The sequence below is a fragment of the Pogona vitticeps genome, chromosome 5, assembly GCF_051106095.1.
Source record: "Pogona vitticeps strain Pit_001003342236 chromosome 5, PviZW2.1, whole genome shotgun sequence".
Classification (NCBI taxonomy): Eukaryota; Metazoa; Chordata; class Lepidosauria; order Squamata; family Agamidae; genus Pogona; species Pogona vitticeps.
The window spans coordinates 75,635,286-75,779,464 of record NC_135787.1 but is presented as its reverse complement, the minus strand read 5'-3'; the positions used below and the strand labels follow the sequence as shown (position 1 = coordinate 75,779,464).

General features: G+C 40.1%; 1 protein-coding gene across 3 annotated transcripts; it reads left to right on the top strand.

Moving 5' to 3' along the window:
- The first annotated feature begins 82,136 nt into the window (after positions 1–82,136).
- Positions 82,137–140,647, top strand: KLF3 (KLF transcription factor 3). 3 transcript variants are annotated; one of them, XM_073001143.2, is made up of 8 exons: positions 82,137–83,197; positions 88,534–88,583; positions 110,776–110,872; positions 111,579–111,681; positions 125,861–126,347; positions 127,488–127,638; positions 130,744–130,904; positions 134,096–140,647. In XM_073001143.2, the coding sequence occupies exons 5-8, from the start codon at positions 125,879–125,881 to the stop codon at positions 134,275–134,277; spliced, it is 963 nt and encodes a 320-aa protein (XP_072857244.1). In that variant the 5' UTR covers positions 82,137–83,197; positions 88,534–88,583; positions 110,776–110,872; positions 111,579–111,681; positions 125,861–125,878; the 3' UTR covers positions 134,278–140,647. The 3 variants fall into 3 exon arrangements, with proteins under 3 accessions (XP_072857244.1, XP_072857241.1, XP_020641853.2); XM_073001140.2 differs by lacking the exon at positions 111,579–111,681 and adding an exon at positions 100,884–101,044 and having other exon boundaries at positions 82,139–83,197; XM_020786194.3 differs by lacking the exon at positions 111,579–111,681 and having other exon boundaries at positions 82,154–83,197.
- Positions 140,648–144,179: the final 3,532 nt, after the last annotated feature.

Below are 144,179 nucleotides of genomic sequence, written 5' to 3'. Positions count from 1 at the left end.
CTACTGCTACTCTCTTTTATGTGATAGAGAATGCTTTCTTTGATGAGAATTTAAAAGATTTTTAGCACTGCTTCTTGACTTGCATTGTTCTTGAGCCTCATGCAATCTCAAATGTTATGTCTACAGGGAGCTGTTGGTGAATTTCTGCACCAGGTCCTTCCAGCCCTGCCTCTTATGGCATCAGTCTCCATACTTGGTCTTTTTGGACAAGATTGGGTTAGTATGCATCTGCTGTGCTCCTCCATCTAGATACTCTGTCTCTTGGACAGATACAACCACAGGACATGATCCTTCTAAGTGTAACCTCAGACATTTCCAGGTACAGATCCTCAATTATGCATGTACTTGCAGAATGCTCTGAGAAAATATTCGAGGAGGTTTCAGCAGCAAGTGCAGTGCCATCATCTTTTGATGTACAATTATCACCATCAACATCCCTCTGGAAAAAAACACATTAGAGGTTTTTTTTCAAAGTATGTTTTCATTTTGTTGGACTTCCAGATTGTAGAAATAGCACCAAAACAGCTATGGCCCCATCCCTGATTTTGTCAGCTGGGACTGACTTCTTTCATCTACCCAACCTAATTCACTATGAAAAAATAATAAATGCAGAATAAAATCATGGCTGTGAATTCTGACTCTTTAAGGGACTGGCCGCCTGGCTGCAAAGCAATTAATTGCATATTTCCATTTTCACAGAGAGGACATTTTACAAACATAGCAACAACAAAAACAAAAGTGTAGCAATGCTTTGAAGGCTAGCAAATTTATTTCTGTGTCAAGGATGCATAAAAGGAAGTATATTGACACAGGAAGTGGATTATATCCCATGCAAACCCACTCAGAAACAAAGTACTGTATTTAGTTAATGCTGCTGCTGCCCCTGCTGCTACAGACAAAGATAGCTACCTCTCTGAAACTTCTACAGTCTTAGGAAACAATATGCTGTTTATGCAAGGAATTGGATTTCAGATTGCAATTGTCTTCTGCTTTCTGCCTATTTTGATGGTAGAAAGAGTTGTTTCTTATCCAAGCACTGACATGAGCTTCACTAAATCATATGTCAAATACAGAATAACACAGGACTTTTGTTACTGTTGTTGTCCCGTTCATTGGGACACTATTTTGCTGGATCTTTGTGGAGGTAAGCAGAGCATAACATTTCAGAAAACATCCACGTGATCTTGGCCTTCCTGTAACATTAACAGAGATCGCCTCATTTAAAACAATGAGGTTTTCTCTTTGTGTAGCGAATACCCCTTCCACAAGCTACCCCAACCACTTGCACAATGGATCATTGAACACATAGTGGGGTGGGGGGGATGGATTCTGTTCCATTTCTGAAAATTTTTATTTATTTATTTATTTATTTATTTATTTATTTATTTATTTATTTATTTATTTAGGCAATGACTGGAGAAGGTGTTGAAGTCTGAAGACTGATAACAAATGTTAACCAACATTTTGCAGAAGATTTTTTTAAAAAGAAAATTGGCCCAAATCCTCTTACCAAAATATGCTAGCATAGCACAAACAGCAGAAGTTCTGGAAGCGATTTACCCTCAGATAAAAAATCAGCACAGATATTATCAGTTGCATGACTCAGAACACAACTGATAATTTCATAACTAAGGACAATTCACCTCCAGAGGTTACGCCATCTGCACAAGAAAATTTTGGGCTTTGTGTGATTTTTCTTTGTCTTAGTCCTGAGAAATAACAGGCTACTTTGCAGAATTATTTCCAAATTTTCTGCACCATTTTTAGTGGCTACCTCCCCACTGCCACCACAATTGTAGTGCCTTCTAATGATAGTAGGTAAAGGAAGCAAAATGATGGCCAAGCTGCTAACATGGTTACGCTTGTTGCCACCTGCAGTGGCAGTGCAAGAAGATAACAATGTACAGTATTTGGGATCGGATGAGAACAAAGTGGTGCGCCACCTCTGATAACTTTTTAGAGCATTTTCTCCTTCTCCTTGAGACATTCAGTAAATTCATTCTCTGCAGTTTCTCTGTCCACAAATATGTGGAGAATTTTGAAGTCCACTTGTTCACAGTCATAATGGTAAAGTACAACTGTCCTCTTTTAAATGCAAAGGGAGTGTTTCTGGAAGATTATCAGTGGTCTCCAGCAACAGTCTGAAGAGACATAGGCCTAGTGCAGGTTGACAATCACAGTGAGAACAAGCCTAACTAATCCTGGAGACAGTGTATCCCAGTTCCCACAAGGTGACAGGTCTCTGTTTTTCTTAGTTTCAAGGTCTACGCCCATTGACATCAAGTCTGCATTGTTCTTGGTGTCATTTGCTTAATGACACCTTTATTTTCATATTACTCACTTTGTCAGTTCATCTAGGATGCTTTTCTGTCACTCTGCATGCAAGGATTTTCTAGCTTTAGACACTATGGTACTAAAACACAGAGGTTGTTTATGACTAAGTGGGGGGAACTTATTCCACATTTGGGAAGTAGTGTCTGGGGTGCCTGGTTATATTTAAATGCATTATTTATAATATGATTTGGTAAGTATGTGATGGAAATGGTGAGTGAGCAGGGATGTTGGTAAGACTGGTTCTAATTCACTAAGAGTGAAACTGGATGAGCAGGAGAGGATGGTTCTGGAGTCTGGTGTAGAGACATTCAATTATTTTTTAAAAACACATCTAATTAATGTATATGGGCTATTGTGGTTCTGTACCCATAACTCTCTGTGCCAGAGAGTTCCAGAAAAACATCTACTTCTGCTTCATTGACTATGCAAAAGCCTTTGACTGTGTGGACCACAGCAAACTATGGCAAGTTCTTAAAGAAATGGGAGTGCCTCACCACCTTATCTATCTCCTGAGAAACCTATATGTGGGACAGGAAGCAACATTTATTTATTTATTTATTTATTTATTTATTTATTTATTTATTTATTTATTTATTTATTTATTTATTTGTTTGTTTGTTTGTTTGTTTGTTTGTTTGTTTGTTCGATTTATATCCTGCCCATCGACATGGAACAACTGATTGGTTCAAAATTGGGAAAGGAGTACAACAAGGCTGTATATTGTCCCCCTGCTTATTTAACTTATATCCAGAATATATCATATGAAAGGCTGGACTGGAGGAATCTCAATTCAGAATTAAGATTGCCAGAAGACATATCAACAACCTCAGATATGCAGATGATACCACTCTGGTGGCAGAAAGTGAGGAGAAATTAAAGAATGACTTAATGAGAGTGAAAGAGGAGAGCGCCAAAAATTGTCTAAAGCTCAACATAAAAAAAACTAAGATCATGGCCACTGGTCCCATCATCTCCTGGCAAATCGAAGGGGAAGATATGGAGGCAGTGACAGATTTTACTTTCTTGGGCTCCATGGTCACTGCAGATGGTGACAGCAGCCACAAAATCAAAGGCCTGATTTCTTGGGAGGAAAGCAATGACAAATCTAGACAGCATCTTAAAAAGCAGAGACATCACTTTTCTGACAAAGGTCCGCATAGTCAAAACTATGGTTTTTCCAGTAGCGATGTATGGAAGTGAGAGCTGGACCATAAAGAAGGCTGACTGCTGATGAATTGATGCTTTGAATTGTGGTGCTGGAGGAGACTCTTGAAAGTCCCCTGGACTGCAAGGAGAACAAACCTGTCCATTCTGAAGGAAATCAACTCTGAGTGCTCACAAAGTGACACCATGCAAGGGAAAAACCCAAAACCGTTTTTTCATTAGCTAACTGTTTCTCAAACACAATTGTCAGGGCTGTTTTTCAACAACTGTGAATGGTATTGAATGGAGCAATAATCAAAATTTGTTCTGTTCAAACTGAGTAGTGCCGAGTTCAGTACCTAAGGGCTGGCAATGTGGAGGATGCTAATAGTGTTAAATATGAATGAAGGATTGAATATATACATATGTACATTGGAGCAGCTAAACATTGGGGGCAGAGAAAAAGAAAGAGAGGAAACAAGTGAAGATTATTAAAGAAAATACATTTATTCCTGTGGTAATTTAATGAGACGGTTACCTCAATAATCAAGTGACAAGACAAAGGGAGATTTGATCAGTATCAGAGAGGAGGAATGGGACAGTGGCCATATTGCTCTTGTCCAAAGCGAGATGCTAAGACACTTTTATCAATATCCAAGGGCAAGTTCATACACAGAGCCAGTAGTGTGCCAACTGTGTGCAATTCAGCGAGATAAATTGTACTATCATTTTCATTAACATTCAGATTGTTTCAGGGCTACAAATAAGGGTAGGTGGGGTGATATAAATATTGATACCTGATTCAGAAAAAAATGTTGAAATATCTTTAGAAATGTGATTTTAATTTTCAGATAAAAGACAGCCAAGTATTATATGTCTATGTTAGGCAAAATTTGGGGTAGAGGTGTTACATTTTTCGTACTATAATTTATTTCAGATAGTTGCAATTTCCCTGCAAAATAAAACCGGGAGCCGCTATCTATAGCTTTTATTACTTAATTGCTACCAAGCCAAATTAAATTGGTAGATCCATATTGGTCGATCCAAAACTGCTAAGCAAGCATTTAAAAGAATGTCTAGTGTTAGTTTATTTAGTTTACTTTAGTTTAATTCAGTTCAGTTCAGTTTAGTTTATAGAGCAGTGGTTCCCAACCTTGGGCCTCCAGATGTTCTTGGACTACACCTCCCAGAAACCTTCGCCACCACCTCTGTTGGCCAGGACTTCTGGGAGTCGAAGTCCAAGAACATCTGGAGGCCCAAGGTTTGGGACCAATGTTATAGAGAATGTCTAGTGTGACATACACATTAAAAAACCCATTAAGCACAGAGTAGGGGCAGAAACACCTTTGAGCAGATTGAGGTAACTGTCTCTGCAACGGAATTGCTTTTGGCTTTCCATATCTTTTGAACTCCATTTCCCCAAACTCTTAACTTTTAGCCATGCTGGGGACTGCCATCCAGAAAGGCTGAAAACCACTGATGCATGGCACACAGTCTGACTTGCCTTTTTTCGTAGGTTAGTCTTCAGTTAGACCTTCAGTTGCATTGCCTCATTGCTGAATAAACATTTAATAGCCAGTTGACATCTGATGGGGGAGGGGCAGCTGGCTGGTTTGCCTTTTTTTTGCCTCTAATGGCAGGAAGCAAAATGGATTCTGTCATGCAATTACAATAGAACCATCAGCGTCAAAGCAGATCATTCCCTAGTACGTATGTACAAACTTCTAAAGACTTGCTAAAGCATTGATAAGCCTGTTAAAAATGCAAGGAGGCGAGCATGTTAACCTCACTCTCTGTCATCAATTTATCAAATGGAAAATGATGAGTATGAATAGGAAAGGCTCTGACATGCGTTTTCCAGTCTCCGGCGCATGTGGAGAGGCTCCATGTGTAGGATTGGGCTTACATGTTGCCCTCTTTCTGTGTTTAAACAACATGCTTACTAAGATTAGTCTAAAATAAGCTAAAGCAGTTAAAACAAGAAATTGGAACATTTAAATATTGCTGTGCTCGGTGTCAGTGAAATAAACTGGACTGGAATAGGACTTTTTACTTAGACAGCTAGGAAATCTTTTACTCTGGAAATGACAAATCTAGAAGAAATGAAGTGGTTCTAATACCGAGACAAGAGGTAGTACAGGTACTGTAGTTAGGGCCTATAATGCAAGATCTGACCAAATAATATCCATGAGACTCCTGGTATAACCCATCAACATAACCACCATTCAAGTCTATGCTCCAACTACAGATGATAGAGAGATGGCATTGAAACCTTTAATCAAGTATTCAGGATGAAATTGATCACACACCCAAACAAGACATGCTTATAATCATAGGTGACTGAAAAGCAAAAGTAGGAAATATAGCCGAAGAAAATGTTGGAAAATTAGGTCTAGGGGTCAGAAACAAAGCAGGAGAATCACTCGCAGAGTTCCACGAAGCCAGCAATCTGTTTATTGCAAATACATGCTTCAAGTAACTAAACAGATGATTGTACACAAGAACAGATAGCCAATACAGAAATAATGTAATTGGAAGTAGCAGATGGAGAAGCTGTAGTCTCTCTGCTGAAACAAGACCAGTCACAGATTGTGGTACTGATCATGAATTATTAGAATCAAATGCTAGAATAAAGCTAAAGAAGAGTGCCAAAGTATCCTAATCCGAAAACCAACTAAAATATAATTTGAACAATGTTTCCGATGAAGTTAAAATTCATATAAAAATTACACTTGCATAACTAAACTCAATTGACCATTTACCAGAAGAAACCAAAGAGAAGAATCCAAAAATACAATTCATGTAGCAAGAGGAAAAGGAAAAACCTAGATGGATGATGGAAGAAACACTCAAAATTGTTAAGGTCATGAGAAAAGCAAAAGTATGTGAAAGAAATAGGGTCACAATTCAGAATGCAGCTCTTCAGTGACTGTCACATAGAGACACAGAGAACTATTACAATGGCTAGTGTAAAGAAATAGAAGAGAACAACAGAAGAGGAAAAATAAGAGCTCTCTTCCAGAACATTCAAGAAATCAAAAGAAATGTAAGCCTAGATTAGCACTAATGAAAGACTAACAGAGAAGCATGTTATCTAGCCATGATTTTAAAAAAATTAAAAAGGTGAAAACACTATACTGAAGACCTGTACAGATGGGACAAAAGGATGACAGACTCCGTTGAAGAGGAAGCCTATGGTGAAGAACCTGCAATACGAGGAGTAAAATGAAAAGTGCTCTGAAAATAGTAGGAAGTAATAAATCACCAGAGATAGAGGGAATATCAAGAGATCTGTTTCAAGCCACAGAGACTGAATCTGTCAAAACAAGAACATGCCAACATATATGGAAAACAAAACAATGGCCCACAGACTGAAAAAGTTCAATATTCATTTCAGTCCCGAGGAAGTGAGATGCCAAGGAGTGTAGTAATTATAGAACCATTGGTCTAATTTCCAATGCAAGCAAAGTGATGCTCAAGGTGTTACAACAAAGGCTTTTACCTTATACAGTGGTGCCTCAGCTTACAAACTTAATTGGTTCTGGAACACCGGTCATAACTCAAAATGGTCGTAAGTCAAAGCACCATTTCCCATAGGAATGCATTGAAATGCAATTAATCCATTCTAGCTGAAGAAAAAAATCACAAAAAAACACTGCAAGACCCATCTGAAATGCCAAAAAAGCAAAGCAGAAAGCAAACAAACCATGCAAGACCCATCAGAAATGCAAAAAAGCAAAGCAGAAAGCAAACAAACCATGCAAGACCCATCAGAAATGCAAAAAAGCAAAGCATAAAGAAAACAAACCTCGCAAGACCCATCAGAAATGCAAAAAAAGCAGAAAGCAAACAAACCGTGCAAGTCCCATCAGAAATGCCAAAAAAGCAAAGCAGAAAGCAAAAAACCGTGCAAGACCCTTCGGAAATGGGGTGTAAAAAAACCCAAAATGCAAACAAACCCTGCAAGACCCATTGGAAAATAGAAAAAAACACCAAAAAACAAACAAACCCTGTAAGACCCATCACAGCATAGAAACATAATCCCACCACCCACCCCAAAACCACGCTGCAAAACCCACCCAGAACAGTTTTTTAAAAAGCAGAAAGCAGCACCTTACCTTACCAGGGAGTCCGAAGCCTCCTCCAATCACACTCACTCTAACTGCTGGGGGGAAAGAGCTACAAAGAAGCAGCCTCTTTGCCTATCAACAGCTAGCAATTTGAATTCCCTGCCTTTTTTCCTTGCCTTTTTCTATTCATAACTGGAAGCTCTGGCCACAGGTCAAAGCAAAATTTTGCGGCCGGAGCTGGTCGTAACTCAAAATGGTTGTAAGTTGAGGCACCATTGTATGAATCAGGAAATACCTGATGTTCAAGCTGCATTCCAAATAGGAAGAGATACTCAAGATCATATTGCAAATATCCCCTGGCTACTGGAACACACCAGAGAATTTTGGGAGAAGATACTGTATGTCTGTGCTTCATAGACTAGAGCAAAGTGTTTAACTGTGTGAATCATGAGAAGCTATGGATGCTTCTGAAAGAAATGGGTGTGCCTCAGCACTTGATTGTCCTTGTACATTACAGTACTTGTTCTTTGGACAAGAAGCTATCATTAGGATAGAATATGGAGAAACAGAATGCTTTCCTATAAGCTAGGGGTCTCCAAACTACAGCCTGCCTTGCCTTTTTATTTTGTCCGGTCTGGTATGCTGTAGGTCCGCGGCTGCCTAGAATAGATGGTAGTGGAAACAGAAGTTAGACGGCTGGAACGCCGGTTTCAGTTCCAGCAGCCTATCTTTTGCAAGGAGGAGTGGGGAGGGCTTCCTTTTCAGCAAGCCTGACGGAGGCGATTGCCCTGCTGTATTTGCACAGACAGCAGGGGTGGGGGACCACTTCAGTCGGGCTTCTCCCATCTTTCTGTGCCCCAGCAGGCATAGAAAGAGAAGGAAAGTGGGACTCAAGCGATCCCTCACCCCTGCTGTCTTTGCAAAGACAGCAGGGATGGGAGATCGCTTAGATCAGGCTTCGCTCCTCTTCCTATCTCCAACCAGGCCTAGGAAGAGGAGCAAAGCCTGACAAAAGTGATCCCCCACCCCATCTGTCATTCATTCAATATATAACTCTTTTTTTTCCCAATTGTATAAAATATATGATGTGGCCCTCACACTGAAAATTTTGGAGATCCCTGCTATAGCCAAAGGAGCATGTTATCCTCTTTCTTCTTCAGTCTTTCTACAGAATAGAGATGGATATGAATCAGCAAAGTGGGAATCGTGGTTCATCAGGGTCCATAAACGACAAATCACAAATTTACAATTTTCCCCCAAGAACCAACAAATTGGTTTGTCAGTTCGTCAGGTCCCTCCCAGGTACCTGGAGGCACCCACCTGCCTCCCACCCCCTTCCCACTGCCCCATCACTGCCCTACCTGTTGCTATTGTTGCCTCCTCCTCTGCTGCATTCTTGAAAGGCAGCTCTGCTGGTTTCTGCAAGGCAGATGCCTCTGCACATGCGCCCACCCCTCAGCTGAAAAGCTGGTGCATGCACAGCCTGGCTGCCACCCAAATTTTTCTCCCCAGACACCCCAATAGCTGTCTAAATAAAAAGCCTGCCTGCCTCTCAGTTTTTTATTTATTTATTTTTAAATCATGCGGCCATCTCTCACAATTCAGCTGAGAGCTGGGCGCATGCGCAGAGGCAGCCCCAGATTGCCTCTCTCTCCCTCTCTCCCTCTTCTTTAATTAATTAAAAAAAATTAGAGGCATCCCTGGATTTCTTTCTTTATTTTTTATTTTTTTAGGCAGTCTGGGGTAAAATGATGAAACTGAGGCTGGCCTACTTTGGGCACATCGTGAGAAGAGAAGATTCTCCGGAAAAGACAATGAGCAGGAAAAGAGGAAGACCAAACATGAGATGGACTAACTCCGTAAAGGAAGCCTTTATGCTTGATGAGGATAGGACATTTTGGAGATCACTCATTCATAGGGTTGCCGTAAATCAGAGGTGACTTGACAGCACAGAACAACAACGGAATAAGATTGGAATATACTTGTGCATCTACTGAAGCAAGTACAAAACTCCCAGTGGATTCTACATTTCAGCACAGCCATCTAATTACTGATAACAGGATGTCTATGCAATCAGCACTTTGACTGATGCTTACTGATGTCACTGTCATCTTTAAAGCCTATTATCAACAGAACTGTTGTGCTCCTTGTTCCATCTCACTTGGTCCCCACTAGAGATGGGGACGACTCGTCATTTTGGCAAGTCGTCCCGCTTTGGGAGTCGTCAAAAGTTGATGACTCGTGAAGCACGAAAATGCCTCCATAAAGTGACGAATAACAGAGTTATTCATTGCTTCGTGTGGGGGGGTATTTTTTTAAAAAAAACCTGCCCTGCCCGCTCTACTCCCCCCCCCCCCCGCTGCCACTGATCAGCAGCCAATAGGCAGAATGGGGTTTTTTGTTTGTTTTTTTAATTACGAAGGACAAAAAAATGGGGAAATATTCATCAAGCCGTATTTGTCGATATTTAAAATTTGATGAATGCAATCAACAAATATTTAACAAATGGGCTATTTTTGTCGGGAAAAAAATCCATTTTTATATTCATCCTCCACCCTTCTACCCTGTACCCAGTATGTAAGTTTGTGTTTTGCTTCAAGGGCTTGAGAGAGTGGCTTGGAATCCACAAAATCTCTCTCGGAAATACATTGTTTAATCTTTAAAATGTCACAACACATCAGGCGTGTGCTTTTTAACACATACAGTACTGAAGCATCCTGACACCGCTATTTCATAGGAAACTAATCTTTGGTATAATAGTTGTTAACTTCAGGTAAACAAAAGTTAACTACGAAGCAGTTCAGGAGTGAACACAGCACCTTCTGTAGCCTCTGCTATTGTTCTGAAGGAATAACCAGGAAGCAGGAAATGGAGAGATCAGCTCTGGTAAAAACCAAGCTCTCAAGATGTTAAACAAATATATCACAATGAGTTATGGGATGGGGATTCCTGGCTGGTGCCGAGCCTGGCTGAGAAAAAAAAAGGTTTGCATAATTGTGCTCCACAAAAAGATGGTCAGACTATGATTTGACAAACAGAAACGGCTGGCCTGTTAGTATGTGAAGCATTCTGCTTCCTCTGTCCTGAGTTTTGTTCAGGCGTATTTATTTGGATTAAATATAATCATTAAAGATCACAGAAAGGAAAACTTGCAATTATAGACTGAGCTACAATTCATATAGCAATTTCCCTCCATAAGGTGAGGTACATTGAATTTTTATCTAAAGTATAAGAATTCATTCTAAAATTGTATCTATACATATCAATTAGCATAGGCAAATTTTATGCAAATCAGTGTTCTATTTTGCCCTTTCTTGTGGCAGTTCATAACTATCTGCTTTCTTAGCCAATGGTTGAAGAGACAAATGTTGTAATGGAGATTCAGAGATATATTCTGGCTTGCAGCTAGGATAGTTGTGGAATAACTGCACACAGTTTTTATTGTCAGTCTTCTAACGTAATTAGAGACTTTTCCAAAACAAGCTGGGCACTTTTTAAAAGCAATAACTGCATGCACTTTGAGAACTGTATTTCTCTCTGGGCTCTGTTTGTTCCATCAGCGATAGACAAATTGCCTTATGAAAGACATTGCAACAGTTTATTTTAGAATAAAAAGAGCGGAAGCCTTCCACCTTTAACTTCAGTCCTTCTAGCAGCAACAAGATAGCATCATCTTCCCATACAACCCTGGAAGCCCAGTAGCCTTTACTTCCCAGATTACTTCTCTATTCACCACAGTGGTGTGTGTGTGTGTGTGTGTTTATGTGCTTTACCCATAAGGCTACTTCAAAGCATTTTGCTTTTTTCAGGGGGAGAAAAAGGACAAAATGCTGCCACAATTCAATATATAAAAGCTAACTGGAGTGGCACTTGCATGTTGTTTCAATAAAAGATGTCAAAGTGACGATGAAGCTCCTCGGACGTCCCTGCCCCTGGACTACTCATCCCCTGATCTATGGGCTCTGTAATTCAGATTGTCCATGCTGCTAAAGACCAACTAAATTAGTGATAATTTACCCTTATAGAAAGGCGTGGCCAAAACAACAATAGATATGGGAGTAATATTGGCCATGTGCTGGTATTTTCAACCTCGGTTCGAAAGAACAATCAATGAATGAATCAAGTATTGGTTATGAAGGGTTGTGAGATTGGGAATATTAAATTAAGTGACAGCAAGTGTCGGAAGGCGAGTGTAAGTCATGAATAGGCAGGGGCAAAACTGCCCATGAGACGGTTTCCAACAAGCAATTAATGTGATAGATGGAGGTTTGTTTATAGGTTATCCTCCCATTTATGAGATTGACATCTACCTGATTAATGAAATAACATCTTAATTTTAATCTAATTTAATCCCCATGGACATCCCACTATATATTCTACCATTTTCTTCTATGCTCTAGTATACTATCAGAGGGCGGGGAGATTTCTGGAATTGGGCTTTTAAATTTAATTTAATAATTCAAATCAATTTATTGAAATTTAAACTTTGATATATCTACTGATGAAATTTCCCTTATTAATTTCAATATTTTCCAATTAACTATTACTATATAATAACTAATTATTACTAAATTAATTGGTTGACAAGTCATTTTTGCACATATCCCTATTGCACTTTATTTGACACTTCTCTTTATTCCTCTTGCACACTATTACATAATACGTAAAACGGGAATCAGTAGGCCTGTTACCCAGTGAAAGGGAAATTAGTAATATACAAGTTATTACAGGCAGAGGAAGGTATGGCGCTGGCACAGTAGCAATCAAACCCAAAAGAACGGGGGGCCAGATGGTTGAAAGCTGTCCCTTGTTCCAGCACTGTTGCCAGTGACCAGAATCGAGATAACTCGCTCAGCCAACCTTCCACTCTATCATTGATGTTGTTAAATGCCAGATCTGCCTAATCCAAGCTAATCCAAGACTTGATCCTAGATGAAAAAGCAGATCTGACCTGTATTACTGACACCTGGATGAGCGCAGAGGGTGGTGTTACCCTCTCACTAATTTGCCCACCTGGACATTCTATTTAACATCAAGATAGACTGGAGGGTCAGGGAGGGGGAGTTGTCATTATTTATAAAGACACCTTAGAGGTTGTTAGGATCTCTGCCTTGAGCATCCCATGCCTTGAGGCCCTTCACATGTTGGTGGGGACCAGGGATGGATTTGGGATGGTGATGGTTTACTGTGCTCCCTATAACCCAGCTCTCTCCTTTCCAGGGGTGGTGGACTTCAACTCAGCGGCAGCATTGAGGTCCCCCAAACTAATTGTTCTGGGTGACTTCAATGTACATGCTGAGGTTGGGGCCCCAGGCCCAGCTCTTGAGTTCTTGGAAACCATGGCTTTCTTGGACATGTCCCAATTCATCAATGGCTCCACCGACATGGTGGCCACACACTAGACCTAGTATTCTCAACAGAGTGGACCGATAGTGACCGATTTGATATCAGTCCCCTTGTCATATTCGGACCACCACCTAATAAAATGTAACCTCTCAGTGGCACTCCCCCCCCCCCCCCGCGGGGAGCAGGGATCCGTTAAGATGATCCGGCCCCTCAGGCTATTGGATCCTGTTGGTTTCCAAGATGCAATGCGGGGAATACCGGCTGATCAGGTGGGCGCTGCTGTCGATGCTATTGCGGATAAATGGAATGCAGCAGCCTCCAGAGCAGCTGACATGATCGCTCCTAAACACCCTCTCCATTCTCGACCCAGGCCAGCTGCTTGGTATAACCAGCAGCTACAGGGGTTGAAACACAACAGGAGGAGGCTAGAGGGCATTTGGAGACGGGCCCCGACAGTAAATAACTTAAATGCCACTAAAATCACAATTTATCCAGAATTGGTCACGATGACAGGCCTCCTAGTAGCATATCCTGTGACCAGTTTGAAGCCTTCTAAAATGTAAAGTGGAGGCCATCTGACAAGACCTAGATATCTCGTCTTTATCAGTAGATCGTGCCGAGACGTCCCGCACATCGCCTTGTAATTTTAACATAATTTCAGCCTGTGACATCAGCTGAGGTTGACAGGGTCCTTGATCGCTGCAGGGCTACCACTTCCTCACTAGATTCTTGCCCGGCCTGGCTCTTGAAAGCTCTTATTTATTTATTTATTTATTTATTTATTTATTTATTTATTTATTTATTTATTTATTTATTTATTTATTTATTTATTTATTTATTTATTATTTATTTATTTATTTATTTATTTATTTATTTATTTATTTATTTGCAATATTTTTTTAACCGCACCATTGCCAGTGGCTTCTGGGCACTGTTGTAAACTGCCCAGAGTGGCGCCTGGCTACCAAATGGGCAGTATAAATAAATAAATAAATAAATAAATAAATAAATAAATAAATAAATAAATAAATAAATAAATAAATAAATAAATAAATAAATAAATTGAATGAATGAATGACTGAATGAATGAATGAATGAATGACAATAATTAATAATAATAACAACAATCTTCCTCCTCCTCATTACCATCAATAGGATAGTGGTGTCCATCATATCTGAGGGGAGCAGACTAGCTTAAAGAATAGAGTGCAAGCTATGCTGTCATTCCTCATCCTAGTAATTCATGCCTGAGAGCTTGTCCACACTGAGCATTTGTTCCATGGGACTTTTCCTGGTTTGCACAAGAGGCAAGGCTGAAACAGGTGTCAACTTTGTCACAGCAGGACAAATAGCCTTACATTCTAAGATTTGGGTTTCCTCCCTCCTAACATCACTCCCCATGAGGACAGCTGACTTTTCCTAGTGGTAGGGATAGGCCTATTTACTGCTATGTGAGGAACCAGCTCAAACTCTTACTACCATAGGCTTTGCTGCCAGCACCACTGCCACCAAATTCATTCGCTAGCAGAAGAAAATACTCGTGCATGTTATATGTTTTCAGCACATCGTAAAAGTAATATAAAATAGTCACATTTTTGGCAACTGCTACCACCAGCTTTGTTTGTTTCAGTATTATCTTCATTTTGTAATTATTTGCTTATGGTGCTGAAGCATATATCTCTTCAGTCTCTGTCAGGTGATGGCTACAGAAAGTTGTTGGGTGCAACAATGTGTACACTGAAAAAAATGAAGTGAACATTTTTCCTGCCTTTAACAGAACGTTTCACGGATAGTGCACAGATACCAGTAGAAGGAATGGAGAAAATACACAAAGCAGTGAGATAGCAGCAGCAAAGAGTGAAAAGATTATTGGCATCAGGAAGTGCTATCTCTGAGATGCTGAGCTGGCATGCTAGTAGACCGGTTGTGCAACAAGAGTGAAACACTCAAGGTGTTTGTTACCTCTTTTCAGTCAGCATAAATGATGCCTATGTCAGCAACGTTTCAAGGCCAACCAGGTTTTGTAAATATAGTTCTAAGGTGAGAAGAACACTTTAGCTCTGTGTAGTAAATCACTTCATTTTAATGCAAGATTTGGATTTTAATGGTATATTTGGATTAGTGGTGACAGTGATGCAGGTGAAGCATCTTTCAGATGGTAAAAGACTTTTCAAATGTATTTACTGCACTGATTTATCATTGCACATCCAAATGTTTTGATTATCACTCTATGACCAAATAAATGGCTTGTTTTATTTCATGTAAATTATGATGACATTGGGGATGGTGAAGGGGAATGTGTGAGAGGTGTGATGAGAGCATAGGAGCTCTCGTTGGAGTGCCGTCCGTCACTAGGGTATCCAAAGAGGTACAAACCACTCCTCCGCCGACCCCTCAAGAAAGCGTGCACCGGGGAAATAGATCCCTGGGAACTGGAAAAGAACATACAAGGTTTAACTGTGGCCACACAAACAGAAGGGGAATTGGCAGGAAGGGAAGAAAAGGGGAGGTCCGTAATTGAGGCGGGAATGGGGGATATAAAGAGGGAGAGGGACTGCCTACCGGGGATGGGTGGGAACTGATCTGGGTTGAAGATCCATGGACAGGCAAATGGGAGAAGGTAAAAGTACCTAGGGAAGAAGCAGATTACAGGCGTAGGAGGGGGTTACCCCAGAGACCCTCTTACTGAGGAGAGTGGGAGGCATGGGAGTGGAGAAGGAGGTTGAAGGAGGAGAGAGACGCGGTGGCCAGAGAAGCAGAGGAGCATTGGATATGGCGTGCGAAGGAGGCCCGGGGGATGATATACTTCCAGGACCGTGGGGTCCCTCCTCACGAGAAGGGAAGTCGCTTTGGAGAGAGAATGGAGACGAGGAGACCCTACCGCTATTAGGGGATGAAAACGAAGAACCCAAGAACCCAAGTTATGACCCCTTTCTACCCAGACCTTGGGAGACAAAATTGTTGAACCCTTTTGAGCAAGAAAATTGGTTGCCCTTGTGGGGCCCGTTGGCGCTGCAAGAGAAGTTAGAAGAAGAACCGTTAACGAACAATTTTCATTTAAATAACTCAATAAACCCAAGTTTGGAATTTGCTATAAAAATGACTTCTGTTTTATTTGGTAAAGAGGCGGAGGCTAAATGCGAACCTTCACAGAATGTGATTTGTATATTTTCATTAGTTTTCCAACAATGAATTGAACTGAATAAGTATCATTGTAATCAGATTTACTTGGCATAAGTTGTGCAATAGGATCTCAGCCATGTTGTCACAGAATATACAATTTAGATGCATTTTAATTTAAAACGAAGAATATTTATGCACATAACTTAAAATACTCATTTTATTTGCATTGACTATAGGTTTTTTAATTGAGAACTGGACTGCACTTGGAGAAGTGTGAAAACACAAAAATCTTGTGAGATTAGAAGCAGTGTCACAGCAGAACAACCCACAAGCTGGTGTATTTGTTTATTAAATCATATCCTACCTTTCTGCCAAAAATGGCATTCAAAGCTTCTTAACACTAAAATTCAAATAAATTCAAGAGAAATTAGAAATATAAACTATAGTGGCCAAAATCCTATTGTTCAGTATAGCAAATTGCACTAAAGTAGACCCACTAAATCAATGGGATTTGGTAAATCAACTCTTCTGCAAATTCTATCAATTCAAAGAGGCCTGCTGTAGTTTCAATTTAAGTTTACATAGCCAACTGCAACTAGAGTAGGCCGATTTGAATCAATGGAACTTACAGAGGAGCAGCTTCATTAAATCCCTCCTGACTCAATGGGCCTTCTCTACTATAAATTACGATGTTAAGCAACAGGACTTTGGCCTTTGAAAATACAATAAAAGCACATCAATACAAAGAGAATGGACTGTTATCTAGAGAAGCTGATCTAACCAAGGAATCACATTTTTGCTGCAACCAGTCTCAACCACCAACCTTGCCACTACATTTGAACCTTCAGCTGAAGTTCATTGATGTGATCCTAAGACAACAGACACAGATCACTTTGCAGTTATCCAAACAGGAGGTAACTAAGGAGTGCATTCTAGAGTTGGCAGCAATGGAAGTGTACCTTCAATTGGCTAGGGCCACCATGTCCAGGTGCCATTAGTGCACTCATGTAAATTATACAACTGTGGTCATTACAGTTGCCAAAAGCTTGATACCCAGATTCAGAATATGACCCATGCAACATAGGGTGAATTACTGCCTTTCAACTGACCAGAGGTGCTTTTGCTTCATATAAATTAAGCTTTATTTTATTCCTAACAAAAATTAGGATATCAGACAAAATTTCCTCAGCAGTGAGTTACATAGCCTGGGAGTAGCCATGTGATTTTAACCAATCATGCTTCATCCAGCTCATTAATGACATCAGACACTATTTAAGAATTAGGACAGATCCCTTGAAAGTCTGTGGGTTAAGTGTCATCAGCATACTGGCAGCACAGAACCCCAGACCTTTTTTCCCAATGGTTCCATGCATTATTTGTGAAGCAGTGAGATATAGTTGCTAAAGTGGTGTATTAGGACAAGTGAGATCCTGGCCTGAGTCCATACCTTTACCAGATATTGGGTCCAGTTATATTTCTTAGCCCAATCTACCTGATAGGATAGTAGTGAGTAAGGCCTATAGAGGAAAGCAACAAAGCACCTTGAGTTATGCAATATAAATTTGTATCAAGTAAATGTTATTATTAATGAACAGATAATTAAATTGAGCAGAAACTGGATGGGTGCACCATCATTAGATAAATTTGTAAAAACTGGAGATGTGGGAGTGACTATGAAACACAACAAGCAGCTATTGTTCACCACTCAGACAAGGATTTGTGTTTGCATTTGTCAGCAATTAGAACTGAGAAAAGGAGAAATTAAAAGTAATACTGTAGACTGGTCTGCTGGTGCCAAAGAAGAAGGCAAGTGACAATACTAGTCCTGTGAGGTATTAGTTCCCCTCTATTCAGCACTGGCTAGGATTTATCTAGAGCAGCGGTCCCCAACCTTTTTCGGTCCGCAGACCAGCTGGGGAAGGCAGGGCACCCACCATGCTCGCACGCATGTGCGAACAAGCTTGTGCTCTCTCACACACAGGTGCGGGTGCGCATGCGCAAGCAGCAGCATGGCACTTGTCTGAGTGCGTGCACTTGTGCGCATGTGCAAACAGCGGCACGGCGCTCACATGGGCATGCTGGAGCATGTGCGCAGCCACAAACGGGCTGTGTGGGGGTGAGTGGGAAGGGTGGGAGGTCTGTCTTGGCAGCCTGATCCGGCTCAGGCCACGGACCAGCACCAGGCCGCAAACCGGGGACTGGGGACCTCTGATCTACAGTACTTTGTCCAGATCTGGACACCACCCTTTGAGAATGATGCCAAAGAAACTGAAGCAAGTTCAGAATAGGGCAACAAGGATGATCAGGGGACTGGAAGCCAAACCCTATGAGGAAAAACTGAAAGAAATGTTTAGCCTTGAGAAAAGAAGACTGAGGGGAGATATGATAGCACTTTTCAAATACATGAAAGGTAGTCATCGAGAAAAGAGTCAGTTCTGCTTTGATTTGGATTCCTGCATTGAACAAGGGATTGGACTCAATGGCCTTATAGGGCTCTTCCAACCCAATTTTTCTGATTCCATGACAGCTGAACTTCCAATAAAGCCCCAGATCTCTTCTAGACACTTCGACAATTGAGGTGATAGGGGGATTCAGTGTGAGATCACAGCATGATACATGAATCCCCAACTATTGCATGATAGTGAAGAGAAATACTTGCATCTGGAATATTCTTTTTATTTTTTTCACTCTCAGTCCGCTAGGTTTACAAAACTTACTGAACTATCATTATACTCTTAGGGTTAAATATGTATGTGATTGCTGAAGAATAATTGTTGTACATGCTTTGAATGGATAGATCACACAATTAGGGTGCTATGTAACCCTCCCCTTAGCCATTTGCATCCCCCCTCTCCAGAAATCCAGAAATATTCAGATAATGTTACAGTCACGAAAACGGAGCAGGTTGGAATGTTTCCTTAAAGGTACAGGGTAAATTGGCCATGATCAGTTTTCCTTTTATTTGGGTACAAGGGTGGGGAGACTTTCGTACCTTCTTAAGGAAAGTTACAAGAAAAATACATTTACATCTTGTATAGTGCTTCTTTATTATGAGCAGCAGGAGAACGGTTTAACTGGGAGTTTTTAAAAAATTCACATGGAATGCCTGGCAAAAAAACCCCCTTCAGATGTGTTAAGAACAATTATTAAAAGATACATACATCCCTAGAATGTATGGATGCCCAAATGATGGTTTAGCTTTCTTGCATACAGGATTTTCTTTTCTTTATCTTTTAAAAAAATGTAGACATTCATCCAAACAATTAAGACTTCAAAAGATGTTTTAACCACTGTAAAATCCCATCTATAGAGAGATTCTATATAAACCCATGCATCTAAATGTCACTTCCTTTAGCCTCACTGTTTAAATTAATTACAGTGTTAAATAAGAAAGCAAATCTCCAAGGGCTAAAACATGTAGATCTACAACTCCCATAATCCCTAGCTAGCCATTGGCTGCTGTGGCTGGGGATTCTGAGAGTTGCAGTCCTAAAAATAAGATTTCTAAACTCTGAAATCGCACTGGAAAAGCTGGACTGAAGGGACATGAAATTGACCTCACTTGGGTCCCAGCTTTATCAATAGAAGGTATATTGATTAATTCATTGTAGGAGTGATAAAATATCTATGTGATTTTAATTTCATGCACAATTTGCTAATATCCATCTGGATTTAGCTTTCTGAATGAAATTGTTCAGGATCACATGTACACACACATAAGTCAAAGATGGAAGGACTTCTAAATATGATTAGCCCGTTGAAAGCATAATTAATAATTTAAAACATGTTACAAATAACGATGGTGTTAAGCAGCTTATTTATACAGGTACTAGATGTGTCCATGTGATAATGAAGGTCTTCACAGTAGAGGATATAATATTCATGGGAAATTACATTTGCTGACAAATTAAATAATTAGACTAACATTTTGGCAAACAGTCCCACATATTCCTCATCACTTTGGGCAACCTAGTGTTTACCTCTCCATGTCACCTGCAATTTTTTATCTGCCAGTTTTGTGGTCTGATTGACTCAGACATCTTTTGGGCATGTTATCCATGAGCAAATTCAACATTAGCTGTTAATAGCTTGTTGTAAGTCTTCTTTGCACCTTTTTTCCTTGGCAGGTAGGATAAATGAGTCAATCAACATGAATCCATTCATCTTACAATATTAAAATATACCTAATTAAAAAGCTATCAACACCCTTAGAAAAATGGATGCTATTATTTATATCAATTGGCCAGGCTCCAGAGAGCCACAATTCCTACATGCATAGAGATTTTCTGCTCTTCTCTTCTGGTGGCAGTTTCTTGAATGCCACCCTCAGCAGGTTGCTCTGAAGGTTGTCAGCCTTCTAGAGATTGAGCCCAAAGTTGTTCAAGGGACAGCTACTAAAAGGGGGGGGGTTCACCTATCCTCCATTATTTGTGTAGAAGCACTTTGCGTACCCATGGACTTTTTTGGATCCTACCATAGCTTAATCACATTTTGGAAGTTTTCAGTCTAACAGTGACATGGGTCTTAGCAGACAGAGCAGTTTGTCATCATCTTTTATTAGAGATACGATTAAAGGTTTTATTTAATTTTTTGCCAGGGATCATTAAGGCTCCATCTATTATGTGCTTTCAGTGGAGGAGATCAGTACCAGTTCTAGGCATTAGAAACTCTGTTTCCTGACAGCAAATATATTCCCTGTTCTGGGGCAGCTTGTAGACTTAGAAGGGCAGACACACCAAAATATCAGGAAATGCCCCCTTCCATGCCCACATGCCTCACTTTGTTCTACAGCCCTATTGCTACTCCCTCTCCTATTGTGCCAAGGTGTGGCATCTTTTTTTCTTTTGTGGCCATGTGTTATCTGAGGAAAAAAAGTAAGAGGTACATCATAGGCATCCTTCAGTCTCGAGAGACTATGGTAATGTGCTCTGTATGGAGGACTTGGAACAGCATCTAGTGTTCTGACACTGTACACAAAGCTGGAGTGTCCTCTCTAGGGCATGAAGACTGGGTAAAATAATATGGAAGATAGGCTGTTACCCAAGCAGAACCCCCCCCCTCCACGTCACTGAAGTAGTCCAAGGGAAAGGCAAGAGCCAATACAACTGGTTTCAGCGACGTCGCAGGAGTTGACAGAATGACATGAACTGCCTCCAGGACTCCGGCTCCAGATTTTGCACCAAGGTTAACTCCTGAAGCCTTTTCCATCGGTGGATATAGCCACAAAGCAGTGGAGGTTTGAAGTCAGAGTTTTCCTTCTCCTAGATGGGCTGCCTTCCCAGGCTAACGAGTCCCCCCTACCTAGCCGGCTCGCTCATGGCATGTGCCTCAGTGGGAGTTTGAAGTTAGAGTTTTCCTTTCCTAAGCACAAGCCACTGACAAAGTGCTGGATGAAACTGCCTTTCGTCTTCATATTTATTTATTTATTTATTTATTTATTTATTTATTTATTTATTTATTTATTTATTTATTTATTTATACCCGCCCATCTGGTCTTGTGAGCACTCTAGGCGGCTTCCAGATACATAAATAAAACATACAAATATATACAAAAAATATACACAAAAATTATAACATCCGCTAATAAATTAATAGATTCTTCAAGATGGCAAAAAAAGGAAGGAAGAGGTAATCAAGGGTTAACTGCAGGGAAAGCCTGTACAAACATCCATGTTTTCAGTTGGTTTTTAAAGATACCCAGCGAAGGGGCCGCACGAATCATCAGAGGGAGTTTGTTCCAGAGGCGAGGAGCCACTGCCGAGAAGGCCCGGTTTCTAGTTCTTTCCTTCTGGGCCTCTCTCGGCGTCAGGCTCCTCAGCCTCACCTCCTGACTCGCGCGAGTGATACGGGTAGACCTTGGTGGGAGTAGGCGTTCCATCAAATATCGAGGTCCTAAACCGTTTGGGGCTTTATAAGTAAGCATTAATACTTTGAAGTCAATGTGGAACCGAATGGGCAGCCAATGCAGCACGGCCAGAATAGGAGAAACATGTTGGTACTTTCTTGCTCCGCTAAGGAGTCTGTCCGCCGCAATCTGCACCACTTGGAGTTTCCACATCAGCCTCAAAGGCAGCCCCACGTACAGCGCATTACAGTGGTCTAATCTTGAGATTACGAGCGGATGTACCAAGATAGTGAGCGCCCCCATGTCGAGATAGGGCCGCAGCCGGGCAATCCGCCATAGGTGGAAAAAGGCGGTGTGGACTACCGATGCCACCTGTGTTTCCATGGTGAGCGTCAGGTCCAGATGTACCCCCAGGCTGCGGACCCCACTCTTCGCGGCCAGGGTCACCCCCCCCAAATGTGAGAGAGTTGCCCAAGCCACCAGGCACAGGGTTACCCACCCTCAGAACTTCCGTCTTGTCCGGATTCCATTTCTGATTATGGTGCCATGCCTCCAATTACATATCTTCTTCAGAGTCATTTTAACTTGTGGTCACTGGTGATCCTTCCCTGCCGCCTATTTCAGTCTCCAAACTGTTAGAATACTTCACCTGATGTTTTATTGGAGGAAAGCTCTTCTGCTTTTGGCACTTTTTGGTTTTCAGAAGTCACCCCTTCATTGCAGAAGTTTTTGGTACTTCTGCAATGAAATCAGGCTGTTAAAGCAGCCCTTTAAGATCCAAAAAACAAAGGTATATTTTAGGATGCCAAATAGGATGTTTCGGGAAACCTACAAGCAGATTTTTAAAAGGAGCACCTGGAAGAAAACTTTCCTCAACCACCTCTATGTCGGAAGCATCCTGCTCAGTCCAGTGAAATAGATTTGACTTGCTCACCTCAGTTGTTTTGTTGGAGGAAAGGTCTTCTGTCTTTTCCACTTTTTGGTTTTCAGGAGTTGTTGCCAAGCTGCTTTCCTCTGTTGAGGACATGATGACTCTACCTAAAGTCTCTGCTGGAGACTTTATAAAGTTGACAAAAAGTGACATCACAAAGTGTGGTCAAGGTATTGTTACCCGGTGTGGGGGTGCCATTCCCAAGGTTGCTAAGCCACATGGGTGTTGTAGAGTACCTGCACAAACATCAGTCCCGTCCATGGGAGGCAGGAGGGCTGCAGCTTTAATGAGAAACTGGGGAACAAACCTTTTCAAGGGACCCATCGGCATAACTGGGCATCTGATCTTCCACGTGTTGCCTAGTGCTGGTAATACTGCATAAGCCTCTATGGCACAGATAAGAAACCTGATGCCTCTTTCATGTTTGAGGCTACAGTTAGAACAGGCCTGAGGCAGTTTGGGGGAACTATGGGAGTCTTAATGCAAACCTCTGTAGAGCACTATGTTGGGAACTAGGCCAGCTGGGATTCTGGAAGCTTTAGTCAAAAAATCTAAGCGGAGTTTAGTACATCTGCTCCTCAATATGCTGACAAGGTCTGCACCAATAGACATTAGTAGTTAGGTAACCCCCACAACTGGAACTTTTTATGCTCCATCTGAACCTGTAAAGCATCATGAGATAGTAGCTTGCCTAAGGCTAAATAGCCTAACTCTTCCACAAGGCATAGTAGGACTCCTGGCTCCTCAGGGAATTGTCACTAATTTCTTTGGTTCCTGCTATTAAAGGGCAGTGTTCTCTTTATAGAGAATTTGTAGCTGAATTATAATAGAAATAGAAAAGAGTGGTCTATTCTGATACCTTTCCCGTTATCTTACTGGTTGGCAGTTGCCATGTGCTTTTTACCTCCATCTTGAACATGAGACTAGTATTTGTCAGGTTTCAGGGATCTCGTATTTGCCAAGAACAATTCATTTATGTAAATTGTGGACTTACGTTACCTTTAGTTTGATATGCAGAGGTTTAATGAATGCTTTCTTGGCAACAAAATATATTAGTACTCTTATGACCACAGTCAATAGGGGCCACTATAGAAGTTGTCTTGTTTCTCATTGTTTCCCATATTGTATGCCCTGTTGGAGAAGGCAGGTGTATAGGCAAAAACTCCAAGGACAAAGAGCTGGACCAGTTGGCTACAGAGATGAGAAGGGCCCCCTCCCCTCATCAGGGTTTTCAGCAGGCACCAAATGAGACCATTGACCAATGTATATTTTGCAAGTTGAGCTCTAAGAATATGGGACGTATTGATAGAGGGACAGATTGAAAGGCCCCCTGAACAAGTTCCAAATGCACCTGTTTCACCGTGGAGTAGACTGATATAAAAGGGTTTTTTAAGGAAGATTTTTCCATGATTAACAAGCCACGTGTCTGTTCAAATGTTCCATTTCTGGATTAAATAAACATGAAACAAAAGGAGTAGGCTATGACCAACTCATCTGTCCATTCACTCCTCCATGAGGAACAACACTCTGAAAAGGAAAACTTCCTCTCACCGTGGAGCCTCAGGACCCGATCCAGAACCCGGATCTTCCAGGGCTCTACTATTATCATGCCTGGCCAAGGCATGTACTATAAATGAATTTCAAAGGGTATTGTCAGGGGCCAAGTGTAGTGTTCACCCTTATTATGCTAAATAAATAATGTATTATTCATGTACTAGGCAAATGTGATGGAGAGGTGGAGCCGAGAGAGAGGTTAAAAGGTGGAGCCTAAGAGGAGGAGTCAGTCAGAGTGAGTTGGTGAGGGAGAGTTAGAGTCAGAGAGTCAGAGAGAGAAGGAACAGATATTAATAGAGCTAAGCTGGTTAAGATAAATAGATAGAGAAGGTGGTAATTAATTATATGGCAAGAAGAAAGTATGTATAGAGAGACCTGTGAATGATTTGCTTGTGTACAATGAACATCTGAAGAACATCTGTGATCATTATTAACTTTGCTACACATCAATAAATAAGTTCTGTTTGCATTTACCAGACAAGTCTTTGGACAAACATCTTTTATATAGTGGACTGAGGTAATCCACTGGTGGCAGTGAGGGAAACAAAGACTGGAACCTTTGTGAGGTCACAAAAAGTAGGTGCTTCATAGAGGTGATCGTCACACCAAGGAACATTCTTACTTTTAATATTCATTAATATTTTCATCATTCTGATTTTCATTTCCTTTTTTTCTTAATTTCTGTATTTGCATGCCATCTGTATTTGCTTTGTTGCTCATTTTGTCATGAATATATGTTCATATAAAAGTATTGCACTTTTGTGTGGGAAAAAGGTAGCAATGTTAAGACAGTGAAGTTCAGAGCAGGAACGCTACTGGCCAGGATCAATTGTCTTAATCCAGGGCCACCTTAATCCACTATGATACATTAGTGTCATACAATTAGAGTCATCCCAAGGCACTTTGCTGTTAAGGTGGCATCTGTCCCTTTCTATAGGCAGTACATAGCGCTCAAGGCCAACCTAGCTGTTTTTGTGCCCGAGTCACCAAATCCTACAATCACCTTTCTTCTTGGCATTAAAAATATAAATTCTATTCAGTTAATAATCTTCATCATCATTAGGTCCTGTGCAGAACACATTGAGCAGCAAGTATTCTCCAACTATCTTGATTGCTCACAACATTTTTGGCATCATCCCAAGGAACATTAATGGTTTTGAGATCTTCCTTGAGTGTTTGACGCCAAGTTTTTCAAGGCTGGCCTCATTTTCTCTTTCCTCCAGGAGGTCTCCACTGCAGTGCAATTTTCAGATGCCAATCTTCAGGCATGCGTAGGATGTGGCTGGCAAATTGCATTTGACATTCATTCACAGTTGTTGACAGATATTTTGAGTCTGATCTTTGTAGTATTTCTTCATTTTGATATGATCACGATATGAGATGCGGAGGATTTTTCTAAGGCAACATTATTGGAAAACATTTAATCGTTTAGTCACTTTGGTTGCACATCTCCATGTTTCACAGGCATACAGTGGTGCCTCAGCTTACGAACGCCCTGACTTATGACCATTTCGAGTTACGACCACCTCCGGCCGCATAATTTTGCTTCAACCTGTGGCTGGAGCTTCGACTTGTGAACAGAAAAGGGCGGGGGGAAAGGCGGGAAATTCAAGCCGTTGGTGGCAAAAAGGCTGCTCTTTGTAGCTCTTTTGCCCCTACAGTTAGGAAAAGCGATGCAGCAGTGGGGGTGGCAGCGGGGACTCAAAGCCGGGAGGCTGAGCCTGGCTGGCATGGTCCAGCCGCTCACCTCCCGGCGGCAGCAAGGGCAGCAGCAGCAGCAGGGACCCAGCGCCAGGAGGCTGAGGCCAGCTGGGATGGTCTGGCTGCTCGCCCCGGCCTCATCCTCCACCATGGCCGGCCCCACAAGCGAGTGAGTGCGATCAGAGGAAGCTTCGGACTAGTAAATTAAGCTGCTGCTTTTGCTTTTTTAAAACTGTTCTGGGTGGCTTTTGCAGGGTGGGGTTGGGCTGGGGGGTTATGTTTCTGTGCTGTTTTTTTTTTTTCAGTCCCAGCATGGGACTTGCTCTAATGTTTATTTTTGGGTTTGTTTTGTTTTTTGCAGTTCCAATGCGTTCCTATGGGGCTTACAGTGTTTTATTTCTATTTATTTTTAAATATTTTTTTAAAATGCTAGAACGGAGTAATCGCATTCCCATGCATTTCAATGAGAAATAGTCCTTCGACTTACGACCATTTCGACTTGCATCCATCTTCTGGAACTGATTATGGTCGTAAGTTGAGGTATAGCAATAGGTATAACAATACTCTATGGGACGTGGTGGTGTTGTGGGCTAAACCGCAGAAGCCTGTGCTGCAGGGTCAGAAGACCAAGCAGTCGTAAGATTGAATCCACGCGACGGAGTGAGCGCCCGTTGCTTGTCCCAGCTCCCGCCAACCTAGCGGTTCGAAAGCATGCAAATGCGAGTAGATAAATAGGTACCATCTCGGTGGGAAGGTAAACAGCGTTCCGTGTCTAAATCACACTGGCCATGTGACCACGGAAAGATTGTCTTCAGACAAAAACGCTGGCTCTATGGCTTGAAGAGCGGGATGAGCGCCGCCCCCTAGAGTCGGACATGACTGGACAAAAATTGTCAAGGGGAACCTTTACCTTTACCTTTATAACAATACTCTAGTTTTATCTTTGTGGTGATACCTATGGCTGCTGTTGACCAAACTGAGTGCATGCACTGACATACAGCTGACGACATTCCAGTTTGGCAGTTGATGTCTGTGCTTCCATCAGTAGACATAATGTTGCCAAGATAGTGGATTGTTGGACTTGCTCTATAGCCTGGCTGTAGGCACTTCTACACATGCTATCTTGGAATCCTCCAACCTGCATAAGCTTGATCTTTTCAGTATTTATACGTAAGCCAATCTTGCTGGCTTGATTCTTTAGGCTGGTTGTCATTTCTTGCAAGCATGCTCACATCTCGTCAAGCAGTGTGATGTCATCTGCAAAATCTAAATTTGTTAGGCGAGTTCTAGCCCATGGAATGCAAAAATTGGGATTGGCCATTGCTCTACGAATAATAAAGTCTATGGACAGGAGAAACAAGATGACAAAATACATCCTTGTCTTACTCCTGTATTGATGTTTTTAAAATCTGTATTGACAGATTCCAGTTGTATATAGCAGCTGGAATTGAAATACAGGCTCTTGAAGATATTAGTAAACGTATTTTATTCAGTTAATAACTGAAAGCAATTAAAAACTCAATACAGTCAACCCTCGACTTACAAACGGCTCGAGTTACAAACATTTCGACTTACAAACCACTCTGATAGAAAAATATTGACTCGACTTGCACACTTAGATTCGAGTTACAAACCAAAAAAAACGTGTTTGAGGTGGGGAAAGCATGAAGTTTGAACTTTCAGTTAACCGTTGGCCAGTGAAGAGGGTGCTTATCTACTTCCTCGCTCTTCCCATCGTTTTGAGAGTGGATTTGGAGACAGTCTTCAGACTGCCTGGTACTGCCTGGTACTGCTGGTATTGCCTGGTACAGTGCGGTACGGACTGTATTTTTATTTTTTGGCGCTTTTTTAATTTTTGATTTTTGGATTTTTAAAAGGTGTCCCCTCCCTCCTTTGCTGCCCCCCCTTTCCCCAAAAGGTGCTTGTATTGGCTTGTCTTGATTTAAAAGGTGCTTTTCAAGGTGATCTGTTGTCTGAAAGGTGCTTGGTTTTTTCCACAAGGTACTTGTCTTGGCTGAAAATGTGCTTTTCAGGGTGTTCTGTTGAAAAGGTATCTGTTCCCTCCTTCTCTCCCTCATTTCTTTCCTTTTTTTTAAAACCTAAATCATCTTAGATTAAAAGGAAAAAAAGAAAGAAATTCTGCCCCTAGTGGTAGGAACGGATTAACCGGCTTTGGCTTAGTTCCTATGGGAAATGCCCCTCAACCTAAGAACCAAAAACAGCCGGAACATATTAATTGGTTTTCAGTGCATTCCTATGGGAAATGCTGATTCGACTTACAAACTTTTCGACTTACAAACTGCCTTCCAATACGGATTAAGTTTGTAAGTCGAGACCCCACTGTACTGAAGCTGCCTTTGGTCTCTGCATTGGGAGAAAGGCAGAAATCTAATTAATTAATTAATTCCATACACTGCAGACATACATACAGTGGTGCCTCGCACAGCGACATTAATCTGTGCAGCAAAAATCACTGCTAAGCGATTTCGTCGCTATGTGATTTTAAAAAGCCCATAGAAACGCATTAAACCTGTTTAATGCGTTTCTATGGGCAAAAAACTGACCTTAAAGCGGAGATCCTCCATACGGTGGCCATTTTCACTGCCTCTTAAGCAAGGAATCCGTCCCTAAACACAGCGGGCGGCCATTTTTTTACCCGGCAGCCATTTTGGAACTGCCGATCAGCTGTTTTGAATTCGTCGCTTTGCGATGATCGGTAAGCGAAACAGGGACCCGATCATCGCAAAGCGAAAAAAACCCATTTAAAACATCGCAATGCGATCGCTTTTGAGATCGCAAAATCTTTGTCGCTATGTGGTTTTGTTGCTAAACAGAGCGCCTGTTAAGTGAGGCACCACTGTATATGTAACATAAATACTTTCCGTCTCTTCATGATACTCAAAAATAACAGAATGAGGTGGCTACCAAATCGTACGTCCAGCCCTCATTAACATAGATTTCCATTGTTAGTCAAATGTTCATCTACACAACTCACTAATTCAGTGTTAAACCAACCTGTCGCATGGATCACATGATACAGTCCATACATAGTCTTTGGAATGAAACAATCTAATTGTTGTTTCCTGACATTGTCTCTTCCATGTGTTCTCACCTCCCTGCACCGCTGCTGTTCTTACTCATCGTTCCAAGATACACGAGATTCTCTCCTAATTTTATATTGCCTGAAGTTCTTTCAGTTAAATCTTTATCAGCATGATTCAGACTTTACAGTAGTGTTCCTAAGTGATGATCAGGAGCTTATTTGACTAGATATAGGAACTGATATCTTGTCTTGCTAATCATAAACTCTGATTGTGCAGGCATGCCCCGATATCTCTCAAGTGATCTATTCTCTTCCTCCTTCTCTGAAGTGTTTTCACATAATGAAGTTATCACCTCTAGAAATAACTCCTCATCTTAAATATCACACTGTATAGGGCTGCACTGCATGTGAATGTGCCCCATAATTACATTAGTCATATAAATAACCTGTTTTGCTAATGCTTGGCTGAACTCAAAGCAGCCAATTTACACATCAGGAAGGAAGATGCAGACTGCAGTCTCAATGCTAAGGATGAGACTTTCGTGTCTACACCAAAGACCCCAAAAATGGAAGAGGTTCTGTTTTGTGCAATTTGTATTCTTTCTGTGACTGCTGAGAGAAAGCCTCTGAACATGACTATGTTTACAAAAGAAAGGTGTACAAAAGTTTAATGTTTATTTTGTTTTTCCACTTTTGTGTAACCATTCTGTATCCTTCCACTGTTTGTCTATCAAGTAACCTGTGACATTATTCATCCAATAGTGTTGCAAGGATTGTCAGAGCCCTATCAGAATGTCCAGGGGAACAGCAAGAATTGTGCATCGGTAACAATGTCTGGAACCCAGCAGAGTGCTCTTTGCTTCAGATGTTCTTTGTGGGATTACTGTGTCCTGAGCTCCTGCCTGCCTGCCTGCCTGCTGTGTCCCTAAACCACACCAGTTCTCCTGTGACCTCCTGTCTGTTTCCATTCCTGTTCCCCCCCCCCCCCCATTTTCTCAGTTTTTAATATATTTCATGGTTTTTGGAGGATTTCTCTTTGGATTATTTTTGCTGCTGCCAAGCATTCTGCCTGTGCCAGTATGCCTCCTTGGGATTATTCCCCAGTTTCTTTGAGGATTCCCCCCATGTTTGTTTGTTTGTTTGTTTGTTTGTTTGTTTGCTTGCTTGCTTGCTTGCTTGCTTGCTTGCTTGCTTGCTTGCTTGCTTGCTTGCTTGTTTTACGGGGGGGGGTTATTTCCTTGGATCATTTTTGCTGCTCCCTTCCTGCTGAAGTCAAAGAAGAGAACAGGAGATAAATCTCTCCATAGTCTAATAGTTCTAATTTGGCTGGGGTTTTGTGTTTTTTGCCTTCCTTTGTTTCCTGTTTTTCACAGTTTGGGGGAGTTTCTTTTTTCACTATGTGGGTATTGCTTTTCCTGTTTGATTGATTTTTGAATACTTGTTATTTGATTAGCAGCAGTCTGTCATTCAAAGCCTTCTACCAAACAATTCTGCACCTTCACCCCCATCCACCAGCAGTAGTATCTCCAGACAAGAATCACCTCCAAATCACCTCCAATCCTGGTAGTACTAATGGCAAAGAGGGATGCCCCAGATATGGTAACATTGGGAAAGACCTCATGTTCAGTGTTTCATTTCTGTAGAGACCAGACAGATGCTCTGGTCATGATTCCTCTTTCCATTTTATCAGCAAGCTGTGAGGGGCTGTGTATGTTCAAGCTGATACTCCTTTCACCATTTACTCCTTGGTACTACTGGGAGCAGTAACGGGCATGCCCCCATATCTTCCCAGTAGTGCAGTTGTACCTGCATGGAATTCAAGTTATTGCTTAATGCATTTTGACTTTGAATGGACGGAGGTCTTTCTATGCAGGTGCAGATCTACTGCAGAATGAAACAGGGTGTTCCGGCAACTGTCATGCCTAGTATGTATTTGACAGAACAGCGCTAGAGGAAGCAAAAATCGGTGAAATTACCATGTTGGGATCAGGAAAGTGGGATATTTTTTAAAGGGATGTTGTTGTGCTCCCCTTTCCTCCCCCCTCTTCTTAATGACAGCACAATTCCGGTCTCCATTCCTTAGATTTTGATCTTTATCTGTAGCATTTACATCTTGCTTTTCCTCTGGTGAGCTCAAGGCAACATACATGGCTCTCTTGTGCTCCCTCTTTTATCATCACAACAACCCTGTGAGACAGATCATGCTGAGAGATTGTGATTGGCCAAAGGCCAGCCAATGAATTTCATGTCAGAGTGATCCAGCTCTCCTGAAGTGTAGTCTAGCACTCTAACCACTATACTACACTGGCTCGCCTGTGGCCTCCTATCTGCTTCCAAAGCTTGTTGGGTCTGCCTTCAAACTCTACTATGACCTTTCCTTATTTTTTTTCCTCTTATATCCCAAAACATTTTTCCTATCTCCCTTGCTCCGCTACTCTACTGCCTCCTATTCCCTGATTCTGTCCATATCTCCTTGCTTCTCCTTGTGTCTGCAACTGCTTCCCAGAACACCTCAGGACTATAATCCTTATTTCATTTAAGTATCTCCTCCAAGCTCACAATTTTCTTCCTGTAGCCACAGTTGTGATCGGCACTTCGTGCTAAGGCAAAGAAAATGTTTTTAAAATATTTAATCTAAGAGATTCAGCGTATCAGTGATGATCTACAAGAGCAGAAAAATCATTTCCCCTGGCCCTCCACAGAGGAGCAGGGAAAATGTTCAATTTGTCGATATCCTAAAGTGGCTCACTTATTAAGCCACTTCACAATACCAAAAATTGACAGTGGAAGGAACCTGGGCAGCTTTGACAGCTGCAAGGCTTGATTTTGTACCATTACCAGTGATTGTATGCACCTTAAATGGACAAACTAAAGCACTCCTATGTGCATGGAAAAAAAACCAGAGGCCCCTCACAGGGGCTCAAAAAGCTGTAAGTAGGGGCACAGTGGTTCCCTCTAGCAATCAGAACATCTGATCATCAGAAAAAAGAGCAAACTACCACCACCTACAGTGCATCAAGCAACCTGGTTGAGCCCATATTTGAAGCTCAATTTTGAGTGACCAAACATTATTTTCAAAAAGAAATATAACCAAATTGTGATAGGATCAACTCAGAATATATTCAGTGGAGAACAGGCATTGTACAGTATAAAGTATTAGGCAGAGAATGCCTGAATTCAAGACACAAATTTAGTAAGAATTCAATACAATTTCTTTATGCACCAGATGAAGAGGTGTAATATGCAAACACTTCAATGTGGGAGAAACTGAAACTACCAGATCCTTTCATCCAGCTCTTGATTTTTGAGCAAAACTTGTAAAGATCAGTACCATGTTAGAGCTGAATTAAGGTTGTCATTCTTCCCCTGAGAAGCTCTTCATTTTTAACATCTAAAAATGTGCTGCTTATATATTTCCCCATAGCACTTGAAGCATTCTCTGGACAGTTCACAACCTAATTATGCAGACTACCCATTGCCACCAGCCCCAGCAAGCTGAGTACTCAGTTTCCTGACCTCAGAAGAATTGAAGGCTGAGTGAGCCTCACGCTGGCTACCTGATTCCTTCAGGATCACACTCAGGTCATGAGGAAAGGTTTGGCTGCAATTGTTGTTACGTGTAATCAAGTTGCCCTTGACCTAGGGTGACCTCATGAGTAAGCAATCTCCAAAATATCCTTTCTTCAACAGCCCTGCTCAGCTCCTGTAACCTCAAGCCTGTGATTTCATTTAGAGAGTGAATCCATCTCATATTTGGTCTTCCTCTTTTCCTACTTATAGTCTTTTCCAGATAATCTTCACTTGTCATAATGTGCCCAAATTTGAACAGTCTCCATTTCATCATTTTGCCTCCAGAGATAGTTTGGACTTGATTTGATTTAGAACTAGAGATGGGGACCAAGCACCGAAATGGTGCTTCGTCTTGGTTTGTGGGTCAGCAAACTTGATGACCCACAAACCAGGAATTGCCCCCCCCCGGTTACTTGAAAAACAATGAATCAATTCGTCATTCGTCGGGTCTCATTTTTTATGTTTTTGTTTTTGTTGTTTTGTTTTGTTTTTGGCTTTCCCTCCTCTTGCTGTGCTCCATAGGGAAAGCGGGGATAAAAGCAATCCCACAGCACTTTTATGAGGACCGACTTGTTTGCCTTTCTAGCAGTCCAGGGTATCCACAAAGCTCTCATCCAGCACCACATTTCAAACAATCAATTTTTGTGACACTTTCCTTTACAATCCAGCTCTCACAGCCATACGTGGGCATTGGAAATATGATGGTCTTGGTCTTGGTCTCCAGTGACACATCCTTACACTTGATGATCTTTTCTAATTCTTTCACTGCTGCCTTTCTGAGTTTCTGGCTTCTTGACTATTGTCTCCATTTGTATTGATAACTGAACCAAGGTGTATGAAACCTCTTCATTGTCACCGTTAAAGTTGTGAAGTTCTTCCATAGTCATGATTTTGGTCTTCTTAATGTTCAACTGCAGTCCTGCTTTGACACTTTCTTCTTTCACTTAAATTTATTAATTTTATTTATTCTATTTATATCCCGCCTATCTGGACCCGTGGCCCACAAAGTCATTTCAAGTCATTGCTACTTTCTGCCAGAAAGATGGTGTCATCTGCATATCCTAAATTATTCATGTTTCTTCCACCAATTTCCACTCCTCCATCTGAATCTAGTCTGGTTTTCGGTATGAAATGTACTGTGCACAGATTGAACAGATAAGGGAATAAATGTGTCCTTATCTGATAACCTTGCCTATAGGAAACCATTCTGTCTCTCCATATTCTGTCCTAATGGTAGCTTCTTGTCCACAAGTTACCCATTAGGACTATCAAGGGCTGAGGCACATACATTTCTTTCAGGACAATGCATAGTTTCTCATGATCTACATAGCCAAAAGCTTTGCTGCAGTCAATAAAGCATAGACTGATCCTCTTCTGAAGTTCTTTGGTGTGCTGCAGTACCTAGACAAAGAGGTAGTCCCGAAAGCAGCAAAATCAGGGAGCTGGACAGGGGACAGATTGTATTTGTCTTCAGTGTGGAAGGGATTGTCACTCTCGAATTGGCCTCCTCAGCCACACTAGATGCTGTTCCTCTATTCAGAGCACATTGCCATAGTCTCTTGAGACTGAAGAATACCTAATGTAATCCAGTAGCTAGTGGATATTTGCAATGTGATCTCAAATTATTCATCCTTTTCGAAGGAACTACATATGATCATTGTCTGCAATGCACTGTCTGCACTGTTTGCTAAGAGACCATTGGTAATGATGCGGCTAAAAAATCTTGTAAATAAATAAAGATATAAATTTAAACCACTGCAACGTGAGGCTCCTTGATATTAAACTGATAAGAACAGATTCAATCACATTAGAGAATGTTTCAGCCAAAAGGCCGAGAAGCATACATGAGCACTATGGCCCTCTTTAAGCATCCTTTTTGGTAACTCTGAAGATAAAATTACAAACTACTTGTAATCTGTTCTGACCTCTTTGGAAATTCTGCATTATAGATACATACATGTTTCAAAAGTATTAATAAATAAATGCAGAGTATTGGAAGCAGCTAAAGTTTGGGACTGTGAGATCTAAAATCATTTTAGTGGGCCGAGTTGGTAGATATGGAAATATGGGAGGGAGCTTTGGCAGTGGCAAGGATTATAAGAATAGTAACAAAAAAAACTAGCCTGAATCAAGATCAGATCTGCAAAGCTGCATATTGTTAATCTGTAAAGACATAAGAATGAACCACTTATGGTTGTACAATTGTTCAGTGGGTAAAGCATCCTTTCTTTTTTTTTAACATGGCCATTTCACAATTCAGCAAGGAGGATGTAAGCCAGTTATTAGAACTGGAGACATGGCAAACAGGAGGACTTGTTCAGGGTAGTGATGCATGTTAAGAGCAAAGCTCCAAGAAGACGAAACTTTAGACCCACAGATTTCAGTGTTCACTTGGTGAACACTTCTGAGGCCATGAACATTTCTGAGATCTTAAAAGCTAGCTGGCACAGACTATTATATATCCAGTAGGACTACTAAATTAGTTAAATGAGCTATGGAAAGATGGAACTCACTGCATACTTCACAATTTCTATAAGTTAACCTTATTACATGATACTTGTTTGTGAATTATTTTATTATTTTATGCTTTTTCTGATTGTTTATATGTACTTATATATTAGATGTTAACAATCACCTTTCAAAGGTAGTTTTAATTTCTGTTTATGCCTCTAGCCTGGCTGGCTATGGAGCAATAATAAAGTAAGTAAACCGTTTTGCTCTCTAGAATGTTCTCTTATAGAAACTGCTGACAAAGAAAATGCATTTGAAGGCGTCCCTCTTTAAAGGCTATATTCTCCAGTCATAGTAGATACTACCTTGTTCCATGCAGGACTCTGGAACATTTTTCCTAGGGACATGTTCTGTGGGACAGCCACTTATCACCAGCCTCTGGGCTGTACAACAGAGTAGGAAGGTGCTAGTAAATGTGCTAGTAAATGGAATGTAAAGGCTGGGGAACAAGAAACCAGAGAAATGATGTTTCTTCATTGCCTAGGCCCATTTTCTGCACTTCCTGACACCTAATCCCTCTGTGGTCAGGAGAACGAAACTGCATGCTCTATGGAGTCCCTAGTAAGGGATGTTTTCTTTCATCAGGGCGTAACTGGTAGAGCTGGAGGCTCTTAGTGCCCTGCCTAGTCTGCCCAGATAACAGCCTTGCTGATTACAGGCAGCAACCGTCCTTGAAGAGGAAACAACACATTAAAATTATGCACTTCACATACCTAGCAAGATCCTATGCATGTGTACTTAGATTTGATGCTCTTGTGCGTTCAAATGGTATCCCCCTCATTATTATCTCAAGAATCTTTACAACAGTTTAGTAGGTTGGAAGGAAATTAGCTAGATTTTTCAAGTTAGATTAAGGAATCTGATCTACTTGACAAAACCTTTGGAAGTCACTTGTTCATTTAGGGCTGTGCATGAGCAAAATATATAAATAATAATAATAACCTTAAACTCCAAAGCTAAAAGGGACCCTATGGATCATTACGTCCAGCCCCTGACAAGAAGACACAGTGAGGAATTGAAGTCCCAACCTCTGGCTTCAGAGGTAGAGACCTAAACTACTGAGCTATCCAGCAGCTCTTAGATGGGCCTCAGAAGTAGTTGGAACCAAAACCTCAAAGCCCAAGAAGGATCATTCAGAAGAACATACTTAATTAAATAGTTGAGTCCCATAAGGTTTTAAAGCTCATAAAACTTTTCAAAGGCAGCCCCCTGCAGATCATGTAGATTACAATAATCCAGATAGGATGTACCAAACACATGCGCCACCAGGGCCAGATAAGATATCTCCAGGAATGGGTGTAGTTGGTACAAAACCTGGACATTCAGGTTCAAAGCTAAATGCAGGAGGACATCCAAACTGTAAACTGAGCCGTCATGAATGTAACTCCACCCAGCACAGGCCCTATTCCCTGGTCTCCCTTTTGAACAACCAGCTGAACATTGCCATCGCCCTTCAGAATTGGTTACTTCTCAGTTGCTGATGCCTCAGAACCAGACACTACCGATAGGGTGACGAGCATGTGATTCTGTTGGTCACACCTCCCATAGTTCCTGGCTCTGATTATCTATAAGCCAGATATTTAGGAAGTAGCTGGCTCTGTAGAGCTGGCCTCTTGTGGGCAGAGGGACAGGAAAGGTGTGTCCTCTTCCTCTCCAGGGTGTGTGGAAGGGTGTTGCCACCTCCTTATTTATTTAGCTGGTTGCTCTCCTGCCTTTTCTACAGATTTTGGACTGAAAATAGCTTACAACAAGCTAAAAGTGGCGCACAAAATTAAACAGAAATGGTTAAAGGTAGACATACAGAATGCTGTCCTATTAAAATACAATTAACCCACACAATATATATATATAAATTAAGACATACATTTTAAAATAAGCCACAGCACCGGCCCATTGAGACTGCAGTCAGTTGCCTGAGCCTGATGGAATATAAAGGTCTTGGACTGCCACCCAAAGGATACCAGGGAGGGGACCCACCTACTCTCCTTAGCTTGAGAGAAGCCATGAAGAAGGAAGGCCCTCCACCACATCCTCATCAAATGTGTCTGTGGAGCTAGATGCTTTATATGAGGGTTGCAAACACAAACTTTACAAAAATGTGCTTGTTTTCTAAATAAGAAAACAATAACAACGGTGATAAACACAGACCAAAACTGGATGCTGCAAATTGTACATCCTGAGTTCTTTTCACCAACACTGTGGCAGAGCATGAGTTGCTTGTAGAAACAGGGAAGAACGCAGATCCCTCTTTGAAGCCAAATAGGGACAAAGTCCCAGGTATATTTATTGATCAAGGAAGGAGATTCACAACACAAAGGAAACAGCTCCAAGTGTACAGTCTTTAAAGCCTTAAAACAAAATACAAATGCAAACACAAATCCTTAAGATCTGTACTCCAGTGCCGCTCCTACTCGACATATTTCAACATAAACCAAGTTCAAAGGGGCTTATATCATCCTCCAGGGGAACAATAGCATCTGCCTCTACAGCTCTCCTGCTCTTTCTCAACTGGAATCTAGAATCTTGGAATCTAGAATTTAGACTCTTATTTATTTATTTATTTATTTATTTGATTTTTACCCCGCCCCTCTAGACCATGTCTACTTCCTAAGATTTCCCCACCACTGGGCTGAAAAAAAAATAACCCATAGGGATTATAATCACATTTTGCATGTTCACAAAATATGGCACCAAAAAACAGCCATTTTTCATGGCCTCCTGGAAAATGTTTAAAAGCCATGACAACACAGTGGCATATATCACTGCTGCCACTGAACCAGTACTTGGATTCTGTAGGAGTATTTGGTGTTTATGCTAGCATTGTGCAGTAGGTCAGTACTGAACATACGTCTGTTAAGCAGAATAAATACTCCGGAAACTCAGATTGAAATAAGTATAGAAAATACATATTTATTGCTTTAGGAAAACCATTTAAAGTACAGGAGAAGAATCTCCAGAGTTGGTTGCAAAAGGCCCTAGAACTGGTAGCATGAAGGCACAGAGTCCACAGCATGGCTGCCTTCCTCTAACAAAACAAAACATACTGACTTTTGAGCAAAAAAAGAAGACGGAAGGGAAAGGAAAGACAAGATGAGCCGAGATGTCAAAGACCACCTGGCTGTTTATCTTTCTCTCCAGTTCAGGTTGCTTTTTACTTGCTTCGGTGCTTTTTGTAACCTGTAACCTTTGGCGCTTTTGTAACCTGGGGGAAGTGTTGATAGATAAGCAGCCAGGTGGTTTTTCAGAGCATCTGGCTGCCCAATATTTGAAACAAGAGACTAGGCAAGTTGGGTTTGCACTCTTGCACAGCAAGATTCTCCTCCTCAGCACCTCCCAAAATGCTAAGTATAGTCAGTTTATAAAATATTTTAGGGCTGCCTTTAGAAGGTTATCTCTTGAGTGCATGAGCCACCATAAAGTAAGTAATCAGTGATTATCAAAAGCGGAGCTCCACACCTAACTGTGCAATCAAACAAGTACCCAAGACCAAAGGATCAGCCAAGCTATAAAGTACAAAAGGGTGTAGAGTTCATCTAAAACAAAGTCATCATTTCTTCTTGGAGGAACTACTTATAGAAAGGGGGAAAAGGTTTCCTTTGGGAGTAAGCAAGTTTATAGACAGACGCCTATCAAGTAAGGAATAAACTGGAAGGGAACATTATAGCAGTTTTAGAACTCTTTGAAAAAAGGATGAGCATGTGCCTTTAACTGTAGTTTTAACTTCATCACAAAAATTGGGCTTCATTTGGACAGTTCACTGAACACAGAGCTCTTCAGCCAAAAGCAAGAAGGCTTGTTCTCTTTCAGTTATTCTCTGCCCCCATGTTCATTGACCATGGCGCTTGGAGATAATGGAAGGCACCAGGCTGGGGGAGGTTGGTCTATACTACTGGCCTCCCACCATGAATGCAAGGGTGCCCCAAGGGAACATCAGGGCTAGTCTTTGGCATTTTGCTACCTAAGATAAGGCAGTCAGTAGTGTCCCCTTCCTAACTAAGTCAAGGTATGTCATAATCACAGCAGAAAAATTATTTTGCTTATACGAATCTGAAAACCCCCACAAACACTTCTCCCTATTTCTGGCAGTAAAAAATACCATAGTAAAAAAAAAATTAATTACTAAGAATTTCCTACCCAAACTCTGCTGCCTGAAGCAGCTGCTTCACTCTGCCAAATGGTAGGGGCAGCTCTAGATAAGAGGCAGCTACCTGTGCCTACCGCAAACAGTCCAAAGCTGTTCTGGGAATTATTAATGCTCCTAACATAAGGGTGGAACCTTAAGTTTCCATATGATGTAAGGACTTAGACTACCTGCCAGGAAGACTGTTAAAGAATTGAGAGCCCAAAGTTATTGTTAGATTTCTATTCTTCCTCAGCCAACTGTTCCATAACAGAAATCAGATGTGACAGCAAAATATGCCAGATATTTACCTCTATGTTATTAGTGATGAGGAGGTAGCTGGAAAGTGCTGACATATTACAGCACTTCTATTTCTCTGAGCACTTGCCAAATCATGGGACAGTCATCCAAGCAGTTTTTTTTTTTTTTTGCTTAATGAAAAAGAATGACTACATAGAATCTTCCAGTCTGCAAAATAAATAGCCACCACCCTCAACATTTTTAAAATGCTAGTTTATTGGGTTTTACGATACATCAAATAGTGAATTACCGATTAACAACAAGAGATCTACAATAAAGAGCATGGCATTAAAGCAACAACAACAGTGTTCTGTTCACCAAGACAAGTAATCCATGTAGTATTTAAGTATGTAACAAATTGATGCAGGAGTAAGAAAAGTGTGCTTTATACACAAAACCGGTTATTTTGCATTTACAAGTGCTTGTTTTGCACAAAAACTTTTCTATTAATTCTTTGCAAAGAAAGATTCCAAATGCAATGATGCACAAAAACTCTTGTAATCTTGCTTGATGGGGGGCTCTTTTCACCTGTAAGAAATACTTATTAAGAGAAATGTGTTTTTCAAAGAGGTGTCATATGTCCTTGTGGGGTTCACCCTTGTTATGCTGAATAGGTTATGCATTATTCATGTTCTATGTTGATGTGGTTGAGAGGTGGGGCCACCAGAGATGTTAAAAAGGTGGAGCCAGAGAGGAGGAGTTTAGTTTACAGTCTGCGTCAGAGTTAGGAAGAGAGAGAAAGAGAGAGAGTTGGGAGATCTGGGGTGTGATTAGTCTGAGGAGTGAATAGTAACCTGTGAGATTTAAATAGAAGATTGATGCTTGTTGAACCTGAAGTAAATACTTATGAATTATTAAAGAAACATCTATAATTAATAAACCTGTTTTAGGAAAAAGTGAAAACTGAATGGACCTTCATCTTTCTTAACTAAAGTACATTGATTTAGTGATCAACTGGTGGCAGCGTGTGAAAAGGTGTTTGGTTTGCCTTCGTGTGCTCTGTGTTTGGAAGACAAACAGGGTCCACGAGGGGCAAACGTCACAGTCCTCAATAGTTTTCTTTGCACATCCAAATAGATCGTGCCATTTATGAAGCAAACCATGTTTCTTGCCAGTATCAGTGAGCCATAACCTATTTGTCCATTTCTCAGCTACAAAAGGGGGGGGGGAGGGAGAGAAATAGTAAAAGTTCCACAAGTAACTATACTAGCCATGTGAAGTCAAGCCTATAGTTTCCCATTTTGTCCAGTTAACTGAGAAGCTGTCCCCATTGCCCTTTATAACCAAATGAGCCGTACTAAGAACAGCACTACAAGTTCTATGCCTGTGCTATTTGTTACATAACTGCACCTGGATAGCCTATATTGGAATTAATCTAAGTTTTGTTGCAATTTTGCTAGAAAATAAGATTTCATTAACCTGAGCATCATTTCCTTGTAGGCTTTCTAGAGATACAAAGCATGCAGCATACTCTGTGGTGTGTGTGTCTGTGTGTGTGTGTGTGCGTGTGCGCGCGCGCTTTGAAAAGGACACTCAGCAATTGATTTAAAAAGAAACCAGGCCACCCTTTATGATAAATGGCTCATTTCCTCTCCATCCCCAACCAGGATCTGTACTTTTCTGGCCCCATCTGCATCTCAAAAACTCCAGGAGGTATAAGAAATAGTGTCTGCTGCTTGCTTGACTGAGGAAAAGTGGTCGGCTGTTACCTAAATCAATTCTCTTTCTCTGTTTGGCATCTGTTCTTATTAAGGTTGCTCTGACTGAGCTTAAACACCCTGGCTGCCAAAGAGACCAGCTGCCAAAGAAGTCTGCATTAGTAATGCACCTGGCTGTGTGCCTCTGGCGGCTGAGATCACTGATTTTTCCACTGGCCTGCTTGATGGGGGAGCCTTACATTCTCAAACTCCCCTCCTGCTTGGATTTTATTTTATTTTATTTTATTTTATTTTATTAGCCTAGTTAGGTCATGTCCACTCTCTTGAGTCAGTTAGTGAATATGTATGTTTCCTATGCTGGGTTACCCTTTATGCACACACATACCTCCCTTTGTCTATTCCAACTGTCAAAGGACTTCAACCAGTTTCAATAAACTTTCATGGAACATCTCCTCTTCATCAGACACATGAGTTGTAACACAGAGACTACATGGTGAAACATTCATGCAAGGCTCCAAGGGAAAGGGACAGTGGTGTTCAGTTGCATTTCACACCTAGTCGTGGTTTAAGTAAGACCCCTATTTGATATTTTGTTCTTTTGAAGTTTGCTTCTGTAAACAGCAGCAATGATTAAAGGAAACAACAGAGGAATATGAGGTAATGTAGAGAATGACAGGCTTTACCTTTGAGCCTTGTTCTGAAAAGGGGAGTCTGGTGACTTGGGAAGGAAAATAAAAGTTCACCATGCAACTGTGTCCTCCTTCTCCCTCTAAAACCCTTGCTTTGCCAGTCATTTGCAAGCTATAACAATGCTACCCTTACTGCAAGGGATATTTACTGCATTAGTTATCCTTGAATTGCTATTATGGATGCTTAGTCTTCTGGATGTTGCTCGATTCTCCTTTGTTTAGATAACTGGTGTTCCCTGGAACATGGCCCGGAATCTCTCCTCTGCTTTTGGAAGGTGACACCCCTCAAAGCTAAAGGAAGAGGCAGAGATACAGCACAAGCTAGCAGATTGTATGATTGTTTTTTGTGGTCTAATAAAGGTATCACGTACTCCTGTGTCGTAGTATGGAGACTGAGAGGCAAAGCGATGAGCTGGTTAAACGTAGAATAAACGTAAAATACTTTGCTGTTCATTGTCTCTCTTCTGGAATCTTATTCCAGATTAGTATATTTGCTGTTTGCTACAGGTCTGTTGATTTGCTTCCAATATGTTCTGCTTATGTACTTACTTATCACACTTTCATACTGCTAGATAACCAGACAACAAAACAAATGTTGCAAAGGCACCATAAGTCTCCAGTACTTTCTCTCCCCAAGAAAAGAAATCCCTATAGTGCTGTCCCTAAGAATATTCACCACTTAGGGAAAGGGAGACAAGAATAACAATACTATTGTCTGTAGTAAGGGTGTCCAACTATTGTCGCGGTATTTTCTTTCAAAAGCTTTATTTCCTCTTATCCGTTCAGGCTCCACCTTGTGCAATATATGACTGTGATCAAAGCTCTGGTCCATTACAATGACTCAAACTATTTCAGTCCTGTGGCAGAATGAGTCAACAAGGCAGTAGGGAAGGGAGAATAGTTGAGGAATTCGCAAAGAAATACTGGCCCACGGAGAGGATATTAGGGTAGGGAAAACGTTGCCAGACACACTAGTTGTAATACCAGACCAGAGTCTGATAGGACAGACATAACCATGCTTGACCTGACATTAGGGTGTCTGTTAATTTTGCTTACTTTTGGTCTTTCATAGGGTAGGCTGTCATTGGTTGTCAGATGTACATGCATAATCTCAAGGTAAGAAATCCAACATTGGCCATATGTAGAAGGGTTGCCACATGCACTCTGACAGATAAATTCAAAAGTCTAGAAAGGTTATTTTTAACACTGCAATTTCTACAATTCCTGATTTTAGAATGCGTAGTCTAAAGAAATGATTGTTTTCCCCTCACTGTTATGCAAGCTGGTTTTACATCATATCCATGCTCATCCACTAGCTACAGGATCCATTGCAAACAAATTTCGAATAGGCATCTTCTCTTGATTATCCTGTTACTGACTGATAGACACACCTCTCTCTCCAGGATTTAGAAGCACAATTTTCTCCCCAGAGCTATCTCCACAGACCCTAAGTCAATGTGCTTTCTCCAGTACCCTGTCAATTGCAGCAAATTGGGCCGTGATAAAAGAGATAGGCACACTACATTGTTGTAAAGAACCTCACATAAAGAGTTAAATGTGCCTTTCTGCTAGGCATGGATGAATTCCATAGGTATGAATGCAACTGCTTAAAAGAAAAAAAAAGAAAACATGACTATTTTATGTTTGTTGATATGGTATCTATAGTTATCATGAGATAGAAAAATAATTAACTACCCAAATACCGATAAAATACACTGGATAGAGCCTGTTGGTGATTGTGTATGGTTTTTGTAAGGTGCTATGGCTAACTTGAGGAGGTATTGAAGCATGTCTGTGTCGTGTGCCTGGTCACCCAGCTGATTGCACAACCAAGACTTACCCTGGGACCTCATAAATAACCTTTTCCCCTTGCAGCAAGATTTCTCTGTGCAAATTTTGTTTTTGAGGAGTCTTGCAGGAAATCTTGTAGGATTTCTCAAACACTTTGTGTTCTTTGTTTGTTTGTTTGTTTGTTTGTTTGTTTGTTTGTTTGTCTGTCTGTCTGTCTGTCTGTCTGTCTGTCTGTCTGTCTGTTTGCTTGCTTGCTTGGTTGGTTTTGTTTTTGTTTCTGTTTCTGTTTGTTTGTTTTGCCCTAGATTATTGCCCAGATACAATTTTGGCACAGAACTCCATATTTCCTGTGCAGGATTTACCTGGAAAAGGCAGAAGAAATGACAGGCCATGCAGGACTCTTAGAATTCCTGTGCAGTACAGCATCTTTCCTGCATAGGATTCAAAGGAAATGGCTTTAAGTGATACAGAATAGGCAAACAATGAAGAAAAAAGAGAGTAAAGAGGAAATGAGACCACAGATCTCATTTTCACAGGAAACTGGGAAATCTTGGTGGTGCAGAGAAAGTCTCATTGGGGAGTTTCAGCCTGCTGAGACTGAGAAAAGTACAAAGAACCAAAAAAAATGTAAGCATCCCTGCTGGAGACAAAGGTAAAGATATGTTATTTTTTATTGTTATGTACAGATGTGAATGTTCAGCAGTGAAGAAAGCTGCAAAAGATGATTAATTTGAAATGTAGTGTTAGCGAATTTTGTAGATGCCATAGGCCATCAAAAAGACAAATATGTTTGTTCTAGATAAAATCAAGTCTGAACTCTCATTTGAAGTTAAAAGGACTATACTGAGGCTTTTGTACTTTGAACAAATAAAGAGAAGACAATACTCATTGGAAATGAAAATAGTGCTAGGAAAAGTGGAAGACAATAGGAAGCAGAAGACCTAAAATGAGATGGATTGACTCAGAAAAAGAGAACACAATCCTTAGTCTGCAAGACCTGAGCAGGGGTATTAATGACAGGACCTTTTTAAAATAATTAATTAATAGGTCTGTCATTAAGTCAGAAGTTACATGATGGCATATAACACATACACACAGCAACAAAAATAACTAACAATCTCACAACATCTTGAAGACTAAGAGGCAGATTAAACAGGCATTTAGTCTGCTGTTTGATCTGCTGCCAGAACAGGCTGGTTCACTCATGAAAAAGGCAGACAACGTATTTCTTGGAGTGAAACAGATTGCTCCCCCCCCCCCCACGATCCTATTTATACCTTTCTGACCCCCTCCTGGGGCTTCCAATTTTTTGGTGCGGGTAGAATCACTCTGGTTTGGAACACTTCCAGCACATGTGATCTCTGGAACCAATCCAGAGCAAGCTTTCCAGTTTGAATTGGCCAATACTGTATTATGAAGTGGCTTAATAATAACACTAGTTCACTCCCTGCCACTAATTTAACTGCACCCTAATAAATGTTATTTGTTGTCAGTCTGCATCTGTCCCCTGGATTCGTGGAATATAATCTCAAAGATCTATCTGCTGAGGCTCCACCCTCGGTATCTGAAGAATTGGGATGCAGTCCACAAAAGTTAATGTCAAATAAAATCTCTTAACCTTTAAGGTGCCATGAGACTTTGTTGTTTCTGTTTAGATTTTAGAAAACCTTTCTACGTGTGTGTCTCCAGTGGTGAATTAACATATAAAATTATGTAAATAGTTATATTTTCTTAATCATATTGGTGGGGGAGGTTGCAGAAATGCAAAGGTCAAAAGCTTCCTCTCATGCGCACAATTGGTTGGTGTGAGGGAGTGTGAACTTTAAAAAAGACCAGAAATCCTGTCTGTCTCAAGATTGGGAAGGCTGAAATCTTAAAATATGTACAAAATTCAGTCCTCTTAAATGTGATTTGGACATATTTACATAAAGCCTGCCCCCACATTGGTTTAACCTTGTTGCAATATAACTTTGTCCAACCTCCTCCAATGGCAGGGTAACCTCAGGCATATTCTGGGCATCCCACTGAAGGAAATAATTTATTCCTGCCAACCAGATTGGCACAATATTTGTGGCATATTTTTCCTCACTCTTGTATTATCACTTTTAAAAATGCAAACACACAGTTCTGTGGTTTATTTCGTACAGTTCTGGTGGGTAGATATGAAAGGAAAGTGTGAGAAATGAAGGCCCACAATTAATAAGAAAAAAAATTTAGTAACTGAGAGTAGCTGGGTCTGGTGGGCACTAGATTTTGGCAACTGAAGAACAGGCTAAATCAGCAATGGCGAACTTATGGCACGTGTGCTACAGCTGGCATGCAGAGATCTCTCTGTGGGCACATGAGACATAAGTCACTGGATTGCTACTCCCAGCAGCCAAACTTGAGGAGGAGGCTGCAGCCGCAGTGCTAGCACGCTGACAGGTGGCAGGCCAGCATCCAGAGCAGCTGATGCTGGCAGCGGCAGGCCAGCCAAGCTATAGGTGGTGGTGGGGTTGGACACAACTGGAGGCACCTCCGTGCCTGGGATTCCTGCTTCTGCTGCCACGTTCACTTCCGCCACCACCCACTGGGTTGGGCTGGATTTTTTTTTTCCAGTTTGGGCACTCCTGCTCAAAAAGGTTCACCATCGCTGGGCTCGTCGTCGTTTAGTCGTTTAGTCATGTCCGACTCTTCGTGACCCCATGGACCAGAGCACGCCAGGCCCTCCTGTCTTCTACTGCCTCCCGGAGTTGTGTCAAATTCATGTTGGTTGCTTCGCAGACACTTTCCAACCATCTCATCCTCTGTCGTCCCCTTCTCCTCTTGCCATCACACTTTCCCAACATCAGGGTCTTTTCCAGGGAGTCTTTTCTTCTCATTAGATGGCCAAAGTACTGGAGCCTCAGCTTCAGGATCTGTCCTTCCAGTGAGCACTCAGGGTTGATTTCCTTTAGAATTGATAGGTTTGTTCTCCTTGCAGTCCAGGGGATTCTCAAGAGTCTCCTCCAGCACCAGAATTCAAAGGCATCAATTCGTCTGCGGTCTGCTTTCTTTATGGTCCAGCTCTCACTTCCATACATCACAACAGGAAAGACCATAGCTTTGACTATTCGGACTTTTGTTGGCAAGGTGATGTCTCTGCTTTTTAAGATGCTGTCAAGATTTGTCATCGCTTTCCTCCCAAGAAGCAGGCGTCTTTTAATTTCGTGGCTGCTGTCTCCATCTGCAGTGATCATGGAGCCCAGGAAAATAAAATCTGTCACTGCCTCCATATCTTCCCCTTCTATTTCCCAGGAGGTGATGGGACCAGTGGCCATGATCTTAGTTTTTTTGATGTTGAGTTTCAGACTGTTTTTTGCACTCTCCTCTTTCACCCTCATTACAAGGTTCTTTAATTCCTCCTCACTTTCTGCCATCAGAGTGGTGTCATCTGCATATCGGAGGTTGTTGATATTTCTTCCTGCAATCTTAATTCTGGCTTGGGATTCCTCCAGTCCAGCCTTCCGCATGATGTATTCTGCATATAAGTTGAATAAGCTGGGGGACAATATACAGTCTTGTCGTACTCCTTTCCCAATTTTGAACCAATCAGTTGTTCCATGTCCAGTTCTAACTGTTGCTTCCTGCCCCACATATAGGTTTCTCAGTAGATAGATAAGGTGGTCAGGCACTCCCATTTCTTTAAGAACTTGCCATAGTTTGTTGTGGTCCACACAGTCAAAGGCTTTTGCATAATCAATGAAGCAGAAGTAGATATTTTTCTGGAACTCTCTGGCTTTCTCCATAATCCAGCGCAAGTTAGCAATTTGGTCTCGAGTACCTCTGCCTCTTTGGAATCCAGCTTGTACTTCTGGGAGTTCTCGGTCCACATACTGCTGAAGCCTACCTTGGAGGATTTTGAGCATAACCTTGCTAGCATGTGAAATGAGTGCAATTGTGCGGTGGGCTAAATGATGCCAAACCTGGTCTTGGATTCCAGACAAACCTGGGGGGGGTGGTCCTCAGGCACAAGCTAACATCTGCTATAGAGCATAAAGCACTACAGTTAGTTAGGCCCGGTTATGGGATGCATCCAAAAGCTGCTTCAGATGTGATTTCTCCTTAATAGATATTCTGAGGCAAGAAAAAGATGGATGAAGCAATGGGAAAACAAGTAAAAATGGGATGTATGTTGTGTGCACACCCCACCAATTCAGCAAATGATGTAGGGCAATGCCATAATAAATGCTTCATTTTAAACCACCCCCAAATTGCCATTGGTGACCTAAAATAATGTTTACCATTTTGTGACTCTCTTTTTTCCTGAGTTTGTAGTAGGTAAAGTAATGGCCAAGAAAGGTTAACTTCCAATACACTGTCTGACTGCTCCTTAGGGTCAAAGCCACTTTTTATCTTCTTGTTTTTTGGCAATGTATTTCCTCTGGCTTTTGTAAGTGGTCACTCAATGGTAAACCCACACTCTACTGATTATACTGCTCTGTCCCCGCCTTCACATCTCACACACTTCGTCCCTTGGGAAAGCAGTTGAATGCAAGAAAGGAGCTATTTTTCTAAAGAACAAAAACAAAATTGTGGAAACTAGAAGTGAATACTATTTTCTGCACATGACAACTTCTCTCCTCCTGGTCATCTTACGATAACGAATGGGCTTGTCTTCAAGCTGTCTGCCTACAGGAACCAGGGTAGTCCAGGAAGTTCAGAGCTATTTGACTTTTAAAAAACTGTACAGAGCAGGTGCAAGCTGCAGATGGGAGGTCCGGGTGTGAAATCCTGCCAAGTATACAACAAACCTCAATTGAAGGAAGCCAATATCACAGTCTGAACTGGATAATTTGAATATGGGTGGCTAGGCTTCCCAAGGATCACTTTAAAAGTATTCCAATAATTCTTTCATTTGACATGACTCTTTTAAACAAACCTTTACATGGGTTCTTTATTTTTATATTTCTTGATCACTGTGATAATTTTAACAGTTTTATTGCTTATTTTTAGTCATGCTTTTAGCCATCTTGAATGCCTCTTTCTCAGTAGAAAAACAAAGCAAAATCATAATTTTTAAAATATGTCATTTTATTTATTTAAAACATTTATATCCTGCCCTATACCAGAGGATCTCAGAGTGGGTTACAAAGCCATATAAAACAATTTTAAAACATTAAATGATTAAAACAATTTAAAATCAAAACATTTGAAAGACAAAATTAAAACATTAAGATATTGGCCCTATGGCCATGATCCAATGTGGCATATAGCGAATTTCCACATGTCCATTAACCACTGTGAGATTTAAGCCTATGTGTACAGTACTGGATTCTAATATGACCAGATAGAACAAATAGGGGCTAGGATGATGTGACAGTGGAGATCCATGTCTATAAGCTCCCATTTGAAAGGCACAAGAATTCATCTCTGAAGTTCTTTACGGCCATATCCTTGCCTTGCTGCAGTCCTTGAAACAAACTATAAGGAACATTTGGCTCTCAAGATGTTTTGTACTACACCTCCCATGATGCTTTACTATTGATTGATTGATTGATTGATTGATTGATTGATTGATTGATTGATTGATTGATTGATTGATTGATTGATTGATTGATTGATTTGATTTGATTTGATTTGATTTGATTTGATTTGATTTGATTTTTATCCCGCCCTTCTAGACATATGTCTACTCAGGGCGGCTCACAATAAAATTATTCATAAAAACAATTAAAACAACAATTTACATTGATGATATTAGTATTAATCAAGATGGAAAATACAAAACAAAAGATTAAGTAAAAAGTAAAAGTCAAGTATTGACAGGAGGGAAGGCCTGCCTAAAGAGCCAAGTCTTTAATTGGCTCTTAAAAACACCCAGCGAAGGTGGCAGGCAGATCTCTGACGGCAGGCTATTCCAAAGTCGAGGGGCCACTGCCGAGAAGGCCTGGTTTCTTGTTCTTTCTTTCCGGGCCTCTCTTGACGTTAGGCCCCTTAGCCATCTTTCCTGGCTATAGCGAGTGACTTGAGTAGATGTAGGCGTTCTGCTAGGTATCGAGGTCCTAAACCATTTAGAGCTTTATATGTCATCATTAACACTTTGAAATCAATGCGGAAATGAATGGGCAGCCAGTGCAAGGCAGCCAGAGAGGGAGAGATATGCCGGTGTTTTCTCATTCCACTAAGTAGTCTGGCTGCCGCATTCTGCACCATCCGCATCAATCTCAAGGTTAGCCCCACGTAAAGCACATTACAGTGATCTAATCTTGAGATTACAAGCACACGGACCAGAGTTGTGAAGACCCTGCCATCAAGATAGGGACGCAGCTGGGCAATCCGCCTTAGATGGTACAGTAATAGGTGGAATGGACCACTGACGCCACCTGGGTTCATACTACTCTCTGGTGCCCCTGAAAGTTGTAGGCCAAAACCCCTAGAGTCCTGTACACAGATACCATATGATAACAACATTTGTTAACTGCCCTTTTCAGTCTGTTTTCAGTTTGGAAGAGGGAATCCCCTAAAAAATAAAATCCAGGATTTTCCTGTCTGAGCACTTTTTTTTACTTTGTCCTTGCTTGGTGCATCTGTGCAGCAAGCCTGTTTTACTAATTCAGAGAATAATTGTAGCAACATATCACTAAAATGAACAATCTGCCTAAAATACAGCATTCAAGAAATGCGTTTCAAGTAGCATTTAATAACTGGCCTTGTCCCAACACTTGGATTAATGTGTTCCTGTAAACATCCTTCTGATTAACCTGATTGGCGAGTGTTTCCTTAAACAGAATACAGTATTGAAATTACAAAAGAAAACAGGTTGTCCTTTTTTCTGCCTGGGAACCTCCCAACACTCAGCAACTTACTTGGAAAGGAGAAATCATAAAACAACTTGTTTTGCAATACTTTTTTTTTAAATTAAAACTTTATTTTGAAACTGGAACTTTTTTTTGTTTCAGATACATATACTGTATACTACTACGGTCATAACAAAGAAATAGTATATTGATCCTTCCTATTATATAATTTGCCTGTCTCACATGTTGGGACCTGTAGTAGTTATAGATTGATGGTGGTCGTGGTAGTTCTGGTGATTTTTTATTCCACCTTTCTCCAGGGGTTCATGTATTTGTCTCTGAGGATCCTTGCTTTTGTAACGCAAATATACATGTATTTCACGATATAAGGCATAGTCATTTTCTTCCATGGAAAATCGTACAACAGACCTTGCTCGTATACCTTTAGCCAGGGGTCAAACTAAATTAGAGGGCTGGAGGCGCAACATCAGTCCTTCCTCTCCATCAATATGCACAGATTTTCACACTGATAACCACGGTGGCCATTGTTCTTCCTTTCTAGCTATAGCCTTCCTGTTCTTTCTTGCTGCTACACTGTTGAGGGGACAGAGCTAGCCTTTTTTTAGAGTTGTGAGGGCAAAAAAAAAAAAATTAGAAAAGCAAAGGGGAGGGGAGAGTAAGATGTCTCAGCGCCACCACTGTAAGGCAGCCTTCCCTCCTGCTCAAAACAGCTCTACCAATCAAAATGACTCAGTCTTCCTTCTCCTCAGTTTGGGATTCACACGAAAAGTAATTAAACTGGTGGTAGTGCTGATGGGGATAAAACACATCCGGTGTTCCTTCTCAGCTTTATTTGTTTGTAGGTGGGCATTTGTCTGTCAGTTTGCCATGGCAGCCATGCTTTAGGTCCACACAAAGTCAAACCACTTGTAATTCATTTTCTATCGATACCTCTAAGGCTCGTCTAGGCCAGGGCACAGCCCTAGAGGCATTGCTCATTATAACAGTGTCACTGGAAGCTGGCATTGTATTACTTTAAGCATGCCAGCCTTCCAGGCTTTTGTTGTTGCTGCTGTTGCATAGGGGAAATGGCAAGATTTAAACATTTCAAGGGTCAAACAACATGGCGGTTGCCCCAGGAGGCCTCCAAATGCAACATTTTAGGGAAATCATATGTATGCAGCCTAGTAGTAAAGTCACAAATGGACCTAAATCTTCACAAATGAAGGTATCATTTACCAAAAGGATGTTACAACTGTGAGCCTCATTCGCTTTTTCAGTGTATGTTGAGAATTGGGCTGTTAATCTGTAATGTAATGGATATTTACACAGGGAGGGTGGATTTTTACACTGTCTAACCCACGTAACTGTTTGGAAGACTTTTAAGTGGCTCCTCCCAGAAATCAACGTTGTGAAGCTCTACATTGTATCTGTCACACCCTAATTATATTATGATCGCACCCATGGCATCTAAATATTAAACATTCAAAATTATGTCTCTTAAAATGAAGTATGCAAATGAAGGAAAGCAAAACCCTACATGCTTCTCCAATGATACAGAATAGTTCTTATACAGTAAATCCTTTCTGAATACCAGATTTATAGTTTTCCAGTGTTTTCAGTTTCTGGCAGATGATGCAAAAGGAGGGAACTTGGCCAGCCTCAGCTGGAAAAGCATTTCACAATTGCATCACCACTGTTGAAAAGGCCCTGTCTCTTGTGTTCATTGCCCAGTCTTCCAAGATAGCACTGAGAACGATCTCTGATATTGATCTTAATTCTTGCTTAGGCTTGTATGAGTTCCAGCAGTCCTAAGTAAGGGTTCCATAAATACCAGAACAGTTGCAAATGCTAGTCTCCAAAACTTGTTTTTGAAAAACCAGTGACTATGCATTGGTGTTTCCATAAAATGTACCGATGCACTTATTTTCAATCCTATTTTTTTAAAAAAATACTCAATTGTTTGACAACTACCAATATGGTACCACTGGAAATGTTCTATGTGGCATAAATATCCCTTCAAAATGAATGCAAGCCGGACTTCCAGCTTGATGCCGCGATGAGACAGCAGCAGGAGGACAGAGCTCTGTCCCCTGGGCTGAATTCTGACCTGTTTGGGACACCCCAGGGTGTCGAAACCACCCCGAAGAGGTGGTGAACTGGGGGGGGGGAAGCCTGTTGATCACAGGGGGGGAATGGCGGTCATCCCTGTTTGATCCAGGAAACTCCCTAATCAGCCAACGGGCAGAAACAAGCAGCTTGGCTTGCTTGCAAGTCGTCGGCAGCCGGATAAGAGAAAGAAGAATCAGCTATCTGGCATCAGTGTTACTATCGGGTGAGATATATTTTTACAACTAATTGCTTATGATTACCCCTGGAGAAGACAATTCCTATACAGTGGTGCCTCGCATAGCGATTGCATCGTACAACGATGAAATAGCTTTGCGATGAAGATTTTGCGATCGCTTTTGCGATCGCTTTCTGATGTTCCCTATGGGAGAATTTGCGAGGATCGGTTCCCTGCTTGGGGAACGGATCATGGCAAAGCAAACAGCTGATCAGTGCCTCGGGAGGAGGGAGGGAAGGAGGGGTGAAGGGCCTGGCCCCGATCCCCGCGCGCAGCACCCCCTGGGGCGCCGAGCCAGAGAGCAGGTGCAGCGGGAGGTGCTGCAAAGGAGGAGGAGCCCACCGGGGACCGGGATCAGGGTGGCAGTGGCTGGATGGGGGGCGGCACGCCAGAGATCCCCTCCTCGCCCGCCAAGGAGACCAGGCATCCAGGGTTGGTTTGCTGGCGGTGGCTGGCGTGCCCCTTCCCACCCCTCCTCCCCACCCCGGGCGGCTGCCTTCTTTGAGCCCGCTGCTCGCCGGCCAAGGAGGCCGGGTGTCTCCTGGGCTAGCTGGCGAGTGGCATTAGGCTGGCACACCCCTTCCCACCCCTCCTCCCCACCCCAGGCGGCTGCCTTCTTCCAGCCCGCTGCTCGCCGGCCAAGGAGGCCGGGTGTCTCCCGGGCTAGCTGGCGAGCGGCGTTAGGCTGGTGTGCCCCTTCCCACCCCCCTTCCCACCCCGGGCAGCTGCCTTCCTCCTAGCCCTCGCTCGCCAGACAAAGACCCTCCAGCCCGCCTGTCTGTGCCCCGGGACAGCCCCGGCAAGGAGGCCAGGCATCGTCCAGGACTGGCTGGTGGTGGAATTTTGCTTTGCTATGATTGGTTTCCGATCATAGCAATGCTTTTTTAACAGCTGATTGGCGGTTTCAAAATGGCCACTGGCTGTTTTCTGGGATGGATTCTTCGCTTACCGAGCAGGGAAAATGGCCACACTATGGAGGATCTTCGCTGAATGGTGAGTTTGAAGCCCATAGGAACGCATTAATCGTGTTTTAATGCGTTTCTATGGGCTTTTTTGTTCCGCATAGCGACGAATCCGTATAGCGACGATTTTTCCAGAACGGATTATTGTCGCTATGCGGGGCACCACTGTATACAGAAAAAAGAACCTGCTATCAATCTCAGCAATCATAATGCGACAGAAAATCTGGAGAGAGGGATAGCTGATGCAAAGAAAATAATTTAAAGATTAATGGGACATTAACTACTCATTCAAATACATTTAAAATGTACTTCAAGAATATTATAATTTGGCGTTATAAATCTTAAGAAATTTTCTCATAAGTTATACCTGATAAGTCTGGACTTTGTTTTGTCTACCTGAAATCTTTTGGCATAAAACCCAGGACAGTGACCTTGAGTACTCTACTGCTGCTTAAAGCTTGGAAACCTGTTTATTTCTTTTTGATTTTTTTATGCCTGGCTGGATAAATTATGCCTGGACTTTTAAAAAACGGTGCCTTGGGAAGTAGTAAACCTGTGGGAATTAGGCCATCAGGCCACGGATACAACCATTGCATTCTACCCTGGTACTTTGGGGGTTTAAATTTGGTTCAGGCCTATTTAACCAAAGCGGACTTTTTGAAATAACTCTGGAAACTTGGAATATCTGTTTAGCTGGCATCAATTTGCCAGGGATCAATTAGGGCACAGATATAAGCATCAATCTGGACTGTGAGACTTGGGGACTTCGAATCTTGGCTTAAGCGCTTGGGTAACTGGAATAGAATGGCACAACAAGGACAATTTTGGGATGAAACAAAATCTACCCTTCAAACAATACTAGAAATAGCGAGATCCCATTACCAAGAGACAAAATTATTCAATCAACATCTGAAAAACTATAGTCAACAAGCGACAGGGAACAACGAAGAAGGAAATGAGAGTGTGCCGGATGATGTATGCCAATCAAAAGAGGAGCTGGAGGAAATTAATGGGGAAAACCTAAGAGAAACAACGTCGATCTTGGATCCGAAGAGAGTATTAAGGGAAGACAAGGGGAGAAAATCAGCAAAATTAACAAACAAAAAAAAGCCTGGAAGATCTATTGAAGATAGACCAAGTGCATAAAGAACTAGTGGACATAAATCAGATGCACAAAATGGTTTCAGAGGGCATGAAAGATGGCAGAATGCTTAGAGACACAGAAACAAAAGTGAAAAAAGAGAAATGAGAGAGGGAATTCCTTAGAAAGATGAAAAAGGGGAAAACAAGAAGGGGTCCCTTAATGTTGAAAAACATGTATATATTTAACATAGGAAATTGTAAAGGGGTATATCCTTTATATTAAAAAGGAGAATTAAATTAAATCAGGGTAAAGATGTAATATGGTGGGTTTTCATTTTAGGTAAACTAAACTAGATATAAAGCTGGGTCATGGATCTGGAACCACTTTCAATAAGAATGTTATTAGAAGACCTTGAGAATATTGTACACTATGAGAGTAATATTATGATAGTAGTCATATTATATACTGTACTAAAATATGTACATGAATGGTTTGAATGTCTGAAAGATGTCTGGAATTTTGGGGGGACAACCGGGAAGACACTGAGATGTAAAAAACAAATAATTGTAACAAAGCATGAAACACGATGTTTGACAAGCACAAACCAATGTAGATAGATTGAAAAACTAATAAAATGTTTAAAAAATGAATGCAAGCCACTCTGTGTTATTAGGCATTTCCAGTGCTATGCTCAGAAGATACCTTTGCCAGATTTTATTCATGATTTCATTAGTGAAGGAATTTTTACAGATAATATACTGTAAATCAATGGGCAACATGGCTTTAAAAAAAAAACCAACAGTAAATTACCACAGTGTTTCCATGTGGAATCTAGAAGTATTTGGGGAAATCTCAGTCTGAGACAAAAGCCTCATTAAGTTCAAGCAGACTCAGACTACATTGGAGAGCTGAATCTGAACAATTAAGGTTTGCTGCGATTTGATTCGCAGCTTGTAATATGTCTGAAATCGAAAACAGTGTTGACACAGGGGCTGCAGGTTGATTCAGGAGTTCATGCTGACTGGATGGAAGTTTTATTCCAGCCCACAGATCCCCACCCATTCCTTTCTCCTGGTCTCATCTCTATTGATCTTTTAATGGTTTGCAGCTCAGAGGAATCCCCTACCCCAGAGCAAGGAAGTGCAAACAAGAGCCAATGAAATGTTTTCTCCTAGGGGATGCCCACACAATGCAGTGACACTTTGCCTGAGAGTTGGGTGAAGCAGCTGAAATCCCAACTGAACTGTCTCAGAAATCCCCCAGATGGGACAGGATTTCTATTTGTGCAGCCACAAAAGAGCCACAGGAAGTGGGGGGTGGATATGTTGTCTGGATGGTAGGATGCTGGGTATGGGGGCTGAAGAGTTGAAAGTTTTCTCTGATATGATTCAGGTGGACTCAGAAAGGAGTGGTTATGTGGCATCACAAATGTACCAGGCAGAACCTCCCTGGGTCTCAGGCGAGTATCCTCTATGGGGATCCTCCCCATTCAAACTTCACACTACTGCGTTTCTGAAAAATATTTCTATAGAAATAGAAAAATTTGTGGAAAAGTTATTTCACAGTCTCAGAATACAGGACATCAGAAGTGTGAACAGTAATTTTGCAAAATACAAATACATCATGATTCACAACTCAGAATGATTCCATATGGAATCACCACTTCCCACTATTCATCTGTTCTTTCTCTTACTTTTAAGTAACACATACAAGAATTACTGATCTCTGGTGACCTATAATTTTAAACTAGTTTATGTCACCAGAAATCAAAAAATCCTGCATGCATTACTTGAAAGAAAGGGAAAAGAGTAACCAATGGGTGATAATAGTATTTTCCACTTCAGTGAAACAGTCTTTCATAAGGTATATTTAGTCAGCCAAAATGGGTAGGTGTTATAACCTTTGCTAAAGCCATGGGGGAAAGGTGACCTGTAAATCAGTCCCAATACTTTTTTTACACTGCAAGTTTAAAGACTTTATTGGGAAATAAGGCCCATTAAAATCGGAGATGCCTGCTTCTGAATAATGGATTGGATCAGGGCATTGGTCCTATCACAAAATTAAATGTTGGGAGAAGAATAGTCAACATAGCTACCTTTATCTGCCCTCTTAATGTTCATTTTTAAGAGTAAAGTATGAGGACGCTGACAATACTATTATGCACAATGGGTCCCTAGATCAAGGTGAAGCTGAGTGAAAGTGAGGTCTTGTTATGTGTGTCTATGTGAGCAAACTGATAAAGAATGTTGGGTTGGATGACTTGTATATCTCATGAGATTGTTTTATGCATTTATCACCCCAGATCCATCCCCAAACCAGTGCTCTTTTTTTTCTGCCAACCTTTCCGTCTCACATTAGTCTTTCTCTCTTTCCACCTTGGTTCTTTTTCAACCTTTAGTGGCTTCATGAGTCAGAAATTCCTTCTCCTTCATCCCAGTGATGTTCCTTTTCTTTCCCAACCCCCCCCCCTTCTGTCTCATTGGTCTTTCTCTTCCTTCACCCTAGTATTCATCCAGTCTGTACCAAATTCACATAATTCAAGAAAGCCCTAATCATAACCATCCCAATACATGTTCTCTGTGCTTTCTTCCTCCACCCCATCCCTTTTTTCTCCTGGTGCCTCATAAAGGTGGAGAAGACAAACTTTATCTCCCTCCCCTCAGGATGCATTTAGGTTTTCTCTCTCTCTCTCCAGTTCTCCCCATACATATCAGCCATCATAAATGTCTTTCCTTCTGTCCCACAAATTCATATATCAACATTCGTATAGTATGCCAATATTGGCTAAATATGCAAATCATGACCATGTATACCTCTCCATTTCCATCCTAGACTACTCTTTTCAATCTTAGTTTATAGGCAGGACACAGATGCAGGTTTTCTTCCATTCTTTGCATTAACAGATAAATATACAACCTGCAGCAGAAAGTACTTTTTGCACTCCCATTATACCTTTTATTTACCACTTTTTCTCATCACAGGGCCCCTGTGCAACAGTTGCAAGAGATGCTAAATTTTCCAGGACAAAGATTCCACAAAGTCTGAGATCCTGATTGAGGCATTAAAAGCAATGTTTGTGAAATTTGTAACAGAAGTTGGGGGGAAAAGAGTTGCCAACATCTATTTCACAGAAGGGTCAAGTTGTCAGACTCAGGGAAATGAAACATGTGCAAAGCACACAGATTATGTAAGCAAGCAAATTAAAGTCTTAAAATAGAGAGTTACAGTCTCACATATAGAAAAGGTTTTGAGATTTATAGCATTCCCAGACTGTTCAAGCAAGTGAACCAGCATCAACAGAAGCAACAACAGTTGCAAACAAACCTTTCAGAAGGGCAAAAGCTTCCAGACTTAGAGGTCGCTAACACACCCCGCTCAGAGATAGACTGTGCAAGCAAATCAATCAAGAAAGAGTTGCAAAAATATTTGGAAGTGAACTAATACACATTTATAACTACACCCCATTACTATTAAAAACACAGAGACTAGGATTACCAAACTGTGACTATGCTCAACCCAGACTGTTTGAAAAATGGGGGCAATCCTACTAACCTGACTCAGGGTTAAGTTGCTCTAAGGCTTGCTAAGCTACTGTATCAAAAACACATTGCATAATTTTTTAAAAAAAACTTTTTAAAATGCCAACCATGGTTATTAGAAATGGTATTTGATAGCAACTGCAATGGCAGAGTTAAATAGTCAGTCTCCAAATAACTTGCTTCTGTTTTCAGAAATGGACCTGAGGATCAGCTGTCTCTCAAAATGAGCAGAAGGCTTCCCACCTTTCACATATAGTTACTTGCTTTCTAGGTTGTTAACAATGCCATCCTATATACGTATATCTACTCAGAAGTAAGAACTATTGAGTTCACTGCTATTTACTTCTGGATAAGTGTATGAACTGCAGCTTTTAAAAAAAGTAACCCTCAGAGGTACCCATACTCTACGCCAGTGGTCTTCAACCTTGGGCCTCCAGATGTTCTTGGATTTCAGCTCCCAGAAATCCTGGCCAGCAGAGATGGCGGTGAAGGCTTCTGGGAGTTGTAGCTCAAGAACATCGGGAGGCCCTAAGGTTGGCGACCTCTATGCCATTATCCCTCATCTGTTTTGTTAAAAACTCAGAAACACACAGACACCCCTCCATCTTCCCATTCCCACTGGAGATAAAATACAATTACAAAAGACAAAAACCTATGACCCATCCAAGGAAGAGAATGTAGGAAATAAACCTTGACTTAACACATGTTTGGGTACTCCTAGAATTCATGGTTGAGGACTCATTTCGGTCATTTTCACGGTAATGCCACTTAGCATGGTTGTGGGTCATAGAACTGTGGCTTTTGTCATAACACGCTGAAAGGAAGTTGTAGCTTGCAGAGCTACTGGACAGAAGAATGACTGCGTATTTCACTTTGTATTTCAGCTTGTGTTGGGTGAGTATTTGCTTTAAAACATGTAGGAACTGAGGCTAGCCAATGGAGTGCACTGCCAACAGGTGGCATGTTTATCTGAGCAACATGGTAGCTGTACTTTCCACTCTTCTTTTTTCTCATTATTTGCTCCTTCACCAGCCCCACCCTCATGCTGATTCCACCTCACTCTCCTCTCTCCACATATTAGGCAGCAGGAACTGAAATTCAAATTCATCTCCATGTTCTCTCTCTATGTGTATATATATACATATACACATATATGGTAAATGTTTGATCAAACGAAGTTCAGGTGGTTGTTACACCAAAATTCAAGCAGTTATTCTACCATTTAAATAACTGACTGACCATAACCACTCTAACAAGGTTCATACATGAAATCAAATCTCAAGGATTTCTGCTTTTGGGGAAGATCCTTGCTCTTGAGGAACTCTCTAACTCCTAAGAGATTGGTATCTGTCACACTGAGACTGAAGTGGTACTATAAACTACAGGTAAATCACTAATGTATACTTTTATTTATGTATTTATTTATTGGATTTTTACCCTGCCCTACTAGACCATGTATACCGTTTGGTTCTTCTTCACATATACTGCAAATTCAGATTTATAGGTTTTACTGTCTTAGAGTTATGGAAGGAACAAGCAGCCAAACACATTCGCATCCGCACACAAACATTTTTATTATTCAATTTATATCCCACTATACTTCTCAGACTGGGATTCAAGGCATATCATAACAAAATTAAGCAAAAAAGTTAAAGATATAAACATGAAATACAATTGAATTAAAAGTACTTTAGCGCACAGCAGCAAAAGCCCTTTTCCAATAAGACATTTTTATTGAGCCAGTTGCTGAAAGTTTACCTCAGTAAAAAGGTCTTCATTTCCTGGCATTCAAGGACAACAAAGTGGACAAGCCTAATATCTCATAGAAAGGAATTCTACAACCTGGAGAATGCAGCTAGATTTATAGCACTCTCCCTGTGTTTACCCTCTATGGAATCTGGGCTATTGTATATCAGGACCAGCTGCAATATTGTCCTTTCACTTTCTTCTTCCCCATAGGAATGAATGGTGACTATTCATTTACATGGGGGGGGAGGAATTAAAAGGCACATTTTGGAACACGATTGGAATAGAAGCATACACCTGTTAGCCCCAGGAATGGTCAATCGTTGTAGTCCTTATTGTTTTCTCTCTTCTCTTTTCTTGCTCATTCTTTATATGAACATTTTGTAAACTGACCTTTTAGACATGGTAGTTACTATAATCCTCATTCCCCCCCCTTCTGTTTTGGATGTATTTTTTACATTTATCATTGCCATTTGGGGCACTTGGATGAGATGCAGATGAGAATGATGACACCATCAACTATAACAACTAAATTAACAAGAAAAGTAATTTCTGAACAATGCTGCTGTACAGCAATTGTAGAATAAAACCAAAAATCAAGTCTGGCTTTTACCATCAGCCAGCAGGGGCCAGGGAAGTCTTGGAATATAGCATTTACTGTGTCACATAACCTTCCCCATCCCACACCCACTAAGCTAACTTGCTGTCCCCAGGTGTGTTGCATGGTCCTGCCCCATTACATGTGTCAAAGATTCAACTAGGAATCTGGTCAATTTCTATATGTGGAATGAGGGGACATTTTGACCTTTGCCTTACTGAGAAAACATCTTGGGACACCCTTTCAACAACATAGTTTCTAGTTCAGAGACACTCTGTTGTTACCATTTTTATCACACCAAGTACTTAGTGATTCTCACTTATTATGCCATACATCTCTGGTGTTTGTTAGGGCTAAGGGCAGACCGTGGCCCAAACTCACTCAAACGAGTGACAAGTCCAGGGATCAATCTGAAGCTCTTTTCTCAAATCCAGATTACTCTCCTCTCTTACATGGAATCTCACCTATTTTAAAAGTCAGTATGGTTTCCCTGTGTGCTGAATCTGTAAATAAGTAATTATTTAGTTTACTTATTAAAGTGACACCACACCCTAGGATGAAAAACCAGCCTTACAGGATAATCCCCTTCTCTCATTTCAGATGCTTACAGTATCACTACACATGCCTGCCTATCTTAATGCACAAAACAAAGTCAATATTTTGTTCTACAGTAAATGTAGAAATGTTTAAGGTTGGCTTGGTAAGCAAATATCATTTTGCAATACTTAACTTCAGAATGGGTAGTTGATGAAATTATCCAAATTATGAACACTTTTTGCATGTAGTTTTCTCATGATTTCCCCCCTTTCTTCCGATATAAAATACAACAATGGTAGCTATAATTACATGGTTGGAGTATATCCCTTCTTCGTAACCTCCAAGCACCGCTTTTAACCTGAGTGGGAAACCATATGGGTATCGTATCAATTTGGGAAGCAGACAGGCTCAGCAGAAAGAAAAAAAGGTGAAATGATTACGATCTTCACCCATCATGCTGGTGCTGTAGTCGATGGCACATAACTCAGTGTCACAACTGATTTGGCTTTGAGTTTTCAATCAGTGCTATTAAAATGACATGGTAAAGGCATTTATTTATTTATTTATGTGAGAGTCAGAAAGCTTCCCACTGCAGATTGCAGCCAACCCCTGACAAATTTTGACAGTATGGCACTAGCAACACCTATCTTTAAGTGCCAGTTCATTCAGTTTGTCCCACCAGTAAACACATGCCTTTACCATGGAACTCCCCACATGCCTTGTTTTAAACATGGCAGATTCCCACATTAGTGCAAGTGAACCAGCAAGCTCCAGCACAAAGCCACTTGTAAGAACATGGGCAGAGCCCTGCCAGATCATACCCGAAGTCTATCTAGTGCAGCATTCTGCTCTCACATTGGCCAACCCATTTCTTATGGGAAGTCCACAAGTAGGACATGAGGGCAACTACAAGACATGAAAGCAATGCATTGGGCCCCTAACAATTGGTAGACAGTTGTTTTTCAAATACAGGGAAAAATGTATAGCCATCAGGACTAATAGTCATTAAAAGCCTTCTCTTTTATGAAATTGTTTAGTCCTGTTTTACATCTAACCACACTGATGGACATCATTACTACATCTTGTGGCAATGGATTTCAGTTTCAATATGCTCTGTGAGAAGAAATACTTGGTTTTGCTTGTCTGGAATCTCCTGTCATTTAGGTGTAGTGGAGGACCCTGGATTCTAATAGTGAAACTTCTCCCTATCCTCTTTCTCCACATTATGCTTAATTTTAAGTATCTTTTTCTTAATAACAGTTTTGGCTGTGGGCAGTTTCTCGATCGGTACTTCAGACATGGCAAAGAAAATATTTTTAAAAAAATTAATCTAAGCGATGCAGTACATCAGCAATGGTCTAGCAGGGCAGAAAAAATACTAATTTTCCTGTCCCTCTACCAAGGAGTAGAAGATGTGTTCAATTTGCCAATATCCTAAAATGGCTTGCTTATTAAACCACTTCATGATAGATCAGAAATTGACAGTGGAAAAAGCCAGGCTAAATAGGATTGTTTGCATCTGTATGCCATTTGGATATGAACTTTGCATCAAATGACACATTGCATCTCCACCTGACTTCAAGCACCTCTATTAAGACTGCACCAGCCCACTCCAAAAGTGCCAGTGTAGATGAACCCTAAATTCACATGTGAATCAGGACAATTCCAGATTAATGCTGGCAGTGCCTGAAAAGAGTTATACACATTTCTCTCCTTTCAGATGTTGTTGTTTTTGCATACCATCAAGTCACCTCTGACTTATGGCAACCCTGTGAATGGGAGATACACAACAGCAGATGCTGACAATTGCATTTAAATGACTATGAACATTTCATGTATTGAGGTTTTCAACATTCATAAAATCCCTTCAGAATTGTCAGCATCCACATCAGCATTTAACATTGCATAGGTAAAGGTAAAGATTAAGGTTACCCTTGACAATTGTCCAGTTGTGTCTGACTCTAGGGGGCAGTGCTCATCACCATTTCCAAGCTGTTCAGCCAGCGTTTGACCTTAGACAGTTTCTGTGGTCACGTGGCCAGTGCGACTAGACACGGAGCGCTGTTACCTTCCCACTGTAGTGGTACCTATTTATCTACTCACATTTTTACATGCTTTCAAACTGCTAGGTTGGCAGGAGCTGGGACAAGCGACAGGAGCTCACTCCATCACGTGGATTCGAACTGCTGGTCTTTCAACCTTGCAGCCCAGAGGCTTTTGCGATTTAGTCCACAGCGCCACCACGTCCCCTTTAATATTGCATATTTTACCATTTATGCTGAACTGTGCTTTTATTAGCTAATGGTATTCCTGTGTTGTCCTTTCTAATAAGCAATAATACATTCATATTTTTAATATTATGTTTGTCTGAGTAGAAACAGTAATATAATTACCTGAATTTTACATGATTAATCAATTAGTCTATCAATTATACTTCTATGAGTTTTTGTGTATAAGTCAAACAAGTTTTTGCATACAAGTCAAACAATAGTTTTTAAGCAAAAAGCACACTTTAAGTTTAGATAATGAAGTTAATTTGAAGAACTTCATGGAAGAGAGATTTCCTTCACCAGGACCTGTCTAATAATTGTCTCTAAAGATGCATCAAAGTGTTACTTAAAACTTACATGCTTGTATACACGATTGCTCTTGCATTATTCTGTCATTTATTTTAAGATTGAAGCCAACTTTGGCATGTGGTAAAGCAAGCACAATTTTAATAGAAGCATCCTTTCCTGTGAGACAAATGGGTATCAGGAGGAGTTTTTCCATTTTCAATTTAGTGAACACTGGTTAAATTCAACACTGTTCTACCACAAATCTCCAGATCAACAAGAGTTTCCCCCTCACCTCTCCACACTCATGGCAGCACTTTGTGTCACCCAAGAACTTTCTCTACAGAGTTTCCTTGGACTCCAGAACATAATTTGTGGGCATGTTGGGAGTTGTGGATGAGTCATTCTTTCCCGATTCCAATAACAGAAGATGACAAATAATATGAAATAACTGGACCTAAGCAATGGATCCACTAGATACTTCAACATTTTGCTCTCCTATTAATTAGGGGCACTCTTGGTGAAAAGTTGTTGTTGGACAGAGCACTTTTATGGAAGTTAATAGGAGGATCTTTGATGAAGGTCCTGCCTCTGCTCAGGTCAGGAGAAAAATGTGGATCTAGGGATCAGGAAGAAATTGATATGGCTCATGTTGTAATTCAGATTTAATTTTGAACTTTTAATCCAATACATGGACTAAAATTCAGATGTACAAAAATGTACATGCTTGGGATAGATATATGCATAATGATAATCTTAAAATACAATATATCAATAATAGAGAGGTTACCTACCTGTAACCATGTTTCTTCTAGTGGACCTCTGTGAATTCACACAAGTAGATGTTCTGCGCCTGCACAGGACGTTTTGCAACTTTCTAGAGCCTAAAAAACATTTGAGAATGAGACCTCCCCCCTTGGAGCGCAAGCTCCGCCCTCCAACTGTCCCCTCAGTTCCTTCCATAGTCCGCCGCTGTCAAAGTAGTATGTATTAAAAGACAACATGATGGACAGAGGGGAGGAAAGGAGGGATTGTGTGAATTCACAGAGGTCCATTAGAAGAACCATGGTTACAGGTAGGTAACTTGTCTTTCTTCTTCCTGGCCTCTGTGAATGCACACAAGTGGGTAACTGACAAGCTCACTTACCGGATGGTGGGACATCATGGTAGCAGAGATGTCAGAATTGCCCTGACAAATGCAGCATCATTTTTAGCTCTGACATTGAGGCAATAATGCTTCACAAAGGACGATGGGTTGGACCAAGTTGCTGCTCGGCAGATGTTCAGTATTTCTATTCTACGATGTAGAGCAGTTGATGTTGACAGTGCTCTAGTGGAATGGGCCTTTGATTGATTAAGAGGTGTTTTTCCTGAGAGTTCATATGCCAGTGAAATGGTTTGTACTATCCACCGGGAGATGGTTTGTGATGATTCTGGAGCGCCCTTGTGAGGGCCTTGGAAACATACTAATAATCTTGATGACTTCCTAAAAGCTTATGTCCTGTTGGTGTAGAGGGCCAAAGCCCTTCGGACGTCCAGCATATGGAGCATACGCTTAATGGGTGAAGAAGGGGGTGGAAATAACGTTGGTAAGATTAATGGCTGATTCATGTGAAATTCAGAGACTACTTTTGGAAGAAATGACACATCAAAGTCAATGGTAACTTTATCTGGATGAAACTGTAGGTATGGTGGATCTGATCAAAGAGTTGCCAATTTGCTAGCTCGCTTAGCAAATGTAAATGCCACCAGGAAAGCTGTCTTTAAAGATAATAGTTTCTCATTACATTTAGCCATTGGTTCCAAAGGTGGTTTAGTGAGGGAATTTAGAACTAATTGTAATGACCATTGAGGTATAATTTGTTGTTTTGGGGGTCGAATATTTTGAAGAGCTGTCAGGAATCTTTTCAGGGTCGGATGTGAAAAAAGTTTTTTTGATTTCGAATGAGAAGGTTGGTGAGCTACAATGGCTGATATATAAACTTTTATGGTTGAATATGATAGTCCCAAATTAAAGAGATGGAGAATGAAGGTGAGTATTATTTTAAGGGAAACTGGTATTGCAATCAAGTTATTTAATTCAGTAAATTTTACAAAAGATTTCCATTTATTTTCGTACAGCTTTTGCATGGATGGTTATTGAGCCCAATCTAAGATGTTTTTGAAGGTAGGATTATTCTCCACGCCGTCAGATTTGGGGATCGACTGTCGGGATGAAGAACTGACCCATTGTTCTGAAATAACAGGTTCGGTAGCAACTGTAGGTGAAGTATGTCTGCCGCCATCAATCTCATGTGGGTGAACCATGGTTGCTGCAGCCACCATGGAACTGTGATTATGGCATCTGCTTGGCATTGTCTGATTCGGATGACTGTTTTCTGAATCAGAGGAATTGGGGAAAACATGTATAACAGTTCTGCTTTCCAGTCTATCATGAAGGCATCGCCCAGTGACTTGAGATGCCTGCTCGCGAGCAGTCTCTTCGACACTTGGTGTTGTCTATGGATGGGTGTCCCCATCAATAGCCAATGTCCTGAAAAATTTGATTGTCTAAAATCCATTCAGGTGTCTGAGTAGGGAGTCAACTTAAATGATCTGCTATATAATTTTCTTCTGTAGAGATGTGAATGGCCACTGGAAAAATGTGGTGGTGGTAACGCCATTCCCAGAGCTCTATGGTAAGGTATAGCAGTGAGAGGGAATGTATGCCTCCTTGTTTGTTTACGTAGTACATCGCTGTGGTATTGTCTGTGGCTAGTTGTACTGCTTGTCCCTCGATGCATGGTAAGAATGCTTGAAAAGTTTTTATTATTGCTAGTAGGTTGAAATGATTTATATGTAATGATCTTTCTCTCCTTGTCCATAGGCTATGTATTTCGAGTTCTTGGCAATGGGCTCCCCATCCCGAAGGACTGGCTTCGGTTGTGACCTGTATCAACAACTGCAGAGGCTTGAAGGGTCTGCCTACTGCAAGATCTGGAAGGAATGTCCACCAGGTAAGTTGATTTGCAAGTTCTGGTGTCACAGTGAGGCGTTTTGATTGTTGGTCTGTCATGGGGCTGAATAATGTAAGAAACCATGCTTGTAACGACCTCATCTTGAGCCTTGCGTGTTGTACTAGACTCGTGGTAGATGCCATGAGCCCAAGTAAATGCTGGGCTTCGTGTGCCGATACCAATGTCATAGTTGATGAAATGCGTTGATGGCTTGGTTTAGTCTGATGATCCGTTCTGGAGGTAAGTATGCTCTTGCACTTAGGGAATCTAGTCTGGCTCCGATGTAATTAATCATCTGTGATGGTTCAAGGTGAGATTTGGTGTAATTTACTTTGAGTCCTAATCTGTGTAAGGTAATAAGAGTTATATTTGTGGCTCGTTTCATATCTTGGTATGAAGGCGCTACAATCAACCGGTCATCGATGTAGGGGAAAATAGGGTTGCCAAATTTCTTACTGCTGCAATGGGCATTAGAAAAAGGACCCTAAAAGTGGATGTGCCTCTGTAGTTAGAGCATGGTTTGCTAGAAATTCTGGAATTGCTTTAGGGGAGATGTTTGGATGCTGTTGTTGTTCACCTCAGAACTGAGTATTTGCATTTGATCCCAATATTTTTTTATACCTCTGTATATTTATATATTTTCATGTTTTATTTGTGGCTAGTCTTTGACCATAATAAAGTTTTATCTATCTGTCTGTCTGTCTGTCTGTCTGTCTGTCTGTCCGTCCGTCTGTCCGTCCGTCCGTCCGTCCGTCCGTCCGTCCGTCCGTCCGTCCGTCCGTCCGTCCCTCCCTCCCTCCCTCCCTCCCTCCCTCCCTCCATCCATCCATCCATCCATCCATCCATCCATCCATCTATCTATCTATCTATCTATCTATCTATCTATCTATCTATCTATCTATCTATCTATCTATCTATCTATCTATCTATCTATCTATCTATCTATCTATCTATCTATGAGGTATGGCTCCATCAGAGCTACCTTAATAAGGTGCAAAGAACATCCTTAGCAAGCTGCCTATTGTTTTAAAAAAACTCTCAGTATGACTCATATTTAAGCCTGGAAGTATTCTGAAATACCTGGATGAACCAAGGATTGGAAAAATAGAGAAACCAGAATTAACACTCATCCATCTTCTGTAGCTTCACTCCTGCTTTGTTAATTGACTATCCTTATTTTATTATTTTGCATCCCACTGACTTCAGTGGGAGAGAAAATGATCATGCTAGCTCAGATGCTGTCACAGCTTTCTCAGAAGTTGCTAATGTGGTATGCACCATCAAGCTGATTCCAAAGTATGGTGTCTCAAGTAAGGTTTCCAAAGTAAGCAATATATTTAAGGAATTTTATCATTGTCACCACCTAGTGTGTTTCCATGGCCAAGCAAGGATTTGAACCCAGACCTCCTGAACTTTCATCTGACACTCTGTACACTACACTGCATTGCCTAACAGCAAAGGAATAAGGATAGCTGAACATTCTATCAACAGAACCTCCTACTTCACTTGGGGGCCTCTCCCACTGCTGCTGTACAGGGAAGTTTACTGTTTTATCCAGGATTAGTCACTACTGTTAGCAAGAGTTTGAGAAAGCTTATTGATTATGCAGGTGTCTATAGACTAAAATACAACACCACAAAAATACAACAAATGTTACTGTCAGCAAATGACAAAAGGAACCCCCTCACCACTGCAGTAGTATACCGGATACCTTGCAGTTGTGGCCAGGTATACATTGGAACCACAAAACGAAGCATCCACACCAGAATCAAAGAACATGAGAGACACTGCAGACTAAAACAACCAGAAAAATCTGCAGTACAGTAGCTGAACATGTCTTGAGTTCACTTCATGATAACTAACATGGGAATCCAAACTCTATAGTCTACTGATCTTTTTGTTGCTTTTGGTCTCACCTGAACAAATCTGTAGTGTAAAACTATAATATAGTAATAGCAGCTCCTGTGGGCGACAATGTTTTAACTTCAAATCTTGTAGTTAGTTCCAATTCTAATAAAACAACAGCTCTCAAAACACAGGCATATTCACACGACTCTTATACTGTAGATGTTCTGCTTCATCACAGGATGACATGAACCAAACTGTTTCCTGTGTTAAACAGCTAGATTTTATATTCCGCAAAGTAGATTGAAATTAGGCAGATCTAGGAGAACAATAGACACTGGTTTCAGTGCAATAATAGCTTTCATTGGCATTAAGACTGCTGGAAAGGATTTCTTGAGTTTCACCTCTTATAAGCAACTTGATCTGGCTTTCTCTGTTTCTTATGGAGAGGAGGAAGGAAAAGAGTGAGTATGAAACATGTCTAAGGTGTGGTTCCTGTTACTGGGCCTCAAATATGTGTGTTTTAAGGAGAAACAGAGATAATAAAGTATGTGGGTGTGGTTCACATTTGACATATTGCTCAAGCAATTTATTAAGGCACTCTCATCCAAGGACAGAAGGTCCTACAGAAACACCCCAAAACACAATCAGCTGCACTATAGCTCTGTGCAAAAGTTTGGCCTTCTGTGTGGTGCCCTCCAGATACATTGAGCTATAACTCACACCACACCCAGCCATGATGGCTGGATGTGATAGGAGTCACAGTCCAAAACATCTGGAGGGGAGCTAATTGGTGAAGGCTGCTCTGTGAGTATAGAATGTGCCTACAGTGAAGGAACTGAATATTACGAGAACTACTTCACCTCCTCCTCATAGCTCCATATAGATCTACACATGTCTGCATGCACTAGGGGACATCCATGTGTGGGCTTCGCCTTAGTTGCATAGAAGTTGGATGGGGCAAAATGGCAGAGACTGAAGGCACAATTTTAAGCTTTGGTCCAGACAGATAAACTTTCACACACAGGACATCTGTACAGGCTAATGAGTAACTCAGAAGAAAATCTATAAACACCATAATGCTATGACAAGTATTATGTTTCTAATATTCATGGCAAAATTGGTTTAGTAGAGCATCATCAGTAGCATTTCTTCTGGTGTCTGCAGTATGTAGATACACCTGTTAGTCAAACAAAATGTTAATATGCATTTGCTGATTGCAAAACTGGGCTCTTTTGTAACTATAATTATGACACTGAGTTCTTATCTGAGAACTACAGATATAAAAATAAGTTATAAGAGTGTTAACCTGAAGAGTAGTGAAGCAAATTAAACTTTATCAGTCCACACCCACAAATGGTGATGCACTAACCTTCCTTGTTTAACAATTTCAGTCATTTACTTCTTAAATGATACAGATATTGGGACGCTCGAGTAATATGCACTTTTGGAATCCATGTAGCATTTTGGGCAATTGGGGCTAAACAAGATTAATTCTTAGAACTGGATCTATTATACTAAATGTGCACCCTGAATTCCAAGTCATGGGTGTCATGTATTAAGTCATTGGAATACCAATGGCATGTGTAGAATTCTACAATCATTGGCTTTAGCAAAGAGGTAGACAAGTTGCCCACCCATGAACATACCAGTTAACGGCTGTGGTTTCCACTGTCCATGATGGCCTCCAACACCCCAATAAGCACACGTTTTCATTTCTTTCCCCATCCCCATGCCACTGCTGCCATATCCATTCTAAAGAATAAGGGAGGGCAAAATTACTTGACCCTTGCTCCATGTACTCTTGGCTCTGACTTTGCACATCACTGAGTCCAGTTTTGCCAGCCATTTTATTTGTCTATGGCAAAGATGTATCTTAGCCTAGGATACTGCTTTTTAGTGTCTTTCCTTGCTTTAACGTACCACTGTGGGTAAAGAGCACTTAAGACGAGAACTAAATGCACATGACATTGTCTCTGGAATACCATCTCTGCCATGCCAGGAGCTCACAACACACCGCTACACTTAACCATGGCCCTAGTAACAAAGCAGAAATAGATGTAAGTGTTATGTTTTACTGTAATCAGATTATCCAGCTATGAAACAATTTCTTTAAAAGAAAGACTTAACAGTTGTTGTGGGGTTTTTTTGGGCTCTTTCGCCAGTCTCTGTGGCCGGCATCTTCAGAGGACAGCAGTCTGTGCTCTCCTCCAGTCCTTTGAAGATGCCGGCCACAGAGACTGGTAAAACGTCAGGAAGAACAACCTTCAGAACATGGCCAAAGAGCCTGAAAACCCCACAACAACCATTAGATCCCGGCCATGAAAGCCTTCGCGAGTACAAAGACTTAACACCCTAGCTTTTCCATTATTGGAAAATCCTAATACAGTAAATTAATTAAATAAAACTCCAGTACATGCACAGAAATACAACAGAGTGGCCAAAATTTCTATATGTGGAGTTAGAACCGTCCCTTTGAAAGGTAAGCTCCCATTACCTTCTAAAGGAGCTTCTGATACACTTCATGATAGTTTTATATGACATGACTTGATAATCCTGTCCCCAGTTTCACTGGTTTAACTATCATTGCAACCTGTGGGAGGTTACCCATGTAAAAGGAAGGCAGAATCAGAGCTATAATTACTGGAATTACATTTATTGCACCTTATATCAGAGCGTACATGTGTAGCAACAACACAGCATTGCCAATGCAACACCTCAATGAGATGTATTGCAAGCATTCTGCAGGTACTGAATCAACATGTTAATTTATACTTTTATTTTTTAAAACGTATTTAGAGCATTGTAACATTTTAGAAGCTAATTTTAAAGGATGATTTCAATAATACCACTTAATAGCATGATGTATAATCACTTAGGCAGACATCCTGTGTTACATATCTGTGAAGATTCTCAGTCATCCAGGTGAGGTTATCTGGAAGTTGAGTCATGGCAACTGGACTTGTTTCTTATTAGGTTGAAAACGTTTCGCTACTCATCCAAGTAACTTCTTCAGTCTAAGGAGAGTTGGTAGGAGATGCCTGATATATTCTCCACGTTGGTTTCACTTCCTCATGGTCTGAATAGGCTGTTTGGATGGAAAAAGGATGGGGAGGGATGTGTGAGAGAAAATCCCACTTCTGCAGTCCTTCTCCACCCATTGTCATGTGTTAACAGTGGTCTTTCTGGTGGGTGTGGTGCTGATTTTCTGGGGATGAATGAAACAGCAGCATGATAAATAGGAGACTCCTATTTATCGTGTTGCCCTTTCATCCATCCCCAGAAAGATCAAGACCACACCAACCAGAAAGATCACTGTTAAGGACCCATGACAATGGTTGGAGAAGGACTGCAGAAGTAGGATTTTCACTCACACATGCTCATCCTTTGTTAATCTAATCTAAGAATACATTGCCACAAATATGATGACAGTAACTCAAATAGGGACTTTTGTCTGTAGAGAAAGCGCACCTATATTATTATATTTCTGTCATCTCTGTCTCAGGTGAAATCTAAAATTCTGTTTTGCATTGTCAGCAGCCTGACTTCATGAGCACATTTGGCTTAATTTCTGGCCTCAATGTCAAGTTTTATAATATCTTTTATAACCTGATGAAGAATTCTGGGGAACCCCAAAGCTCAGCTTATGTGTAAACTTTACTAATCAATAAAGTTATTGCCAGAATTTTTGTTTCATGAATGGTTTCCATAGCTACTTTTTGTAGTTGCTCACTAGGCTTTTCTAGTGCAGATTCATGAGATATACGTCACCCTGATAGCAAAATTGAACTTCCATGTGCAGAGGAATTATTCTCTGACTATCAGATGGGGGCCTACAATAAGGGAGGGCTACTGCCATACACACTTTTTTTATTGCTGGGATGAACAACATGTGGCCCTTCAGAAGTTGCTGGCCTGATGCAGAGGAAGCTTTTGATAATCTGAATTGGAATTTTCTACTACACCAATTGGAAGTGCTACAAGTTGGAGAAAGATTTTTGAAATTAATTAAAGCAATCTATACCCAGCAAAATGCAAAAGTTAGAATCAATGGAAAGTTGAAGAAAGAAATACAAATACAGAAAGGTACAAGACAGGAATGGCCACTCTTTCCATTGCTATTTATTCTTACACTAGAAATATTAACTGAGCAAATTAGAGATAAAAAGGAAATGAAAGGACTGAAAATAAGAGGACATACTTTTAAGCTCCAAGCTTTTGCAGATGATCTAGTTATTATATTGGAGGATCCAATGGACTCAACTGAAGACCTGATGGAGATGCTGATGAAATTTGGTGATATAGCAGGAATGAAAATAAACCAAAAGAAAACAAAAATACTTGTTAAAAATATGAGAGATCAAGAATGACAGAAATTAATAGAAAGGACTAACTTTCAAGAAGAGAAGAAAGTTAGATACTTAGGGATCCAAATCACCAAGAAAACAAGTACATTATTTAAAGACAATTATATGAAGCTGATTAAGGAGAGACAGATTAGCTTGGAGAAATGGGAAAAATTACAGCTATCACTGATGGGAAGAATACCAACCATCAAAATGAATGTTCTACTTAAAATTCTATTTTTCTTTCAGACAATTCCCATGATATTAAAACAGTCATTTGTTCAAGAACTTAATAAGATAATCATGAGATTTGTGTGGCAAGGTAAAAAAAAAAAAACAAGAATTAAGATTAAAGCAATGCAAGATGCCAAACAAAGAGCAGGTTTTGGTCTGCCAGATTGGATATGTTATTATAGATTCTGTGTATTAGTCTGGATAAAGGAATGGGTAACTTTAGATAATGATAGACTACTCAAGCTGGAAGGACATGATTTATAGTTAGATTGACATGCTTTTCTATGGTACAAAAAGATAAAGAGCAGAAAAGTTTCAACTTGCATATGATAAGAAGAACCCTACTAGGGACTTGGAAAAAGATTATCCAGCAAATTTATAAAAAAACACACCAGGCTGGGTATCACCTATAGAGGCCTTTACGCAATCTAACCTTATGACAGAAACGAAACTTTTAAGATATCAAGATCTATTAAAAATGATTGAGAGTTAAGGTCCAAAGAAGAGTTAGAAACACAAAACATATATATAGACTGGTGGTCCAGAGCACAACTGGAATCTAGGTACAGAAAAGATTAAATGAGGGGGCTTCTATATACAGAACAAACAATATTCGATAAACTTCTGCTGGGCTCAAATGATAAAGTAATTAAGAAAATGTATGATTACTTGCTTGAACTTAAAATGCAAGACAAGATGGTCAAAGAATGTATGATTAGGTGGGCACAAAATATAGGGCATAATATTGATATTGATCAATGGTTGCAAAAATGGAAAAATAACATTAAGCTCACAAAATCGGTAAATTTCAAGGAGAATATATACAAGATGTTTTATAGGTGGCATAGGACTCCAGAAAAATTGTCAAAGGTTTATACAGAGGAGCCAAATGTTTGTTGGAAGTGTGAAGCACATGAGGGAAGCTTTTACTATATGTGGTGGACTTGTAAAGTAGCGAAACAGTATTGGATAGCAGTACATACTCCGTTACAAAAAAAATACTGCTTTGTAATGTTCCACTAATCCCAGAACTGTTTTTACTGAGCATTATACCAGACAATATAGATAAGACAAAGAACTACCTAGTTATATATATAGTCACTGCAGCCAGAATTCTTTATGCTAAGAATTGGAAGAAATTGGAGATACCAAAACAAGAGGAACTCATTGAGAAGATACTGGAAGCGGCAGAAATGGGTATTTTATCAGAAGTGCTGCGAGACTGTCCAATATAAAAGGCAACTGAACAATTGGATTTATTATATAAATGGCTTGAGTCACTAGATAGTGCTTGAATAACATAGATTTAAACTACGATATAACTGTAAGTTAAAATTTGGAGGGCAATCTAATTGTAGAAAAGCAACATGAATAGAGTGGACGACAGTACATTTTGTGTTCTCCTACCCCTCCTTTTTTTCCCTTATCCCCCTTTACCTTCTGTACCCCTTACCTTATCCCAAGTTGTCAATAAATTTTTAAAAAAGAAGTTGCTGGCCTGTAGCTCCCATGATCCCCTCATCATTAGCTGCACTACCTAAGGCTGATGGAAGTTGCCGTCCTGGAAGAGTTGGAAGACAACAATTTCTCCATTCCTCCTTAACAGGCTTCCTACAGGAATCTCCCTAGCCACTGTTTTGGATCAGGATGCTGCACATGATCTGATTACATTAAAATGGCAGCAATAGTACTCTCACTAGATCAGTGGTTCCCAGTCTTGGGTCCCAATAACTGTGCTGGCCAGGAGTTGTAGGAGTTGTACCCCAAGAACATCTGGGGACCAAAGGTTGGGAGCCACTGCACTAGAATTCACATTTCCACTGATAGTGCATTTTGATATAGTGAAGGGGTCAAAATGCTTTTTTCCTCTTCAACAACCTTCCTCTTCAGAACTGGTCCAAGAAAACATGGACTGGTAACAGAAAAGAACAGGGTTTTTATATGTGCCCTGAGGCCATTTTTATAACACATATACTAGTCTTCAGCCCCCTCCAATAGCCAAAAAGGAAGCAAGGTGCAGCCCCCAATCTTTATAACTTTTAAATGTTTTATAGGGATGCATTTGCAAAGCCAGAATCAGATGTATGGCCGCTTCCAGTTTGTTTGTTTCATTTATGTACCACCTTTCTTCCAGAACTGGGACACAAGGACAAGACAATTTAAAAATTTAACTAACTGAAAATGCAATAAAATGACAACAGTAAATAGAATTAAATTCAATTATTATATATGGTTAAAATATAATTAAAATGAAAATCCCTCAAAATCAATTAAAATAGTATTCATTTAACTTAAATTTAAGAGCCAGTCCATCTGCAGGGAAACTGAATGTATTTCATTGTAAAAAGCCCATTTATATAGAAAGATCTTCACCTGCTTCCAGAAGGAGAATAGGCAGGGGACACAAGGAGAGCAGGGAGCTCTCCTTATGGATAACATGAACCAAAAGAAAGACAAACAAAGAAGTCCTTAATCAAATCAAATCTGAACTCTCCCCAGAAGCAAGTGACTAAACTGAGGCTGTCATACTACAGGCACATCATGAGAAGACAAGACTCATTGGCAGAGATAATAATGTTGGAGAAAATTGAAGGCAATAGGAAAAGAGGATGAAGAAATAAAAGGAGAATTGACTCGATAAAGGAAGTCACAGTTTGCAATTGCTGAGCAGGGCTGTTTAGGCTAGGACCTTTAGGAGGCCTCTAATTCATAGGGTCACCATAAGTCAGAAGCAACCTGATGGCATATAATAACGGTATGACATTTGGCAGGTTTTGAGGTTCAGAAACTGGCCTCTGGTTTTCCATGCTTGCCCTCCCTGGGACAAGGTTGAAAGTGACTGAAGGGTGGGAGTAGGAATGAGGTATAAAAGGGTCCAGGAAGCTATTTGTATAGCACTCCCACAGCCAAAGGTCAATACAATCCTCCTCCAAAAAGCTAGGCTTTTCACTTACAGGAAAACTCCCTATTATAATCTGCATGTAGGCACACCACCCTTTCTCTTTATTCATTTAAAATATCTGTATACCACCCTTCATCCTATCAAGATGCAGTGTACAACTGATTATATCACAAACAATAAAATGACAGATAAAATCCTTGATGATCACCATGTTCATAACAAGTGAAGATGGCTGGCTGAATAAAAATGTATTTGCCTGCCTGGTGCCAAAGGGATTTCAACACAGCCATTGAGTGAGCCACTGAGGGCATTCCATAGCTAGTGTGCCATTGCCAAGAATTCCTTTTCTTATGTTGTTAGTCAACATACTTGCCAATCCATACTTCACTCATTCTCTCTGCAGTCTTGCACAAGCCATCATTATTTTTCCAATGAGAGGGTCAGAGAATGAGAGGATGAGAAACAACCACTTGTCTGTAGCTCTGCTTTAACTCCAACAACTAAACACCAGTCCAAGTTCGATGTGCTGGATCATTCAAAGCCCATCGTGAGGTTACGTATAGAAAGAATGAGGGAGACAGGCACATCACAGTCAGTGGTAAGGCACTGTAGCTTAAAACACCTGGAAGCCCGAAAGTTCATCACCTTTAAATGCAGATATAACACACAGAGGCCAAATGCCAGACACCCATTTACATTTTACTGTTATAGCAAGTTACATTTAGAAGGCCACTCTCCCCACCCATGTGTTTACACAGATCTTGTGTTTTCAATATTGCTCTTATTTATAAGTCTTAATATATTTTAATTCTTTTTAATATTGTAATAATTTATTATTTGAGCTTTTAACTTTGTTTCTTTTAATAATCCTTTAGAAGAAAGATGGCACATAAACAAACAAAGAAATTTGTACTTAAATATAGAAAGATATAGTAATATCTGAATTTCTGTGAATTTTATAGTGGACTTTGCAATAATAGAATTTTCCTTCTAATATACTACAAGCTGTCTGGATAACTCAGTGGTTTACGTGTCTGGTTATGGAGCCAGTTCAATTCACCACTTCGTCTCCTCCAAGTACAGACAGTCTGTGTGGCATGGGCAAGCTGAACAGTCCCAGTATGCCATCAGAAGAAGGGAATGGTAGATCACTTTTCAGTGTTCTCTACCTGGAAAACCCTGAAAAGCTTCTACATAAGTCAAAACTGACTTGACATTGTGTGCACACACACAATGCTACAAAATCCATTGCAGGATTCTATTTTACTTTTACTAAAGCACTGGTTGTAACTGAAGACTGCTTTATCCTTATCATTACAATAATCAAATTCATAAGAAACACAGAAAACTATTGTGCTGAGTATATTTCAGTACTACCAAAGCACGTAAATAGATGCTGACATTGCATGCACTGTGGCCCCTGGGGTTAGATTTGTCATGCCGCGCACATTGACACCAAATTCTTATATTGCCTATACTTCCTGTGTAACCTCTCCAGATCTTGTTGAAAAGCAGTTCCCACTATCTGTAGTCAACATAAACGAGAGTGGTGGATGACAGGACAGTAACATCTGGATTGCCATAAATTGCCCACCCTGAATTAAGATTATGTATCAAAGTAACCAAGGCCATTATTTGAGTTTTTCCCTCTGGAGTTATCAAAGAAAAGACACTGCCTTGCACGTAAATATTCTAGTCATATTTCTAAAATAAGTATATAATTTGAACCCAATTCAAACATTCAAAAAAGATTCAAAGAGAACATGTGAGAAAGGGGAGCAGGTGACCCTGCTTTCTTTGTTCTCCATGTGTAGAGTAGAGATGTGTGGAAGCCATCCACCCCCTCCATGTCCAAATAGAAGGGCACACCTATTGGGACCAACTGCATAGAGCCTGATTCTTATCCAGGTCTATGGCAGTATGTACAAGTTTACAGTTCTCTGTGGAGACCCCCTTCCTGTGAGTAGGAAAACACAAACTGCAAGACGAGGCCAAAAACAGATTGAAGAGGCCAGGCAGATGGGATTCTGGTCAGGGCAGCAGCAGTTGCAAAGCTGGTTACCCTGTTTTATTTTTATTTTTCCCCTTCTTTTTTTAGCTGCCCGGAGAAAGCCCCCAGTGGCTTTCTAAGGCAGCCACCGGAAGGAAGGGAGTGAGTAACTTTAATAGGGCAATAGGCGCAATCCTCTTTGATTCCTTCTTAAAACAGCAGTGCAGGAAACCTGCTGTTCTCTTCACTGTTTCCATCTGTTCTCTCTGCCCTTGCTTCCTTGTTTCTGGGATTGAAACTAGCAATGGTGTAGCCACAAGACTTTGATGATTTAATTAATGACTCTGCAGCAGATAATGCAGAGAAATTTAGTTTTATAATATGAAAAGCACATCCCCCTTTATCCTCCTGAGTTTTTTTTTCTTTTTCCTCACTTCTACATCAGTGCGGTGTAGTGCAGAGAGTGAAAGACTGGGACTCCCAAAAACAGGGTTCAAATCCACACTTGGCCATGGAAATTCACTTGGGGGAGTGGAACTGGTAAAATTACTCCCAAAATATCTCACTTAACTTGAAAACCTTATTAGGGTCACTTTAAATACATAATAACAACAACAATATTTGAATGCAAGATTTAGGAGAGTACCACTCCGCCCTGTGGCTAAGCCACCTCAGAAACATGCAGATACTGCTGATTCAGTTTGTTTTGACACATTTGTCTGAAAACAGTGCACATCTCTAGTAAAAAGTGTGAATGGGAAAACCTCCACTATCTATGGAAGCGGGGCGGCTTACAAAATCATAAAATATCATTAAATAACAATAAAAACAGCACAATCAAAATAAACAACACTCATAATCAAAAAAACATTTTAACATTAATATAGCATGATCAAGATGGGGAATAAAAGAACAGAAAAGATAGTATTCAAGAATTGACATGAGGGAAAGCCTGCCTGAAGAGCCAAGTTTTTAAATGGCTCTTAAAAACACCCAGCGAGGGAGTCAGGCGGATCTCTGATGGAAGGCTGTTCCATAGTCGATGGGCCACTGCCGAGAAAGCCTGGTTTCTTGTTCTTTCTTTCCAGGCCTCTCTCGGCGTTAGGCCCCTCAACCGACCCTCCTGGCTATATCAAATAATTCGGGTAGATCTGGGTGGGAGAAGACAATCTGCCAAATACCAAGGTCCCAAACCATTCATGATCACAAACATGATGGAGAGAAAGAAAAACAACACTGGAGTGGGAATGGACAGTACACTCCCTATTATGACAAGTTAATTTAAACAATTTTTAACACCTGAACAGGACTATTCCTCCCCCACCTCCAATTTCCATTCAACCTTTTGGTATACTACATATAACTCTACGTATAGGGCTTCCAAGATTTGTGAGATATGTAAGGAATGGTTCTACCACTGCAACCACCACCTCATAGTGAGTTTCCATGGCCAATCGGGGATTTGAACCCAAGTTTCCTGAGTCCTAGTCTTGACTCTCTACTACACTGCACTGGCTCATTCCTATCCCTCCCATACCATATCCCTTTTGTCCCCAACTGACTGCTTTATACTATTTGACAGCAGCACCCATTCCAATAGAACTTCCTGAGAGGCCTTTCCCTTTATTCATCCCCATTAAATCTATTTGCCTTGCTCATCCTGACAAATGCAGCATCACTGCTTAGAGAAACTGCTAGGCCGTCAAACCAGGAAAATCTGAAGTGAAATAGATACAGGCAGGGTTCAGTGCCTCTCTTCCGTTAGATGTTCCCATTGGGAAAGATGGAGGAGAGAGGAGAGGTTATTACATGAGACTGGTCATGTTTAGATGCCTCTAATCAGCACAACACCATCAGCTGTGCTCTCAATGGCTCTTCCCATTGGGAAAAGAAGACAGGATGTTGCACAACGCTAGTCAAAGACACTTGAATTGCTATGGACCATCATTGCATAACCATATGCTCTCCAATGGTCTTTCCTAATGGGAAGGCAATTGAGAAGGTGATGTGAAAGGAGAGCTGAAAACTTCAAGTTTTAGCTTGGCTAGCAATGTCAGCTGAGCTTTTTCAGGCTCTTGCTACATGTTGCACGAAGCACCGGAGTAACTAAAGAGGCATCCTCAGAACTCAGGAAGAAAGAAATTCTGAAAGATACTTGTACGGGATTGCCAGTTCTTGTGTCTTGTACAGTAGTTCCAGACAGCAGACTTGCAACTGCTGGACACTTGTCACCTAGTTCTTTATTATGGGGCTCCCTACAATGCAAGAGCCTGTCTGGAACAAGTAGAATAACAAGCTTGCAGAGGTGCATCCAGGTGTTCAACTGGTATCAAGCCAATGTCTACAGGGTGAATCAGCAAAAAGTCTAGAATCATTGCAATGCTGTATCCCCCATCTTATCTGATGAAGGTAGGCTGGATGGATACCAAATTCCACAAAGTTGACTCAGCAGGATCCCCTAATGTTCTTTGAGTCCTTTTAGGTTCAGTGATGTTGCAATTAGGATTCAAGTGTAATCTCAGGATAGATGTTCCAAATGTGATGGAATCATTTGATCATGCATTCTCTGGCCATGAGAACAGATGCTTTGGAGAGAGTTCAGACCACTTCCATCACATTTTAGAGTATGTGTGGGCAGTGACAGTGCTCTAAATGTTTTTGCACTGCAGCTTTCTCACTATCCCTAACAATAACAAGGGCTGACAGGAACAACAAGCCAAAAACATCTGGACAGCCAACACTGTCCCTTCCTGCATCAGAAGATATGTATCTTTACCCTGAATTGGTCTTCAGAGATCCCGATCTAAAAACCATCATTTATTTTGTGGAAGATCGAGTAATTCTGAAACATAGGATTTGAATGCTTCTTCACATAACCTAACTGCTTGGGCTGATATCTAAGGCCATATTGTTCATAAGGCTGACGAACTTGAAGCCTAGGGCCCCGCAGGGTCAATTTTTTTATTTGTATTTTTTTGCTGAGGCACCCTAGGGCTCCAATGATTAAAGGCCTTCTGCACTCCATGGAGGAGGTCAGAAATACCTGAAAGCCTAGCAGTCCAGACATGGGTTAATACATCCCTGCTGGTATCCAGCTCATAATGAGGGGGAAATCATCACCATACCTGTCATGGACAGTCGCCACACACTGAGGGGCATAGACTTTTTAAGCAACCCATAAAGTTTTCCAAACTGCATTAATCCAGGATCTCTTTATTGATGGAAAGGCAGAATATAAATAAATTTAAGGAATGAATAAAGATGTTAGGCCTACTACAGTGACAGGTACCTCAGACAGCAGATTTGGGGCACCAGAAAACTTAAACTCACTCATTATGCTTTTAAGTAATAGGTAAACAGAGTATTCCATCTCATGTCTGACAAGGGCCAAGCTAAGTTTCGCCATGGCTATCTATGTCCCTACTAGATCAATAGGTAAACAGCAAGTGAAATGTTAGTTTAAAATACTCCTGTAGTAAATTATGAATGAAAGCCAGTTTGGTGTTATGATACAGTATTATCTAACTAGAACACAGAAGATCTGGGTTCAAAACCCCATGGGGGCATAGAACCTTCAGGGGAACAACAACAAACCACTGCTTGATCATCTCACATACTTCGAAAACCTGTCAAGGTTGCCCCCAGTTGGAAAAGGCACAGTTGGCAGCACAAAACAACAAATTATGAAATGTTCAAACAATTCTCTAAATGGTGTGTGTGATGTGTCTTTTGAAAACCCACATTGCTATACTGGACTGTGTAATAATTTTTTTTAAGTTCCATAGGTAAAGAGGACACCATCCACCTGCTATGGGTTACGTGTGCCGTTGTCTTACTTTTGTGTGCCTTTGTGATGACCAAGCTAATTGAGCGGCAGGAGTCTCCTCCCGCCTCTGTCAGCGAGCACCTCCCTTCCTTCCCTTCGGGCTTTTTTGGGGGGCGTTGGTGCCGCTGTTGTTGTTTTTCGCTGCTGCAGGTTTGCTTCCAGGGAGGGTGTGCGCGTCTGTGTGTGTGTGTGTGCAATTCCGAGCCGGGTGCCAGGTGCACACGCCTCTTTTCCTGACAAGGGACGACAAGGAGAAGGTGGAGAAGGCGGAGGGAGGCTGAGGCGTACAGCAGCTAGAAGGGCCAGTTTGTCAGCGGGGCGGCCCCACCTCATCTCTCTGGGTGCTGGGGGTAATTAGTAGCTAAGTTGTGTGTGAGGAGGAGTCGTCGTCTTCTGTCTGCCTCCCGGGGAAAGGGAAGAGTCAGTGCGTGCCCGACTTGTTTGTGTCTGTGCGGGTGTGTGTATGTGTGGGAGAGAGAGAGGGCGGGAGCCAAAGAGTAACTCGCCTCGCCCCGACCCCTGGCTGGGATTGTTGTGTGCGGAGGCCTCCGCCCAAACGAAGCTGAAGGGAGACGCCCTGCCCGCTCGCTCGCTCGCCCGCCCGGCTGGCTTTGAGTGATTCGCGGGCGCCCCTCCCTGACCCGACCCTCCCTCTCCCTCCCTCCTTCCTTCCCGCCCTCTTAGTTACCCCGCCGGCCAAGGGAGCCTGGCAGAGCGAGCGGCGCCGGCGTCATGTGACAGCGCTGCCTAGTGCCAGGAGCCCTGCCTGCCTGCGTGAGGGAAGAAGAGGAGACTGCAAAGGGAAAGGAGGGAGGGGGGGAGAGAGAAAAAAAAGAGACGCTCCGACGGACGGACGGACGGACGGACTGAGGTGCTGCTGGGGCGGCGGGGGCTTATTCGCGGGGGGAGAAAGGCACACGGAGAGGGGGGGGAAAAAAGAAAGAGGGCCGGCTCTCCCCACACCTCGCGGCTGAGTTCCTGAGGACCCCAAGGAAGAGAGGAGAGAGAGAAAAAACCCTCGGTTGTCCACCGGGGAGAAAACGAGCACCGTTCTCTCTTCCGCCAACTCCGCGAAGGGAAAGAAAAGGAAAAAGAAAGTAAAGAAAGAAAGCAGCGGAGAGGGAAACTTAAGCAGCAATTTCGGCGTCGGGGAGGGGGACTGTCGGCGTCGTCTTGGTTTTGCCCCACTTGGCGAACGGAAAAGTAAGTCGCGCGGAAAAAAAGGGGGAGGAGAGAGAGGTGGCGGCGGCGGCGGCGACTCCGAGCAAAGCGACGTGTCTAGTTTTTTTTTGGGGGGGGAGAGGAGGAGTTGGAGGAGGAGAGGTAACCGGGAGGTATTGGAAGCGGGGGAGGGGGGAAGAGACGCCGGGGGTGGGGTGGGAGGGGGGTGGGAGACAAGGTGCTCTTCTGGGCCGAGGGGCGACCGGAGCTCGTTTGACGCGGGCAGAAAGTGGGGTGATGGAAAGTGGCTGCTTTGGAGGAGAGGAGAGACACGAGTTCGCGCGTTCCTCCCCCGGAACGAAAGTGGCTTTGGCCAATTCGGCGAGAATTGCCTTTTTTGCAGCTGCGAAAGTTGTGTGTGTGAGGGATGGGGATGGGGAGGGAGGAGGAGAAGGAAGAGGAGAAGCCCCCCCTTCTTTTTCCATCATTCGGGGTGTGGAAGTGAGAGGGAGAGAGATCTTGACACTTGGATTGCAAGGTGTCAGTTTCATGGCTGGAGGGACTCATTCTGCAGCCTTGCCTTCGCATAGAGACCCACGGACCTGCACTTGTTGGATGTGTTTGAAAGACGTCCTGTATGTTCCCTCTTTGTTGTGGGGTTTTAAAAAACCACTTTTTTTTCCTCGTTTGGCAAAAAAAAAAAAAGCACCAGACATCGTGTTTTCTGCAGCTGTGTGAAGATATGGAATATGAGAGGGATCTAACAAACACAGTGACGCTCCACTTACATCATTACATTATTGAAGAAATCTCATATTAAGGTGTAGTTAGAATCCACATATTAGGGAGATCTACTTTAGTTATCTTTCCAATGGAGAAGGAAAATCCTGGGAGTATATTCAGGATGTATAATTTCTGCTCAGGTTGCTGGACTCTGTGCATTTCAAGAAGAGGATATCACATCTTTGTAACTTTGGATTTAGTACCTAGTGTGCTCAAGGCTCATTATCATAAGATTCCACTCTACAGTGCTTTGTTCAACGTAGTTGTTGTTTAAGTAAAATATAATTCTGTACTTGTTTTATCTTCATTGCCAAAGAGAGACAACCAATGGAAGTCAACGAAGTTTCTCTCTCACACATTTTATAGTAACATCATCTGTATTGCATTGTGTTTGGGAGAAACATATCATCACCTAGGCATCACTTTGAATATAAATAATTGGAAAGAATATTGACATTTAGCTGCCTTTCTTCCTTTGAAAGTTGCTTTTCTTGTGTTTAAAGGTGTTAATACTTGGATATTTGTCAAATGCAAGTTTCATATTCAAATGGCATACACAGAGAATGTAACTATCAAAAGACTTCTACTTCTTTAGGAAATTATATTAAAATTATTTCAGTGGCAAGCTTCCACTTCGATTAAGGTTGGTTTTCTTCTGAGTGCTGACAATAATAAATGAAATTGATCACATCCTTTTAAATTTCTGTTTATGGGCTTGTAGGTACACTGTCAGTTGAGCAGTACATCTTGCAGAGTTGTGTGTGGCCTTTTGTAAAGGCAGGAAGTGCCACAGTTCACAGGCTGAATGTTTTGAGTTGCTGGGAAAATCCTAACCATCCAGTGATGCTGGGGCCTTCTATGCTTGAAACTAGCATTTTAAATCTGTGAAATTCTGTCTTTTGTACTGAGTTCCAAACAGTGCACTATTTGCTGTCTTTCTATAGAGTAATTTTAGAAGCCTCTTTTAGTTTGTTCAATGAATTGCTTACATAAGAGGACTCAGATCTAGCTTACCTCAATAGTTTGACTTGGGAATAACATATTTACCTAACTTTGCTCTTTAGACTTTAAACATCCAGGGTTTTAGATTCTCTCTCCCTTCCCAACCAAAAGAAAAGAATAGTTTGTGAGTTTTATTATTTTGTAATAATTTATATTATTTGTAGTTTAGAATTTATAATACCTTATATTTTACTTTGGAATAAATCCCATTAGGCTCATTTGTCTATACAGTAATTCTGAGGAACCATATGTAGGGGACCTTAAGATTATATGTGTGATTGTGGAAACGTAAAATACAGGAAATAAAAAAATAGATACTCCAGTTAGAAAATTATTATCAGTTAGCAAAATGGATCCAGCCTAGCCTAAATACTTTTAATCCTCAGTAATTTAATTGCAAAGACTTTAAGTCAGTGAGACTAAATTAATATTCTTAGGAATCTATAGTAGACAGTTGAAGATTGGTTGATGGAAATCAAACATAACTGATAGGATTCTGGCCATTATATTATACTTTACAAATGAATACTATGAAAAGTAGTACAATAAATGTAAGCTAAACATACAATAGATATCTAAAGTTGGCTTCACGGAGGATATTATGATTTACCAGTTCAGGTAAATCACAGTTTACGGTGACAAAGATGAATCTTTGCAACCATTGGCCTGTGATGCAACCTTATGAAGAAGATTCAAAGCTTCTGTTTCTGTTTTTAATTAACCACAATTAGGGTGGCACCTAAATGCTAAACTGTAGCTAGTCCTTATTATGGTTTGTTGGAAATGAGCTGTTTTTGTAACCTATGGTTTTCATGTAGTTTATTTTAAAAAAAGTAGATAAGACTAACCACAGTTTGTCAGGTCTAGAAATAATTGCAAGATAGAATAATTTTAAAAAACAGCAATAAAAGCTTCTGAATCCATTCATTACAGACAGCCAAGGGAGCAGAGGAAAGGTGGGAGCATATGAGTCCAAGGATTCTTTTAGTTTATTCAGATTTCAATAAACCATGTTTTATAATAAAATCTGAACACCAGCTTGCTATCTGCCTTGATATTCTTTTTCTGTAATCCGTCCCAGTGGTCTGCAAACTTTTATTTAAGGTAAAAAAAATTCCTTTATGTTATGTGTTATAACATGTTCTAAGGATAATTTGTGACATTATCCTTAGAACATGTTTCAGTGGCCTCTCATACAGGAGAGTGGCTGTATTATTCCTCTGATAACACACTATTCATTTTGTTTACTTTTTGAAAGAGTAGGTTTAGTTGGGCTTGGTTCTACATCTTGATAGCCTTTTTTTCCCCTTGTCCATAATGTTAGCATTTTTAAAAGGAGAACTGTACAGTTAGTTCAAGGTTAATAATGTTGAGCTGCATGAGATTAAAACATACATACCACACATTGTGGTTTATGTTGTCTAGTATAGATATTAGCCCAGTGTTTATCAAAGGCAGGTCTCCTTTATAGAGACAGTAGTTTTTATTCACACCCAGTGACTAAAGACTTACACTCTGTTTGTTTGTTTGTTTGTTTGTTAGCTAGCTAGTTTGTTCTGCTTTTTGCTTTTTAAAAAATCCAGCTGCACATGAATAGAGGGGTCAGGGAGGGCCACCTAAATGTTTCTCTGTGCTTTCTTTCCAGCCCAGCCAGCAGAGCTGTTTCCTGTTCTTTGTTTCAAGGCTGGGGTTTGCGTCATACATTCCAAGTAGCATATGTGTGCTCTTTCCTGTTTCAGGCTGTTTTCTGGTAGATCAGTAGCCCAGACCCAACCCCTTGTCACTGCCCTGCAACTCCCAGTCCCCACCCAGTGTATTATCATGTCTCCACACACTCATGATTGCCTGCACAGCCTGTGTTATGTCACCACAAGAAGCCTGCATTCACCTTTTAACTCACACGCTCTGTCTCTGATATACACTTACTTGAGTGATTAAAGATTCCTTATCTGAATTTGAGTTTTGAAAGGAAAGTTGAAGAGTTGACTTTTCTTCAGAAAAAAACAACTTATAGTAGTGTGAATTAGTAATACGTAATTCCACCATTACCTATATATCTAAAGTGGAGAATGGGGGCTGGGAGAATTAGGCCAATTATTAATTTATGTTAAAGTGTATTATTTTTGAAAAGTTTGATATGAATTATTTCTCATTGTAGTTTTGCTGAGCCTAACATCACTGTGGTCATGCCAATAGTTTTTGGAGTATTTAAAGCACATTTCAAGTGTTTAATGTACTTTATTTTCATTATTTTGCTCAGGAAAGAATAAAACTTCTTGATGTCTACCCAAGGAAACATTTTTGAACAAAATGGGAAATTATTATTATTAGAATTGAAATGTACACCCTGTTTCATTGAATTCAGCTTTGCCTCACTGGGCCTACTCTAGCTGTTATTACTTTTCAACCAGCATGTTTTATTCCTAAATTATTCTTGTCCAGTCTTCTTATTTAAACCTTATAGTTAACAAGATCTCAATGCACTTTAACAATTGTAAAAGTGCTTCCTTATTTTGGAACAGACAAGTGTAATTTCTAGATACTATGGAAAATCTTGAACATTCTGCTAATATGGTAGCATATCAGGCTGGGAACTAAGAATACATTCACAATGAGAGTATGTAGGCAGAAGAGGAAGTTCTGAAAGAGAACTTGGAACATCTGCATTATTATTCTTGTTTTTACTAATAAATGAGCTAAAGATTTATTTTGCAGATAATCAAGTATTCTTGATGAAGATTGCATGGCAATTTATGATTGTGAAATTAAGGACTATGTTATGTATTTGAGGTGAAATCCACTTAGGTCAGCTAAAACAATGCTGTTAATTTCAACATTTGGCTTTAGATGTTGCTCAGGATAAAAGAAAAATACACTAAGATGGGATAGCATTTCCTCATCTTTTGCAATTATCCCCATGTGCACAAAGAAAGTTTGCAGCTCTTCTTCTTCCATAAGTTTTGCACTGATTTTTCTGTGGTAGTTTAAGGATTGTTACAGAGTATTCTCAAAGGCTTTCACAACCAGGATCCAGTAGTTGTTGTAGGTTTTTCAGGCTGTTCAGCTGTGTTCTGGCGGTTTTTCCTAACGTTTTGCCAGTCTCTGTGGCTGGCATCTTCAGAGGACAGGAATTAGAACACAGACAGAGTTTACCTCAAATGTACAACTTTCTGGAACTTATTATTGTCAACACTGGTGTTTATTATAGTCTCCTATGCTAATCTAAATGAGGTTTGTCCATGGAAGAGACTTCTGTATGTCTCTGTATCACAGGTGTAAAGATATTTATCTGAATGAAATGGAATTTATTGGCATGGTGTTATGTTCAGGTGAATGTTTATTCACATCCATGTCCCCATCTGCAATCTGCCTCAAGGGATCATGCAAAACAACATCTGACAAGAGTTCATTTGGGATTTACAGAGCATACTACAGTATGGCCAAAGTGAGACTTTTTAAGATCTCATTGATTTTAACCAAATCTTGCCTCTCTGTCCCATTTAAAATCATTGCAACTTCAAAATGCTCAACTTTTGGTTATTATACAGTTCTGTGTACATATGTATTTACAATATTTTTCTTTTCCTCCACAGAAGTACAACTATCAGGGTATTTGCACATAAAACAGAAGCTAATCATTTTGGTAAGTTTTGTTTGCAAATATTCATTTTTCTCTCTTGTACCTATTAAGATATCAAAATGTATTAAGAGTTCTAGTTCAGTACAAACTGGACATTATTTACATGAACATAAAGGATATGAAGTAATTTCTCAGTTCCATGTTCACAATGCTGCAATCCCATTGCTTAGTGTAATGAGTTACATTAGAGTAGACCCACTGACTCAATGCTGATTTGGTAAGTCAACTCCTTGATACACTCTATTGATTCAAATGTGCTGCTCTAGTTGCATCTTACTTTAACATAGAAAGTTGTTAAGCTGTAGACCCATTTGAAATCAAGGGGTTGACTCACCAAATCCCCACTGATTCAGTGGGCCTACTCTAGTTCAACTTATTATGCTGAGCAACAGGATCTCAGCCAGTGTTTCAAGGCAAACTGTCAAGAGTTTAACTCCTGCAAATGTCACACTTCTAGCATGAGAGTAAGATGAATGCTTTTTCTCCTAAGGTTTTTCTAATATGTACATGGTGCCTATGTAAAACCAGTGTCTTTTTCCTTTGTAGAGCAAAGCGCACACAGAGTTTGAACACATACACACACTCACAAGGACTGGCTGTCCAAAAAGGCAAAATAATCCTGATCATTGCTTCTGATTTTTACAAGTTAATGAAACAAGACAGCAGCTGTCACAGTTTGTCTACATAATCTGAGTAAAAGGCATTCTTGCAAATGCAGAAATTCTCATCAAGATTCACACAAAATATGCCAACATCTTTGCAGTGGAGGGAAAATAGTGGTTCCTTGTTTTTTTAGACATAGATGAAGGAGTTACATTCCTAATGAAAGCTCTTTTTTCCTTTTGACTTTGGATGGCAGAAGATAATGTGATGCAGAAAACGGCAATCTCAGTTTAACCCTGGTTTCTGAAACTGGCATTTTAAAATGTACCAATTAGTGTTAACCACAGTTCCACTTTTAGAGGACACAGGAAATTGCTCTTAATTTGAAGCAAAAACTTCTAAACTGTTCCTCTCAGCCATGCCAATGGAAAAGTGAGGAACATATGAGCCTGGGGTATGTCGCATGTTGTATTAAATTGTGGTGTGTCATGAGGTACATGTGTGGGCACTGTAATGTTGCCATGATTTTATACAATAGGATATTTAATGCTAAGGATTTTTATTTTGAATTTCAAAAACTTCACAGGGCAGCTTCTGTATTATAATAAAAATGAAAATATACGTATAGGCTATCTGAAAATTGAGTCGTGGCAACTGGGCTTCTTTCTTATTAATTTGAGACATTTCGCTACTCATCCACGTAGCTTCTTAGTCTGAGGAGAGTTGGTAGGAGACCCCTGATATATCCTCCACACTGGTTTCACTTCCCTCTGGTCTGAATAGGTTTGCTAACAGTTGTTAACAGTGGTCTTTCTGGTTGGTATGGTCCTGATTTTTCTGGGGACGGATGAAATGGTAGTGCGATAAATAGGAGACACATAGGCCTCCACCCCTGTTGAGTGAGGGATTTTCTATATGCACATTTTCTTTATACATACCTACCAACTCAGACTAAAGAAGCGACTTGAATGAGTAGCAAAACGTCTCAACCAAATAAGAAAGAAGTTCAGTTGTTATGACTCAACTTCTAGGTGCCCTCACCTGGATGACTGAGAATCTTCACAGATAGATACATATAGGCTGTTTACAAAAACTGAAATAGCAGAGCAGCATAAAACAGGATCAAGTAGATATCTGATAATGTATGGGAATTTTTATTTTACTTTATACGCTCTTGATGCTAGATGGTAGAAGCAAAATAAGCTTCTTTGGGATTCTGTGGATGAGATGTCATTGGCTCCCACTGTATTTGTGATGATGGAAGAGGGGGAATTAAAAACAATAACTCCACACTGCTGTTACAGGCTTGTATGGATGATGTTCCTTTTTTTAAAACCAGTGTTTTTACTAGTACCTCCCAAATGTGAATATATTTGCATGAAATTAAATTAGTCTAATCTCTAATTTCAGATTAACATTTGAGGGGCAAAAAATTTTATAGAAGACATTTGTCCCAGTCCTAGTTGTTTCTTTAAAACAGGAGAGTTTTGACGCACAAGTTATACCCACTACTAAAAAGGGCTTCATACATACATATGGTATGGGAAGTTTGCATACATTCTTTGTACATTCTTTGTATAAATTACACTTCGTATGAAGCTCTAAACTGGGGACATAGGCTGCTATCATAACTGTGGATGCATTGGTTGCTTGTGATCTCGTTTTTGGAGACCAATTGTGCTTTGTATTCAGTATCCCTTGGATTGCTGCCACTCAATCTGATGTATGTCCTGTAGGTTTAAGATTAAAATCTTAGATTGTCAGTGATCTGCATTTGAACTGTATGTCAGTGGCCTTCTTCACACACAACACTAAACTGGGATTTAGGCTGTGTTCACAGATCAGAACAAGTCTGAGCAAAGCCTCAAGTCACGACCTTTCTTCCTCCCAGAAAGAGAATTTCTGCAAACTTTAATTTCACTGTGCACCAAAAGCTTGTTATGTTTAAGCCAGAGGTTATGGTTTAAAATAAATTCCGACCAATTAAGTGAGCAAAACAGTCTTGAGTTTAAAGCTGGTTTGTTTCAAAACTAAGCAGAGTTTGCTTTAAATCACAGTCTTCAGATTGAATATAAAGGCATAAATTGAAGAGCAAACCAGTTTTCATGGATAGTGAAATGAAACCTGCTAGTTTCAAGGGGAACTAGCATGAATGGCACAAGTCCTTATGGCTTCCAAGAGAAAGAGAGGGAGTTGAGTCTGGAGTTTTGCTTTTCATTCTAGCCTGTGCACATAGTATTAAGTAATAGCCTCTAGTTAACTCTGCAGTTGTACAAATTCATGAGTATTCATTGTATATTTAGATATTCATTCCTTATTTATATATGTATTTTAAAAACTCGACTAATTTTCTGTGCACGTTAATAGAGAAAGGAATGTTAAAATATTTTCTTCTTCAGGTGCTAACTTTCTACAGATAACCAGATTGCTCTGATGTATATGAGAATGAAATATGCAATTCACACCTGTATTTTGGCAGGGTACGGTACTGAGAAGTCTTATTAGTACCCAAATTAGTTGTAGCAAGACATTTGGAAAATATTCAAATTCATTTGAATCAGTGGCTTTACATTAAAGCCACGTGCTCAAACTTTATATTAGGTAAGATTCAACAGGGATGGGATTTTTATATTTCATAGTCTCCCACCTTCAAAATTCACCTGGAATCCCCCAGGAAAAACTTTGATAGTGGAAAAGCACAAACAACAAACATAGATAAGGTAGTTCTGTGAGAGATTTCCTGTGTATATCTTAATAGGTAGCAAGATTACACGTCCCATGAAGCCTTGCACTAACACCCAGACACCATTGCTATACTGCTACCGCCGCCTTCAAACCTAAAACACATGGAACAAAGTGGAATGGCAGTGCCGAAATGTCTGTTTTGCTTATTATTTGTGTTGTCCCAACTCACAGAATTCTACCTGCAGGATTCCAGGGCAATTGTTGAAGTGGGAGTCCTTGAACTATGAAAATCCCGTCCCTAAGATTCTGTTCAGTTCGGTAGAATATTGCAGCCAAAATCCTGTTACAGTTACACAAACAAGTAGCTTTTTAGCAGCAGATTGCCATAAGTAACCCCCATAGGCATTACTTGTTTGCACGCTGACTCAATATCTGAACTTATAGCAGTTCACCACGAAAAGTGACACCTTTTGCATAACTACATGACAAGCTTTCTGCCTGTATGTTTTACATATGATAACAGGAATATAAGTTATTAAAATAGTCACTTTTTGCAAATCATCCAAACAAAGACAGGTAAAATAGCTATTTCTACCAATGATCTTAAAAATTAAAATAACTTGATATTTTTACATATATTATTGAGACTAAATAAAGTATACAAATAAAATGTTTAAAGTGTAAAAATAAAATATTTCACACGAAGTGGAATGCAGATATTTGAAATCATTTGTAAATGTTGAACATACTGATATCTACAAGGGGGTGCTGATAAGTATTGAGCCTTTCCCAGAAAAAAATGAGCTAGGAAGCTGTAACTGCCACACTATTCTACATATTCTCCCCAGGAAGTCAGTGCACTTGTGACATCTGTCCTGCAGCTTCTTAAGTTCCTGCAAATAAAATTCTTCCAACTGCTGGTGTGACCACTCATTTGCAGCATTAGTTGCCTCCAGAACACTCTGAAATCGTTGTCCCTTTAGGTGTTTTTTGAGTTTGGGGAACACATAATAGTCAGAAGGAGTCAGGTCGGGAGAATAGGGTAGATGGGGCATCACTTGAAAGCCTAAGGAGGTCAGATTTGTCATTGTTTCACCTGCAGTGTGTGACATTGTGTTGTCATGCAACAGGATGACACCTTTGGAGAGCTTTCCTCAACGCTTTTCCCTGATGTTTTGCCTCAACTTCGTCAATAAAGCACATAGTATTTTGCATTGATGGTTGTATCCTGTTGGAGGTAGTCCACCAGCAGAACTCCCTTCTTATCCCAAAAAACTGTTGCCATTTGCTTCTGCACCGACCTTTGCACTCAGAAATTCTTTGGCCTGGAGGAACTACTGTGCCTCCATTCCTTAGACTGTTCCTTTGTCTCAGGATCATAACAGTAGATCCATGTCTCATCACCAGTTACCAGTTTGCCCAGGAAATCTGACTCATTTCTTGCAAAATGTTCCAAAACAGCCACTGATGACTCCACACGTTTCCTCTTTTGTTCGATTGTCAAAAGTTTGGGGATCCACTTTGTTGCCAGCTTTCTCATTTCCAAGTCGTGGATAATGGCACCAACTCTCTCACGTGATATTCTCATATATATAGCAATACTTTTGGCTGATATTTGGCGGTCCTCCATGATCATGTCATGGATGACTTTCACATTTGCAGGCACAGAGACAGAAACAGGCCTTCCATTGGGTTTTTCACTTTCAACACCGAAATGGCCAGTTTTAAAATTGCCAACCCAACATTTAACTGTTGCTTTTGAAGAGCCACTGTCACCCATAGTTTGTGACTTTTCATCATGGATCTACTTTGCACCTTTCCCTTGGAGAAACAGGAACTTGATTAAGGTCCTATGCTGTTCCACATTGAACTTTTCTGGAGGTGCCGCCATGTTCACTTTGTACCTGAACATGAAAGATAAGTTAAAATCATAGGTAGTTGGTTTTTGCACCATTGAATACAGACCAATTGGCCAATATACCCTGCAATTTATAGCTTCCTAGCTCAGTTTTTTCTGGGAAAGGCTCAATACTTATTAGCACCCCCTCATATATGCTTTTGTAGTTGTAATGTTTGTAAATATACTCAATATGGTGTAGTACAGTGGTCCCCAAGTGCGGATTTGAACCCAGGTCTCCTGAGTCCTAGTCTGTCACTCTATCCACTAGCGGACAGAGTGACAGACTAGGACTCAGGAGACCTGGGTTCAAATCCACACGGCCATGGATGCTGATGGGGGCAGGGGGGTGTAGAACTGCTAGAATCCTTCCTTAAATATCTCACCTTGACAGACCTATGAGGAGTGACATAGGTTGGTTCCGACTTGATGGCACATAACAACATCTATAACTGTTGAAGATGCTGATATTTACATGTTTCTGTAGTTGCAATGGTTTCTGAGTTGTAAGTTTGTAGAATAGGTAAAGCATGTAGATAGGAAGGAGAGATAATCTTATGCCTGTAGAAGAGTCTTTAATTTTTTAAAAATGCTGAGCTTCTGCTGTTCAGTCAGCATGGCACTTCAGTGTTTTCATTCCAACACTGCTTTTTCCAGTCCATAATCTGACATTGGTGGCGCTGTGGAGGGACGTGGTGGCGCTGTGGGCTAAACCGCAGAAGCCTGTGCTGCAGGGTCAGAAGACCAGCAGTCGTAAGATCGAATCCACGCGACGGACTGAGCGCCCGTCACTTGTCCCAGCTCCCGCCAACCTAGCGGTTCGAAAGCATGCAAATGCAAGTAGATAAATAGGGACCACCTTGGTGGGAAGGTAACAGCATTCCGTATCTAAGTCGCACTGGCCATGTGACCACGGAAGATTGTCTTCGGACAAAACGCTGGCTCTATGGCTTGGAAACGGGGATGAGCACTGCCCCCTAGAGTCGGACACGACTGGACAAAAAAAATTGTCAAGGGGAACCTTTACCTTTACCTTAATCTGACATTTGGCAGACTTAGCTTAAAATTTACTAAAGGAACAAATTTAACTCTTCCCTATATTGAGGCGTCTTCTAGTGCCAAGGCTTCCTTATAATGTTCTTAATAAGCATTGCTGATGTATTTCAAATGGAACTAGCATGGCATTTATGTACATTAAAAAGAAAGCTAACATTGCCATAGACTTTAAATACTAAGGCTTTCTGTAATGGAAAAAATGTATATTTCTGTCTGGTATAGGCAGCTTGAAAACCATCTCTTCTGGGGCAGGGGGCTTAGGGTTAAGGTTAATTCATCATTTTATTTATCGTTGTCATTGCTTTTTTCTGTTTTTGTTATTTTCCTGAGATCTAAGAGTAAGAATTCCTATGTTTAATATGCATAGTCACACACACCCCGGTTGTTGTAGCTCAGATAGATCGTTATGCTCTACTCAGGGTGCAGTCATGCCTGATCATACTGGATAGGGTTGCTTTAATAAGAGCAATCTCCCTTCAAGTAACTCTTCTGTCTGCTGAAGAATTGTTCCGTCGTGTTCCCCCCAAAATAGAACTTCATGGATCGAAATCAGGCTGGAGAATATTTTTCAGTGTGTCGTATGAATACTGGGAAATGAATTGGACCACTCCACAAGGGTGATCTATTTTCCCATGCAGTCACACCCTAAGGCAACGTTGAAGGCCTTCCCCTCTAGAGAAATGTTCTACCTGCTGATTAAGAGTTATATTGGCACCCATGCTTGGGCCAATTCTAGGAAAAACTAATATCCCAGTTGAGGGATGCACGTAATACCTCTCCCACCTTAAGTTCAGATTTGCAAGGACACGAAGAGTAGTTATTTTGGCCAGGTATGATGGTGGGTCTCTGCTGCTGTCACCTAAAGGAATATGCATGTGCACATAACTGAGGGCCAATTTTTTTTCTTATAAGGAAATTGGGATTGGATTGTACCCTCTTCCAAATCCGTTCTGACAGAACTTTCTGCTTTCTGAGGCCAAGCTGCTCACCCGCGCTGCTACTAGCTCAAGAAGAATTCTTTACTGCTCACACCACTTGTAACCCTTTCCCTGTGGTAACTGCTAAAAAATATTACCTTGCAGTGGTACATTGCATGGAAATCTCAGGTGGTCTTCACTCACAGATTCACTGCTTGAAAGTTTTCACAGCATATCTAGATTCTTTCTATGGTAAAAGCAAGTCACCTGCTCTGCCACAGTATCGTTCCTTATAGCTTTACATGCTTCTTCCCTCTTTAAAATAATCTGTGCATGCCTGACCCAGTCTTACATCTGTTGTTCTCCAGATGTAAAGAACAAATATATTTGGTCTTAATAGTTTTAGGTTCTCTCATTGTTGGATTGTAAGTCCAGCTAAAATGCAAGCACCTTATTCAGTTCCTGACTCCCTAGAATTCATTTTACAACCTGCTTACGTTTAACTAAAGGAACACAAATAATTCAGTTAGTCAGTTCTTCATCGGACTGTATTGCACACCAATACTATAAACAATTGTTTAAGTCTCAAATCAGCATCTGCTTTGTTTCACACTCAACTTTGTAAAATATTTAGTTCATCTTGACTAGCAAGAGGGGCCCCATCAAGTCACACTTAGGATATATTGAGATTCACAATTCTCACATTCTAATATAACAGTTCCTCTTTCAAGAAAAGTTAAAGCCCCAAGAATTCTGGTGAACAGTATTGCAGGGTATGCCAGGTCCCTTATTGGGAGAAATGCAGCAAATATTATTATTATTATTATTATTATTATTATTATTATTATTATTATTATTATTATTATTATTATTAATAATAATAATAATAATAATAATAATAATAATAATAATAATAATAATAATAATAATAATAATAATAATAATAATAATAATAATAATAATAATAATAATAATAATAATAATAATAATAGTTATCATCATCTTAGAACTGCAAAGGGAAGGGACCTTATGGATCATTGAGTCCAGCCTCTGTCAAGGAGGCAAAATGGGGAAACAAACTCCCAGCCTCTGGCTCCACAGCTCGATACCTAAACTGGACTATCCAGCAGTTTTTTCACTGTCTCATTTGCTTGTGAGGAACAGGGTCAAAGTGTTCTTGTCCCCCCAATTCCCCTGGCAGCCATTCATCTTTGCAATGTTACCAACATTGAATTGTGAAGAATTGCAGAACATAGCAGTGTAACAGGCCCTGCTACTCTGAGGCTTTCCCAAGCAATGTCTGTGAGACAGCCCCAGAGGACTACCTCTTATTTGGTGCTCTGCTTTCAAGCATTCCAGATCTAATGTCTCAGTAAATTCTTATCATGTGGATGGTTCAAAACCTTGATTTTTCAGCCAAGGTTTTGAAACATCCTGCTGGCATCTTATTAAAAATTATGCAAGTGTAAATCCACTGGTACAAATTTCAGTGGTGCATTGCCACAGCGTGGGCATTTAGTGTTGTGTGCCAAGTCAGCCAACTGGTGTGCACCAGCAAATACCTATGTTGTCTTCCTAACTTGTGGCAATTTAACACTCAGATTCACACCAACAGATTTATGCTAGCAGACATAAACAAGATTCTGGCCACAGTGTTAAGAGTTTACCTAATCCAGTGATGGCAAACCTATGGCATGCATGCCACCCTTTCTGCCAGCACGCGAGCAGTAAGTTGCCGGATTGCTCCTCTCCCCCCCCCCACACACACAGCCAAACCTGAGAAGGGCAGCTGCAGCCGCAGTGCTAGCACTTCTGCAGGTGGATCAGGAGCAGCTGGTGTTGGTGGCGGATCCAGAGTGGGGTCTCAAGGCACATCTGTGCCAGGGATTCCCCCTTCCACTGCCACTTCCAGCTCCGTCGCTGCCACTTCCTGTTCTGCCACTGCCACCCGCTGGGTTTTTTGTTGTTGTTTTCGGTTTGGGCAGGCAAGCCCAAAAAGGTTCACCACCACTGATCCTAGTCTAAAGCTCAAGAAGCCAAGAGTCTGAGCAGTGGCTGTGCAGCAGAACTATCACAAGTTTTACTTCTAGCATATTTTGTTTTGTGACAATTCCTATATTTTGATAGCTCGTGTACACTCAGTATATTAACACAATGTAGTCAGAGGTTGGGAGGGGGAGGAAGAGAGCTCAGCTTGGTGACCTGCTTGGCTCAGCTTGAGGCCTCCTTAGCTTGCATACCTCTAAGGCTGGCGATCCTTGATTAGTGCTGACTGCAGTTGAATCAAACTTACTGTTGAGTTATGAGATACTTAGTGTGATGTAGTGTATAGAATGATGGATTAGGATTCAGACATCTCTGCTCAGCCATAGCAACTCCCTAAGTAGGCAGGGGAACTTGTAAAACCACTCCTTAAATATTCCACTTACCTTGAAAATCCTATTAGGGTTACTATAAGTCAGTGCCACATAAAAACAGCAACAGACAGTTGAGTTAAGCTCGATTAGAGTTATTTTTAGATGGAATTTGATACCAATTTCAAATCCTGGTTTCATATTTTGGTTAAAATAAAATACTGTACAGTGGAGGAGAGGAATTTGCTTCCCGGAAGAGGGAAGGAGCATTTGGTGCCACAAGTAGGGATCTAAAAATCTGGAAGGAGGAGAGGTTCGTTAGAAAAGGGAGATACTGTAGGTGTGCAATTAAAGAGTTTCCCTCCTCAGATCATTTCCAAATTAGCTTGCTTTGTTTAGTGATAGTTCTGCAGGAGTTAAGCACAGGATTTCTTTGAAGTTATATTTCTCAAATATTAAGGGCTATTCGAACTATGCCTCCAATATTAATGTGCTTTTATGGTTTGTTTGTAAAAATTTAAATAGGGACATCCAAAAATGGGGTAGTGGTTTTTGCATGCTTGAGGGACTTTTTGATGTGCAGAAATATTTTTGTTTTAATTTAGAAGAGGAAAAGGGACATTTAGAACCTCTATAGGCTTGGAGGTGTCTTTTCAGAAAGGATAAGAAAGGAGAGTAAGGAGGAATTAATAGGGAATTAGGCTTATTGAGCCTTTATTTCTTGTAGAAATTAGTAATGGATTGAAAGGAAACATGTTATGGAATTTGAACATGACAGAGAAGAGTGTCCTTTTTCTTCTTCTTATAGGGTGCCCTCTTATTCTACTGTGGCTAGATTTTGCCCAAGTCTTAAAATATCACGTTTAACATTTTCAGATGTTTTCAGAGGCTTGGTCTTTCTTCTTGCTCAACTTTTTGTCTGTGTTTCTTGTGAACGCAATAGCTTGGGACAGGAAACCAGATAACATTCTGGTTTGATAAGAGAGCAGCACATTGTCTCCTGGAGGTGGCAGGAGGCTTTCAGTAAGGTTTAACCAATACAAAATTTATGGGTGATTGAGTTCCACAAAACATTATGTCAGAGGAATAGGGGTGTTGTTGTTTTTTTAGTGGAAAAGGCTAACGCATATTATTGATGCTGTCTTGTATAGATACATGTCTAAGAAAGGCTTAACTAAAACTATTTATCATAGTAGGTATCATTATATGCATACGGTTGCTTTTATAGTTTCAGACTGAAAGTTATTCTTAAACAGAAAAGCAGTCTTGTGATGTCTCCCTTAATTATTTCCTGCTGCCTAGGGGAATGGATTCTGTGTGTGATGTGGTGGATAAAGTGATGGAGTAGGACTCAGAGAACAGGTTTCAAATCTCCACTTGGCCATGAAAATATATTGGGGGAGTGGAAATGGTAAAACCACTCCTTGAATACTTACCTTGAAAGCCCTATTAGGGTCCCACTTGATACATAGCACACACACACAGGGGAATGGTATCAACCTTTAACGGTTATTTTCATGTTGTCTGACCCAGTCAGTATACAATAAAGTTGTTCCTTGATTTCCTCCAGTTTATCATAGGATTCCTCTAAGCCTGCAACTTAAAATCATAAACTTCAGGAGATTAATGATAGAAAACAGTATTTCATCATTAGAGCCAGGATGTGGAACACATTCTCTCTCTCTCTCCAACTTTTCTTTCTTAATAATGAGTGGTATCTTGTTAATATTCTGTTTTTTATCTACTTATTGTTACTTATCAATAGCTTATGTAGGCATGTCTTTGAAGTGTTGCTAATATTCATGTATGTGTAATTTTCTTCATCTGTTAACCAGTGAATTTGTGTGTGTGTGTGTGTGTGTGTGTGTGTGCACGCGTGCGTGCGTGCGTGTGTGTGTGTGTGTGTGTGTGTGTGTGTGTGTGTGTGTGTGTGTGTGTGTGTGTGTGTTATTTGTTTGATATCCCTATTTCTCTTACAAACCACTTTGAAGACCTTTACCTTTTCCAGTGTCTCTGTTGGACCATTCTCTTCTATATTTTCATCTAATTTTTGTTACATTTTGTAGTTACCGGGTACAAATGAGGGGTTCCATGTAATGAAATGCTAATAGAATCATCATATGTGCTAAAGATCTTTGTTAGAACAGAATAGGCAAATATTTTCTTCGGCTGTTTTATTCAGAGGTGTGTGTATGTGTCGTTCTTTCTTTCCCTCTCTGTCTCACAAACACATGCAAAATAAATTTCTGTGATTAAGTCACAGAATCTTTGAATGGGATAAAATAGTTTCCTAGTTAAACTAGTGCTGTCCCTTGTTAGTATTTTAGATTATCCTCAAAATAGGAGTTAGTTTGTTAGAGGTAGTAGCAGTTTATTTTATTTATTTATTTATTTATTTATTTATTTATTTATTTATTTATTTATTTATTTATTTATTTATTTATTTATTTATTTATTTAACTTATATGCCGCCCACTCTACCCAGGGGTCTCTGGGCGGCTTACAACAATTTAATTCAATTAAAATACAATAAAAGATAAAATGATTAAAATACAATTAAAATAGATACTCTAAAATATAGGGCTGTATTTGTTCTTATCCTTAAATCCTGGAGGCATAGATGAAACCCATTGGGACTTCCTCTCACTGCTTGGCGTGTTCTTCTTCATTTGATATAGTTTGAGGTCATGGACTGTAGAGTACACATTATAGATGGTTCATAATTTACAAGAGCAAATCCTTATGGCTCATAGTATGCAAGTAACCCAGCAGGAGCTTTTATCTCTTCTAGGTAATGGTAAAGCTTCCCCTTGACAGTCGTGTCCAACTCTAGGGGGCGGTGCTCATCTCCATTTCCAACCCATAGAGCTAACGTTCGTCCAAAGACAATCTTCCGTGGTCACGTGGCCAGCACAACTAGACACGGAACACCGTTACCTTCCCACCGTGGTGGTACCTATTTATCTACTTGCATTTTGCACTTTGCATGCTTTCGAACCGCTAGGTTGGTGGGAGCTGGGACAAGCGACGTGGGCTCACTCCGGCACGTGGATTTGATCTTACGACTGCAGGTCTTCTGACCTTGCAGCACAGAGGCTTCTGTGGTTTAACCCACAGCACCACCACGTCGCTTTATCACTTCTAGGAATTCACAGATTAGCTTACTTTGTTTTGTGATTGGTCCTTAGGACTTAAATTTTTTTTTTTTTGAAGTCTGAGTTCCCAAACACAAATAATGGCTAATTATAGGCTATCTCTTTCTGCCCTGAAGAAAAATGTAATTGTTTCTGAAAAGAGAAAACTTGCAGTCCAGCACTTAGAGTAGTATGTCATGCACTAAGGGAGTGGTATATTAAATAAATATTCAGAAGACAAGTTATACTGAGTGCATGAGGATTTAAAATGCTTCGATTAAAAAAAAGCACATTGTTTCTACCAGGCCCACACAGCTACGTCATGCATTCTCATTTGCATGGAAGGCAGCAGGATGTACACACATGCATTCACACCGAAGTCCTTCTATTCTCTGAAAGTCCATTTCTCTTCTCTTGTAAGCTACATGTCAAATTGCGTTAGTTTAAAGTGCTAGAAACAACCAGTTGGGAAGTATTATTATTTCCTTGGGTGCTTACGTAAGAGTGTAGCTAGAACACTTTATCCTGTAGCTAATTCACAGATTTCCACCTTATTAGAATGAAACATCCATGTTGCTGAAATCTAGCACAAGAACTTATTTTGTGCCTTTTTTCTTTTTCTTTTTCTTAATTTCAAGAGTGAGGGGAAATAAATTGGTGTAACAGGGAATATATCATGCCATACATTATCACATTTTATCTGTACTTAAACATATCATTACATTAAGAACGTTTGTGTCTATTTGTTGCCTATATAATTCCAACTAAAGTTATTTGACTATTTAGTATTACATTTATCACTTTACTTTGTGCTTTCTTAAGTGCGTTCCACAAATAGACTCGGTAGCAATTTGTTGAGTAGTTGTTTTTTTAAATTATTGCAGCTACGGTGTTATTTATGCATATGTGAACCTTATATGCAGCCCCAGAAGCAAAGCGTGCTGCTTATATACCGCCCCATAGTGCTTCAAGCACTCTCTGGGCGGTTTACAAGTTAATTATGCAGGCTACACATTGCCCCCCCCCCCCCCAGCAAGCTGGGTACTCATTTTACCGACCTCGGAAGGATAGAAGGCTGAGTCAACCTTGAGCCGCTACCTGGGATTGAACCCCAGGTCATGAGCACAGTTTTGGCTGCAGTACAGCAGTTTAACCACTGCGCCACGAGGCTCAGAAGATGTTTCCTTCCTTTCTGCTCCAGTACAGAAATGCTGAGTGAGTAGGTTTTATGTGGAGAACTAGATGGGCCCTGCATATGTCTTTATGTGTGTATGAGATTTTTCAGCATCCCTCTGAATGCAGTAATACAGAATATGCTTCAGAGGCCTTGCGTATTTAAATATGTAGATGCTGGATCTTTGCTGTCTGTATACCACCCTTCTACCACGTAACCTAGATAGAGAGAATATTTGGCCTTTATTCTGTGCCTCTTTATAGTCATCCTGAATTATCTCCTTTGTGTAGTGAAATTTGTATCAAGTTCTAAAAAAGGTTTAAACATTTTTAGATAGTGGAGACCCCAGATTTACACACACAGTTTACATCCTTGGGGTATTGGTGACACTGAAATAAATCTATTACCCTTAAAGGTGCTGATAAATAGATAAATAAACAAATAAACAAACAAATAAATAAATAAATAAATAAATAAAAGCCTTTACTAATTCCTTTTTTAAATAGAAGTATGATCAAAACACTGTAAAGTTCCATACACTTCTAGTTTATAAGCACATATACTGCTTTAATCTTTTTAAAAATAGATCTTGATAATTATGGTATTGATTATTACAAGTACTTATTAGGGATAGGATTTTTGGAGTTTTCTGGAGTACAAATGCTAAAATTTTCCATTCTGGGAGTTCTGCTTACCTTAAAGGCATTTCACAAACAACTGAATGTGATGTACGTGGGACAAAGTTAGAAGGATTTGAGGCGTAACTAGATCAAGCGCCACCCAAGCTTCCTGTCTCTTTTCTGGTGGTAGCTGGAAGCTTCCTTTCTGAACAGGAAGCTTGGGCACTGCTTGACCAACCTAAGCCTCAAAAACAGAGTGCATTTGATTTAATCAAAATTTTCTTATTTAAAAAAAAGATTTTTTAATTTAAATTATGATTTAAACAAATTTGATTTTTAAAATGTTATTCACTTAATCCACCCTGCTCAAAGCCTTCTAACTTAGCTTTTCTCTTGAGGTCTTTGTGAGGTGCCTGTAAGGTAGGCAGAACTCCCCGAATGGAGAATTATGGTACAGTGGTGCCTCGCTTAACGGCGTTCCAGGAAAATCGCCATTAAGCGAAAACATCATAAAGCGAAAATAAAAAGCCCATTGAAACGCATTGAAAACCTTTCAGTACATTCCAGTGGGCTTAAAACTCACCGTCCAGCGAAGATCCTCCATACGGTGGCCATTTTCGCTGCCTGTATAGCGAGAAATCTGTCCCTAAACACAGCGAGGAGCCATTTTATTTACCTGGTGGCCATTTTGAAACCACCGATCAGCTCTTGGAAAATCGTCGTTTTGCGAAGAATCGGTTCCCGAAGCAGGGAACCGATTATCGCAAAGCGAAATTCCCCCATTTAGATTATCGTTTTGTGATCACAATTGCGATCGCAAAAAGATTGTCGTAATGCGGGGCAATCATAAAGCGTGGCACTGCTGTATTTGTACTCCAGAAAATTGAAAAAAAATTGCACTCCTGTTGCTTACAATATAATTTCTGTTCTTCCAAATGGATAATAGTCTTTCTATTTCCTCTCCAGATAAAGAAGTACAAAATAAAAACAGAGTAAACATTACAGTCTATTAAAATACAGCATAACAAGCAGTTAAATGGTATAAAATTGAAAAGAGGCACAATTAAAAACAAGACAAGATGTACACACACAATTGTATTCTAACCAGGATCAGATAGCCTATTGAAAACAATGCAGCTTCTGACATGGGTGAAATACAGACAAGGAGAAGGAAAGTGTTTTTTTAGGGGGCAGTTATTTTTGCTCCTGAGAGAAAGGCCTAAGTTTTAAGACTCTGATGCTTAGCTAGAGGTTACTATCCTGGAAAATACCCCCTTGAAGTGTGCTTCAGGAAGCAGTGTCACATACAAGAGACCATTTCCATTAACAGTACCGAAAGAGCAATGCGATTAACACAGAAAGAAGTGGACCTTCAGCTATCCTTGTTTGAGTTGTTCTGTGCCGTTAGAAATGAAAGCAGAGTATCACTGGATTTTATTTTCAGTATTAAATAACTGGAATTCTAAACCGGGACCCTTGAGACATAAAGCAAATGTAAAATTTCAGCCTCAGATATCATTAGAGTCTTCTGAGTCCAAAGAACATTGTTTGACACTTTTCTTACAGCTAGGTCACCTTTTTGACTTTTTCACCTGATCAGTTTTTTTTTTAAATCAAGGTAGGAATTATATTTTCCTTTTTCCCTGTCATAAACTCTCTCTTCTATCAGACTCCTACTGCAGAAATGTCTTGGGACCTTACTTGGACTTACCTTTGCACCTGTCCCTATTTGCATACAGAAATCAATTACGTAACATGTCTTGCCAGAATACAGGGCGTGAGCAGAATCTTATCAAAGTTGTGTCCTGTTTGGACAAGTTACATTGCCTTGGCAAAAATCCACAGGGTGGAGTGACTGGGAGGAGGCAGGAAAATAAAATTGCGCAGCTTGTTAACACACACATGCACAGTGGCATACCTGCTTGCTGGATTATTATTCATTAGTCTTCATACTTCTGGTTCCATAAGATTTTTTTATGCAAAACAGCTGCCTATTTTTTTAAAAATCCTGAAGATTTATATTTCCAGAATTGCTGATCCAGATACTTAAGTAGAAGTTTCCAACAGCAGTGTTTAATAAAGGGGAATATGAATTGTTGTCTGTCTAGTGGAATATACATGTATCTGTATTTTTCTCAGAATTGCACACAGTCTTGTCTTTGTTTAGTTACTTATAGTCAAATCTAAGAAAGAGGGGAAAAATAGCTCTTCACCATAATACATTCAAGGTACAGTAGCTGTGTTTTTGGAGATTCCTGGTTTGTAAGTTTCATTTTCCATCAGAATACATGAAAACTATTTTTTATAGTTTAATAGAAAGAAAATAAATTCTAAGTATCAGATTTTGTTTGGGTAAATAGAATTTTGGGAAGGGACCACATGTCAGCATAACTTCTTGTCTATAATTTGGAAGGACTATTAGCGCTAGGAATGTACATTTCAAATATTTTGCACTGCAAATCTCATAATTCTCCTTTCTGGGAGTTCCAGCTGCAGGACCAAACCATACCGATGGCTAAATTATGTTCATCTGGCAGGTGTCATGCCTTGAGTAGGCCTAATTACCTGTTTGAAAAGGAAACTTCCCAGCAACCATCAGGACAGCTCACGTCAAACAGGAGGTTAAGCTTATCCAAGCCATGAAGCCAGACAGCTGGGCTTTGTATTCAGATGAGCACAACTTAGGTATGCTTAGGTCTGGTCCTGCAGGGGTGACTCCCAGAAAGGAGTGTTATGGGATTTGTAGTTCAAAAAATCCAAATGCACATCCCAAATGAGCACTACATACTGGTTTGTATGCAATTAAAACTATGCCAACCATAGTCATATAGATACATTAATATACAATGTATATTGTGTATAGGAAAACAGAGCAAAGAACTAAATTAAATTTCCTGCCATAAGTACTTTACTCAAAAAATTGCTGAAGCTGAAAGATATTTCATGTAAAAATCTAGCTATGTTCCAATAGAATCCATGTGATCTCTCACAGCCACCCATAGATATAGAAAGGGGATCAACCAAATACAGCCTGTTGACCACATTTGTCTTACCCATCCCCATTTTTTTAATTATTTAAAAAATGGTCATTCAGAATGTTCCCCATGCTCTCTCTTAGGAATGTGATAGACAGTTCTCTCATAATGGGGTGGAGGGCAGGAGTGTTCCTTGGCTTGTCTCACATTCTTCAAAAACATTGTGTGATTGTTTCATCTTTTAAAAAAATCAGCTACTAGAAGATGCAGAAATAATGCATTTTCACTTTAAAGAGCTTTTTGTAAAAACAAAAATACTTTGACACAGGTAGGATACAGAAGTGGGTACAGGTGTCCTTGGATCTCTGGGGGTTGACAATTCCTGCTCTAGGAGATGAGGAAAAAGAAACATGCAGTGAGTCATCTCAAGAGTATACAGTACATCTATTCTTACACCCAGAGAGGTTTTTGAACCTACAACAGTTGTGGAAATCTCAGAAGGAGGGTATGTGTGCAGTACCATTCCAAAACACACTTTCCCCAACAGTACCTATACATAGGTGAAATAGACAGTGATTATATGAAGGCTTTTTGCATGTATGAACCAGTTCCAAGACAATAGAATGTGCTGAATGATGAGCAAAAAACTGAAAATGAAGTAAAAGTCACAGTTCTATTCCTTGTCCGTTCAGATAGTTAGACTTCTGATCAAAGAGCAGAAGTGCAAAAGTTCAAGTGTGTCTTAGCGGCTGAAAGACTATTCATTAAAGAATCTGTTCTCTCCAACCAAAACACAAACCACTGGAAATCGGCAGCACTGTGTGCATTTTATTGCACTATTGATCTCTCATAAACAGCCTCAGAGTGTGCCCACAGGTTGTCAGTTGACAAGTGCAGATAAGCCATGGTAAAGAAACATAATTTGACAAATAGATAGGTACATGAAGTCAAAAAGCTTGACTTTGTATGAATAGGTAAACCTTGAATCACCATGGTAATTCTTAACCTGGTATAGAAAGGATGACTTTGTTATGCAGTATATATTTTGCATGTAAAATCTCCCATTCTTTATCTTTAGTTTATTTGGAGTGGGGCGCTGGCAATGTGAACAATGGGAAATATCCAGGAAGGAATTTGAAAGTAATTTTACTTTACTATTAAACATAACTTGTTTACAATGAAAATCTACCTATACAATGGGACCTTCTTTGTACATTGCTAGCGCCACCTATAGATACAAATAAACCATGTCCTTCTTAATGGGTTCTCATTGACCAGGAGTCAGTCTGGTCTGTTTTAGTCAGATTGGGTGCATTGGTCAGCATCATAAACCAGAATGATGCAGATCATTTACACATAGAGATCCATGTGATTTTCATGAAACAAATACTGCTGGTAAATACAATATTCTGTCTTCGCATACTTAAATAGTTAACTTCTAATTGTAGAAACAAACACAAATAGCAACTATGTCTGTCTCTGTCGTAATTCAGGGAGTGGATTTAAAGATCTGAAATATAAAAGATTTATTGAATCTTTTAAATTGTCTCTGTACCACCCTGATCTTCAGGGCTTATTGTAGTTATATCTTCAGATAGCTCATCAAAAGACTGAGGTCTCGAAATGTACATTCCTAAAATTTAGTGCTGGGATTTTTAGGTGCTAATGAATTGGACCTCAGAAGCATTCTTCCATGATTGAGGGTTAGTGATCACATGTTGGCAACTTTTGGCCAGCTCAGACAAACATTTATGAGCAGTCAGTATTTCAAGAATGTTGACTCTTACCATTTCTGCACTTGGCTGCATTTCTCAGATTAAACAATTTATTGGGAGTAATGAAAATAATACTCCTTTGTTTAGAATAGTACTCACCAGAAGTTTTCAGAAACATTTTAGGTTTTATAATCCTGAATCTTCTCTTGGATCAAGTCTCTGAGACACAAGTAGCTCATGATCTATTCAGGATCATGAATTCACTCCAAAATGTTAAATTGAGGCTTCCCCTACAACTTAGGCCATGTACAACTCCTACTATGAAAAACAGAACTTGCCTTCTCATATAGCTGTTGCCACCAGAGGTAGCACCTTTTCTCATTTTACAGAGCTAATATACAGGAGTCCCCCCCCCCATATCCGTGAATTTGGTATCTACAGTTTCAGTTATCCGCAGTTGCTGCTGTTGCAACTCAGCCCACAATATCCATGGACACTTAACTCTTCTTACCTTTCACCCTCCCTCTTGCTCTCTTTAATGAGGTTCAGGCATCTGTGGTTGATCCTGGAATAGATCACCTGCAGATATGGGGGGACTGCTGTATACAGAAAGCACTGTGTGGCACACCTTTGTGTTCTCCCTGTCCCTAGACATCCTTGGCTAGATGAGCTGGCAACATCAAGCATGTAGGCATGAAATGTCTGTCTCCCAACATTCAGCTAGTGTTGGCCTGCTAATTGCTATTATTGATGCTAGAAAATAAGTTCAGTACTGAGTGAAATCTTGTTGCTTAAGCAGCACCATTGAATTAATGGGGATTTGGTGAATCAACTCCTGTCTTAAGTTCTTTTGATTCAGTAGGCCTAATCTAGTCACAACTAAACAACAGGATTTCAGCCACTGTAGGAGTTACATGGTTAAAGCATAAGAAGAAAAACACTTTTATGTTAGTAGTTATATTTGTTTTGTGTATCTAGGCCAAACATACTCAATGCAGACGTATGACATACAGACATTTTTCATGCTCAAACTGCATTGTTAAAATATATTGTAAACATCTTCATCAGATATTGAGAAGATCAAATGCCAACTTTCATATTTGATCATCCTTTTTAAAGGCCTTGTCTAATAAGACATATGCCTTGTATATAAAAATGCATATTGAATTGCAGTGGCTTAACTTCTGCTACCCTTTTAATGTGACATCAGTTTTAAGAAAATAAATGGGCATTCTCTCTCTGTTTTCATAATATTTTTCTGATTATATACATAAAGATCATGCTCAACCAGAAAACTATTCCCCCATTGTTTTTTCCTATTAATTGTTGGCAATTGTGGTGGCCATTCTAGGGTATGTAAGAGAGAGTCATTTTATAGAGCAAAGAACTTAAGCTGGGGAACATAATGGGAGTGGCTTGTTTTCCTTGGAACTAAATTGGACTACTGAGAGCAGAATTTTACATTTCGACAGTTGCAGTAAATGTAATTACTAAGTTATCCACCTTAATAAAACCTTGTACAGTATTTGAGAAATAATTGCAGTGTTATTTCTGATGCCTGATTAACCTGCCATTTGTTGATCTTTTCCTAAATCTTTGCATCCAGAATCCATGGGAATATGAATTTTATTCATCCTCACAAATTTCTCTGTAGCAAAGCCTAGAATCTAACCATTCTGAATGCCCACAGTTTTGCCTATTTCCTATTGTATTCCAGTTAGGAGGCCTTGTGTGAATTCATTTCAGACATTGCTAACTGGGATAAATGGCACATGAAAAACAGTGCAGCATATTAATCAGTGGCACAGTATTTTTCCTGCAACTAGAAGGCTTTGCTGCACAACTTCATTTGTCTTTACAGAAGTCATGGGTCGCAGATACTTCACATTGTTTATAGGGAAGAAAAATAAGAGAGATTCTTTTCACATTGTTTATAGGGAAGAAAAATAAGAGGGATTCTTCACTTCTTCATATATCCGCTTGTCTTGCTAATTTGTCATATCTGAATTGGCTCTAGGTGTACATATAGTAATGACTTAAGGTCTTTTGTGAGAGATATTTCCTATAAGTAAATAGGATCCTTACTGTTTCTGTCAGTTATATGCATGAAGAACCTGTGGTCTTCAAGCCCAGATCTATGTATCAGGAAAAATGCCACATTAAACCTGATTAAGACACCTCTTTCTAGTTGCTTTATAGATAATATATGGCAATTTATAATAAAAACAGCCTGACATGGCTACAGAACTGGGTGGGAGGACTGTTTTAATCCAGAGCAGGGGTTGCACTGTGTGGAAAACTAGAACTGAGTGTGAATTGAAAGAGACATTAGATTTGGCTCAACTCTCTTCAGCTTCAGCCACTTCAGACAGTGGTAAGTGGTGATATGAGTTATTGTCCAGCAACATCTGAAAGGATGAAGTCCTCGTTTATATTTACATAAAACAATTTGAATTGCAGCCTGTTAACAAATTTCATTTCTTAAAATGACATTTCCAAAAGACACATATTTACTTTTTTTAAAAAAAAAATCTATGCTGCCATGTTCATAGCATGAGTATAATTTTTTCCTGAAATTGTAAGATAGTTTTTCAACAGCTTCGCATGTGATGTTATCCTCAAAGGATGCACACTAGCCTTCCCCCATCTTGTGCCCACAATGCATCTGCAACATCCATTGTCCTTAGTCATCATGACCAATGGGTGTGTTATACTTATGTACTCCTCTAAGCTAAGCTGCTCAAGTGAATACCATATGGTGATTCACAGATGTCAGCTGTGAAACAGAATTTCATGGTTTGGATTAAATAAACCCACAAGGTGGTCTTAAGCACGCCTTTTTGTTCCAGCTTAAGCCACCCCCTTCCCCCACATCTGCTTCTTTATGGAGATTATAATACTAGCAAAAGATATAAGGTTTGTCTAAGGCTAGTTGGGAAAACATACGTGAAATGCTTTGAACACTTGACATGAAATTTGTTAGTGCTAAATATTACAGTGCTTTTCCACACTTATATTATTTTTAATTTTAACCTCTGCTCTGTTTTCTCTCCTCATGTTTTTAGAGCCCTGCACAAAACTACCACGATAGCAACAACAAAGAAAATGCTAATGTTTGACCCTGTGCCTATCAAGCAAGAAGCAATGGAACCAGTTCCAGTGGTAAGTATTTATAAATATTAAAATTTTCCATGCCATGGAAAATACTCTGATGATAATGGTAACATCTATTGACCCACATATCTGTGAGTGTCTTGTCTAGGAAGACAAAGAAGAAGAAACTATCTCTCCTGAATAGTGTTGCCACATATCACAGACGTTTGTTGACTGCTTGGTGTGGCCACCTCTTTTGTGACAGAGGAGTTTTGTCTTTAGTAGCAGTTTAGCAAGCAAGAATTTAACAAGTCCAATTTCCTTGCATGGAAGTGCTGTGGTGGGAAAGCTGTGCCTTTTGGATTTCTTGCTGCCATGCAGTTTTTAAAGGCAGATGGCTTCTATAAGGGAAAACAATGGCAGAGCTGTACAGTAGCTAGCTTATTTGTATTCTCCATGTTTTCTTTTCATCTTTAAGAACTTTTACCAGGCCGACATAGAGGTTGTAGGAAGCAATGCATGTTGGTACTGCTCAAGGAAATAAGCTTACTCTAGGACAGAGATGGCGAACCTGCGGTACACGTGCCACAGCTGGCACGCGGAGAACTGTCCCTGGGCACATGAGCAGAGCGCTACCACCCCCACCCCCTGCAGCCAAACCTCAAACTGCACGATTGTAGGCCACCTATCCCTGCTACCTTACTTAGTTGCGGCACTTATAAATCAGTTCTTTTACAGATCGGAAATAAGGCTGCTTTATTGTTTTCTGCTGTAGAACAGCCCGGGGCAGTCAATCCAGCTTGTGACTTGTGAATTACTACTTCCACCGAACGTGACTGCAAGCAGAAGGGAAAGCTCCAATTAAGGCGGGAAGGAAGGTGCGAGAGAGGAACGGGCGGATTCATCAAGCTTGTTTAAATGTAATATTGTAGAAAATTTAGGGAGGGTGTGTGTGAGAGAGACTTGATCTTTCATAAAACCATGAAAAAAGGAACCATCCAAATTTAATCTCCACTGCATTTAGCTCTGTAGTTTCTGCGGAGAAGAGCAAGTATTTCAAGATTATGTTTAGATGCTAAATTTGTACTGGGCAGAACCAGAATATTTAGAAGAGTCTCGCTAACAGCAAACACCGAGTAAAAGACAACCAACACAACTGGGACTAGATGTCTGAAGTGTGTAGCAATTGCGTTTCTCTGTTTCTCATCCCCAAAGCAAGCAAGAGTATCATAGTTTATTCCCCAAATCTGAGTCCTTGTCTCTCTGCTCCTGGTCCTGCTTTGACTGCAACACCAAACAAAAGGTCTTACAAACAAAGATTGTGGCTTTCTTTATTGAGTCAATCCATCTCATGTACATTCTTCCTCTTTTCCTACAGCATTGCACTTTTTCCTGCATTGCTGCCTTTTCCAGTGAGCTTGTCTTCTCATGATGCCACTGTAGTACAATACCCTTTGGTTATTTTAGCTTCTAGTGAGAGTCCACACTTAATTTGCTTACTTATCTTTCTGACAAGTCATGCTATCTGTAAAACTCTTTTCCAACAATTCATTTCAAATACAGTGGTGCCCCGCATAGCGGGGTGTGTGAAATCGCTATGTGAAATCTTCGCTAAGCAGGAAGTAAAAAGCCATTGGAACGCATTAATCTTCATTTAATGCGTTCCAAATCGGCCCTAAACTTCCCACTTAGAGAAGTTTCCTGGCCCCAGGCAGCCATTTTCGCACCCTCGGCAAGCGAGGGGAGGGCGCGAAAACGCAGTGCGGGGCCATTTCGGGTCGTCCGCAGCCGTTTTGAAGCCGCAAAACAGCTGTTTTGCAGCTTCAAAACGGACCCGAAATGGCCCCGCGCCGCGTTTTCGCGCCCTCCCCTCGCTTGCCGAGGGCGCGAAAACACCGCGCGGGGCCATTTCGGGTCATCCGGCGCCCATTTTGGAGCCGCCGAACGTGGTTCCAAAATGGCCGCCGGACTCCCCAATCGTTGCAATGCGAGTGCGGCGATTGGGTGCTCCGTATAGCGATCCCGAAAAAGGGGATCGCTATATGGATTCGTCGTTATACGGTGCGCTTGCTAAGCGAGGCACCACTGTAAGTGAAATGTGTGTATATACTTTATGTGTAGTGTATAAAATGTGTATTACAAGTCTACACTCTTATGTATAGCGGCTTTTCTGAGCGTGGTATACTTTGGAGGAAACAAGTCCAGGATTTCAATGTACTTAATAAGCTTTATAAATAGGATGCATTTAATTCCGTGTAGCATTTTGCACTTGACTTTTTTTCTAAAAGAGCTGTCAGTTCCTCCAATCAATAAAGAACCAGACAGACAAAATGTGTAAATGACACCAGGAGAGAAGAGCTGGTGAAACTGTTATCTTTGCCTGGAAGAACACAAGGGAGAGCTATCTACAATGCTGTGATGGAGACATTTTTGTCACAAGACATAAGAGCAGAAAAAGTGGTTTCAGATATTGGTGATGGGGCACCTTGCATGGTGGGGGTAACATCTGGTTTCATACAGTTCTTTGTTAAAGAAGCAAAACATCTGGTCATTCAGTTTGGTTGTATTATATATCAAGAAGCTCTGTGTGCCAGGGAAAGCAGCAGAAAATTAGACAATATCATCAGAGATGTCACAAAAATGGTGAATTACACCATGGCTCGTGCTCTTAATTTTCGATAGTTGCAATCACTTCTTGATGAGGTTCAGGCACAGTATAATACTTTACTTATATACAATAATGTCTGGTGTCTGAGCAGAGGAAGAGTCCTGGGCAGATTTGTAGCCTGCTTGGATGAAATTAGGCTGTTTATGACTGAAAAGCAGCAAAAATATCCACAGCTCACTGATATGGCCTGGCTTACCAACCTCATGTTTTTTACAGATTTTACAGCACACTTCAAGGTACTGAACAGAAAACTGCAAGGTTTAGGGAAAACAACAGAAAGGATGTTTTGTGACATCAGAACATTTGAAAGAAAACTGCAGGTTTTTGAGAGAGACGTTGAAAGTGGGCAGCTGAAATATTTTGCAAATCTAAAAATACATTTGGAAAATTCTACAACATTTACGGACAATCCTACAAGCCATCAGGAAATCTGCGAGGAATTTTCTAGCATTGTAACAGCTGCAAAGGAGAATTTTAGGAACAGATTTTTACAGTTCCATAAGATGGAGACAACTCTGTGTTTTCTTACTTCTCCAGATAAAGCCACATTTGAAGAACTTGATCTTTCCTGCTTACAGTGGTTAGATTTTGGAAATCTGGAAATGGAGCTATGTAATTTAAAGAAAACTCTATCTGGAAAAATAAATTCTATGACCTGCATGCAACACTGGAGAAGATAGAGTGTGAAGGGATGACAAAGGACAAAACAGTTGGTAGTTCTGAAAATGAAATCCTTAAAGTGTGGATTTCTCTGCCAAATAATTTTAAATCAATGAAAGCACTTGGGATTGCTTTTCTTACTTTGTTTGGGTCATCTTATGCTTGTGAGCAGCTGTTTTCAGCTTTGAATTACTGTATATCAAATCTGATACAGAAACAGACTGACAAATGACCTGAGTGCTGCATGTGTTACTCTCAAACTAACGGCATATGAGCCAAGGTTTGATAAATTATCAGCATGAATACAACATCAAAAATCACATTAATTGTGCAAAAGCATGCCAAATTCAAAATTTTACCTAATGCAGTGTTTGCAGTCCAAGACACTAGTTTAGGAGTTGTTTAAAGTGTGTTAAGCAAGTTTAGTTTTCTTGTTTATCTTGCTCATCCTAATACAGGTTGACTTTTACTAATCCAACACCTGTAGAAGCTGGGAAAGGACCCGGAGTAAGGCTTGCCCCATACAATTTCAGAATGGTATATAATCATATTACAAGTTGAGTATCCCTTATCAAAAATACATGCACACAATTATTTTTAAAGTTTGTATATATTACCTGGCTTTAGGCTATGTGTACAATGTATTACTTTAATATTTTTTCTATTTACCAGAGTTAATCGTTATTTTTCAATAAAAAAAGTGTTTGTATCATTGAAAGTTCTGTTATGTTTTTCTTTGAAGACAAAAGGTTTTGATTAGTTTAGACAACTGTATGAGTTTTTTTTTCTAAACTAAAACCTCAGTATTCAGATTTAATTGTAGTGTTGGCACTTCAAAAGAAATAATTTGGTTTTGTGTTGCCGTTTGGGCACTCGGACGCAAAAAGGTTCGCCATCACTGCTCTAAGATGTTCTGTGGCAAGGCTGGTGCGGTAAGCTTGTTTGGTTTGTTTCCCTCTACACACTTGGAAAATAGTTGCAAAGGGGAAAAACTGAATAGAGGATTGTAGTTCAGGGCTTGCTGGTAATGAGACGCTTATACAATTAGATCATCTGTGTTTTTGACTGTTGAGGTTCTTGCCAGCAATGGTTATACAAGATGTGAGGGTCACTTTGAAACAAAGTTGTCATGGATATTTATAATATTTGTCAGACAGTATCCAAATATCAGTGTTCGTAGTTCTTCAGAAACGGTAGTGGGGGAAAATCCAAGAAATTGATACATTTCTTTGTCTGAATACTCTTCGTAAAAGAATTTTGTACTCAGCTTAGAAACAGACCCCTCTTTTCTAGTATTTATCAGGAAATGTCTGCTTAAATCATCAGTGTAGTTCATTGGAGACCAAAGTACTACCTGGTTGCTATGTCAAGAGGTGATTGCTGTATTTATCTTGAAGTAGCTGCAGGCCTACTTCTACAGAGTGACCAGGAGATAGTTTACTATAGAGAAACGAGTTTCTACCAGGAAGTAATTTTCACAGTCTACTGCTGGGATAAGGAAGAAAGCAGAGCTTGGAGATAAATGCTGCAACAATGTGATGCATGTCAACGTGTTTCCTAATTCCTTCAGCCCAGCTACAGCATCCTTGAATCTTATTGTCACTCATGTGCTCCTCAGAAAGGTTTGTTGTCCATTTGGCACGGAGAGCCTCATTTCAGTGACATTTAGAAAAGCTCAGTGGTATCAGGTGCACTGCATTCCCAGTGGTGAACCAGACAGAAGAAATGTGCTTGTTTTGCATCTCTGATCCTAGTGATTCATAATCATCAGGTCAAAAAGATGAAACAGAACAATGGATCAAGTAGTACTGCAGCCTTCAGAACTGTCTTGTAGCCCACTTTGCCAACAGAAAAGGGTGCTCAACATTTAATGTATTCTCAGATCAGTTACTGTTAGTGTCCCTTCTTTTTTTTAGGGCTCAGACACGTGGCTGATTTACATCAATTCCAGAGCCGACTTTTAAAAAATTACTGTAAAGTGACATGGTATATAACTCAGTAGGCATGTTCATATTGACATCTTGTTGTGCTTTATTGGGTCAAGGGGAAGGTGCGAGGAAAAATTCTTAGTTACAGAAGTCCCAACACTTCCTTGTGTGTGGATATTGACATATATTGCTTCATCTCATTTCTATTCTGTTCTGGAGCACACTTTTGTTTTTGTTTTTTAAAAAGGAAGTGATACATCACTAAATTGAGTGTCTCCTAGTAACGCTCCTGGCATGCCAGCCATCCTCCATATCCTGGCATGCTCACTCTGTAGGTGCAGAGCAGGTAAAGATATTCCTCCATGTTCTGGTGCATGCAATCTGCAAGCACAGAGCAGACACAGAGGAAAGTTTGTGTCTGGTCTGCGCTTGCAGAGCAAGTATGCCATGACTCAAAAATGTAATTATTGAAAGTTCACTTTCTTGCACCTTGCCAGCCCCTTCCTCACTTTTCCCACCTTGCTTGTATTCCAAAATCCACATAGGCACAAATTAAAATGATAGGAGTGTTCACATCCATAAAACTGAATTGAGTTGAATTGATCTAAAAGCAAGGTATTTTGAAAAGCCCCTGTCAACTACTTGAAAAAAACTCACTTTGTAACCCAAATTAATCAATTTTCCCCTTGCATTGTGTGCCCAGGAATTCATAAATCAATTTAAATAATGTTAAAATTAGTATAATTGCAGTTCTTATGGCCAGTGTGACCGCATGGCTGATAGCATCAGTGCCACTTGCATGTTGAATTTATGGTGGCCACTTGAGCAATACGCATTTGGCTGTTTTGTCCATGTTGAGGGAGTGCAATTTGAGGAAATAAAGAAAAGCAAAGAAGAGGTGGTGATTTCATGAATGGAGGCCTTTGAAGAAAACAGGAACTGCCTGTATTGTTGGTGAGGATCTTGCATTATCTGTGAGATTCTTGGCCCAAGTGTGTGTAGATACATTCATGTGGGTTTTGAAATCTGTAGGCTTTTTTTTGTCCTGGTTTTGGCTGAAATAGGGTAACGTTATAAAATGAGTTTTAAAATAATGTGCATTGACAGTAGAAAATATAATAATATTTTTAAAAATACACCTGAAGCAGCAGTAAGATATGTCATTCTACTTTCTCAGTCCCCAAATGTCCAGCACAGTAAGAAGTTACAGTCTACTTTACAAAGCTTCAAATAGATTTATCCAGGTGATAAAGATCTAGATGAAATCGATCTGGCAAGCCTCATGGGGGAAGATGTTCCACAGTTACAGGCATTACTGCTTGAAACACCCTGGTCCCAGTCACTGATAGTCTAATTTCCAAGCAGAACTTTATTAGATTGCATGACTGCACAAAGAGGCTATTGAAAGGAAAATACACTGAGTGGACAGAAAACAGGTTTTCTGTATCACAAGCTAACTTTTGAAAACATAGTTCTTCTCTCTAAGGTTGGCACATACTTGTTACACTTGAAGTCTGTAGCAAAACTTATATTCATATTTCCCATCAATGGAATCCTATGAATATTATGGGATAGAATGTTATAGGAAACTTAGTCTAAAAGATCTCCTTGCTGCCAGTTTTGGGAAATGGGAACAACGCTCTACATTGCTAAGGATTTTAATGCTAAATATTTGTGTAATTGCCATGTCAGGGGAAGGGACTAACCGGCAAGCAGACCTTTTCCAAATATGTTTAATCAGAAGTAAAAACCCACTGAGTTCAGTAGGAATTACTTCCCAGCAAAGAGGCTTAGGCTGCAAATACTCAGTAAAATATTCCAAACCATTGGTTCAAACTTTCCTATATGCACTGTAATAGGAAATGTTTTTGTTCTTCAAATGTAGCCTTTTGGTATACAACTTAAATGTATTATCTCAGTAACAGCCTAATATTCAAAACAACTTAGAAATGTGTCATATTGTTTTCAGTGACAGTTCCTGCTTCAGTGAATACACCAAAGATCAGGTTGCAAAAATGAATAAGGAACTATTTTTAATACACTCACAGCTCTGTGTGGGTAACCAATGGTCTTAAAAGACCTCATATTGTGGAAGGAATAAAAATATTTCCATGAATCTGAAGCACTCTCCCAATTTAAGGATGTATACATTTTTTGAGCTTCTTAGATATATTACATTGTGAATCGGGGGGAAATGATAAAATGGTTAGAATGATTAAATGCTGGAGGAAAACATTGCATTCTTTCATATACGTTTCATAGCAGCTAAGTGTACTGAGAGGGCTGATTTGTGGGGGTAGTCATGTCTCCCCCAGGTTCTCCTGCTGAGATCTTGTGAGTGGAGTAATAGTGTTGGATTTCACACTGTGTTTGCTGTGTGAAGCTCAACATCAAAAAAACTAAGATCATGGCCATTGGTCCCATCACCTCCTGGCAAACAGAAGGAGAAGAGACGGAGGCAGTGACAGATTTTACTTTCTTGGGCTCCATGATCACTGCAGATGGTGACAGCAGCCACGAAATTAAAAGACACCTGTTTCTTGGGAGGAAGGTGATGACAAACCTCGATAGCATCTTGAAAAGCAGAGACATCACCTTGCCAACAAAAGTCCGAATAGTCAAAGCTATGGTTTTTCCTGTAGTGATGGAAGGAAGTGAGAGCTGGACCATTAAGAAAGCTGACCATTGAAAAATTGATGCTTTTGAATTGTGGTGCTGGAGGAGACTCTTGAGAGTGCCCTGGACTGCAAGGAGAACAAACCTATCCGTTCTGCAGGAAATCAACCCTGAGTGCTCACTGGAAGGACAGATCCTGAATCTGAGGCTTCAGTACTTTGGCCATCTCATGAGAAGAGAAGACTCCCTGGAAAAGATGCTGATGTTAGGAAAGTGTGAATACAGGAGGAGAAGGGGACGACAGAGGATGAGATGGTTGGACAGTGTCATCGAAGCTACCAACATGAATTTGACCCAACTCTGGGAGGCAGTGGAAGACAGGAGGGTCTGGCATGCTTTGTTCCATGGGGTCACAAAGAGTCGGACACAACTAAACTACTAAACAACAACAATAGTGCCACCGCTCTATATTTTGTATACGTTGCTGATACAAAAAAACTTTAGGTCAGAGAGAGAGAGAGAACCAGTGCCTTTGGAGGATAATAAAGCTTGGGATGAGGATGAAGCAGCAAGCTGCTAAGTTTTAACTACACCATAGAGGTGTGGACTTAAAGGATTTACCAGACACTCATATAAGAGGAGGGAGGACTCGCCCAGGGCATTTTGTCATTCTACCTTTGGCGTAGGCAGCTCTGGGACTGTGTGTTGGCACATACATTAGGGATAGCTATATAGTAGACATAATTACTATATAATTATGCTCCACCCTGTTGACAGTGCATAATGTGAAACAGTTAATGTGGTACCTTTAATGTTCAGGTAAACAAGGTTTCTATATCACTAACTGCCAAAACGATGGCTTGTTATGCAAATAGTTATGGCTAGATGCTCTTCCTTATACGATTGTCTGCTTTGGAGGACTACATTTAGTTAAAAGGCAAGATAAACATGTTTTAAATCTGTCACCAGAGCACAAAGCTTAGTATTGATTGTAGAAGGCCTTCTAAACAGAAGTTTATATATCCTTCAAAAAGCATGTGCTGAATCCTAAGCTTTTATTATGCACACAGATACAGAAGCATTAGTTGAATACTGATTAATCCAGTGTAAGGTTGTTGTTGTAGCTATTGTCTTCATTCACTGCAGGCATGCCTAAAGGATTTTGTTTTCTGTATGTTAAAAACAGGTGGGTGTGTTACTAGTGCTCTTTAAAGTGTCATTATGACATGTCAATGTTGTTATTATGTGCCGTCAAATTACTTCCAACTCATAGCAACCTCATGAATTAGTGACCTATATAAACAGTCGTACCATTAACACCCTTGCTCAGCTCTTGCAAACTAGAAGCCATGACTTCCTGTATTGAGTCTATCCATCTCTTATTTGGTCTTCCTCATGTCCTGCTGCCTTCAGATTTTCTCACCATTATTTGTCTTTCCCAGCAAGTCTTGTTTTCTCATGATATACTCAAAGCGTGATAGCCACGGTTTAGTCATGTTCACATCTAGAGAGAGTTCAGGCTTAGTTTGCTCTGTATTCCATGCCATCAAATCAGAACTGACTTACAACAACCCTAATGGGGCTTTCAAAGTACATGAGACGAGTGGTTTTACCTGTTCTGCTTCCCCAGTGTGTTTCCACAGTCAAGCAGGGATTCAAACTGTTCTCCAGAGTCCTAGTCTGTCAGTCTCTCTACTTCACCATCCTGGGAATCTTTTGGTCTAGCACCCATTTGTTTGTCTTTCTGACAGTCCATAGTATACATAAAGCTCTTTATTTCAAGGAATAAGTTTTCTCCCAGACAGATTTCTTCATGTCCAATTTGCCAAGCTATGCATCATGGAGGAGACTAGTGTAGTATATATCTTGGCCCTTGAACTCAAGCAACACATCCTGATTCTTAAAAGATTTTGCTAATGCTTCCATAACCATCCTTCCAAGTCCTAGTCTTCTCACATTTTGGCTGCAGTCTCCATCTGGATTGATGATTGAACCAAAGGACTGAAAATCTTTTAACTTTCAATTTCATCATTTTCAACATTAAAGTTACATAATTCTTCTGTGACTAAGGGCTTCAGGAGACCAGGATTCAAAGCCCCACTTTGTCATGGAAACTCACTGGTGGAGTGGAAGTGGTGAAACCACTCCTTAAATATCTCACCTAGAAAGACCTGTTAGGGTTGCTAGAAATCTGTTTCTGATTTGACAACACATAACTAATCTCTAGTCATGATTTTTTTACTTCTTAATGTTTAACTGCAATCCTGATTTCACACTTTCTTCTTGAAACTGCCTCAGTGTCAAGTTATTGCTCTTTTCTGCCAATACTATATCATCTGCATATCTTAAATTATTGATGTCTTCCGTAGCTGCAGGAAAAAAATGTTGTGTAATCTTGAATTGTGTCACCATTTAGTGTCACATACACTTTAAGTGTCCTAGAGTTAGTTCACTGGAGTCATGCTATACTTGGTTAAAAGATCAGACTTATCAATAAGCTCACAAAAGTTGCCAGACTGGGGGTAAAGGTAGAATACCAACCCTTAAAGAGAGTACAGTGGTGCCCCGCATAGCGACGATAATCCGTTCCGAAAAAATCGTCGCTATGTGGATTTGTCGCTATGCAGGGCAAAAAAAGCCCATAGGAATGCATTAAAACATGTTTAATGAGTTCCTATGGGCAAAAAACTCACCTTAATGCGAAGATCCTCCATGCGGCCGCCATTTTCGCTGCCCAGTAAGCAAGGAACAGGGCGCAAAAACACAGCGGGCGGCCATTTCCTTTACCTGGTGGCCATTTTGGAACCGCCGATCAGCTGTTTAAAAATCGCTATGCGAAAATCAGTAAGCAAAACGCTTACCGATCATCGCAAAGCGATTTTTTTGCCATTAGAAACATCGCAATGTGATCGCTTTTGCGATCGCTTAAAACACGTAGCTATGCGGATTCATCGTTAACCGAGGCGCTCGTTAAGCGAGGCACCACTGTAGTTCCATGAGTTTTCGTGCTGGCTGGGAGGAAAGAATGCAGGCCACTAACATCTAGCAGGCTAATAAAAAAATTATCTTCCATCAAGCAAGCTGGCAGAAGAATGACCCACCTCCATGCCACCAGCCTGCTTACTGAACTGCATGAAATTCCTCCTCATTTATGGACCTCAGTGGATTTGTTAAATCTAAGAGCGAGATAGTTACCAATAAAATAAACATGTAAATAATGAGGCCCATAGGTAATGAAAGGAAGTAATATGAGTCTGAAATTTCTGTACAGGTCTCACATGTGTACAAAGGAGAATAGTGACATATTTACAGTGTGAATAGCTGTGGAAATGCACACTTCCTAGAAACTTTTAAAAATTGGCTTTTTCCTTTAAAATAATACACTGCAATAAATACAGATTAAAGTACCAAGAGACATACATATATTCTTACTTACAGAAGGTGGTGATTATGTGGGTTTCTTCCTTGTTTTGAAATTCTTACTGTTATTTAAATGATTGGGGGTATGTGGAAATTAATCAGTTAAACCAAACCAAACCAGACTTTGCAGCACTAAAAAGCTGCTGTGACTGTTTGGATGACATGAATTTAATAAGAGTTTTTAAAAATATGGTGTTTAATTAGCTAAATGTAAAAGATTTTCAACTTCATTTTAAATTTTTCAGTCTATGACATTCATCCTTTCCCTCTCTACTTTCTTGTTACATTTTGCATGGGTTTCTGCTGAAAATGTGTAATTCAGTAGAAATAAAGAAATGAAGTCTTGTCAAAAGAAAGCAGCCTCTTCAGATTTGCAGGGAAAAAAATGCTGACTTAGTCCACTTCTGTGCCAACATTGCTACACCCAGTGAAAATCATTTTTTTCAGACGTTTTGAAAAACTAAGGAACTTGAATGGCATGTTTAATAATTCAGTATACTTTTTTCTTTTGAATATTAGGTCGTCGTCCCCCAAAAAAGTACTGGAGTTCATATTCCATGGTGCATTAATACCTGAAGTACAGATTTTTCTTTAGATTGCAGATTTAAGTTGACCTCTGTCATTTAAACAAATATTATAGTGTGCTTTGATAGAACTCAGAAATCTTTTTGGCTGTACTCCTATAGATTGTTTTGTACATATAAATTCCAGAACACCCTTGGCTATACTGTAGATTTTACTGAAATCACTAGGGCTTTTATAAAGCCATGCAGTTTAAATTGGGTCACAACAATATTTAACTGGAAGTAATTTCCACTTATATCAAGGAAATAGGTTTGCAATTTCATCCTCAAAGTGGAGAAAATAACCTCACTTTGTATGAGATATTTTAATTGCAGTATTTTTTCTGCTTGTTTAGAAGTCTGTTACATTTTTTAAAGTAATTCCTCAGTTTTACAGTGTGATTTTAAGTTTCAGAATGAATGAAACAGGTTATGATGGATGACAGTCAACACTGTCTGTTTAATGAAGGAAAGCTGCATGCCTTCTGTGAATGCAAATTTTCTTCTATGAATACACCAATAGCATTGCGTTCCACCTTATTATTTTAATACTGCTGTGCATGTGCAGTACAACATATCCTTGTAATCAGATTTGAAATGCTTATCTGATATTCCATTCTGTCACCAAGGATCCACGCAACAGGCCATTGGATAGCTTGCACTGAAATAATAAAGCTGAAGTCTGCATATGATTATTAGAGGGGGTTCTCCTTGCTGTTTTACTTATTAAGTGCTGCTCTCATTATAGAAACAACAAAAAGAAACAGAAGAGAAATCACAGATGGTGTTAGACATGTAGGGCTAGGCTGACATAGCTGACCTACAGGGGTGTTTGAAATATGTAGTGTTTATCTTTCTTCCTTCCATGATTATCACACTCCATCTCTGTTACGTTCTGAGCTACTGTATATAGCAGTTTATGGGGATACTATGTCACTGTTAGGTTAACATTTGATTGTGCTGTGTTAGTAGGACATCCTGGATATTTATTTATTGGACTTATATACTGCCCCATAGCGCTACAAGCACTCTCTGGGCGGTTTACAATTTTTAATTATACAGGCTACACATTGCCCCCCCAGCAAGCTGGGTACTCATTTTACCGACCTCGGAAGGATGGAAGGCTGAGTCAACCTTGAGCCGGCTACCTGGGATTTGAACCCCAGGTCGTGAGCACAGTTTTAGCTGCAGTACAGCGATTACCTTGTTATGCATTTGCATCACCTTAAATAGTTGCCTGCCTTTTCAGTAGCTTATAGTATAAAAACCATTAGACCTTTGATTCTATAAATAGTGATGGATGCACTTGCTTGAAGTGATAGCGTGATCAGATGTATCACAATGCATATACCTGATTATGAACACCTAATACCTCCAGCATTGTAAAGCCCCATAGATCTTGCTCTGTGTGCTATAAATACACAGTTTAATCTACTGCGGCAATTGGTTGATACATGTAGCCATATTTTAATTATCTTACATAGCTTGACTACACAAGCAATCCATGCTAGTGCTTGGGGCAGCAAATTGTGTGCAATTTAAGAGGCGGTCCAGGATCACTGGCAGTGTTGCAGAGAATGCTGTGGTACATCTGTTGGATTGTGCTGCCTCTTGCAGAATTTGGACCAGCCCTGGAGCTGGCAGATGCATGGTGCTGTCAATTACCAATTTTTGCATAATCAGAGAGCCACACTATATATTCAGAGAGGCAATGTGGAGTCAATGTAGTGGAGAGTGTTGAATTAAGACTCAGGATACCTGGGTTCAAATCTACATTTGGCCACGGAATCCCACTAGGATTTGGCAGTGATAAACCATTCCTTGAATATCCTACATACCTGTAAAAATCCTATTAGAATTGCCATGAATTGGAATTCTCTTGATAGCACATAAGAGTATAACAACATTGGTGGCCTTGATTGTGATTTCTTGCTTCATGAGTATTCAGACTGTGACAGATCCAAGACTATGTATGCTCTGTGTTAAAAGAGGCAGAAGTGCTGAAGTGTTGTACTGTATCCTAAAGACATAGTAAACAGATTATCAGTTTTTACTGTTTCCATACGCTTTTTTATATATTTTCACTGTAGATGTCAAAGGGCATTTAAATCTACTATTTTTAAGATCAGTTAAAAACTACTTCCATAGAGATGTGGGTTAATTTAATATTTATGTTTAGTAAAGCCTAAATAATAGAAAATGACAAATGTCTTTTTTTTTTTTTTTTGCATCACCAATTTTGGTGATATAATTTTTAATTGCTGCAGGCATATCCAGTCGGCTTTTCTCCAAATATTTTTCATTGGTGCTCTGCAATGACTTGTATGTTGTACCAAATATTCTAGGTGGTAAACATTTTTGAAACTGAATGTAACAGTTGAATATTGCACATTAAACTAGGAACTGGGAGCTGTTTAGTCCAATCCATTGCAGTCAGGACTAGTTTTCAATAGTCACTAGAAAGCACTAGATTATTCCGGTCATCTCTGTGTTCATACTGTATGAGAAGATTCAGGCTTATAAGAAAAATCCTCTCTGACTTGTAGCACAGACAATCACCATGATGGAGCAAGCTGACTGTATAAGAGAAACCTGTAGACCATCTTCTGAAGGATAGCATATTTATCAGAACTATTTGTGTATCCAAGTATGCTTCTTATTTCAAAGATCATATAGCGCATTTTTCTGTGTATAAGACGCTACCTTTTCCTAAAATCATTCCAAATTGGGGTTTGTCTTATACACAGAAGAAAGCTGAGAACACGGAGAGAACAATACCTTGCCTCTGTAAACAGGCTTCCTTCAATCACGAGGCTTAGCATCCTGCAGCCAGGGGACTTAGCTTTTTCCAATCATGAGCCTTATGGAACTGATGTCAGCTGATGCCAGACAAACCAATTGGAACACATCTCATTGGAGGTGGAGCCTGTAGACTCAGATGCAACATAATGTCAGAGCATTCTGAGCCCAGAAGCTGAATACTCAAAGCTAAGTTAAGATTTCTTAATTTGGGAGTTAGAAAGGGGGAGGTGCATCTTATAAACAGAAAAATACGGTATATATATTCAGTATTCATATCCAGAAGAAATCAAATTATAGATCACCCATAAATAATCCATATTTTCTGAGAGCACATGTATTTTTGCTTGCTCTGTGTTGCTGTTTTCCATTTCATCACTCTCCCGTTTCCTTTTTCATATAGTCATTCACCTCTAGTTACATGGATCACATGAAGTCCAACAAATACAGTGTAATCTATTCAACACCAAATATGATGCCCAATAAATTCTACCAGACTCCGGAAGGATTGTGTAATGGAGTTCAGATTGAGCCTGTTGATCTCACAGTGAACAAGCGAAGCTCACCGTCTTCAGCTGGAAGTTCTCCTTCGCCTCTGAAATTCCAGACTATACCTAGAAGAGGGTCACCTGGATTAAATCTGCCCTCACCGAGCCCTCCGATGAAGAAATTGTCTCCACCAGGAATGCAGCCTTTCACTATGCCATTATCTATTCCTCCTGTAATGGCAGCTCTCTCGCGCCAGGGACTTCGAAGCCCTGGGATACTTCCAGTTATACAGCCTGTGGTCGTACAGCCTGTCCCCTTTATGTATGCCCCTCATCTTCAGCAGCCTATAATGGTGTCCACAGTTCTTTCAGAAGAGTTGGAAAATCCAAGTAGTGTGCCAGGTAAAACTTGTTTGCCTATCTCCCACCTCACTTCATAAGAATTAAGTAAGATAAACTGGAATGTATTGCCTTTTCACTTAAAATTAGGCTAACTGACTTTTAGTGAAAAAAACACTTAGTAGTTTGTTGAGATCTTCTCACAGGAGTGTGTGGTAAATAGTATTCTATACTGGCAAAGCAGAAGGATGGTGACTCGAGGATTTCCAGCAAATCACTATCTTCTGCCTAACCTACCTCAGATTCTGTTACAAAGGGAGAAAGAAGCAGCGTAGGGCATGATCATATGAGGCAAATGTTCTCTAGATATATCCCTGTTAGATCATTGTAGAAATTTCTGGTCACATGATACATGGCCATTATCAAATCATTTACCCAGCCGGCGGTGTAGCTGCAGTTTATTTCTCACTTGCCAGGAAGCTTCTATTATTTTGTTCCAATGCCATATTAATATATTCCTTAGCGGTATGACATGTCTGCACATGTCACACTGCTATATCAATTCTTTTCCGAAGCCAAGTCACCGAGGAAGGTGGCTGCCAGTACTGCCATGCAGCTACCCTGCTTTGATTTTTTTTAATTTGCTGCCTGTATGTCAATACATAGATAAACGTATGTCAACAGCCAGGTATGTCAGGGTATTGGTAAGTGTTGGATCACACCTTCTGCTGTCTGGCAACTAACACAGCCCTGGATGGGGGTGCTGGTTCCATTGAGTGCAATGCATTTCTTCCAGAGGTACTACCGCAAGAGAGGGAATTTTACTGAACAAGAACCCCTACCTGACACGTTGACGTATGGGTAAAACAATTTTTTAAAAAAAATTATGTAAGGGGCTGCAGTGCCTCAGAAGATAAGAAAATAAATTGGTACCACAGTGTAGCCAGCCATAATGATTCAAATAGGAGAAAATGAATTGGTAACACTAAAAGACATTGGAACATGGTGTATATATCATGTGACCACAATTCAGTACAACAGAGGTATGGAAAGTATAGAAGTGGGGAACATTTGCCTTGTTGTCATCAAGCCCATGTATGCTGCCCGAAGCTTCTTTAAGGAAAGGGGATGTGTTTCAAGCTGGGTATTTTTCTCTTCATTTACTATTTATATATACTTTTCTCTGTTTTCTCTTTCTTGCAGTATCAGTAATTGACACTCCTAGAAAGACAGCACAAAATAAATCTATTAAGGTAGAACCAGGAATGGAATCGCCCAGGAGTGACTACTATCCTGAACAAATGTCCCCTCCACTGATGACCTCATTGTCACCGCCTCAAGCTATGCTTCAAGAGTAAGTAGTTATCTGTGGTTCTGAAATAATCCATTTGAATGCAGGACCTGTTGCCAATTAAATGCAAAATGTTCTGAGTGGTACTATTTCACTGAGTTCCTAAAATGTTGGTGTCCTTTCTGACAGAAGCATGATACTATGGTCAGTGGCCACTGTGCAGGTATTTCATTTTTCCCACACAAGAGAAAAGGGGGGGAAAATGAGGGCAACAAATGAAAATCAGAAACTTCTGGGCACAATGTAAAATTATGTGAGTGAGGCAAGATAGTTGCACAAGCAAAGCCTAATCTGGAAATGCTTTTATAGTCCAGACCTGTAATCAAAGCAGACAAAAAAAATGTTCTCCTAGGAATACCTTCAGATGTCTTTAGATATTACCAGGACCCTGACAAAAGACTACATGTGTTATTGATGTAGAGAACACACACTTTTCCTGAACCCAGGGAAATTTCCTGCCCTTCCCTCAGACCTCCCACCTCCCTTTCATTAATAAGAAGCAGGGGAAGGCTTCAAACAAGATCAGGTGGAAGATAACTATGGTGTTGCACTACTGCAACAAAATACCCAGAAAACATTATGATGCAGAGGCTGCAAACCCTAGGGAGTGTGAATGTGAAGATAGATTCAGGAATTTTGTTTCATTTTTATCTCTTTTATTGTGTTGTTCATGACTGACTGTTATAGTCAAGGTCAAGAGTTTTATTGTTGTTGTTGTTGTTGCATTAAATTGGCTGGGGAGCCTAGAAATTCTTCCTCTGTTGTGACTTGGCTTTCTCATGTGAATCTTCTGGATTCAAAGCTGTTTCCTTTGATGAGTGGCTACTTCCTTAAGTCTTACTTCCTTATGTCTGGCCCAATTCTCATGTTCCATTTGCAGTATTACTAATGACCAAGACCACATTTCATTTAACACCTTGCCATAACTGTCACTAGTGGGAAGTCTGATAGGTGGATGGTTCATTTGCAGAATTCTTTCCCATGGCAGTGCTAAGAATCATACAGACTGCTTTGGCTTTCAAACTTTTGCTCATTTGATCAAGTTGCGCTTAACAGAAATTTCTTCTGTTCTTGGCTTTTCTTGTGCTTTTTAAAAGGATAGATATTCTAGATGCAACAAACAGAGACTGACCAGTTAGAAGCAGTGAGGAGATGACTATCTGCTTTTGCGCTGAATCTGGGATGGAGAAGCTTCAACTTTCTAGATGTCATGAACCTACTTCTGCCATCCACCATTGTTTGCTAGGTTGACAGGCATTCAGCTTAAGTATCTGAACTGTTACAGATAGAGCTACTCTGTTGTTAATGCTGGTATAGGAGATATGTCCCAAGAATGAAAGCATTTCAAAATGTGCTTTGATAAGTTCTTGGATTTGATTCCAAGCTGGCCTATAAAACATTCTAAGCAAAAATGAATGAGCTAGTGAAACCCAAAACATGTGCTACAGATTGAAATCCTTTGTTCTTGTTCTACAGGAAACACTGTTTAGCAAAAACTGACATCATAGCATAAATGTTGAGTGTGGGAGCATAAGAGTGGTTACACAAACCACAACAAAATGATCTTAGGGAAGATAATTTTACCTGTTTCAGAAGGATGTACATGAGTTAAAAGAATACTTGTTTATAAATAACCATGTAAGGCAAGCAAAACATCCATGGAATGCATTGGATACTGAAGAATGTGGCAATGATTATAGATGCACTATTTTTAAGAGTTTGGATTGATACAAAGTATTTGTTGGGAACTATAACCAAAAAACAAGTGGTATGTGGGGTATTGACAACTGTTGATATTCATTTTGGGGTTTTTTTAACTGAGAAGTGCAGATTTCAAAGATGACTTTTTGGGAATCCGTATGCCAATTTTCATTTATAGCTGGCTTCTAGCATTTTCCAGGAAATTAAGAGGCTCCAGATTGGTTGACAACTTTCCTTTCTAAGCACTTGTGAAAGCCAGTGTTCAAAACTGCTTCTGAGTAATCCAGAATTAAAGTTCTACATGCCATATCTTTTGAAAATCCTCAGTAATATCTGAGAATTTATACATTGGTCTATAGCCCATGTACAGTATAACCCCCACAAAAAGTCTGACAATATGAATTATGTTTATTTTATTTATTTATTTATTTATTTATTTATTTATTTATTTATTTATTTATTTATTTATTTATTTATTTATTTATTTATTTATTTATTTATTTATTTATTTAATTTATACCCCGCCTATCTGGTCAGTTGGCAATACTCAAGGCATGGGAATGGTCTAGTTTCTGTATCCTGCTTTATGTTCCACCTTTGGTATTTGAAAGCTGATTTCCGTTTATTCCCATCCTTTTTAATGAAAGAATTCAACTAAAATTTTGTGTTTTGGCCTATATGTGATTTATATGCTTAGTAAATGGAGTATCTCAACTACATTGCACTTTTCAAGATGCAAGCACGAAAACTTTATATGAAGGAAAAGAGACAATTTTACACATCCTGTGGGTGTGACACATGTACATACAGACTGAACTCTCCATTTAGGAACTGATGTCATTGGTTAAGGGAGGCTGCATCCCTTTGCCAGCTTCAAACAGGAAATTCTCAATTGGCCTTTAAAAGAGTGGATGAACAATAAAGCCACTTGAGTTTGGCTTGCAAAGCAAAAGAAATGATGGAGTTAATAATGTTAAAATGCTGTCAGACCATACATTTTTAAAATGTATTTTAATCAGAATTAAAAGGTGTAAAATAGCAGTACAAAAAGTTCACTGGAAGCACCAAGTATCTGGAAAATCTAAGCATGCTTGTCTGGGAAACCAGAGCCTGATCTTTAAAACAAATGAAATGTTGTAACATGCTGCGAAGATTTATTTATGTATTTGGTTTTGTTCATTCCACAAAATGAATAAAAACCCCAGCAGGGAAGTGAGCCAAAATATTACCACTAAAGTCCATGAAATTTGCTAAGCTTGCTTGAATTTTTCCACATGCATGTAATGTTGTTCATGCTGCCAAAAGACGGAGGGCTGATGAATAAAGAAGCTCTGTAGTATACTATGAAGGAAGTTTTAGCTCAAAATATTTGATTTTTCTTTTTACCTCTAACCTAATTTCATGCAGGAATCACCCTTCAGTTATAGTTCAACCTGGTAAGAGGCCTTTACCTGTGGAATCTCCAGACACACAGAGGAAGCGTAGAATACACCGATGTGATTACGAAGGCTGCAACAAAGTTTACACTAAAAGCTCCCATCTGAAAGCTCATAGAAGAACACATACAGGTATGAAACCAATACAGATAAGATTTTCTTTTTTAAAATAAACTTTATTGGTCTGTGACAAGAGGGAGTTTTGGTTGGGTTGCTGTGCAGGTGGAATATTGCTGAAACTTTACTTCTGTCCATGTGCTAGAATTATTATGTTTCACTTCTCCTGTAGACAATAGTAATACAGTGGTGCCTCGCATAGCGATCGCTCCGTTTTATGACAAAATCGCTTTGCGATGGACTTTTTGCCATCGCAAGAGTGACCGCTTTGTGATGGCCCCTATGGGGAAAATTCACTTAGCGATGATCGTGGGGGAGCGCTCCCCCGCGATCATCGCAAAGGCCCCGCCAATCAGCTGTGCAAAAATGGGGCCTTTGGGATAATCATGGGGGAGCGCTCCCCCGTGATCATCCCAAAGGCCCCATTTTCGCACAGCTGAATGGCGGTTCCAAAATGGCTGCCCGCTGTTTTGCCTCGCTTTAGAGGCACTGAAAATGGCTGCCCCATGGAGGATTTTCGCATAAGGTGAGTTTTTAAGCCTATAGGAACGCATTAAATGCGTTTTAATGCATTTCTATGGGCTTTTAAAAATCGCTTAGCGATGAAATCGCATAGTGGTGATTTTTGCTGCATGGATTAACATCGCTAAGCGAGGCACCACTGTATATGAAACAACAGTGTCAGGCAAGAATTTGTATATTGTTCCAGAAGAGGAGAGAGGATAAACAGTGACTCCGCTCCATTTATTGTATGCTAAAGAAGGTAAAAATGTCAGGATAAATATATGTTAGCCACTTGTAAGGGTTAAAGGTTATCTAGGCAGCAGAACAACTGTACCAGGTCAGTGGTCTTAAATTAAAAGACAGGAAGAGGACTGGTTTTAGAGGTCAGATTACCGCTGGGGTTTAGCCAAATGATTTCTCTGCTGTCATCCAATTCAGCCCATTCCCACATAACATTTTCTCTTTCTCAGCACACAGAAAAGGCATAGAGTTCTCTGCAGCCTATCTTGCTTCATAGAAGATGAAGCCTGGTGTAATCTGAAGGGTAGGCTGCTCAGGCCCGATCAGAAAGAGCAAGCCTGAAACAGAGTAATTAGAAACCACTAAGTGAGAGCTAGCTAACCTTTTCTGTGCCACAAGTCAGTTAGCAGGGACTTCCTAAGCCAAGGTTAAACAGTTCAAAGTCAGTAAACCAACAGATAGTAAGGCGAAATGGGCAAGAAGTATAGCCCAGGCAAACAAAACATGCTCCAGGGTCAGCAGTCAAAGTAGTTTAGATGTTGTTGATTCCAGAGACCTCACCTCTGGCTTGAGCATAGGTCATTTGCTCTTAGGTCTTCTCCCTGTAAACAAAACCTTACACTCAAAGTTCCAACTTGCTGCCAGGGAAGCAGTGACTAATGAGGAGACCTTCCCCAGAGCTGAACCCTTCTCCTTTGCCCTTCTTCATTATTGTAGACAGGGGAAGCGGGGGCAAGAATCATTATTTGAAAGAGAGAATGGGCTTTTGGCCTTCAGAGGTATTGCTCGCTGCATACCAGAGGCTGTAAGGCCTACAAGCCTCATGAAGTCTTCATAATCTCCTGGCTAATCAGAATATAATGTTTCCAATTGTTCTCGGTCAAAAACCAGTAGCCTACAGTATATGCAAAACATCCTTTTCTAAGTCATGCCATTTTAGAAAGAAGACAACTCATAGAATCTTCCAGGTAACATCTTTGTGTTAGAACAACCAGAATTCCCCAGCCATCTTGGCTACTCAAAATGTAATCATTTAAACTGGAAAATCAGTTATATCCATGGAAAACAAATGTTTCTCACTGAGGACTGCATGTCCCAGAATTACCCAGCCAGCATGGCCAGTCGAAGCATTTGCTGAAACCTCAGCAGTAACTGTGCAAAATATTCTTTTTCCTAACTCTTGTTGTTTCAGAAGTGTTTAGGGACAAACCCGCAAATAAATTTGATTTGATTTGTAAGATAAGATGCATTATGTGTCTCAGTTTATATTCTGGGTTACATCCGTGATCCCAGTGTTGGTTGGGAGACTATGTGGGTGAGGGCTACTAATGTGATCCATTATTGTATTTCATTTGCCTGTGAATTTGACTCAGATTAAGCTCAGCCTATTTCACTCTTAAATGATGCCAAATAATCTATACCACTGGTTCTTAACCTTGGGTTACTCAGGAGTTTTGGACTGCAACTCCCAGAAGCCTTCATCACCAACTGTGCTGGCTGGGGTTTCTGGGAGTTGCAGTTCAAAAACATCTGAGTAACAAAGGTTAAGAACCACTGATCTATACCAACAGTTGCTCGCAATGCTGAGGCATAAGCATTACTTGTCTATGTTTTTGTTTATTCACAATGCAAAGACTATGTGTGTTAATTTCAAAGCAAGTCTTGATGTCCTCAATGCTTATTCCTTGGTAAAGATGTGTAGAACTGCAGCTTTGGTTATTTACTTTCTTCTGCACATATTTTTGCCTCTCATAGCATGGCTGGCTGATTTTGCTTGCCTGCGAATGGTGAGTCAGTGGAATTTGCAGTACCACACCCTTCTACATCATCACTAAATTTATCCCACATATACTGCACTGTGCCAAAAGATTTTCAGTATGTGGGTGTTTTTAAAGAAGATAGAGTAATAATGGAAGATTGGGAAATAGGGATAGATGGTTCTTCCTTTTCTTTTTTCACTCAGCTTTATCTTTTTTTCAGCTCATGCTGTTCTCAAAACACAGCTTGACATGAAAGAGACTATTTTAAGGGAGAATTATTTGACATGCATTAAAAAAAAACAAAATGGAATGCCACTGCTATGTAAAGACTTAATTTAGATTGATATCATCTACAAATTTATGTGTTTGAACACACTCCAGTAAGAGTGTCGTATCACCATTATGTAACTTCCTACCATATCATGTTGAAATGGCGTGGGTCTCCCTTCCCTCCCTAGCTGTCAGTATCTCATTTGGATTTGTTAGATCCATTGTCTTTCCACAAGATTTGTCTCAATGCTTCTGTTATTTTCTTGATTTAAAAAAAGATTAAAGACAGGAGGCTAGGAGAAAATGATATAGATGTTTCGATAGTACTATTAAAGGATGATTGCTTTGCTTATATGTTCATTATATGTAATGAAAACCAGTGTTGCATAGGCTTCTAAAATTTGCTTCTTCTTTTTTTAAATTTGCCTTCAGGTGAAAAGCCTTACAAATGCACTTGGGAAGGTTGCACGTGGAAATTTGCTCGATCTGATGAACTAACGCGGCATTTCCGGAAACATACTGGAGTCAAACCTTTCCAGTGCCCAGACTGTGATCGCAGCTTCTCCCGATCTGACCATCTTGCCCTTCATAGGAAACGCCACATGCTAGTCTGAAATTTTCTTCATTCAGTTCTCTGCTTTTTAATTTGGATTCAGCTGGTCTGAATCTCTGAATTTTATAGCTTGGAAACCTTCCCTATGGTCAGTAAAAAAAAAAAAAAAAGTTTGCTTGACCCTTCTTTGCCCTTGCCACGGGTCAGACCTAAAGAATGTGAACACCTTTTTTTCCTTGGGAATGCCAAGCAAGCCTTGCCTGCCAGCAAATTAAAAAAAAAGAAAATCTGTGAGACTAAAGGATTTTGTAATCAAACTGGTTAGTTTTGCCATTTAATCAGCCAGTATATATTGATCATACAGTTAACTGTTGGAAATCCAGCCTGCTAATCCTTGCCAGAGACTTTGTGTACCCTGCGAAGGATGCACATCTCCTTTTTATGCTCATCAATGCAATAAGTGGATTATTTCCAGTATGGTTAGTAATAGAAGCATGTTCCACAAGACACTTTTTGGATGTTTTTAAAAATCCTCAGCGTGGGAGTGAATGAAAAAAATCTTGACTGATGAGTGGTTGTTATCAGCAGAAATTTTGTCAACACCTAATATTGTACATTTGACCAGCATTGCCTCTCTTTTGTGTGGTATTGTGTAAAATACTAGATTATGTTTGCCTGGATATATAGTGCCTCAGTAGATTCATTCAGCAGACCTTTACATGACATAGTAATCTGTCTTTTGTGTGCAACTGTATGAATGGAACACACATGGTACTCCTGTGATGTGTCATTTTATGATTCATGCAATAATCTACCTCACTGAGGAGGTGTGGTAGGTATATTCTTCTCTCATCACTCCTCTGCACTTCCTGTAGACTAGAAGGCCTCTCTGTCCTTTGCTTGCCATGGGCTAGAAATGGCAGTCATTTCAACACCCGGTTAGAAATTCCATCAGAGATCCTACCATACTCATAATGATAAGTTCAAGAGAACATCTTAATCGAAGCACTTCTGTACAAAATTTGTCAAAAAAATATTACCAGTGGAAAAGGTTCTTTCTCTCCCTTCTCTCTCTCTCTCTCTCATTTTCATATTAAGGTTTTGTTGGTTTTACACACTAAGTTCAGCAGGAGACTTTCATGACATTTTGTAAGTATTTTGTAATGCAGTATCAGTGATTTCAAAGTGCACTAAGAGTGCACTGTGATTGTTATTATCCTGTAATCTTTTGAGATACTCTCAATGTCCAGAGGAAAGGGTTTAAGGAAATAAGACTTAAACTGTTCACCATTCATTATCCCTTTATCCTTAAAAAAAAAAAAAGAGGAATTATGGCACTTCAGGCTTTCATATTCTTGGAAGGGTTTGAAAGAAGGAGGCCACCAGGAATAGCAGGAGTGAACAAGAGAAGAAAGGACCTCAGAATGTGCTAGGAAACACTTTAATGTAATCAACTACTATAATCACATACATTTTTGGTAAACCCTTCAGGGTAACTTGGTTTATTAACTTAGTGTTAATTGTTAACTTAGTGTTTTGTTACGTTTTTCCAAACACTGTGTTGTATGTCGACAGTTCATGTTCATAAATTGTTTTCTAGCACTTTTTGTAGTCCTGTCTCCTCTTTCCGTCCATATATGTTTAAGAAATTCCCTTTGTACCCATGGTACTGTTTACTTCTCTCTTACTGAAATCAGTGTATCAACAGAGCTCATTAATTTTGGCTCGATCTTGCCTCTTGTTTTTGATGCCAAGTATTGCTCATACCTAGACTAATTTGGATAGTTTGTTTTTAAAGAAATCCTAAATCTTAGTTTTGAATTGATTGAAATCCTTTTCTCCTATGAAGTTCTTATTTTAGCAGTCCTGAAAGGAAACGATTCACTGGTGATCTCAAAAGGTCAATATGGAAGAGTTGCCATTTAATTGGGATTAATCTGAGGCACTGTGGGGCAGTATGTGCTATTGTGTAGCACTATATGGTGATAGAATATTCTGTAGTTAGTTACACAATACAGCTGATTGCCTTATTGGTTGGTACTTTTAAAAAGAGAGAAATTAAGGCAGAATTTCTGCATAGCAGTTGTGGGAGGGAATAAGCAAAATAATATTTCCCCCAATTCTCTTTAAAAGCAAGCTCAGCCTCCAGCCTTCACCAATTTAGACATTTAGTTACTTTGATATAAACTTTTCATTTTAAGAGTTAAATTGGTACAGCAAAAGAACCATTGCCTGTTTCTATGTGATCAATAATTTGTATATGTATATTAACTGTTTCACAATCAAAAGAATTAGATTTTTTTATATGAGCCTATAAGAATATTCCCTACAAAAGTGTGCCATATTTTGCTTTCCACACCCATTTAAACCAGAAACAGTTGTACTGAAGCATTTACAGACCATTCTGTACTAATTTAAATGGTGCAAAAATTTGTTCTGTTTTCTGTAGCATTGCCACGTAAATCTGGAAAACACATCATTTTATGTTTTGTTCATACACTTAAATTTCTCTGTTGGATACATGGAAAAAATCTGAATGGGGAAACTTAATGGGCTTTCTAAGTGTCAGGGCGGGAATATGGAGAGAAAACATAGCTGGCCTCATTTGAATTTTTCCAGTATTAAATAGGAAATGTTCTTTAGACATCATACTGACTGAGATATAAAATGCCAACATATACTAGGTGATTGAGATAAGACAGCCCCAATGAGCATAGTTTACCAAATCTTAGTGCCAGCTGTATTTAGATAAGCTGAATAGATTTTCCGGTTATATTCCAGATGTGTAGTTCTGCGTGGTTCATGGTGTCTTTGATTACAATTCCACACACTGAGAGCTATCATCCTATGGCTGAAATCCTGTTGTGCAGTTGTGAGTGCACAAAAGTATTATAATCATCAACAGCAATAAATTGCTGTTGATTAAAGGTGATTAAATTAAAGGTGATTTTGGGGTGCTCATGTCTTGTTCACAATTCAGCAAAGTCATGCAGCTCAAAATCACCCAGGGAAGCCTTTAATCAGTGGTAATTTGTCATTGCTGATGACATTACCATGGTTGCTCACATGGAGCTTTGCAATAAGATATCAACCAATGTGAGTTTTTTCCCTTCAGTTAATATGATTAAATAGATGTTTCTTTGTGATGCTACTCTAAGTGGCTTGTGACTAAGGTAAGTCCCCCCCACTTAATTCTTGAGCTGCCCTAGGGGCTGCTGTAGTTTATTTCCCATAAAAATAATGTCTGAAGGGTATATAAATTTTCTGATAGTACATCAAAGTTTAAATAGTTTAACAGTATAATATTGTTTCCATTTAAACCATAAAATGTCAGAATAGAACCTGACACATACCCCAAATTCTAAATGACTAATAATAATCAATGGTCTATTTAAGCTTCTTTTTTAATGAATGAAATAAAAATGAAAAGATACAAAATAGGCAATGCACACTGAAATGCCCCTTCAGAAGTATTTGTTAATATCAAACCAATATTATGTGTAACCAGCTAATTAAGGGAAATACAATTGCAGCGTTGCAAGTATACAGTATATTTCCATGTGTCCACACAGAAATGATTAGATGCATTAGAGCAACATTATTCTAAATTGTGATGCAACATCAGAAGTAAAGGTGCAACTACATGGCCCAATTTTCCTAGCCTGGATCAGTCTAGCTTGCCCTAAAAAGGGGTAACTTTGAGGTGTGGTAGGTCATTGGGCACAATCTTTGCATCCACATGCAAGGATTGGCTACACAATCTAAACTGGTCTTCTTTTCCTTTAACTGGAAGGGGAGAAATCCCTTTCTGTTTCCTCCTCCATACTTTGCTTAAGCCACTTAATGATCTTTAAAACGGAAAGCTTCCCATTTGCTTGTGCACACTGGAACTGAACTAAAACAGTGTGATCTTACCTGCACAATGAAACAAAAATAACAGTAGCCCTTGACAGGGATCCAGAAAGGTACGAGTAGGCATCAATCAAGGACAGGCTGGTTTGTGGTGGCATGTACATTGCGTGGTTGCCAGGAAAGGGAACAAATCAGCCCATTCCCTAGTGTGAACCAAACTGCAGGACAGATGTCTGATCACACCCTAAGTGTGTTGGAGAAGAGCTGCTTCTGAAATTCAAAGAGCTGCTTCAATGTGACCAATGATTGCTGTAGAATTTGTGTGGTTTTTAATTGTACCCCTTTGCTGGCATTACTTTAAACAGGAGAAACTGCTCTATTGTAGCAATAATTATGACAATATTGCATCAATAACTGTTCCTTTGCATGGTCATTTTGTAATTCCACTCAGATACATTTTTGCATGAATCCACCTTCAGCATATGGAACTATTTAATACACTTGAGTCTTGGCTGCAGCCAGTGTTGGCTCCAGATATTTTCTTCTGATTAGAAAGACTTTCCCATCAAAGTTAGGAAGGGAATATCTGGGTCCCGCCATGCATCATTAACCTTTTGCTGTAAACTGCAATCCCAGCTTCCACATACTGGGATCTATGGGTAGATGTTGCCTTGAGACAAGGGAAAAGTCTACAACTCGGTTCTTTAAGAGCAGTATTTTCATGGTTATGGCTTTTCACAGTATATAGCAACAGTTTCCATTAATGCAGAAAGTGGCTCTATTTCCACTTTCACTCTGTAAAATCTAACACATATTCTAGAACATCTTAAACATACCAGAACAATTGAAACAACTCCATTACAGTGTGTGCACACAAATTGGTTGTGCAGTTTCACTGTCTCCATCCACCTTCACAATAGCTTGCAGAATAAACTATGCCAGTGCCCTATAGAAGTTCCAGTTAGTATGGGCTCCTCTAGATGGAGCAGTTGTTCTGATAATTACCAGGTTTTGCATCCTGATGTGTATCTGGTTTCCCTGTTCTCTTGTTCTTCCATTGCCACCTCTTAATTTCTCTCCACACTGCTGTCACCACTACCATCTCTGACACCTAAGATGAGGGTGGTTAGTGCTGAAACTTTGTACCCCCATCTTTTCGTATCGGTAACTTTTTCTGCTCCTGCGTGTGCACATACTGGGTCATCCTTGTCTTCCTACTCCCTGCCTTGCTGCCAGTTCTTGACATCCCTCCTTTGGTCCTTGTTATGTCCACTACCTCCCACTTTAGGCTTAAAAAAACCTGAGTGCCATAACAAAAAATCACACCCTTCTAAAACATAATTGTTTCTAGAAGGAAAAAAAATAAGGATGAGTATGGGGCTGGAAATAGAAATGTGCTGAAGTGGAATGTTTCAAAACGCCTAAGGGTTTGACAGTGGATAAAGGGCCTAGAAAACTATACATGCGCACAGTTACTTCCTGTTCATACCTGAATAAAGGGTAAAGTCATCTGGATGGCAGGAAAAACTATGTACTGTGAAATTCAGAGACAGGTCAAGTATGTTTCATTTTAAAAATGCTCCATTTTGACTCAGCCCTACAATCTCTTCTACTGTTGGAAATGGAAGGAACCTTTTGCCTATGGGAAACGGAGATATAATGAGAAGTTGGGCAGTTCAGGCTATATTGTGCACAAAAAGGAGTTAGCGAGTGACGAAGGTGTCCTTTAGGAGCTCAGCGTGCAGCCAAAGATTACGAATGCAGTCTAACCTTTCTAGCCAAACTGCACTTCTAGTACTGCACTATTGCAAGATGCAGCTTTTACGCTATTGCTTCATTGATAACATCCATTAAACAACATTTTTAATGAATTGTTCCTTTCTAAGCTGGATTGTGCAAAGTGAATGATATTTTTGTAAGGTGGGTTTAATGATGCACTATACTTCTGTTAAAATACACAGCAAGATGAACCCCTCTAATGCCAGAATCTGGTTTGTATTTTATTTTCACACTTAGCAAGCTGTTGCTAAATGCAAATCCTTACCTTTTAAACAGAGTTGCAAAAATATTTTACATATTATTTTAAAAGGGCTATAATAATTCCCATCATGTTTTACAGATATTAGCACTTTGGGGCTATTTATGTATTTTAAATATTATACTGTCAAAATAATCTTCCTGCTTAGCGTGTCCTAAACTTTTACCTGCAAATGTAGCAGGGATATTACATTTACTTTACTACTTGTATAAAACTATGCAGAATTTTTAAAATAAAATGTAATATATTTTATAAGCTAATAATAATTGGGTAATTAAAGGTTTCTAGCATGCATACCTATCACTTGCTGATAATGAAACATTTTGATAATCTTTCTCACTAAAGATGTGAATGTTTTTATGTACCTTCACTGTTTCTACTTTTGGTAGTCCAAGGGGAATTCAGTAATGACATTTTGTCATGTCAAACTGTGAACATACATTTGTACTGTACAGTCCTCATGTTATATATATAATATGCTATATGTATTATAGTTGTTAATAAAACAAGACAAATATTAAATGTCAATATGTAGTTAAAACTACCCCTCATGCTTTTCTTAAAACAAAGACAATAACTCAACAATCAGTTAACTGTGAATACAGTTTTTATAATAATAGAAAGTAGTATAACAAGTGAAGTTGCAGTTTTGTTATCTGATCACTCACCTTAAGACCATGCAAATAGCATAACAGATCATTTTCTTATTCAGGATTATCCTTATGCCCTACTAAAGCATACATGAATGAAGAATTCTGTGCACAAACCCTTGATTAGGAATCATCCACCTAAAACCAGATGCACATGAATGTGAATGTTGCCTATCTATGCATTGCTTTCAGTGGAAGACCTGTTTGGCTGGTATTCCATCCCTATTCCAGGCCAGTTTGTCATATCCACAGACAAGCACAATCAGGGCAATTTTCTCTATATTTTTAAATGATTAAAATCAAAAGAGGGAAGGGACTGTTTCTGTTGTTGAATATACCAGTAATTATTGCACTATACAATATGAGTGCCTATCTTTGCAGCAGTAAGTTTCACTTTTCTCTTTTTGTTCCAAAGTTATCCTCTTACGCATTTCATTGTGAATGCATTTTTCTTAAGCCTTTTATGGCATGTATCAATATTGCAATTTTGTTTCTACACCAGAGGTGAGCAAAGCATGTTCCTGCAGAAGTTGCTACACTACATCTGCCTGTTTCCTCAACATTGGCTATGCTGACAAGGGCCAATGGGAGGTGCATTCCAGCAAAAATTGAAAGTTCACATTTTCCCCAACCCTGCTCTTAAGGTCTAGAAGTTAAACCCTTTTGTTTTGAGTTCTGGCTTGAACCCTCACATAGGAAAGCCTGAAGCCCCAGTTTTGAGATATGGATAAAAGAACCTAAGAATCCAGGGTACTTGTGATAGAATGTACAGTATTTCATAGCACCGATGAAACACTAGCAGCGCACTACCATGTGGAAAATTTTCCTTGACCTGCCAAGTTCTGGATGTTCCAGTGGAACATCCTTTGGCCTTAGAGGTTGTTGAGGGATGCAAGCAATAAAGATTGCTTTGTAGACATTGGAGAGCATTGCAATACAGTATATCACACTTCAAGAAAGGAGCAACAGCACATTGATTATATTGGAGTGCATCCAATTCCAGCATCAGCAAACTAGGGGCACAGCAATATAGACCTCAAAGCAGCAGGAGGTTCCTTCTCCTCTGCATAATTCACAGGCAATAGGAATTACTAAACTGAATCCAAGCTATTAGCATACATCAAAATCTCTTATCCTAGTAGTGATTTTAGCCAAGAATAGTGAGTATACCAATGGTGATTTCAGCCAATAGGAAGTGCAGTACATTATTTCTATAGCAAAGCCACGCAATTATGTGTTTGCCATTAAGATAATTCTTCTAGAGCATGTTTCTCAACCTTGGGTCCTCAGATGTTCTTAGACTACAAATCCTGGCCAGCACAACTGGTAGTGAAGTCTTCTGAAAGTTTTAATCCAAGAACATCTGGAGACCCAAGGTTGGGAACCACTGCTCTAGAACATTGGGTGGCAAGGTATATCCAACCAGCTGTTGAACTACAAGTCCCCTCATCCGTGTCCACTAATGTGGAATGATGCGAACTGCAGTTCTGCTTTTGAAGGGACACATGGGCTCTTCAGGATGAATCTAGTTGCACTGCCTTGTTTCTTTTTCTCTCCTAAATGTCTGCTTTCCTTCGAAGCATGAAATTTACCAGGATCTGGATCAACAAAACTCCAGAAAAGGGAGAAAGAACGAAAAGGTAAGAATTGTCCCCCTTTTGCAGCTTTGCAGTATGCCTTTCCAGAATGAGGCAAGCAGAGTAACACCATTATTTCCATCTCCATAACAAAAAAAGCACCAAAAATCCTTAGGTAATATGAAGGAGAGGGAGACTTTCCCTACAGCAGTAATGTTTTTTTTTTTCTTCTGCTTCCTTTGGGGGCAGAACAGGCACATATTTGCCAGTCAACAATTGATCAGTCATTGCACTATCCCCTATTTTGGGGACAGGCAGGGCTGCACTAAGATCTTACACATAAAATAAATGCAAACTTTTAACCTGTTAATTATGTGACCTACAGCAACTAATAGAACTTTCAAGCACGGTGACACGTTTAAAGAGCAGCTTTGCCAGTTCCACTCCCCCAGCGAGCTTCCATGGCTGAACTAGGATCTGAACCCTTGTCTCCAGAGTCCTAGTCCCTCACTCTATTCACTACACTGCACTGGGCACCTCAGACATTACTGCATCTTGAAAAACGCCATAATGCTAAACTTTGGGCCTCTGGATGACCTGGGAAAAGAAGTAAACCTCTTGTAGGAAGGACATTTTGCCACAGAAAGTCTTTGTTCCTCTTACTATTTGCTACTAGTGGAGATGAGCACGGTTTATGCCAGTTTGTTTTTTGGCTGAGCAAATGTTTGGCACTTCCCATCCCTGCTTCCTCCACCAGGTGCCCATGCGGACACAGCACCCAGAGGAGGCGAGGCAGGGAAAGGGGTGAACCTCTGTTGGACCAAAAAAATGAACCGGCATAAACAGCTGGACCAGTAATTTGTGCCCATCTCTAGCTACTAGTCTTACCAAGAAAGCCCAACATCCTCTAGTTTGTTTGTTTGTTTGTTTGTTTGTTTGTTTGTTTGTTTATTTATTTATTTATTTATTTATTTATTTATTTATTTATTTATTTATTTATTTATTTATTTATTTATTTATTTATTTATTTGGCTTCTATACCATCCATCTGGCTACTAGGCCACTCTGGGCCTAGTTGCCTTACGTTAGACAAATAAAACATGCACCATACCAGCGATGAACATAATAATACAAAATCAAAATAAAGATAAAGCAGCCAACAATTTAAGTAAAATAGCTAAAATAATATAAAACAATATAATATAGAGCAAGACAGCAGGATTGATAGTATCAGTGTTCAGATATCTGAGTGGTTCCCAACCTTTTTTCACTTTCATACCCCTTGGCAGCCCATTTCATATACTGTATTGTACCTTTCATATTAGCAAAAAATGTTTGTAATTAATGGTTGCTGTTCTATCAAATTCATATGTTGTAAAGGTGATCAGACAGTTCATATAGATTTACACTAGAAACTGAAAAGATACAAAGAATTCAAGTAAATACATCATGGAAGACCCAGAAACACTCACCCGTTGAACACCACTCACAAGATTGACTGAGGTGCTCACCTATATGTACACCGGCAGTGGCATGACAACACTTGAATGTTTGCAAATCAGAAGAGAGTGAAAGCCGAGCCTGTCAGGGTCACACCGCCATGCATGTATGTATATGATGTACTGTATGTGCCTTTTCCCACCATTTAATTTTTTTTTCACATATTCTGAAATGTCCTGGTTTGTACCGAGGGTTTGCATACCCCAGGTTGGGAATAAGTACTTTACTTGATGGGTGGGAACTGGGAACTTCAGGAACCAAAGACGTACATTCTGCAGAACATATGCTCTGTTAGGAGCACTTACAGTTCCTATAGCAATCCATCCACTTTATTCTCCATTCAATA

What these genes read in the sequence shown, in the direction of transcription:
- KLF3 (XM_073001140.2), top strand. Translation starts at nt 110,816, where the DNA reads ATGCTAATGTTTGACCCTGTGCCTATCAAGCAAGAAGCAATGGAACCA. An exon ending in AAATCCAAGTAGTGTGCCAG is followed by an intron (nt 126,348 to 127,487) that starts GTAAAACTTGTT and finishes TCTTTCTTGCAG; the next exon opens with TATCAGTAATTGACACTCCT. An exon ending in TCATAGAAGAACACATACAG is followed by an intron (nt 130,905 to 134,095) that starts GTATGAAACCAA and finishes ATTTGCCTTCAG; the next exon opens with GTGAAAAGCCTTACAAATGC.